The sequence below is a fragment of the Lemur catta genome, chromosome 21 (assembly GCF_020740605.2).
Source record: "Lemur catta isolate mLemCat1 chromosome 21, mLemCat1.pri, whole genome shotgun sequence".
In the NCBI taxonomy this organism is placed as follows: Eukaryota; Metazoa; Chordata; class Mammalia; order Primates; family Lemuridae; genus Lemur; species Lemur catta.
This window is the reverse complement of record NC_059148.1, coordinates 12,840,373-12,962,268: the sequence shown is the minus strand read 5'-3', so window position 1 is coordinate 12,962,268 and position 121,896 is coordinate 12,840,373. Positions and strand designations below refer to the sequence as shown.

Here is a 121,896-nt window from a genome sequence, read left to right as displayed (position 1 = left end):
AAGACGCTGCCAGTTTGAACGAGGAGGGATAGAGAAGGCAGGATGGAATGTTCAAGGCAGGGTGACTCTTGAACTTTTCGGATTCTGCAGGACGGAACCACAGAGCTATTCCTCTGTGACTGTGTGCTACTCTTCAACGAAGGGAAGAATGACCTGGAAGGTGATGAAGAGGCCATCAGAGCTGCCACCGTGCCCACAGGCCCGGGAACCAAGGCTGTTTCCTCTTCTGTTTCAGAGGGGAGGGGCTGTGTCTCTGGTTTCAGCCAGAATGACCCCACCCTGTGCCTCAGGGGTGGGCCCCCCTCTGAAGAGAGCTATGTGGACAGGGACGCTCCAAGGAGCCATGGGGGTGGCGCTGCCACCTCAGTGGGCCTCTAGGACAGAGTGAATACCAACCAGAGTGGCTTATCTGTGAGCCTTCCATCTAACGGAATTTGCCTTGCTAAGCTCTATGCTTTCTTGAGACTCCTTTCTTCCTTCCAACATCTCCGTTTGGAACGGGAATGTCTACCCTGTGCCTGTCCCACCACTGTATTTTGGAAGCACATAACTTGTCTGGTTTCACAGATGGAGAGAAATCTTGCCTTAGGATGAATCATACCTCGAGTCTCACTCATACCTGATTTAGATGATACTGAGCGGAGACTTTAGACTTTGCATTGATGCTGGGATGAGCGAAGAGACTTTGGGGACTATTAGGGTAGAATGAACACCTTGCATGTGAGAAGGGCATACGTTTTGGGAGGAGGCCAAGGGTAGAATGCTATAAACCGAATTTTGTCCCTCCAAAATTCATCTGTTGAAACTCTAAGCCCCAATGTGACTATATTTGGAGATAACGCCATTAGTAGGTAATTTAGGTTAAACAAAGTCAGAAGGGTGGAGCTGTAATCTGATAAGACTGTGGACTTCCCCTTGTCTGCACCCCGCATGTGAAGACGGAGCAAAAAGGCCACCTGCAAGCCAGGAAGAGAGCGCTCACCAGGCACTGAACTGGCTGGCACCATGATCTTGGATGTCTCAGCTTCCAGAATGTTGAGAAATGAATTCCTGTTGCTTAAGCCATCCCATATGTGGTATTTTGTCATGGCATCCTGAGCCAAGACAGGGAGGGTGGTGGTATGTCTGATGATGGCATTCCCTTGAGACCTGTCTTGTTCCAGACATTCCCCGAATGTTCCTGGAACCATTCCGGAGTGGGCAGTCCCGTCTTGGCATCCAGAGTATCAGTGGGTGTTTTCCCACCCCAATCCCCTCCAAATTGGACATGTTCCACTCGGTGCCATCCTGGAGCGTTGGTTAACAAAAATTCCATACATTCAACTCTTTTTCATCTGTTTTATTAGCATCAATATATACAAAGTGGAAAATGACTTAATTTCATGATTCTAGCTTAGAAAGTTCGTTTTGCTTTTTATTCTTGTTTGGCAATAAAATGAAAATGAAAATTTCCCAGGAGACAAGCCTACCTTTTGAGGGTTCTGAACAACTCAATGGTATCAGACCTCAAAGTGACCCACCTAGTGCCTAGTCAAGGATGTAGGAAGGTCATGCCCTTTGGACTTACCCCAAGGAAAGGGCATTGTCTAAGGCTCATGCCTCAGCCTAAACCTACCCACAGTGTTGCCAAATCACTTCCTCTTGTACAACCATGCTGATTGCGTAGCCACTTTGCTTCTTCCTGTGCTGTTTGGGGGTTTTCAAAGCCATCAACCTGAGGTTCTATAGGCTCTTCAAGGAGCTAGCCTCAGAGGGTCATCGTTAAAGCACGTCTATGACACTAAGTAAGGATGGCCATCAAGTAGGGATCAGAATACTTATGTTAGCTAAATAATTCTACCAAAAAAAAAAAAAGGCTAAAAGCTGAGCTCCAAGCTGAAGAGCATCCAGTGTGTGCATTTTTAAAGCACAGGGTGAAAGCTGACAGATACAGCTTCTATGAATTAGCATGTAATACACGCCATCACATGCACTCTCTGAAGCTCGCGATCGCTGTAAACGCATTTCCCACTGTTTTAAAAACAAAGAGTGGCTTGTAGGAAGGCTCAGTTCATTCTCGAGTTTCTCAAGAGTGTATTCTGTTCAAAAATATTTAATTCCAATGGGTTTTAATATTGATCTTTGTATAAAAACAGACACACATGAACTGCAATGAGATGCCTCGCATGTTTTTGGCACTATTATTATTATTTTTTACTTTTACATATTACAAATGCACATTCAGATATTTTAAAAAGAAAAATAGACATCAAACCCTCTTTTCAATCACACCGTACGTCATTGAACTCACATGATCCATCTCTAGGCTAAAACAAACTTTTAAAACATGGTTACAGTTGCTGTACTACCAAGACGGAACTAAGACATTGTTCTCCTTGGAAAAAAAAAAAAACTACCAAAAACACCCAACACCTTTTCTGTCTCTCCAATAGCCAATAAGAAGACCTGGACCATGACCTGGCCAGTTTTAGGGAGCAGGTTTAGAATAAAGGTTTATGTTTTGTCAATCTTTACAAAAGGCAAATGTTTAGTTTTCACATAGCCATAATATGTTTTAAAATCAAAATATCATTAATAGAGTTCTTCATTCCAGATGACCCAGGGTTAGGGTTAGAATAAGCATCAGATAGAAATGAAAGCAAAGACTGGATTCTTACTTCTTTTAAAAAAAATGGTTACATCATTTGTGTTGTTGTCTTTCTCCAACCATGACGTTCACTAGTGGTCTGGAATGCCGCTTCTCTGGTTTTTGCATTCAGTGGGGTGGGCTTTGGGTCCCGGAAGCAGCTGGTACCTATTTCTTGCCATGCACCGCAAATGCATGCCTTCAGGAGTGTAAATGCACGATTCTTTTTTTTTTGGCAGAAGGAAAATATTCCGGCCGTAGAACCCCAAGATTGAGGTCCGAGCTCCTGCAGGAAAGGAAGATGTGTGTGCATAAAACCAACTTCCCCGTCTTGCTCCAGATGTTTCCAAAGCAACTACCAAAATGTGGAACTCCCAGCCATTCTCCTACGGCAGTTTTCTTGTTTGAAAACTAGCAGATCTAAAACAGTTCTAGAAAGCATGGGAGGGCGCCTAAGAGGGCTCCAAAAGCCAGCGAGCCTGTGTGCCTGTCTAAGCCATCGGCCATCACCACCTTGTCACCAGTCCCAGAGAGGTGAATCTGCCTCAAGCACGCTATTCCTTCCATACACCCTTACATTCCGCCTTTTCTTTATGCCTGTATTTAGAAAAGAGTTTTCCAAAGAGTCACACACTCACTGTTCCCCGTGGGTTGGGGTAAGTGGACCCTGATACAATATAAGGATGCCCATGTGATTAGACGTGGCGCTATGAATTCCTTTCTGGCTGAAATTCCTCCTTCTGTCCTTATTGGTGTTCAGGTCAGATGATGTGAATTCCATTGGATAGTTTGCTTTGATTTTTCTTTTTCTAATTTTAATTTTTTGTAGAGACCGGATTGTGTGTGGGGAGAATCTCATTATGTGGCCCAGGCTGGTCTCGAACTCCTGGCCTCAAGCAATCCTCCCACCTCGGCCTCTCAAAGTGCTGGAATTAAAGGCATGAGCCATCACTCCCAGCCTCTCTGTCATTTTTAAATCCCCTGTCCGCATTCTCTGCCTCTCCACGGTCACCACTGATGCCACCATCCAACAACCAGACCGAGCTTCGAAGAACAGAAAAGAAGTTTCTTTCTCTTAGGAATTCTCCCTCCGAATTACTTGATTGCGAGTATATTCTGAAGGTGACAGCTTTTAGAGAAAGAGAGTGCTTGAGTCACGTCCGTTTTGAGGGCTAAGACATTTCAGAACCCCAAGAGAAAAACCAAGCTCACACCTGCATTCCGGAACGCGGCAATCCGGAATCCCTCCCACACAAACCCTTATAACGACATGAGTGAGGCTGTCCCTGCCTCCCAAGCCTATAGATTTATTATCCCATCTTGACGGTGGCCGGCTGAACAAGATGATGGATTCTGACACTTGCAACATAAATGACTTCCTTTGTCATCCCTGACAGAATGTCAAAGAACATTTTATTAATTCAGTTCCCTCACCTGACGACCCCCCGCACACTCAATTCTTCATTGCAACTCTCACATCTCTCATGTTCTCTGCAAACTTTCCTTTTTGTCATTTATCACCTTTTTAGAGAGAAAACTGGTTTTTTTTTGCAAAAAAAAAAAAAAATTTTTTTTTTGTCAACGTCCAGTGAGGCCCTGGCAGTAAAACACAATGTCTGTGCGACACTCCTGCTGCCTTTGGGACCACGAGAGGGAGGGGATGAGACAAGGCCTTTTAGAAGCTGGTAAAATTGGAAGGGAGGGCACGGGATTTGTTTGGGAGCTGACCTTCAAAAGTGGGTTTGAGTACCCACGCTAAATTCCAACGTGTGCTAAGCCAATGATAAATAATAATCCTTTCCACCCTGATCTGGGGACATAGCTTTGTACTGAAAACACCATGGGCGGGCGCGGATCCTGAAGATGCATGCACTTGGATGCAGCCTTGGCGTGGCGGGACTGGTGGGAGAAACTCTCGATCTGCTGTTTTTTGTTTCCGCAGCTGCCATTTGCCGTGTTACAAGTCTTCCACCCGCCTCCGGGACCGAGGCTGTAACGTGAATTTGGCTACGGCCGCAATACATCCAAACCACACCTGTTTCGCTTTTTTTTAAATATAATAAATACAGTGAAGAAAAACAGTAAATCCTCAAGAAAGAGTCTAAAGAAAAGACAGTTGACACTCTGGGGTTGCCGTCAAATGCCACGTGGTCTCTGGATGAATGTCTCGAGGAGGTTGTAGTTGCGTTCATGTCTGTAAGTTCCCTTCTCAAATGCAGCTCCCTTTAGATGGAAACCTCGTACTCCCTGGTTTCCTGCAAGAGAGAGAAGCGCAGATTTGTTGGGTCTCGTGTACTAGCGGGATACACTGGTGGTTCCAGTGCTCCACGCCTTCCTGTGTCCACGCCCCTGGCCACGACCCAGCTTTGCTTTTGCCAGTGGTTTATAGGAGGATGGCACACAACAGGTGCTTGGTCTTGTGTCCTGCCCCTCTGCCGTCACCATGAGCAGGACACATCCTGGTGATGTGTGAGATGAAGTGAGATGAAGGACAGAGAACAGGGCTGAGTCACCCAGCCACCAACCAGCCGATGCCAGGACTACCGCCCGGCTGAGACTAGCCTCAAATACTGCTCAACAGGCTGATGAGTGAATTAATGCTCGTTGGTTTAAGCCACTGAGTTTTGGGATTGATTTTTACTTAATTATTATTATACCGCTAGGTCACTGATATGCCCTACTAAGTATTAATCACATCTGGTCTCTAAAAATGCCCCCTTTCATCAGCCTGACCTTTTTTCATGATTTGTAAGCAAGCTACGTCGAATGCAAAATGACACAGGCCCTCACTCACCAGGATGGCAGCATGCGGGTAGCAACAGGTTTGGTTTCTCCAATATTTATGGAGTGCGCATAGTGTATCCCAGGCCCCGGGGACAAAGGACAGAGAGATATAAGAAGTCATAGGCTCAGCCCTGGAAGTGGTCATTGTCACATGCTTTAACAGAGGTCTCCAGTCCCTGCTGAGCCAACACAGACATGCAATCCCATCTGTGCTCCACGGTAGATGGGAACGTGGTGGGAAGACTGAGGTGGTCCCCATGGACCCCCCCACCACGGGCTTCACATCCTTGTGTTGTCCCCTCCATTTAAGGGAGGGTGGGGACCTGTGACTTGATTCTAACCAATGGAATACAAAGGTGTTAGGATGTCACTTCCGTGTTGATGTGACCCAGGATTGTGACTTTGTCTTGCGAGGAGTCTTTCTTTCTCTCTTTCACTTTGACAAAGGAAGCTGCAAGGCTGTGAGCTGCTCTATAGAGAGGCCCACATGGAAAGGCCTCCTGGTGACAGCCTGCCAGAAACTGAGGCCCTCATTCCAGCAACTTGCAAAGAACTGAATGCTGTCAACAACCACGTGAGCCTGGGGAAGGACCCTTCCCTGGTCGAGCCTCAGATGAGACTGCAGCCCCAGCTGACGCCTAGATGGGAGTCTGTGAGCCCTGAAGCAGAGGACGGAGCTAAGCTGTGCCTGCATTCCTGACCCATAGAAACTGTGAGATGATAAACGTGGTGTTGTAGGTCCCTAAATTTGCAATCATATAGTTGCACATCAGTAGATAACTAACACAGATCCGAGCAGGTGGGGGTGAGGGGAAGCTGGCAGGGACAAGGAAGAAGCCAAGTTTATGGCCCCCAAACCCTGGGAGATGACTGCACATCGTTACACAGTGAATTTGAAGGGTGGTGGTTTTGCAAAGTCACGTCCAGGCATTTGGTTTCTCACATGTGCCTCTGGGCCTTTGCACGTGCTCTCCCTTCTGCCTGGTACCCTCTTCAGCCCACCTCCTACGTCTCAGCTTTACTATCACTTTCTCAAAGATGTCTTCCCCAGCCCTCTCCAAGTGTCTCCTAACATACGCCCTCGTAACACCCTTTCCAATTTTTTTCACAGTCCTTAAAAATCATGATTTATTGTAACCAAGATATTCATGGGCACGTTTGATCATTTGAGGTCCAAAGGAGGCAGGACACTATAATGATTTAGGGGACCAGGTTGGGTTGCACCCTGGCTCCAGGCTGTGAATTCTGGCTGTGTGCCACCTTGGCCAAATCATTTTGTCCTCTTCCTGGGACTCAGTGTCCTCATTAACCAATCAGAGATAACTGTGGAACCTATTGCAAAGAGCTGCAAGGATTCAAGGAGATTATGCATTGAAAGTGCTCAGCACATGGTACATATTATTATTATTATTATTGATATCTTTCAATAAGATAGATATTGCAAGGCTGTAAGCTCATTGCTGGCAGGATCTTTGTCTATTTGACTCATGATTGTGTCTCCAGTACCCAACACAGGCCCTGCCACCTTTTTTTTTTTTTTGAGACAGAGTCTCTCTCTTTTGCCCTGGCTAGAGTGCCATGGCGTCAGCCTGGCTCACAGAGAGCTCAAACTCCTGGGCTCAAGTGATCCTCCTGCCTCAGCCTCCCGAGTAGCTGGGACTACAGGCATGCGCCGCCATGCCCGGCTAATTTTCTTCTATATATATTTTTAGCTGTCCAGATCATTTCTTTCTATTTTTAGTAGAAACGGGGTCTCGCTCTTGCTCAGGCTGGTCTCGAACTCCTGAGCTCAAACAATCCGCCCACCTCGGCCTCCAAGAGTGCTAGGATTACAGGCGTGAGCCACCGTGCCCAGCCAGGGCCTGTCACTTGAATGCGTAGGCACGTTGCACACTGCCATGCAATAAGGAGTGGCAATGTGGCAGTAGGATGTGCTGCACTGGGAGGCACTGACCCCTCTCGGCCCTGTCTCGGTGGGTGTTGGGTGCAGACCCTGCTTTCTGTGGGCGTTCTGCTGAGAGGGAAGAGCCTCACGCACGGGCTAGTCATCAGCCTCCGTCACTTGCAAAGACAGCTGGGTTCTCCCAGCAGTTAGCCCCACAGGGGTCTTAGCGGGCTTGAGACAGGGCCAGGCTATGCCTCTTGCGAGCAGAAGGAAACGAAGCCTTGCATTCCGTTGCCGGTGAATTCAGAGCAAAGAGGAAGGAACTCACCCCTGTCTCATAGATGGGGTTGTCAAACTCCGTTTCGACAGTGATCTGGCTGTAGGGGTGGGAGTACATCAGGGGCAGGCGGAGGCTGGAGTAGTAGCGACATCTGGGGGAGAGATGGAGGGAGAGAGAAGTTACTTTCTGACATATTACAATACCGAATGTGAAGAGTGGCGCCACTTCCCAAGCGGCGGCGCCTGCGTGAGTGACAACGAGGATGTGTGCCAACAGCCTCTGCAGGCGCGAATCCTAGGGAGGTGAAAACAGAACTCGTAATTGCTCTCAGCTCGTAACCCAGCCAGTGACGCGACTAAAGCCTTGGACCTCCCCTTACTGGGGAGGGGGTGGAACTTAATTTGTTTTCACCTGTAAGGTGATTCGAGTTCTTCTTTAATGCAAAGGGCAACAAGAACAATAATGAGCCTTTATTGAGCACCTTCTATATGCCATGTCGCCTTAGAGCAGCCTTCTGTGACCACCTATTTAAAGGTGGTTTCTCTGTTACTCACTACACCCTATCTCTTTCCTCCACTGTGTTTATCTCAGTGTGTCATAATTTATTTCTGTACTTACTCTCCTCTTGCCGCACTAAACTATGAGCTCCTCAGGGGCAGGAGCAACTTATGTTAGGCACATGCCTGCCTCAGGACCTTTGCACATGCTGTTGCTCTGCCTGAAACGTTCCTCTCCCACATATCTGCATGGGTGACTCATGATCCCTTTCAAGTCCTTGCTTAAATGTCATTTCCCAGTGGGGCCTTCTCTACTTACCTCATTTAAAATGCAGCCACCACTTCTATTCCAGAACACTTTTCCCTCCCTTCCCAGCTTTCTCTTCCTTGCTGCATTTATAACCTTCTAATATACTATACGCTTTTCTTATATACTTTGCATATTGTCTATCGTCCCCCATTAGAATCTGAGCCCTGGGAGGGCAAAGATTTCCTTCTATTTTGTTGTCAAACAATGTTTGTAGAGCCCAGAAAACTGCCTGGCACATAGGAGGTGCTTGATAATTGTGAATCTGAATGAATTAGTGACAATCCTAGCTATAGTTTCCTATCTTCCTTCTTTATCAAATGCAAGTTCTATGATCCTCAATTCCTGGGGCAATGTCTGGTACACGTTAGGTTGTCCACACGTTTTGTTGAATAAATGCATGAATGAATGAGTGTGTGAGTGAACGAGTCAGTGTGCCTGGGGATGTGTAATGTCTATGTCCCCCTAAACCATCAGCTCTTGGAGTCTTATTTGCTGCCGTGTACTCAGCCCTCCCACCGTGGAGGCTTGGCAGGTGCCCAGTGCAAATACTCATCCCACCCAGCTGAGCTGCATCACACCATCTCTACGATCACACCAGTGCCGCTGTCCCCAAGCCACAAGTGGAGACCCTCAGTCGCAGGTGAGCTGCCCAGTCCCCAGGGCTGCCACCAGCATCCCTACCTTGTGATGTAAATGTAGGCTCCTCCCAGCAGTAAGGAGATGATGAGGACCGGGATGAAGATAGCCAGGGCCATGTTCCCGCCTTCCAGAGACGACTCGGCTGCCGCTTCTGCTACTGAACACAGGGGCCAGTGAGGTCCTCATTCTTCACACGGGGACCTGGCCCCCAGGTGAGCACCCGCCTTCCCAGGTCTGCACCCACTCAAGGAGCTGCCATCACAGCGCCTCAGACCTTAGAGAACCACCTCCAGAGGAGGAAAGAGTGCTGGTTCTTTGTGACGGAGCCCAGACTCATGCTTGGGTGGGATGGCCATAGCGACAGCTGCACATTATACTTTGGAAGCCTGCTCATACCAGGCCCATTTTTGAGGGGCTACAGTTGAAATCTGGTTAAAATCCAATTCAAAGGAAGATTTGGAGAAAATCCCAAAGGCAGTATCTGGGAAGGCAGATTTACTGGACATTTCATGGAGTGGAAGGAGAATTAGGAAGGGTCCGGACCCGAGATTCAGGAGTGGTGGCCAGGGACAGGCTGCCTGTATGTCCATGAGTTGGATGGTGCTGGGGACCAGCCACCGGGTTTCCAAGCAGGGGTTCCCAAGCCTGGCTGCTCACCCGGGGAGGGGGAGCTCATTGCACCCAGACTGGTGGGCCCCTCCCAGAGCCACTGAGTCAGACTCCCCAGGAGCGGTCTCTGAGCAGCCAGGACGGCAGCTGGGACAACTGTCAATTCTGCACACCCCAGTGACACCCAACGGTGAAGACCCAGTTTTGACCCTAAGAGGCCACCCCTGCACATCCTTGGGCTACCCTCTCGGTCTCTCCTGGAGAATCCTGCTACCTCCTGATGTTTCTGGCAATTGCAAGAACTACGACAGCTGTTGCAGGGGCTGGGGGCATTTTTCCCAGCACAGCTTGAAGGGGGAACCCCACATCTCTTCTAGAAACTTGGCCTCCAGGTTTCCTCCGCCATTCTCCATGGCCACATCTAGTAGAGTTGAGCTGTACACCAATCTGTAATCCCTTAACTGCCACTTTATGGGGTCTGAAAAATCAATCCTAATGCCCAGGATAAATGCCCGGGCACAAAACGTTACGATGGCGCTCATAATCTCTGAGCAAGCCCAGCCCTTTGAGACACCCCCATGGTTCACTGGTTGGCAAAAGGCAGAGGAAGGATGCTCTGAGTGGAGAGTGACATGAAATGCCCTCTATTTTCCAAGTGGAGGGACTAATCCATGCTCCTCCCGCCACTTATATTAGAGCCCTGGCTCTACTTGCTTGGATTGAAACATTGTTACCAGGAACAGCTGCTAATGAAATGTAATTCACATAGCCCCTGCTATGTGAACTCATTATTGTCAGAAAGCTAAAGATGGCTCCAGCAATCATCATCAAAGCTGCTTAATTGGTTGAAACATTAAAAAAAAAATGAAATGATATATTACGGCATATATATTTTTGATGATAGCTCAGCCTGGGTGAATTTGGTTTTATACCAAATTTAATAGAGGTGACACAGAACACAGAGCGTTCTGGGAAAGAATTGCAGAATGAAAACGAAAACAAAAATAAAATCCTGGAGAGTTTTAAAGATCTGGTGCACAGGAATAAACCTCACTTGGGAATTCCTAAGAAAAGGAGAGGAGAAGCAAGGAGGAGAGGGGAGAAGGGACTTGGTATCTTGGGGAAGAAAAAAGCCTCAGTGGAAAATGGACCACAGAACACTCCCAGGGCAAACTTCTCCCTCCAGAAACCACGAGCATGCTCAGTACGGGAGGCAAGATGCCTCTAGATTCAGCACCATAAAACGCTTGACAATAGCGTTGCAGCTCTCTCAGTTTCTCTCTTTCCTACAGACTCTCAGCTTTCCCCACCTCGTTGTCATTGTCATGTACAGAACTGGTGTCAAATCCCCTTCAGGTTATATTTAGGACCTTAACTTGCAAATTCCATTACTTTTTCCCTCTTACGATATCATTTCTTTTGAAATGATCTCTGACAGTGTCAAGGCAATGTTTATCATTTGTTATTTTGAAGCACGTGGATAAAGATATTCCAGGGCCTGTCCTTGTGTTCTGCTATTAGACTGATTTACTGGATGTTCGTCATCCTGGAACTCACCTTCTAAAGCGTGTTCGAAACTGTCTTGATTAACTGAAAGAGAAATCGGGAAGCGCTGGTCAAGGTAATGTGAATTTGCTCTGTTTGCATGAAATGGAGCCCCCCCCCACCCCAATGTAGATGTGAAAGCCCGTGCCACACTTTGCTGAAGTTAGTGCTGTGTGTTTGCTTATCTTGGGCTACTGCAGTCGGTGGAAATGCCTGGACATGTTCACTTCCTAAGTTCCCAAGAGAAGATGAGCTGGGTAAGGCATGAGCAAAAACAGTGATAGCAGATAGTTACTGAACACTCCCCACGTGTCCGATATCGTGCCACAAGTGCCATATACATTCGCTCCTTTAACCTTCACAACGATCTCATTAGGGCGATGCTATTATCATCCCCATTTTACAGATGAGCAAACAGAGGTTCAGAGAAGTGAAGCGACTTCTCTGACATCACACAGCTTCTAAGTGATGCAGGCAGGATTTAAATGGGGACTTTTCCACATTCTCTTTGCTCTGAACTATGTGCCTGGGGTCTTTCCAAGGTTGTCAGGCAGACCAACCTCAGGATGAAGCATGAGGTTCAAGACCTTTACACAAAATTCACCCAGAGGTGAAACTATTTTCCTACTTCGAGGTATATATTTATGTAAACCGTTCAAATCTCATTTTTATTCCATATTTATATGACTAGGCTGTTTGTGTTGCATGTAAAACTATGTTCATTCATTTCTATTTTCTGGAAAACTTCTCTGGAGGTTCCGAGTGATGGGGGCTGGCAGCCCCTGCATCAGTCGTCACAGCGGCTGAGCACAAAAACATACTCACAAGGACGAGCGTTTCTTCCAGGAGCCCCAGGACTTCCTAATTAGTGGCTGGTTAATGTTGCTCTCTGCTCTACGTCACCATCATGCGATGACAATAAAACCAGTTGAAAAGCTGACTGGCTACCTCAGTGCAGGCATCTCTGAGCTCTGACATCAAGAAAATGGAAAGATTGAGGCAGATGCTGCCCACCCAAGACACGAGCTGGACCACGGCTGGGCGTCTGGGAGCTCGTGACCATCCGTGGCATCTTAGGACCAGAAGGAGACATTGACTCTTACGTCCCTTGGAGCCCTCTGTCCACGGTCCCCTGGGGAGCATGCTAAAATGCAGATTCCTGAGCCCTTGCTGGGACCTGCCAGGGTGGTGTTTTTTGGGGTGGACTCCTACAGGTCTCACCCACTCCCCGGCAATTCTGATGCAGCAGGCAGGTCTATTGATTCTTCCTTGGAAACACTGAGCTGGACTCTCCCAATTATTTCATACAAAGGGAAACCAAGGTCAGAGGGGGAGAGTGGCTCGCCCAAGGTGACACATGGTCCACAGCAGAGCCAGGCTGGAGTCCAGAGCCCCTGAGTCCTAGTCGGGTGGCCTCACATCAGCAGGGAACCGCTTCCCCAACTCCAGACCACAAAGTCATGGACCCCACTTTTTTTCAGAAGAGGAAGTGACTTATCATTTCCTTACAGAGTCGGTGGTGGGAGAGGGGGGTCCCAGGAGTGGAAACAGATAGGGGGGAGAGGTGCAGGGGTCTCCCGAGAGCCTTTCCTGCTGGGAATTCTGCCGTAGTTGTGGACGAAGGTGAGGGGCAGCGAGCTGATTCACCTGGTGGGGCTTCAAGGGATACCGGTAGATGGAAAATAGAGGTTTCAGGAATAACCTGCAAAACTGAGCATTTTAAATCTTTTCCTGTTTTTTGGTCATTTGTGTATTTTCTGATGGTAGTTGCATTTTCCTATCAGATGGGCAACATTAAAAATAAATCGATAACGTCCAGTGCTGGCGAGGATGTGGAGAAATGGGCATTATGACCATCACTGGCGGAGTGTGGATGACTCCAGTTCTGGGAAACAATGTGGCAACGTCCACAACAGCTCAACGTCCGCAGATCCTTGCCACACCGTCAATCCCGCTTTGAGGAATCAGTTCTGCAGGATGAAAAGTGCCAGCATCCAGGGATTCATGGGCAAGGATGTTTTTTAGCAAAACAAAACACGACAAATAAAAAAACCCAGGAGAAAATTGGTAGCTCCATCAACAGAGGAAAGACTGATGTATTAAGAGACATACCATAGTGCGAAACGATGGGCAGTCATTAAAAAAAAATAAGATGGAGCTACATTTTTAAAAACATTTTTTAAATGTCTCTGCCAAGCAGAGAAAAAGCAAAACACAGAATACAGTATGGCATGATTTTTTTTTTTTTTTTGTAAAAGATAAACAACTCCTGCCCCTCTTTCCAAGTACGTCTATTTGTATAAATCCAGGGAAAGATGACACTGGAAACTCAGGTGATTAGTATTGGCTTCCAGAGAGGAAGGGAAGGGGTGGAGGAAGGGAGGAAAAATTCTCTAACGCTTTATTTGCAACTCTTTGTTTTTTTCCTACTTGTTCCCTGCGATACTTTTGTAATTAATCCAAGAAGAATTTAAAAAGTCATTGGGCAGATAAAACATGTAGAGTCCAAAATGGCCCTTCTCATGGTATCCTTACTTATGTTTTTCTAAAAAACTAAACCCTGTTAATTTTTCTTCCCCACAGGAAACTTACTGACAACATCCAATTAACTTCTATTAATGTCCATGTAACAGTTGGAGGGTTTACAGGAAATCTTCACTCAGGAAACCTTCCCCATATTTTAGCTCTACAAAGTAGGTTTCCTGTGCCACCAAAAATAGATTCAATTATAGGGCTGGACTTAATCAAATTATGGGGGAATAAAAGAAGGCATCTGTCTTAAATGCTAACGCATGCTTTCTTAATGTTCTCTGCTCTTCAAAAGGACCTCTTGTTCTCTTATTAAGAACTGCTTATTCTAATGAGTGCGATGTGCACCATTTGGGGGATGGACACGCTTGAAGCTCTGACTTGGGGGGGGAGTGGGGGGAAAGGGCAATATACATAACCTAAACATTTGTACCTCCCATAATATGCTGAAATAATAATAATAATAAAAGAACTGCTTGTTCAAGACTGGGCTGAGCAAGAGTGAGACTGCCTCTACTAAAAATAGAAAAATTAGCCGGGCACGGTGGCGGATGCCTGTAGTCCCAGCTACTTGCGAGGCTGAGGCAGGAGGATCGCTTGAATCCAGGAGTTTGAGGTTGCATGGGCTTTGATGACATCACTGCACTCTAGCCTGGGCAACAGAGCAAGACACTGTCTCAAAAAAAAAAAAAAGACTGCATGTACAAGTCATTGTCATTCATATGGTAACTCCCCACTCAATACCAGGTAGGTGAGATTAAATTGCATTCCTTATATCAGTGGGCTGATGACATGGTACACCTGTGGTTAGATTAGTCTCTGGGTCCTGTCTTAGACACAGTGAATCAGAATCTCTGTGGAAGGTGCCCAGAACTCTGTTTATGTTTGCATCCTATGTTTGGAAAGCACATAAATGGTTCTCAAAGTCAAAAGGCATTTGAACAATGACAGCTTGTTAGAATGCTTATTCCAGGGTCCACCCACCAATGACTCTGGTTTTGTAGAATACCCTGGGGGTACTCTGGGGCAGACTCAGGGATATGTTTCTAATGAATATCCTGGGTGCTTCCGATGCTGGGGTGACGGGCTGGTTGGGGGCTTCCCTAATGCCTGAAGTCCACCTGCAGGTAAGCCTGCTGTAGAAGAGGCAGGGGATGTACAGCCAGGAGATGTGAGTTCAAATCCTAGCTTTGTTTCATACTAGCTGTGTGGCTTTGGAAAAGTCATTTAACTTCTCAGAGCTTCTCCTTCCACATCTGTAAAATGGGTAGAATGCCTCACCCACCTGTCTCAGGCTGTGGTCATGAGGCTTAAATGAGGTGATTCAGGGGAATTTTTTCTGAATAGGCAAAATTCACAAAACATAAAATTAACCATTTACAAATGTTACAGTTCAGTGGCATTGAGCACATTCGCAATGTTATGCAACCGTCACCTCTATACAGTTCCGAAACCTGTTCATCACCCCCAAACAAACTCTGTACTCACTAAGCAGCCCCGGACAACCACTAGTTCGCTTGCTGTCTCTATGGATTTACCTATTCTGGATATTTCATATAATGGACATATGACCTTTTGTGTCCGGCTTTTTTCACTTAGCATAAAGTTTTTGATGTGCGTCTATGTTGTAGCATGTATCAGTACTTCATTTCTTTCTATGACTGCATGATCTTCCATTGGACGCATACGCCACAGTTTTGCTTACTCATTCAGTCGATGAACATTTAGAATGTTTCCATCTGCTGGCTGTTATGAATGATGCTACTATAAACATTATTGTATGAGTGTTTGAGTACCTGTTTTCATTTCTTTTGGACAAACACCTAAGCGTGGAAAAGCCAGTGAAAAAAGTATTTTTGAGCCTTAAAGCTGGGGGTCATGAATAAGGCATTTGGGGATCCACTGAAGTTACGGATTCCCAAGAAGAAATGTGAAACTTCATGTTTCTGTCGCCCCCTGGGAAGTGAATTCAGAGCTTTTTGCCTGTTTCTCAAAGGTGTATTCGCACCGTAGAAGGTTAACATCCACTGGCCTAAAACATTGAAGCTGTTCGCGCTATTATTATTATTGATTTTACACCGCAAAGGCCCAGATCAACCGATCCAAATTGCACTTGGGATGTCACAACTTAATTTCGTTGATTCTGAGGTGCAATTTCCCTTTTTCTACCATCTCAGAGATGGGGGCGTGTCGTCCAGCAATGGTGTGTTCTAATCGCTGCCACGAGGTGGCGCGCACGAGTCCCTGTGCGCGCAACCGTGGGCGAGCGGGCGAGCACCCCGCGAGCGCACCTTGCAGCTATAGGGGGGCGCCCGTAATGCGCGGGAGCGAGTGGGCGTGGGAACGGGGTGCGGGAGGTGGGAAATGTTCACGCCACGTTCTCCAAGCTGGAGTCAGAGCAGGCTGGCTCTCAGGGCCGGTTACTCGGCGAGGCAAAACAGGCGTCCAGGGCACAAAGGGTTAAAGAGGCAATTGTTTTTTAAGGGTGACCCTACATCAGAGGACTCTGAGCGCCTCTTCACAGTTTTCACCTCGGCCACCTGTCTTGCCTTCCCCAAGTCCCAGCTCCGCCTCTACTTAATTGCAAACCCTTAGCACCAAAGACTTCAGGTTTTTGGTTTTTTTTTTTTTTTTTTAAGGGACTTTCCTAAGGAATCCTGCATCTGTGAAGCTTTTGATGGCACAGAGGTGCTAGGGAGGGACACTGGAGACTGAGTCACAAACGATTCCAAAGTGCCAGACCCTGAAGGTGGGGAAGTTCAAAGACACCGGATCCAACTGATGTCGCTCACATTTTCATTTTAACATTTTCGAAAGTGTCATAGAGGATAAAAATCTAAGCTCGAAAGAGCTCTTTCAGAAAGTAAAAATAAAAATGCTAAGCAAGGAGAAGACATCGTGTCATAGTTTAACTGGCAGTAATTTTGTCCTTTTTCAGTAGCGCATAAAGTGACGGTGGCCTCTTAGCTTTAAGGAAGTACAGTGGCCCAGGTTTTGAGAGCAAGTTTAGAATCCCTGCGAGCCAGTCCTGCCATCTCCGGCTCCTTGGACCCCGTGGGGACAGCAGATTTCTTTACCTTTACAGACGGGCAGTGGACCGTTCCAGTGGGACGGCTGTCCCAGGATGCAGCGAATCGTCACTTCACCCATGAGCTCGAAGCCTTCGTAGCACATGAAGGTGAGGGACTCCCCTGGCAGGTAGAGTCGCTTGTACAGGATTTGGTATCCGTTTTCAGGCAATCCTGGATTGTCACATGCCAGGGACTCCTCCGCTGAAATCCAAGCCAAAAGGAGCTCTGGTGAGATGATGCGAATCTCTGGGGGCTCCTACTCGTGGCCTGTCTGGTCTAGCTTTGGCCGCTTTCCTCTCTCTACAACCCCACCTGGCATCGAACTCATTGCCATTCCCCAAACACACCTTTCTCTCTCCCATCTCTGGGGCAGATTATACATGGTCATGGTACAAGGAACTGGGCTGTGGAATCTGGGTTAAAATCTGGGTTCCGCTACTTATTAGCTGTGTGACCGCCAGCAAATGGCATAACCTCTCTGGTCGTCAGTTTCTTCATCAGCAAAATAAGAATAATAGGACCTATCCCATAGGGATTTGGAAGCTAAATAAAATAAAGAAGAGGATGCTTAGGATGTTCATGGCATGTCATAGATGCTCAGTAAATGATGGATGGTGGTGGTGTTTAGTCATGAAATAGTCTTCCTGCGTCTCACCTTACATCTAACCTGGTAGGGCTTGTATTTTAATACTCAGTCCTTATTTCTCCTCCAGGAAGCCCACCATGATGCCTCCTACCACCAACTGAGTCACCAGCCTTTTAAGTTCTTCCTCCACACCAGCACTTCACATACTGTATTGTATTGAGTTATTAAATATTTGTTTCACTCCCTGGAGATGAGCCTGTTAAGGCAAGCCTGACGATCAGGGCTTGGGATACAGTAACAAACAGCACAATAAATAACCCCAAGTATTATAATTAGCCCACACTGCCATCTGGTGGCTGCTCTACTCAGCTGCAGGCACAAAGTTCCCGGGAAACCAAAGACCGATTGGAGAGTTGAACCTACCGGTTTAACTCATTCCAGGCCCTGCATGAGATCTAGTTCTTTCTCTGTACTCAGCTGGAATGGACAGCCGGCAAACACTGCTTTGCGCACGGTACTACAAATGCTAAAAACATCTAAAAAATTTATTATTTTTAGAAAACTTAAAAATTGTAAAATCCACATAACATAAAATTTCCCATCTGAACCGGTTTAGGTGTACAGTTCAATAGTATTATGCACATTTACACTGTTGTGCAATCAATGTCCAGAATTCCTTTCATCTTGCAAATCTGAAACCCTAGACTAGCGTTAGACAATTTCGCATCCGCCCCTCCCCTCAGCTCCTGGTATCATCCTACTTCCTGTCTCTATCAATTGGCTGCTCTAGAGACCTAGTATAGTTATCGTATCCAGTATTTGTCTTTTTGTGATTGGCTTATGTCGCTTAGCATAATGTTTCTAAGCCTCATCCATGTTGTAGCATGTGTCTGAATTTCCTTCTCTTCTAAGGCAGAATAACATTCCACTGTAGGTTTATGCCACATACTGCTTTTCCCATTCATCCATCCACGGACACTGGGGTTGCTTCACCTTTTGGCTACAGTGAACAAAGCTGCTATGAACATGGGTGTACAAGTATCTCTTTGAGACCCTTATTTCAGTTCTTTTGTGTATATACCCAGAAGAGAAATTGCTGGATCATATATTAACAGCAATTCTATTTTTAAATTTTTGAGGAACTGCCACGTTGTTTTCCACAATGGCTGCACCATTTTCCATTCCCACCAACAGTGCACAGGCTTCCAACTTCTCCATATTGAATCCTCAAACAGTTGACCTTGGTTTGGCTTAAGAAGACCCAGGTCTTCAAACATCACATCCGGCACCTGCCATCGGCGGTTCAGAGACACCAGATGCAAAGAGTGTCCGTCCACAGCTTCCAATACCCGCTGGATTAGCAAAACTCTCTGAAGATCTGGCCTGCTGTGTCTTTTACCTGAAGTATTCCTGTAACGTCTGAGGGAGTTTTGCAACTTGCTAGTGTCATTCCCCAGCTTGTCAGTGGCTCGACCCTGCAGATCCTCAGTTCGGGACATGGAGCAGGTGAGGGGCTGCTATCTTGCCTGATGATTCCGATGTACCTTCAGGGGACCCCGTTTCTCCAGATTTGGCTTTTAAGGCTTTGTTTCATCTCCTGCCTCCCTCTGTGATGGATCCTTAACTCACGTTGGACTAGTTGCATTTTGCCAGGTGGATGACACTGTTTCACCTTCGTGCTTTGGTCTGTGCTGTTCCCTCTGCCTGGAATGTCCTTTCTCCTCTCAGCTCATGGGGACTGTGGTAGACACACTCTAAGACACTCCCTAACAACCTCCTGGGACTCCCTGTCTGAGTGTGGGTGGGAACTGTGACTTGCTTCTGGCCAACAGAATATGGCAAAGGGGACGGGACGTCAGTTCCGCGACGATGTTACGTACTATTGTTAACTTTGTCTTGCCAGAAGATTCTCTGTTACTGTCTTTGGTGAAGCAGCTCTGTGGCTGCCCTGTGGAAAGGCCCACGTGGCAAGGAACTGAGGGTGGCTTCTGACCAACAGCTGGGCAGGAACTGAACCCTGAGTACCACCGAGTGAGCCTGGAAGTGGCTCCTTCCCCAGACAAACCTTCGGAGGCGACCCCAACCCCAGGGTCTGTGTTACGCAGGATCTCAAACCAGAGGACCCAATTAAGGTGTGCCCAGCATCCTGACCCACAAAACTATAAGATAATAAACACATATAGTCTGAAGCATCTTATTTTGCAGGAAGAATCTCAAGAATTCCCTCAAGACCCAGCTTGGACTCCAATGGCATGAATTCCTCTGTCCTTGGACTTGTGTTCTGCAACCTGCATGGACCTCCATCCTCCATTACAGTCTCAGAATCCTTTCTGGCATCGTTTGGTTCTCACCTCCGCACCTCTTTCCCAGGTTGGGCACTCACTGTATGTTCATGCCAGGAATCCCACTGCCCGGCACAATGCCCAATTCATAGGGAGCATTCATTGATTCAGTCCACAGATGTTTATTGAGCAATTATTATGTGCCAGCACATAGGTAGCACCGAGGACACAGAGGTGAATAATATAGATATAACCTCTGGCCCCATTGAACTCGTGGTTTGAGGAACATAGTATAATAGAGGTCCCAACTGGAACTCTTTTCTCTGTGAAATATGATATATTTAGCTAGGGCGATATAAATTAAAAAGAATAGTTACTGAGCTTTTGCAAATCAGGATATTTCATGTAATAATTAGATTTCTGGCTTCTTTTGAGACTCTGGAAGATTGGACCATCCTGTGCTCACATAGTCACATGGCAGGGATCAGCTGGAGTTGAGTAGTGGCTATCCCCCTTAGACTAGGAATGTACTCTATTTTAGCCACAATCCCTACCACTCCCTATTGCCTTTCACATAGCACTTGCCTGGCCCAGTAAGCATTTAAATGTATCACCTTTCCAATGAAAAAAATGAATGAATCAGTGAATGAATATGTTTTAGGCTAAGTGATCACCACTAATAAGAACGTGGGCTTTGGTCTCCTCCAATGGATGGGTCAGTAGGAACCTGTCTCCTGCTCTTGGGATTAAAGGATTTTCCTGTATGCTTCAATAGCAGTCTTCACGCAGACTCAAGAACTATTTTCTTCCCACCCTTGAAATCCAACCAGCCCAGAAGTTACGCCGTGGAAAGGAACTTTCCAGGTCACTGTTCCATTGGAGTTGGAACTTCTATGACAACAGAGATACGCTGTGGCTGGCACTCATGCATCGATTCAGAAAATAGCTCGTGAGTGCTTACTGCATGCACTGCAACGCATCCGGCAGAGGGTCAGGAGGTGAATCAGACACCACTCCTGCCCTCCAGAGCTCATGGCCTGGTGCCCTAAGGGGCCAAGGGAATGTGTAAATGGGCAATTTAATTAAAAATGGCAGGTGCTACAGAGAAAGAAACTCAGAGGACCCCGGGTGCCCGGAGGAGGCCCCTAATGTAGCCGAGGGGAGGGGCTGTTAGAATAGTTGAGCGAGACAGGCAGGGATGTCAAGAGCAGTTGCCTTTGCATCCGACTCCCAGAGATGAGGCTCCAAGTGGCTCAGCTGGTACTCGGCCAAGGCTAATCCTTCCGTTTAATGAAGGCCATCCGTACACTTGAAGTTCACCCCCTGGCACGACAGATCAGCCTGGACATTCGCCAAGGCTGCCGTGTCTGAGCGCGGAATCGCATCCCCAGGCCTCCCTTAAACCATCGTGCAGGTCCTCGCAGGGCAGTACCCTATTCTGTGTTCCCGGAGGAACCTGCCGGGCTGGCCGGGAGGGAGTAACCCGCACAGTGTGCCTGGGGGTGAGTGGGCTGTGGGAAGGGTAGAATTTCACTTTTATTTTTTTTCCAGCCTATGTTTTGATATATGGTTTTTTAAAGCAGGGTGGGATTATATTCCTTTTAGAATAAACACGGATGGCGTTGTGAACAGGACCCAGGGCTGATGGTGTTCAAATGCTTCCTTGGCAAATATTCTGAAAAAGTCTTTGGTCCTCAGCCCGGCTGAGCTCACTGCTGAGCTCTTGGCAGCCCGGTACCTAGTAGGTGCCTAATATATGTTTCTTGAAAGGCCTTACTTATATCATTTTGATGAAAGGAAGGTTATAGAGTAGACGTGCTTGGGCTCAAGTGTCCGAGGGCTCAAGATTCATATTCTAATTGTGTGCCTGTGAGCGTAACTGACCTCTCTGAGCCTCAACTTCCTCATCTGTAAAATGGGCTATCTCATAAGGCTGACATGGGGCTCAAACAAGCTCACGTATGTGAGACAAGCAACATAGAGTGAGTACCCAAAAAGCGCTGATTATTTTTATGGCCTTTATAATTCTTCTCATATTCTCATATCACCCGTACTATTGTTTCCTTAATTTTTACAAATTTCTATTGACTTGTTTTTTCATTTAAATTGCGCTATATCATTTAGCCTCACCCTACATAATAATACTTCTATAATCACAGGTTTCAATGGTCAGTCTTAATTTTTCTCATTTTCTTAGCCAGAAAAAGCAAACAAAATTTCATGTGGGCACTGTTTAAACCCAGGTGGGTACCACCAGTAGTGCGTATAGTGCTCTTCGGGAATTGCAGCCCTGTGCACTGCACTTTACAGTTTAGGAAGTCTCAGTATCCAGAATTTAGTGTCTGGGTTTTTTTTTTTTCAGTTCTGTAGACTCTGCACCTCTTTTGTGCCAGGCCTGTGCTAGGAGCTGGGTATAGAGCGGTGAACTTGAGATTCATGGTTTCTCTTCTCCCAGAACTCAGTCCAGTGGGGAACAGAGAACAGTTACCAGGCCATCGCAGCCCAATGAGACAACAGCTGTGCTGGAGGAGCACAGAGGAGAAGCCTCCCTCCCCCTGCCCCTGGGCGGAGGAGGCTTCCTCTTATGGACATTGGTGGCTTCAAAGTGACCCTTAAGGGAACGCAAATCCCATGTAGTACCTGCAGTGCAGCAAAGTGACCAGCAGGTGGCAGTGGCGACTGGGAAGGACTCCCTGAAATTTTCTTTCATACATTAACAGATTAATTAATACCATTAATATTTATTGAGCACCTTCCATGGGCCAAGCACTGTTCTTGGCCCTGGGCATACAATAAGCAGGAAGACTGACATGGTCCCTGCCTTCATGTAACTTAACAACAATTTATGCATGTATGTATGCCACAAATATCTCCTGGCACCAGTCCTGTGGCAGGCACCATCCTAGCCCTGGGGAGACAGAAAGGGGACAAAGGATGAATTATTAGACCTGTATGTAACGAAGGGTGTTGACAGCAGGTCTAGGAAGAGGCGAGGGGGTGGGACCCCGGGCCAGGTGCTAGAATCCCCCTAGGTTATGTAGTGCCCTGGCTCTGCCCTCCTAAGGTATTTTAACTTACTTAAGTTCCCCAGTGTATGCTTTTTAAAACTCTCCAGGAAATTCTAAAGTTCAGCTAGGCCTCAGAACCGCTGCTTTGGTGTCTTGGCATGGTTAATAAATTAATTCATTTCTTAATTCGTTAATTTCCAAAATATTTGAACATCCATTCAATTTGCGTACATTATTTCCAATCCTCCCCCAAATCCTCGAAGGTAACAGCAGTCATGACCGAAATAGCCAACATTTACTGAGAGCATCCTCTGAGCCAGATACTGTTTTGAATTGTATGAATTTGCATGAACTCGTTCAATTATCACAACAACCCCAAGACACAGATGTTGTCATCACCACCCCCATCTTACGTCTGAGACAAATGAAGGACAAAACTGTTGGGTGACCTGTCAAAGGTCACAAGCTAGTGAGTGGCAGAGGTGGGATTCAGATCCAGGTGGTCCAAGTCCTGTGTTAACTACCGCACATGCAGCCATTTTGCAGATGGGGCAACCGAGGCTCAGGGGAGCTTATTGTGACAATCCCACAAGAAGGCAATGGCTGAGCTGCGATTTGAGCTTAGGATTCTCTGGTTATCAAGTCAGTCTGATTCAATGTTGACCCCACCATCCGTAACCGTTTGAGAAGAATGTCTCATGGAAGTTTTCCCCGGCAGGAATCAGCCCTTGGAAGGCCTATGTATGTATCTTCAGTGCCCAGAAGATGGCAGGAGAGTGACATGGAAAGTGACCTGAATTTGGAACTGGAAGCTCGGGTCGCTGTGTGACCTTGGGTGAATCACCTTATGTCTCTGGACTTCAATTTCCTGCCTGTAAATGGGCAGGACCAAGAACCTGCTCTGAGCTGAGACGTGGCTGCGTAGTGACATGTTGTCATACTCTGAAATAAGTTCCTCTAAGGCAGGTTGTCTCAGCCTACACGCTGTTCACATTCGGGCTGGGCAATGCGCTGTGGTGAAGGCCGTCCTGTGCCTTGTAGCATCCCTGGCCTGTCCCCACTGGGTGCCAGTAACACCCTCCACAAGTTGTGACAACCAATCGTGTCTCCAGAAATTGTATTAACAGATGTCCCCAAGGGAACAAAATCTCCCCTGGGTGAAAACCACTGGTCTAAGGGGATTGCAACTGGTGTGACTCCATCCTTTTCTCTCTCAGGAATTCAGGTGAATTGGACTGATGATCTGATAGACATAATCACAAACCTACCCTCATTTCTAATCCCCCTCCCTGCTTTTCTGCTCTCTGTAACCACAGGAAAAAGTGTACATTAATGGAATGCATTTGAGCGAAATGCCAAAAATCAGGTTCCCTAAAACACCCCACGAATGGCAGAGCATTGACACTGAGCGGTAATCAGCAACCAACCTTAACTGAGCACTTACTATATGCCAGGCACATCGTTATAAGCTTTTATGTTTATGGTTGGCACGTTCATTTTTCAGTCTTTTTGGTGAGCAAACTGGCTTGTCCAGAGTCATTGTGTTGGTGAGCGGCAGAGCTGGGACGGAAACCTGGACATGTTGGAGCCTGAGACCCGTGCATTTAATGCTTCCGTTATAACGAAGGGCCCTTCTTGTACCCACATCCCCTGGGGCTACCATGGATTGCTCTGAGATATTGCTTTCTCGGAGACAGGAATTTCTAAATGAGGATGGGCACGCAGCTAGAATCGGATGTGCTGGCCCTGGTGTGGCCACTGGGGATGGCTCATCAATGAAGCTTTTGTCACAGCCACAACCTGGCCATAAGCATGTGTGGGCTCTGTCCGGGCTGGGAAATCCCTACATGTCATATCCGGGGTGCTCTGGGGACTGCGCTGTGAAGGGCCAGGGCCTCTCAGGGAATCTCTGTCTCTCGGCAAGCTAAGTGCCTCCCTGGAGAGCGAACCGTAAAACCCCCACTGGATTTTGTCACATTCTCATTATTTTGGTGGTGTGGTTTATGTTTTCCGGATGGGAACCTCAGGAGTCATCCACCATGCAAGAGGGGAAGTTGCAACAACGTGGGGAGGTGCAATGAAGACAACATTAGTTTTTTTAACAATAATGATGACAGTAACAGTAACAAATACTGTCATTTGTGGAGTCTGCTGGGGCCTGGGGGATTCAAAGCTCCGCTGGATACAATTCCAGCAAGTCAGTTATGTGTTTGATTCTATGAACATAGAAACAGATCATTTCAGTCAGTTGCAGGGAGTGCTGTGAAGGATAGAACTCTAGGTTCCATGGGAACTCTGGGAAGAGAAACACAACATAGTCTAGGGAATCAGGGAGGACTTCCTGGAGGAGGCGATGCTGAAAATTCATTATTTCCTTCTTAGACCTGTCTTTCCCACACACCCCTTCCCCAATAGTCTTCAGGCTCCACAAGAATGTGAGTCATATCTGTTTATACATTACTGTATTTCCAATGATTACCAACATGGTTCCCAAACTGTGCACCAAGATGCCCTAGGGTGCCACCAGGAACTCACAGGGGTATTGTGGGGCTTTGAAAAATTTTAAGGAAACACAGTGACATCTGTCGGACCCTTGTGAACTACTAGCTTGCGGTAGCTCACAGGTTCAACATTCGGTAGAGCTCTCTCTCTTTTTTTCCAATGATGCCCCATCTTTGCCAAGCTGGGTTTTCTGTGGTTGCTGTGCTAAAAAGCAAGAATTGGGACAAAATCAACATGGAACAGGAAATTAGGATGGGGGAGTCCAATCCGACCCCAAAGTTTGAGAGATTTTGCCTGGCTCAACAGGTACATACACCCCTGGAGCAGTCATAGTAGTTAAGAATGAAGAACGTTATTTTTCTCTCCATTTACATGCGTTACTTTTTCAAACGGCTGCTAAGCTGTCAGGATGTAACTACTCATCAGGCTGTTTGGACCTAACTGTTTAATGAATGGAAGCGTTAGGTACTTTGGCGTAGGAAATCTGGGTGCTGTGAGTTGAGAATCTTTGGGAACTTCTGTGCTAGCATGTGCCTGCCCATAGGAGGCCTTGCTGAATGACTGAGTTGCAGTCAACAACCCTTCCTGCTAGAGAGCATCATTCCTTTCACAGATGAGGGCTCTGAGGCCCAGAGAGGGCAAGTTACTTGCCCAAGATCACCCAGCAGAGCTGGGGGGGTGTCTGACTGCAAAACCCAGACTTTGCTGACACAGACAGGTCTGTCTATGCCTGGACTGTCTGTTCTTCCCATCCCAGTACTAACCAGGCCCGACCCTGCTGAGCTTCCAAGATCAGATGAGACCGGGCCCGTTCAGGGCGGTACGGCCATAGACTGAACTGTCTGTTCTTGAAGCGCCCTGGGGGAAGTGGACTAGGGGTGAAAAGACATGGCCTTGAGTCCCAGCTTGGCCAAAGCATGGCCCTGGGCAAGTGACTGGGCAACAGTCTACGGACAACCAGAACTTACACACTTTTCTGCCTGTTTCATGAGCTTGTGGGGGGAAGATCTTTGTCAACTGTAAAGCCCCGGAGCTTTGCACAAAAGCCGAACTGCAAAGTAATGGGGTGGGAAGATGCTTTTGGGTTTAATCAGGATTGAGTTAGAATCCTGGTCCTCTTTTCTGCTGTGTGACCTCAGGAAAGCTACTCACCCTCTCTGGGCCTTCTTTGCCTACTTTTAAGTGGACACATATGCCACCTGTGCCATTTAGTGAAGGTGAGCATGTTAATGTTGGAGAAGGGGTTGGCACACCAAAGGCGCTCATCAAATGGGGTCTGTTTCCTTGTTCAGCTGGTGAAACATCTCAAAGCTGGTTTATGCCTAACAACCTCATCCTTAAAAACACCTTCAGAACCCAGACCCGCAGCCTCCCTCTCACTCGAGTGCCCTGCTGCCAGAATTGGACCCTCCTCTCGTCCCCCGCGTGGTCTCCCATCAGCCTTGCCTGCTTGTAACAGCACTGCAGCCACACGCCAGGTTCTGCTCCGGCTTTCGGGAGGCCCGTGTGTGTCCTGACACGCCACTTGGCTCGTGAACTCATTAGCGTGGGTGTCAGGGAAGCCGCCTCGGCTCAGCACCGCAGAGCCAACGCTGAGGTTTCAGGCGGCTGCCGCACCCCAGAGGGTCTTCGGGGGCTGAGCTTCATTAGTGAAGTGTCTTTTCTTTTTAAAAAATGAGACCTCCACCTTTCAGTATTTTTAAATAAGCTTTTAGTTCTAGCTTTTCATCTCTGGGTCTCGTGCAGCTGCAGTTACCAAAGCAGCCTCTGATCACTCTCACAGTCACCAGAAGGAGGTGGGGACTCTGCTCATTGCCTAAGGCTGCCCTTAACACAGGACAACGATTGGGGGAGGGGGCGGGGCTCAGAACAACAGAAACTTATTGTCTCATAGTTCCTGGGCCTGCAAGTCCCAAAACAAGGTGCGTGCAGGGCCACACTCCCTCTGGCGCCTGTAGGGGAGGATCCTTCCTCGCCTTGTCCCAGCGTGCTAGGACCTGCCAGCAACCCTCATGCACCTTGCTGGCTGCAGTACCCCAGTCTCTGCCTCTGTCATCTCACGGCTTTCTCCCTACGTCCGTGTCTCCATCTGTGCCCAGATTTCCCTCTTCTTGCAAGGACACCAGTCATCTTAATCCAGTATGACCTCATCTTAACTTGGGTACCCCTGCAAAGACCCTATTTCCAATGAGGGTCACAGTTACAGGTAGTAGGGGGGAGGTTAGGATGTCAACATATCATTTTGGGAATATCATTCCACCCACAGCAGGAACCAACCAGTGTGGACTCGGCCCCAAAGTCTGGGGCTTGGGGACAGGTGTCGCCGTGGGTAAGGGATCAGGGCCACAGGCTAAAATTCCACTGGAGTGTCCCTGTATGGGTTTTCACCCTGTCGCCCGCGGTTAAATGATGGTGGGGGTGTGGCTGGCATAGGGACAGTGGACTTGGAGACCAGAGTCCTAAGGTTGAATCCTAGTTCTGTCCACGAAGGAATGTTGTGACCAACATCACATTTCTCTTTGAGTCTCAGTTTATACTAAATATAGATAGAGCTATAGATAGTGTCTACACACATATACACATTCACAGATACAGATACTGTGTTTATAAGTGTGTCTTACGCATTCAGTGAATGATAACTGTTGCCGTCCGTATTCCTCTCTGAACCTTAGTTTCCTTAATATACACATGTGCATATATACACATAAAAGTGTATATGCATACATGCACACACACATGTTTATGAATGCATAGAATGTGCTCAGCAATGTGTCTGGCATACAGCAAGCGCTCAGTAAGTATCAGCTTATCTAATGGAAAAGGACAAGGACTTCCTTGCTTTCCAACCATGGTGGCTTTTGCCCATGTCCACGGTGCCCCACGGTCAGTGGGACCAGCAACATTTGCGAAGCCCGTTGTGGGCAGTTGTGGGTAGGTGTGAAGCAGCCACCGTGGGAGAAGGCCAAGTCCACACACCGTACTCGGTGTTGCTCCCATCAGACGTCGGTGAACGTACCATGAACCTCCTGCAGTTCTATTTCTTGTTTTCCCTAAACTGAAATTCTCCATTCTCCAACACTGTCAAGACCTCAGTGTGGCTTCCGGAGTTCCAGCTGGCTGTGCCCTGATGGAGCTGCTCACGGGACACTAATTTAAACTCCGAGTGCAGCTGACAGTTTCCAAACCCTGAATACTGGTGCAAGCTCCGTTCTTTCCATAGAACCTCGTGCTTTCTCTAAGCAGCAGTTGTGAACCCTGGTTGTACATCCAAATCCCTTGTTGGGGGCTTTTAAAAGGGCCTGGCTTTGCATGAGGCCTCTGCCGCTAACTAGCTGTGTGACCTGGGGCCATGATTTCACCTCTCTGAACTTCAGTATCCTCTTTTTAAAATGAAGACAATGATATACATGCTCCCAGGGTTATTCGAGGAAGAAAAGAGGGCAATTTGGTGAAGGACTTAGCGCAATGCATGATAGACTTACCATAAATGTCATGGTATCACTGCTCCCCGTCAGTGTTAGCTATTGCTGCGTGGTAAAAGCACCCCCCCCCCAGAGCAGAATGCCCCCTCCTGGCAGCTCAGCCCTGCATCGTGAGCCTGCGTCTACACTGGGGGCCCAAGTCAGTGAATAGGACTCACAGACACAGTGGGGCAGGCGGGACGTCCAGATGGGAGTCCCCGTCTCGCGGCTGTAGCAGGTCAGCAGAGAGCTCCCTTCGAGCACAAAGCCGGGGTTGCAGGTGTACTGGATCGTGGTCCCCACCAGCAGCACAGGGTCCGAAATTAAGCGTGTCGAGTGGTCCACCTCTCCGGGGTCGGTGCAGTACATGACTACACGGGACGAGATCAGACCAAGCGGGAGTCAGAGGTATTCACGATCGTAGGTTTGCTCAGAATTAGAGAATGATCTAGCAAGGTTTGGAACTCAGTACTTTTCCCTTTTGGAAGAAAATGCATCTTTTGCTCATTAAAGGTGGCTGGGGAATCGGCTGGGGGAAAGAGACTCGAATTTAATTCCTCTTTTAGGAATTTGCGCAGAGAATTTGCATCAGGGTCCAAAGCCCTATGTATAAGGTTGTGTATCGCACCATTATGTGTAACAATAAAAAATATAAAGTGAACAGTGCAAGTCCTTTAACAGCAAATCCCTTAATGGGGGAAGAATTAAATATCGTGGAACAACCATTCCACAACATCCCGAGCAACTGCTGATGACGCCAGACTGAGCAGCCTCCACCGCTTTCTATGTGGTGCTTGAATATAGTAAAACAAGCCTCTATTATTTCTTTTAATCAAAAAATCAATACAGATAAAAAGAAAGCAATGAACCAATTAAAAGTGGACAACGTGTGTGCTATGCAAAGATGTCAATATTTATGGGTCGGAAAAAGAAGACAACTTCTTCTGTGGTCAACTATCTCTGCAGCTATTTCTTTTCTTTTTGAGACAGAGTCTCTCTCTTTTGCCTGGGTTAGAGTACAGTGGCGTCTGCCTAGCTCACAGCAACCTCAAACTCCTGGGCTCAAGCGATCCTCCTGCCTCAGCCTCCCGAGTATCTGGGACTACAGGCATGCGCCACCATGCCCGGCTAATTTTTTTTTTCTATTTTTAGTTGCCCAGCTATTTTTTTTTCTATTTTTTAGTAGAGACGGGGTATCACTCTTGCTCAGGCTGATCTCAAACTCCTGACCTCAAGCGATCCTCCTGCCTCGGCCTCCCAGAGTGCCAGGATTACAGGCGTGAGCCACCGCGCCTGGCCTGCAGCTATTTCTCTAGATATATCTATATATACACACACACATACATGCCTATGCCTGTGTGTAACATGTGATATATGTGCACACACACAATTAGAATAATATAGAACAAACATATAATAGTGGCATCATTTCCAGAGAGTAAGATCATCAAAGATTTTCACTTTCCATTTCATAATTTTACTACTGCTTGGATACTACTGGTAAACTTGTTACGAATATAATTTCAAGATATGGTTGTACACATCTTTTAACATCAACACAGTAGTTTAACTGATGAAAGGGGTTAACAACATTTGGTGACTTCTAGGGGGAGACCCCAATGTTCCAAGGAGTTTTGCTGACCTCATCTCTCCAGAAAAGAAGGCAACAGAGGCAGTTTCGTGGGTCTCCTCTGTGTTGGATGGAGAGAGAGTGGGGGACCCGGTGTGGGAACATGAACACCCACACACAGAAAGGACCCGACACAAATATATTTGCTCTCGTTTGGGCTTTTCCTTGGCAAACATTTCTATAGTGAGCTAGTTTCTGTCCTTTCTAAGCCCTTACAATGTTTAAATAATAATGATCACTTTAATGTGTTGGTGACAGACCTTGTTCTTTATTTTTATTTGCCACTATCACACACATGGGCACATGCACACACATGCACACACATGCACACACATGCACAGCCCACATGCTGTTGCAGGGCACCTAGAAACTCTCTATGTATCCAATTCTGTGGATCTTTGGCAGGTTCATTCACATTTCCCACAATTACAATTTTCCTTGACGTTGAAAGCTTTATGATAGGAATTTTAGATAACCCCCCACACCCCTTCCCTGACACCCTCTTTCTCTGCTAACACTTAATATTTGTTATTGTGCAACTGGTGATTCAAGTCACATGGAACCGGTCTACCAAAGTTATCACCAAGGATCCCCAGCCTGAGGGTTGGGGGCTAGAGCTTCATTTAGGAGGTGTGAAGCCAGGGGAAGAGGCCACGTCCAAATTCAGCTCCTGCCCCTGGCACTGAGGCGTCAGTGTCAAAACCAGAAGCACTTCCTTTTCAAGACATCAGACTCAGTTCTTGCCACACGTCTGGGCCACGCTCTTGGGGAGGGCAGGAATAGCAAGCAGGTAGAAGAGGGCAGGAAAGTGGCACGATGCTCACTAAACCACTGTGAAGGCTTAGAACTGGGGCTGCCAGGGCCGATTTAGACTTGTTTTACTTAGCTATTACAGGTATTTTAAAGAAATGAATTTTGAATGTTCTTTTTTTCTCTCCCAGGACAGAGCCACACAGCTGATATCCCCCAGTGACTCATATACTCCCATTCTCCGCAGTCCACACCACTCCCTGTTGTCTCACACTCACCCTCTTTCACTCCTTTACATTATCTGCCAGGCTTCTGAGGGCACTTGAGTCTGAGATCCCACTGAGGGCTACAAAATGACACTTGTGAACAAAACCAATGAATCGGTGGGGTAGGGGGAAGGCCAGAGTCTACGTGAAACAGCTCCACTGTTTCTGCCCAAAAGATCCCCCTGGGAGGGATTCACCACTCAGTGGCCTAGAGAGAGGAAAGGAGATTACTCTTACTTTTCTCACAGAACGGGGGGTCGCTGCTCCAGCTGAGGTCCCACTGGCAGGTGAGGGTGTCACTCCCCACGATGTCATAGCCGGGGTCACACTGGTAGGTGATTCTGGCTCCTCTCACGAGCTCCGTGTGAGAAGTGGTTTTCCACCCGTTCTGGATCTCAGGCAAGTCTGAGCAGGAGTCGTTCCTTGACACCTCTTTAAAACAAAAACATCATCCTTAGGTGGGGAGGTGGCCTTTTTGTGTGGGTATCCGTTTACGAACACTCGTGGAGAGAGCGAATAGAAGAAAAGCCTCCAGAAATAAGTAACACACTCCTGAAATCCCTTAAATGGCAAGACCTCTTCTATGGCGACAGTTTACAGTTACCTCTCTCAATGGGCCGCAATGCCATAAAAACACTGAGGCTCTGTCCTTGCTCTTGCTTGGATCACCTGCTCTGGAGGAGGCGGCAGCCATGTTGTAAGGAAGCTCAAGCAGCCCTCTCTGGCGCGCTCTGCATGGAGAGAAACTGAGACCTCCTGTCAACAATTGGCATCGATTTGCCGGTCACAGGTGTGAGCCATTTGGAAGTGGATCACCTGGTGCCAGTCAAGCCATCAGACAACTGCAGACCCAGCTGACATCTTGACTGCAACCTCGTGAGAGATCCCAGGACACAGCCGCCCAGCTAATGCTGCTTCTGAATTCCTGACGCACAGAAACTGTGAGATAATAAATGTTTATTGCTGATTTGGGGTGTAATCTATCACACAGCAATAGATAATACGCTCAGCCTCATTCTAAGAATATCTGTAAGTCCTCGGGTTCGGTGAGTTAGTAATATACACATTTGTAATACACACTAAGATAAACAATTAACTATTAAAATGAAAATAACCGTCAGTCTATTCTTCAAACCCAATTGCTTGCTGTCAGTGAACACGAGCCATTCTCCGGAAAGTGCTACTCACAGCTTCTGCCAGGGTCTTTCTGTGGCATATTTGTTTTCCTCCCACAGAGTCTTGTTACTAAGGTAGCACTGCAAAGCCCACGGTTCTTATACTTGCTTCAAAGTGCCCACTGCACAGATTTGGGGAAGAGAGCTAATTACGCTGTATAATTAATTTGCAGCTCTTATGTGCTTCTGGGGAAAGCAAAGCACCTCCGTTGTCTGTCGGAAAATCATTCCGAGGAGCGAGCGATGGCTTTTCCCGGGATTTCATCATGATTTTATTTGGGGAAAGGAGATCTCATGGGTGTCTGCGAGACGAAGGGGCAGGGAAATGGCTTCTGGAATTGCTTGGTGGGGAGCAGGAGCCTCTGTTTTTAGGCCTTTGAAAAAAAAAAATCAGCCAAGCCCTGGATTTGGGACGCAGCTGCAAATGCACGAGCTACGGATGAAAGCGGGGAAATGGCAGCAAACACTGGGGATGTGGTCCGCCTTGTGCCAAATGCTCTGAGACTGGGAAGGGTCTGCTCGTCCGGCTTTTCAATACCAGCCACCATGGCGGCACAGCCCCTGCGGGACCTCCTGTCTCCCTTGTGCTGCCCATTGCATTTGTAGTTACTCAGTCGCTGCCCACAGGTAGCGGAGCCTCGGCTTGAATCTTGTCCTCGCTGTTCACTAACTGCGTGGCCGTGGCTGAGTCACTTAACCTTCCTTTTCTTTGGTTCCCAGACTGTACCCCAGAGACCCTGGTTCATTTTTACAAAGCACCCTAAGTGGAGGTTCTGGAATTATCCGTCCCCAGGGGCCTTGGTTAACTTTGCCAAGAATGAGAAAACTGGCCTAGGAGTCAGACAACTTCTCTTCTGCTCCTCTTTCTTTCTTGAAGGAGCGATGCGACTCCAGTCATGTCAATTAACTGCTCTAAGCCTGAGTGTCCTCATCTGTGGAGTAGGATCACGAATCCTGTCCAGCCCCAACGGCAATGTGAAAGCTAATTAATATGCGGGATGTGATGGTGTTGTGTGAATGCTAAGATGAGTTAGGTGGATTCATTTACTTGTTTGACTAAGGTTTTGTGAGCATCTTAGCTGACACCAGGAATACAGGGATCTGAAGTCAAGATCTCAGTCTCTTAGTCAAGATTAGCACCGAAGTCCAAATTTTGGGAAAAATAAATGCCTGAAAGCACTGAATACACACCACCATCTACCAGCTCCATACTTGTGACAGACATCACTAATCAATCACAGCCCTCTCTTTCTTTGATTGTAGCCAAAACCTCCCAATCTTTCTCAATACAGCACTCCAGGGAGCTGCTGTTATTTTATTGGAGCTTATTTATTATCCTAGGATTAGAGGAATAAACATGTAACAAGTGACTAATACCTCTTCAAAAGGCACTGCTTATTCATCTGTTTTTTTTTTTTTTTATCCCTTCCCTCCCATGCTCATGGCCACAGGCACTGGGCAACGCACAGGAAGCAGCGAGGAGAATGGGGCTTTGCATCTCTCTGTGCAAAGCAGAATTCTGGGAGGTCAGAACCACATGGGCCCAGAGTCTTCCCATAGAAGGCGCTGACTGCAAGAATAGCAGGTAAGCCTTGGCCACCCTCCAGAGCTGGATTTAGGCCTTTAGGTCAGTCTAGGAGCCTCAGAATTCTCTAGATGACCACAGAAACCCCTGACCCTACCATCTGATCCCTCCACTGAATGGAAGTTACATCAGTGTATGGTAAAATCTAGACTCAGAAGAGCAAATACCTCTCCCATGCCCATGGCAGACAGCACTAATAAATCATGACATTCTTTTCTGTTGACTTCAGGCATGACCTCTCCTGAGTTCTTTCCTTTATTTGTTTCTTTGTTTCTTTGAGACAGGGTCTCACAGTGACCTCATCATAGCTCACTGCAACCTCAAACTCCTGGGCTTAAGTGATCCTCCTGCCACAGCCTCCCGAGTAGCTGGGACTACAGGCTTGCGCCACTATGCCCGGTTAATTTTTCTATTTTTTTGTAGAGTCGGAGGTTTTGCTCTTGCTCAGGCTGGTCTTGAACTCCTGGCTTCAAGTGATCTTCCCGCCTCAGCCTCCCAAAGTGCTAGGATTACAGGCGTGAGCCACCACACCCGGCCTGAGTTCTTTTCAACATGATCTTCAACATAAGTAGGCACAAACAATTGGTGGCATCAAAATTAAATACAGTGGTCCATTTGCCATCCTTGTAAAATTAACTGTGTGTTTCCTTAACAGAAATAAATGGGAACTGTTCTCTTTTTTTCTGGCATCCAAACTAGCCAGGCTGTGTGTCCCTGGGAAGCATTCTCTGCAAGCCTGTGCTTGCCTTTCCCATAGTATCAGCACGTGATCCTGACCTTGTCTGTCAATGGGACTGGCCTGTCCCATTTGTCACCAGCCAGGCTCAAGGGCGGGGAGAGTATTCTAGCCATTCCTGTATCCTGGTGCCTAGTGCACAGCCTGGCATATAGCAGGTGTCAAGAGATTTTTGTGAACCACACTCTCTGGAAAACAGAGTTAATGTATTTGAAGATGAAATAAAATAACGTATGTAAAAGTGTTTGCCCTCTGCACATGGTCACAGAAATCTAAGTTTCAAGTGCAACGAACAAGAACACTTCCTTTTTCACGATGTTGCCAAACTGAACACTGGCCAGACTTTCCAGTTAACCTTGATCAGCCTTGTGTAGAGTCAGATTTTTGCCATCGGGCTGAATGCAGTTTTGGACGACTGACTCCGGCACCACAGGAGACAAAGGAGCAAAACTATGACCTCATCTTTCAGCTGGGAGGGAGGGGAAGTCCAAGGAGAGAGACTGAAGCCATGCCACCAGAAACGGTCCTCCCAAAGGCGTCCGACTCCGGAGGGCCCCTCGCCCGGACAGACAACATGAGTTATCCACTACAGCGAGGACATTGCCCAGTAAAGAATGGGGAACCCAAAGAAAGTAGTAGCAGCAACACTCTGAAAATATTTAGCAGCACAATCAAAGGTAAAAAGGCCCCCGAGAAACGTAAAAAAAGAAGATCAATACTTGGTTTGGCTTCTCTGAGAGGCAGACATGCAGCAGGCAGGGATGAAAAATGTTCACCAGCTGGAAATAAAAAAATGCAAGGAACGTATTTCAGCACGCATGAGGCTTCTTGAGACAGCTGATCGTCTGAGGGGTGGCTTGCATTTTAGACACAAGGGGTGGTAGAGAGAGGGCAATTTATATTAGGTAGAGGCAGGTAATTCTTCAAGCCAAGGGGAAGAAAGAACAGAAGATGTGGAGTCTTGGTGGGGGACCCTTGGAGAGGGTCTTTGGTGGTGGTGACGGAGGGCTTGGTAGGATGAATCCTCCTTTTCCCTGCTCCATCCTAGAAGCCAAGATGCCAGCCAAGTTCCTGGGAAGTGCAAGCACATCCCCTAATTGCTGGCTGAATCCTGCCCATTGAAACCCAGAAATCAGCCCCCTGTGTCTCCCGGGTTCTCTGCTACTGCCAAGAATACTGGGGGTGGAAGCAAACTTGCAGCTGGAAATGAGGAAGGCTGGATGTGAGCACTGCTCTGCCCCCGACGAGCAATCCCTCCTCCCTTCCCGGCCGGAGCTGCTTCCGCTGTGATACGACAGGGCTGCCCCAGATGCTGTTAGTGCAAGTCTCTTCCGGGGGTCAGCGGGGCTTCACGGTGTCCCTGCCCTCTGACCGCTGGGGACGTTGGCAGCTCAGGCTACGGTGGTAGACCGGGTAATGAATGACGGAGAGTCACAGGGGTGGGGAATGAGCAGGGAAGGATGTGAATGGATGAAGGCACAAGGAGTGGGTATTGGAGCGTGTGAACTTAGCTCTGGATTTAAGTGCAGATTTCGTTTCATTTTAAGATGAGCAGGAGAGAAATGGTTTGGCAGCCATATCGAGGATCAGAAAAGACATCTCTTGCATCTGTAAATCCTAAAGTACACGCAGTGGGAGCTGTTCCTGTGTGATGAGGCTACAGGAAAAGAAAAGTCCCCAGAGGAGAGCCGAGCTTCAGTTCAGGCAAGAAGGGGAAGATCACGCTTTGAGAGTGTGTTGAGGATATAAAATCTCAGCTCACTTCAAAGGACACATGATGAATCTTAAAGATATCACCTACTGAATCCTCATATCAAACTTGTGGAATGGATCTCACTATTTCCATTTTGCAGATGGTAAAAAAAAGGCTCAGAGAAGTTCAGTGACTTGCCCAAGGTCACACAGCCATTGGTGACAGTACTAGGACTCAAACCCTGGTCCTTCTAACTAGAGAGCACAGATACTTAAAAACTACATCTGTTAACTGCACCAATATATAAAAAGACCAGTGTAGCACAAAACCTCCAGATAGACATATCTAGAGGAAATAGTCTTAACCTGTGTCTAAACACACACACACGAAATCAACCAGACGAGGCACCTACCTATGTAGTTCATGATGAATCCCTGGCCCTTTCCAAAGATGAGGCCAGCAGGGTCTGAGTGGAACTGGATGGTGAGGTCCGGCGTGGAGGAGTACAGCTTCTGGGGGCCACTGTTCCCGAGGTACTGCCCCAGGATGTGGGGCATGACCTCGTCACCATCATAGATTGTTAAGATGTCACTGTTGCTCAGGTTCAAGCTTGGAGGGCAGGGAGAAAAGGAGGAGTCACGTGAAACAAAATATGGGCATTCAATAAGGCTTTGATTATTTTTTTTTCAGGCAACATATAATTTCTTTTCTTTTCTTTTCTTTTCTTTTTTTTTCAGACAGGATCTCACTCTGTCACCCTGGCTAGAGTGCAGTGGCATCATCACAGCTCACAGCAACCTCAAACTCCTGGGCTCAAGCAATCCTCCTGCCTCAGCCTCCCAAATGGCTGGGACTATAGGCATGTGCCACCACGTGTGGCTAATTTTTCTATTTTTAGTAGAGACGGGGCCTCACTCTTGCTCAGGCTGGTCTCAAACTCCTGAGCTCAAGCTGTCTTCCCGCCTCGGCCTCCCAGAGTGCTAGGATTACAGGCGTGAGCCACCGCGCTGGGCCAACATACAATTTCTTAAGACATACTGTGTGTTAGCTCCCAGGCCTAACACATAATTGGGAGTGAGGTAGGCTTAGACTGCAAATGTGACCAGGACATGCTGTTCCTTCCTACAGACATGACACACAGATCTGCTGATGAATCGAATTTTTGAAGATACATTTATGAAACGGTGTTGCCTACGCGGGACCCATCGCAAAGTCAGCCACTGCATTGTAGCAAGAATCGGCGTCAACACCCCCGTTATCAACAACCATTTCTTGGGTGACAACTGTGTGTTGGGTTTGTGACATGGGCCTTTCATTCTTCTTCGATGCAGAACATGCTGACAGCTTGCTAATTATAACTCGCCTTTTCACGGAAGGCAAAATGATCTTTTCATTTATCATGTTGCAAATTCCTCAAAGTCGACTGAGTTACCATGTACGTTTAAGAGGGGCAGAGGGTGGGACAGAGGTACCTTATTCATGAAATAGGCTCAAACCTGCTGTCACTGTTCATAGCATTAAAGAATGACACATTTTCAAAGACTTGAGTGCAAGAAAGTACCTTGACACTAAATAATTGGACAACAATGGACAGTTAATAATCTGGACAGCACTTCAATATACCACAGGGACGTGTGCCATCTTAGGCGTGCTGGATGAAATTGATCTGAGTGAAAGAATGCCAGACAGTTCAGCTTGGGCGGTGTCAGTCATGGGCAGATATTAACTCATGCTCCTTTCTTTTCTTTCTTCGGTCCCCCTTTCTCTTTCTTCTCTTTCTCTCTACATCTTTCTCTTCCTTTATAACTCCCTGTCCCTAACCTTTTTTTCCTGAGCACCTACTATGTGCCAGTCATTGTGTTGCGTGCACTCAGAGGAGCTGCAGAGTAGGGATGTATCTAGACTTGTAAGCCAGAGTTTGTGGCAAGAATGATGATCAAAGTAAGTGCAGAGAAGGGATGTCAAAGTCAGACTGAGGGCATCCTGGAGGCCTCCCCGGAGGAGGTGATGCTTCTTGCTCTGAAGCCTTAAGAAAGAGCAGGGGACCTCGAGGCAGGTAAACAGTGAGTGGGGAGAAGGCAAAGCATGAGGCAGAGGGAAGAAGAGAGAGTGGTTATGGTTCCTGAAGGAACTCAGCTGGTGGTCACTGTGCACAGGGTTGGGAATAGACCCGGGAGGCTGCAGAGCTCTGCAGAGACCAGACCATGAACGGCTTAAAGAGCCAAGCTTAGGTGTCTGGACATCATTTTGCTGGAGACAGAGCGACAGGGACGCGTTTTAAAAAGGAGCTGCACGACTGAGCAATTCAGCGACAGAGGAGAGGCATTCCAGGAAACGGCCCTGAGCGAAGTTCCTGGAACTGAGGCCGCTGACAGCACCCTCCCCACGACAGCTTCATCCAAGGCCCAACCGCAGGTCTGCCGCTCGTCTGGGGGGGGAGGAGGGGCGCCAGCTACCCGCGTTGGTGTTTCAAGTGGTAAGAACAAAACAACAGAAGCACAAGGGACGCTGTTGAAGGTTTGGATCTGGAGGGCAGGGACTGCATTTTATTCACCCCTTTGGACCTCTCATAGTTCCTCATGTAAAGTTTTAATCTCCCCCTCCATAATCTCCATCAGTTTCCTCCATGTCACCCCCAAACAGCCTCTCCTAATAAAAGCTGTCTGCTTGCTTTTCACACACGGCTTCAAGATAAAGCCCCCAAACTCCACCTGCCCCTTACCAGTTTCCAACTAGACTGAGCCCCTAAATCCCTACTATGTTGAAATGCTCTGGTTGCCACTTTCTCTAGCACACAGTAGGTGCTCAGTACATGCTACGGTGTGAAAGAACCTGCCAGAGAGTCTATTCGACAGCAGAAATACTGGGGCTGATGTCAGCTCTTGACCTGTGGCGGGGAAGAGCCGCTTTAGCTCTCAGTACCATGAGAGCATCAATCGTCCCTGCACGTCCCGGGCTGGGCTGCTGTGAGACGTGGTCGGTGGCAGGTATTTACTCCTTAGGCTGATCCGCTGGCAACAGCGGGTTCCAGACCCTGCGCAACCCGGCTTTATTCTATCGTTCACTGCAGCGATCTAAACGCAACAGTAGCATCTTCAAGGGTGCAAATAGCTTTCATTTAAAAACCGTCCCACAGCCCTTCGTTCTCCATAAAGCAGGAAGGAGCGATGAACTCGAAAATGCACCTGGCCTGGACATCAGGAAGGTCTGACTGGTTTCATTCTCAGCTCTGTCACTCTCAGGGAGGGCCTGTGGTTTCTCTGAAGTTTTTTGTCTGTGAATCGGGCTTCATATTTCTAGTCTATGTCATGAGCTTTGGGAATGAGGTCAAGCCTGGAATCAAATCCCAGGTCCGCCAGCAGCACCTGAGCAAGTCTGGCCACATGGTTTGAATGTCAGGTCATTATGTCCCAGTTTCATTATGGGCATCACGATCGCTGCCATCATCATCATCATCGCCATCATCATTGTCATCACCATCATCATCATCATCTTCATCACCACCATCATCATTGCCATCGCCACCATCATCATCGTCATCACCATCATCATCATCGTAATCATCGTCATCATTGTCATCACCACCATCATCATTGTCATCACCACCATCATCATCATCACCATCTTCATCACCACCATCATCATCGCCATCACCATCATCATCATCGTCATCACCATCATCATTGTCATCATCATCATCATCATCATCATCTTCATCACCACCATCATCATCGCCATTGCCACCATCATCATCGTCATCACCATCATCATCATCGTAATCATCGTCATCATTGTCATCACCACCATCATCATCGTCATCACCACCATCATCATCGTCATCACCATCATCATTATCGTCATCGTCATCCTTCTCTCTTTGGATTTCTGTTTACGCTAAAGGATGTCAGATGATTTACATCAGTGGTTCCCAACGAGGGGCAGTTTTGCCCCCCAGGAGACAGCTGCAATGTCTGGAGACGTGATTGTCCCAACTAGGTGGGTACCCCTCGTGAGTAGAAGCCAGGGACGCTGTTAAACATTCTACATTGCACAAGACAGCCCCCACCCCAAAGAAATATGTAGTGCAACATGTCACTAGTGCTAAGGCTGAGAAACCCTGACTTACGTAAACGCACTTTGTAAATAGTGTGCAACAAACGATTGAATTCGACTTCTTTTGTGGTCCTGGGATTTCATCAGAGGTCCCCTAAGCTACGAACCAGACAACAGGTGCTGAACATTCCCACTTTCTCGAGGGAGATACTTGGCTGTTGATTCAGAGCAGATTCTGCAGAAGTGGAGGCCAAGCAAACCTACGAGTGTCTCTTGAAGTCTGGCTTGTCTGGGAGGCGGCCCCAGGCTGTGCTGGTGGGAAAGTGAACCGGGAGGAAGGGAAGGAAAGGATGCCGAGTGCATTGAGGGAAAGGCGTCACCATGCATGCCGGGTGCGTCCTGCAGGGACTTTTAGATAGAGAGCGCAGAGCACACCTGGGGAGAGAGGGCGCTGGGCCTTTTATCCTCCGACTCCCATCCCTTGCTGGCTGCGGGCTGCTCCCAGGTATGTTGCTCCAGCACTCTGGCCCGCCCACGTGGCACCAGAGAAAGGCTTCAGGTGAAGAGGTGGGCAGGGGCTTGCAGCAGGAAGTCATCACGGACACGAGGTGGCGAGTGCTGCAGGCCTTGGAGAGGGGAGCAATGGCACCATCTACCACCATCTGCATAGCTCTTCCAGTTTGAGCCCTTCCCCCACCTCTAGCTCATATAAGAGAAGGCAAAGAATCCACTGGGCTGTCGGAAAGGCTGGTAGGAAGGACTGCCCCGGCGGGGAAGGGGCAGCTGTCACTGTGGGTACCACAGGGAGGGGAGAAAGTGTGTCACCCTCACTTCAGGCAGAGAGAGGAGAGCTTCCAGGGAACTTTTGGTGACCTGGCAGGTGTCTTTCCTTTGCGGCTTGGGGAAAGAGTGGCTGGATTTGATGCCCACCAAGAGAAGAGTAACAGGAAGATCAGATTGGGCTCTGCTTGCTTGCCTGGGAGCAGAGCAAAGAGAGAAAAAGAGGGTATTGAGAGCAAGCTTTCTGTGACGGATGAGGGTGGGGAAAGATTCCTGTTTCCCAGGTGGTGCACCCTGTAGGCAGAAGACAACAGTAGGTCCCCTTAGAAGTGTCCCCACCCCAGAAAAGATAGAACTTCGCTGATAGGACCCCAACAAAAGGGGAAAGTCAAGAGCAGACAGGCTTAGGAGACTTTGGGGACAATTAGTACCTTGTAAAAGGGCAAAGAAATCAACATTCTATACATTCCATAACACAACAACGCAGGCAATCTAGGCTCCCCTGCCCTTTCCCCTGGTCCTTCCTCACTGCAAAATTCCCAGCCAGAGGAACCCCAAGGAAGAGGTGAAGTTTTGAAATGGATAAAGCTTAGAGTTCTATGATTATTAGGCTGAACTGCACGTCTTGTGACCAGAAGACCTATGAAAATGCGGCTTTCACCCGAGAAGAGAAATGACGGGGAACATGCCTGAAGGGGCGTTGGGAGAATGAACAAAGTTACTCTCTGCTGCATCCCTCCGAATCTGCCTTTTAGACAGACAGGTTCCAATGACATATACAGATGCTGGCAATTTAGGTTTTAATCCCCCCAATCCAGAGACGAACCTGCCTCTTCACTTGCTCACCCTTGTATTTACGGAGCGTTCTCAGGGTCCTGGCTTTGCACCATCCTGAGCTACCGAGATGAAAATGTGGAGCATGGACCACAGGGAGATTGGCCACAGGGCAGACTGGGCTTTCAGCTGAGGTCTGAATTGAGATGTCACCCAGATACAGTCCGGGGAGTCGCTGAGAAATGGGGATGTCAGTTTGACTCCAGGACGAGGGGAGACGGAGGCGTTGACAGGCAGGCAGCTTTGGTCTGACTGGACGTGGGCGTAGTGGGATCCCTGTAGGGAGGATTCTGCAGGGCAAGGGAGCTTCCCAAGGCCAGACGCTGCCTGCTCCAGCCTCTCTCTGCGGCCAGAGTGGGGGTGTTCAACAGGCACAGGGCGTGAGCTCTCGGGAGAAGACTCAGCTTCCACGTCTTCCTCTACAAACCCCCCTTTCTCCTTGGTCACTGTCGCCAGACTTGCTCAGATCGCTCCCATCTTTCACTTGGACAGCTGCACAGCACCTCACTGCCCTCCCGACTCCATCCTCACCTGGCCCCAAGCCTGCCTGCTCTCTGTGGCCAGGCGAATCCTCGCAGAACCTAAATCTGGTCCCTTCGCTCAACAGATGAATGGTCAGTACAATGGGGTCCATCCATACGATGGACTATTACTCAGCCATAGAAAGGAATGAAGGACAGATGCATGCCACAACATGAGCGAACCCCCAAAACATGCCCAGTGAAAGAAGCCAGACTCCAAGGGTCACATGCAGCATTGTACAATTCCACTTATAGCAAATGTTCAGAAGAGGTAAATCCACAGAGACAGAACGCAGATTGGTGCTGGCCAGGGGCTGGGGGCAGAGGAGACTGGGGGATGACTGCTTAATGGGTATGGAGTTATCTTTTGGGGTGATGAAAATGTTTTGGAACCAGATAGAGGTGTTGGTTGATCACAACATTGTGAGTGCACTAAGCGCACACACACACACACACACACACACACACACACACACACATATGGTCTATGTTAAAATGGCTAATTGTATGTCATGTGAATTTCACCTCAATTGAAAAAACAACCACCGCCACCTCATCTCAGGGTAGAGTGCAAACTTTTAACCCTGCCTGCAAGGCTCTGTATAGCTCTCTTTCATACCCCCTTATCTCCCTGCAGCCTCAATCTCTGACATCCCTCCCAAGCCAATATTTTACCTCCAGCCAGACTGCATTACTTGTCCATCTCTCCAAAGAATGATGCTTTTGTAAACCTCTGGAGCTTTCCGCATGCCTCCCCTCCACCCTGAATAGCTTCTGTAGCCTTCTTTCTCTCGACCTGGGCAGCTCCTGCCTGTCCCTTGGTCTCGGTCTTCCAGGATTCGGTCACATGCAGAGCCCCCGTTGTTCCCTCTGAGCCGGGCTACAGCCTGTCTGTGCTCACCGCTCACAAGGAGCTCAGCAGCCGGTGCTCCAGTTTTCTGGGGACACGTCTGCCTGAGACCAGGAGCTCCCCGTGCAACCCCCCAACCCCGTCTCCCTCACTGCTGCATCCCCAGCCCTGGGCACCGTGCCCAGTGTGTGCGGGGTGCCAGCCCACGGCAGGTGGCCAGGTCTCGGCCTCGGCTGCCACTCAGAGTAGACGGGGCCCTGACCTCGACGGGACTGTCCCCTGCTCCAGCCTTTGGAGGGGACTCCGCTCATCCAGTGTCCCAGCTGCTTTCAGCTCTCGCTCCCCAGGGGGTAAGTTGGAAACCTCAGTGCTGGGGGGTGGCTGTCCCAAAGGATTTCTGCCCTGCCTGCCTCAGGGCTCCCGTTGCACATGCCCTCTGCTCTTCTTGGACATGCAGGTCACCAGAGTCAAGTCTGATACCGCCTGACACCCCTGCATGACTGAGAGGCCACTCCAAGGTCAGCCCTGAGCCTTGTCCCCCTGGGCTCTAGCCTCGTCTCCTCCCTCACCTTGATCTTGCCCTGGGCACACCCCACAGCCCCTTCGAGGGCCTGAGCTGCCATGTGTGGACCTGCTCCCCAGGGCTCCCCCACCTGCTGCTCCTTTCAGCGCCTCCCTGTGGCAGGGCAGTGAAAACACTGGTCCCATCGGATATCTGAGACAGGATTTCCTGGGACCCACGTTTAGCTTTTGAATAACAACAATGCTGCCTACTAAGCATTAAACATTCAAACACCTTCATAAAATGAGGCTTACGATTGTCTCCACTTTACAGATAAGAAAACTGAGGCTCAACCAGGACAAACCACTTGTTCCAGGTCACATAAGAATCAAACCCAAGACTCAAACCTAGGTCTGTCGATGCCAAAACCTGCGATCTGAACCACTATTTTATACAAAGTCCTGTGAAAGCCACATATACATGTTTCCAAGAAATGTGCCTGGGTGCAGTCCTGTATTAGCAAATGTGAATAAAAAATTACAAATAAAATCTGCAGGATGAGAACGCCCCATTTCACCATCCCTCCAATCCCGGCGTGCCTTGTGTCCTTATGACGTCATTGCTAACAATTTGATTTCACCTGTGATTTCCAATTCTCTTTCCCCGCCCTGCCAAGGTGATATTCCTTGTCTCTACGACTCCTTGTTTCTTTTTCTAATTTTTAATTAAATTTTTTAAAAAAATTATTTATTTATAGTTTTAATAGAAACGTAATAATTGTACATACTTATGGGGTACAAAGTGATATTTTGATATATGGGTACAATATGTAATGATCAATTCAGGGTAATTAGCCTACTATCATCACCTCAAACATTTACCATTTCTTTGTGTTGGGGACATTCAAGATGCTCTCTTTTAGCTGTTTGGAAATACATATACACCAAGTTATTGTTTTTTATATATATATACACACAAAACCATAGTCGCCTCTTGATGTTACAGAGTACCAGAAATGATTCCTCCTATCTAGTTGTAATTTTGCGTTACAGTCTCCCTGTTTTAAAAAGATCTTGTCTCCTAAACATTGTACATGTCTCGGTAACAAATTTATTTCATTTTGTTTTCGTTATTATTGATCACATATAGCAGAGTCTGCAATAAAATCGGTGTTAAACTTGTTACTTAGTCTGGGTGGCTTTACTTTGGTAGATAAGGGATTCCTGTTATGGGTTTTGAAATATTGGGAGAAGCTGGGGAAAGATACATAAGAAAGTGGTTACAGTGTTGCCTCCGGGGAGGGGCTGTTTGCTGGAGAAAGGTGGGAAACGATTTTCACCGTAGACACTTTCGTACCTTTGCATTTGAATTATGTGAATGTATTACCTCTTCAAAAAGGATAAAAACAGCCTAAGGGACCCTCATTATTGCTTTCACTGGGGTCTAGAGAGTGGAAGAGGTGAGAAGAGAATGCAAATTAAAATCTGACGCAGACCAGCAAACTCTTCTTCTGTTTGGTAGTTCTTCTTCTCACCAGCAGAGGCCAGTGCATGCTTAAGCGTGGTCTCTGAGCCCCTCCACCACCCCAGCAGGCGTCCTTACCCCACGCAATCAGGATTTGGGGAGACGGTGGTAGGTGAGGTTTGTAACTATTGAGCTAGAGTCAACATTCCACAAAGGATGGAGAAAGAAACAGCGAGCGAACTACTTTGCTTTTCTTTATCCTCTTCTAAATAAACATTTGACCCTTGCTTAGAAATCTTGCCTTTAAGAGGCTTCCTCGAGTGGTATTCACGAGATAATTCTAGGCAGACAAACATATTTGAAAATGGCTCATGGTTATGCATTTATTTAAATGCTAATTGGAAAAACATATAAGCATAAGGTTTGCACATCAAACTTCTAATTTCATGGACATTATCTTGCTTAGCGTAAGCCAGGTGAAAAAAAGGCAAGCCAATTTATACGTAGTTTTAGGAAGAACAACAGCAAAAAAGAAGTAGCTGATAACAGAATGAGACTGTGGAAATAGCAACACTTAGCCCACAAAATAAAGTTCTGGTTCCTTCCAGGAGGTCCACAGCGGGGTCCTAACCCACCCTTTGCTGTCTCAGACGTCCAGCATCCGTGTTGGCCCCTAGACCTGCCTCCACGCTTCTAAGCCTTAGCCCACGCCGATCCTTCTACCTGGAATTCCCTCTCCTCTCTTCTCTGCTGGACAACATCTTAATAATTCCCCAAGGTCACTCCGTGCTCCCTAATCCGCCCTGCATTTATGGCTGTATAAATAATTAGCCAAGGTTTTTGTAAGGCTTCCCCTATGTCAGGAGCCGTTTAAGCACCTTGAACCTACCATTTCATCTTATTCTCAGACTAACCCTCTACATGCTGCTCTTCTCCCCCATTTCACAGATAAGCAAACTGAGGCACCCGGGGACAAAGAAACATGCTCAAGGTCGAACAGCTGGCCAAACAGGAGCGCCAGGATCCACAGACCCGTGGTTGGAAGACAGACTGAGGAATGGATCACTAATCCCCATCTGCCTATTGGGGCTCCGAGGACACACACTTTTCACCGCAATCCCTGGAGCCCACACGGGGCTGGCCACGGGGGAAATCAGTGTCATTTAAATGAATGGGTTATGGTGACTTTATCTTCGTTTTCCAGATGAGGAAGCTGAGGCTCAGAGGACTTGAGTGACTTTGCCAAGAAAACACCACCGTGCACTTAAGGCAGGCTCTCCACGAGACAGCAGAGGTCACGGTTAAATAAACCATAGGATGTAAAGACGGGAAAAAAGCGAATCAAAACTCATAAATGCAATTGTAGGTGCAATAAAACTTTTCTAAACCATTTATATTTTTTCTCGAAGGCCTTTAAGAAAAAGACCCGTTTAGCGTTCCTGTGTATCCATTTTCTCCTCTGATCCCCTCAACTGCATAGTGGGGTGATCAGAGAAATCCTGGTCAATCCCATTTTACGGAGGGGTGAACTGAGCCCCCAAAGGCCCAGCCCCCGAGGGCTCTGTGCCTTCATGATGTCACACGGCCGTGCCAGGCGCTCCTTGGCACCGGGGAATGGCCGAGGGGCCCTTTGGCCCAGGGCTAATTTGGTTTCAAGTTAATTTTACAAAATGGCAGAAAGAACAAGAAACCATGCCAGCTCCAGGGAGGACACAGAAAACCAATCTCTGTGGCTCCCTAAAAGGAAAACATAAAAAATGAACAGTTTTCTAGTTTCTTTCTTTGTTCTTTCCTCCCTTCCTCCCTCCCTCCCTCCCTTCCTTCCTCTCTTCCTCCCTCCCTCCCTTCCAAGTGTCCCTGTCACACTCAGAACCCCTGCCTGGTGGTTCTCAGCACCGGGTGCACAGCGGAACCCCTGGGGATGTTTAAAAACTGCACCCCGACCGGTCAGGCCCTCGGACAGTCTGGGGGTGGGAACAGGCATCGGTGTCACTTAAAACTTCCCAGGAGGCTCGGCCGGGCAGCCGGGACCGAGACCCGCTGCCTGAAGCTCCAGCCTGGGTGGGACCCGGTCCCCACTTCAGAGGGGCCTCAGTCCCCCCGGCTTCCCTTCTTCTCTCCTCCGCCTCCACCTGCCTCCCCTTCTCAGTCAGTGTCCCTCCTGTTCCCAGAGAGAGAGAGCAGGGAGGAGACTCCGGGCCGGCATGTGTCGCTCCGGGGCCACCCCACGGGCCGCTCACACTGTCCCTCCTTTCCACGCCCCGACCCCGCCCGCTCAGAGCCGACCCTGAGGGCAGCATGCCCAGCGGGGGAAGCTGGGTTTGCGTGTCGTGGTGTGCATGTGCGCGTTTGCGTGGTGTGTGCTGTGTCGCCATGTGTGTGGTGTATGTGTGTGTGTGAGTGTGCTGGGGGTGTGTGTGTGGGGTGGTGTGACGTGTGTGGGGTGGTGTGATGTGTGTGGTATCTGTGCATGTGTCCACACACACATGCACACATGCGTGTGAGCAGAGGTGGGGCCCAGGCTCAGAGGCTGACAGCTGTGTCTGGGACCCCCGTCCTCAGCACCCCCACAGTGACGTGTGTTCCTGAAGGCTTTGCCTTGTGCGCCTCCGTGTGGCTCCCCCCAGTGAGCCCACCCACTCCCAGCGAGCCCACCCAGGAGTCCCCCCTCGACCTGGCGTGGGAACTCCTCTAGGGAAACACAAACCCTTTGGAACCCGGAGGGCTCACGCAGAGCTCTCTTTGGGAGGCCCCTGGGGGGCTTCCCCAGGCCTCGGCTGTCACAGGACCAAGGCCAGGGCCTCAGTCACGGTCCCTCTGCCTCCTGCCTGGCTTCCTGACGCCCCCGTCCCACCCTCTGCCTTCTTGCCAGGGAGTCCAAGCCCCGGGTCTGCCCGAGCCGCTCAAAGCTCTCGGGGGAGGCCGGCTGCCCTCAGGACAAAGTCAGTTCCATTTTGTGAAGGAGGCTGGAGGGGTGACAAGGGGCATGGGCTCAGCGTCAGACAGCCAGGTCTGAACCTGTGTCCCACGGGGGGGCCTCAGATGATCTCTGTCCTCATCCATAACATGGAGAACAGATAGAATAGTGTGAATCTCCCAGGTTGTTCTGAGAATTAAATAGGTCGCAAGAGGTAACGTGCTTAGGACAGAGTCTGGCACGGAGCAAGGGCACATTCGTATTTTGGCACAGTAGTAACCCCTGTGAGTTGCTGTTATCTCTAGACCGCTGATAATGGAATGCAGTAATAGCCACATGGTGGGCCCGTAATAAACACTTGTTGAATAGTAAGTGCACGAGCACAGAGCATGTCAGGGATTCATAAAACAGGCAGTCGTGGCTCCGTAAGATGTCAGGTCTAATTGCATCCGAATGCCTTGAGCGGGTAGGTGTGCACCAGCCAGGCAACGTCCCAGCTCAGACAGGGAGCGGGGCCCCTCCCACAGCTGCTGTTGTAATCACCAAGGCTGAGAAGAGCCTGGCGTGGCAGAGGAGCGAAAAACAGGCGTGTGTTGGTGGAGGACCTATCCCTGGTGTTTGTGTTTCCAAGTTACCACCATGATCCCCTGCAAATTGCAGGGGAGGCGGCAGGTAATTTATCAGGCGGGTACCTGGCTAGTACCGTGTATGAATCATTCCTACAGTCACACTCAAACTACAAGCTCAGAGGAATCAACCTTTGTGCGTGTGTGTGTGTGTGTGTGTGTGTGTGTGTGTGTGAGATTGTGTAAAGGAGCTCGTGGGCGGAGGAAGGGATTAATCATCACGATCATGACAGCTGCCAATTAAATTGCCGAGTGCTTCTGCACGTGGCCTCATTTCCTCCTCTCAAGAACTCTTAAGAGATGGGTTCTATTATTATTTTCATTTGAAAGACAAAACACTGAGGCTCAGAGAAGTGAAGTGACTTATCCAAGGTCACACAGCCAATAAGTGAAAGATTCGGGACTTGAACCCAAGGCTTCCTACTGTTGGCAAAGGCCATTTCCTCTCCCTGAGAAAAATCAGTGTCTTTCCGGAGTGTCTCCCATATGTTGAAGGGATTGTGTAGGGGAAGAAACATTTTCTGAGCCTTCCATATGCCAGGCACCAAGCCCTGGGTACAGATCTTGCCTCTTCCTCTTCCTAGCTGTGGGATCATAGGCAAGTTCCTTCCTCTCTCTGAGGCTCAGTTTCCTCATCTGTATAATGGGGATAATTATGTGCATCTCACAGGATCATCGTACAGTGATGGCATTTGGAGCTTTGAACTAGAACCAGGATACCTGATTTCTAATCCTCACTCTTCTGTGATTATTGTAGCTCGAGGGCAAAAATGGTCCCAAAGCTTGGCCCTTATGTTTATCCACACCATACGTCTGAGCTGGCCCTTGCTTTGGGACTTGCCGTAGGGTGTGGCAGACATGATGTTGTGCTAGTTCCTAGTCTAGGCTCAGGAAACCTTCAATGAGTCACCATGGGAACAAGCCCAAGCTAGCACCACCTGACAGACAACCCTCCCCCGAATGCATGAGAAAAGCCAACCAAGATCAGCACAGCCAACTACCCAACCAGTAGCTGCCCACGGACCCCTGAGTGAGCCCAGCTGAGAGCAAAACCATGCTGACCTGTAGACTCGTGTGCAATGATACATACTTGCTGTTTATGCCATCGAATTTGGGATCATTTGTTATGCAGCAAAAGCTGACTGATAGAGTGGTGCTAGGGCAGTCTCTTCCCATCTCTGGGCCTCAGTTTCCTCATCTGCAACATGATGGAATTTGGGTTCCATGAACTTTGCTGTTCCTTCTCTAACTCTTTAGAACTTTTGACTCTGGGGAAATCCTGTCTCTTTCCACTAACGGGCTGGAAAAATCTGGGTTCAGCCAGTTTTACTTTTATCATGGCCATTTCTCCCATAATTTCTGCTGATACCTGGAAATCTGTTCTCTCGGGGCCAATGCTGCCCTCAGCTCTTGAATCTCCCTTCTGCTTGCCTGGCTCTCAGGTAGAATTCTTGCAGCCCCAGAGCAGCTATATCTCTGTTTGAAGGACTGAAGTGCCTCTGGACAAGGCACTTAATTTTTAGGGCTTGGAATTAACTTAGCACAGAACGGGTTGGCAGCAGCTGAGGAGAAATACTCTGCAGCTATCAATCATACGGTTACTGGGGTTTGTTATTAGGTCCTTTTATTTCCTGGCTAGAGATTTGTGCTGGGGCCCATAAGTGGGAAGCGATGTTGGGGCTAAGGCTCTGCATTGGAGCCGAGGAAGGCTGGAGCTCGGTCCAGACTCTTTAGAGATACAGGTGTGTTTGCAGTAAATTCCCAGGAAATGGGAGGGGGCACCTCTCTGAGCCTCAATTTCTTCTTCTGTAAGACGAGCCTAGGAATTTTTCCCTTGTGGAGCTCCTCATTACCATTTATTGTGTGGTGACACTGGCTGTGGCCTTGGAGACCTGGGTTCCTGGCCGCTTCCTAGCTGTGTGACCTTGGACAAGCAATTTTGTCTCTCTCAGCCTCCACTTCCTCATCTGTAAAAAGGGGTAGTCATACTGATATTACATAGGGTACTAATGTCGCACTGGAGAGTTAAATGAGTTAATATAGGTGAAGCACTTAGTGCCTGGCACATTGTAAGCGCTCAGTGAATCTTAGACATTGACTTTTATCAGTGAGATGATGTTTGCCAAATATGTAGCACAAAGCCTGGCATATAGTAAGGGTGAAGATAGTTTTAGCTGATTATTATCTGCCTGTTTTATGCCAGAAACCTTATGCTTTTTATACTATTTTAGTTTTTTATGTTATTTAATTTTATATTATTTAATTAATTTACATACTCTCTCTCTCTTTTGACACATATGGATTGAGCCTCTTCTATGTGCCAAACACTGGGGATAAAGTGAGCAAAATATCCCATTGTGAGGCAGGCATTGCCACTGTCAATAACGTGACCAAAGCCACAGAGCTGGCGAGTAGTAGGATAAGGATTTACATGCAGCTCTTTTTGACTCTAGAAGCTTTTATGTCTCTTCTGCCACATGGTGTCTTCAAGGTTGTGGCCCCTGTGCTGAGCTCTTGCAGCCACATACAGGTCGTCTTTTGGGTCCTAACTCTTGCTGTGTGATGCTTGGCAAGTTACTTCCCCTCTCTGGGCCCCTCCAAGCTTTTCCATTCATGATACCTTCACCAATAATTCCTCAGTTTCCTTATTTTCCTTCTCACGATTTATTTTTTTGGGGGGGGAGTGGAGACAGAGAGAGAGAGAGAGAGAGAGATAGAGAGAGAGATAGAGAGAGATCTTTAGGATTTAAAAGGCTTATGTTCAGTTATGTTTTTAGGGTAAGAGGCAGATTGCTGATGAAGCTAGGGGGTACATGATGGGTTAGGAAAGCATTTATGGTGTGAAGGAAGTTTAGCTTGGGGGTTCCTGACTCATGTCAAGATTATACATCCCCTCTTCTCACCTCCCAAACCAGCAATGCAAAGTGGCTGGTTCTTAATTAATGCTGCAGTTCAAGCATCCATCCATGCCTAATGACCACTGTCTTCACTGCCTGAATCCTTTGCCCACATGACCCCCTCCTCCTGGAATACCCTTCCCCCATCATAGCTTGGCCAGCTGACTTTCTTCAAGATTCTCCCTGGATGTCACCCTCTCTGTGACATTTTCACATACAGGTAAATCCAGTGCCTCTCTGTCTTCTCACCCCACCCTCCAAGCCACAGCAATTTCCTTACATTTTTCCCAGGCTGTCTATTCATGGCTCTGCTTCCCTTCCTGAACTTTGAGCCTCCTTGCATTGTTGCTGTGTTGTACAGATGTCCCCCTCCAAAGCCTGTGCAAGTCAATGAAAGTGGAAGCTGTGGTGTATGCTCAACATTTACTGGCTGTGTGACCCAAGGAAGCTGCTTAACCTCTCTGTGCTGTCTTCCCCCAATCCATAAAGTGGCAGTATTAATATCTGCCTTGTCAGAGGATTCCTGATAATTGTAGTCTCCATTTAGGAAGCACCAACTATGTGCCAGATACCAGGCAATGTGCTTTGCATACATTATCTCTAATTTGGGTAATTACTCTTCTGTAATTATCTCTACTCACATTAGCTCTCATTTATGTAATTATTATCTCTACATAATAATATTCACATCCATTATTACCAATGGACATAAACCTATACAGCTTAGGGCCCAGCACACAGTAGGTTCTTAAAAGGTGACTAATTGGAACTGTTGTTTTCATGCCCAGGGCAGCACCAGACTGCCCGGCAGACAAGGAGGGGAAAAAGGGCCCCTTTTGCCTGGGGCCACGTGGCTCACGTCCTCATTTATGACTCAGCAAACATTGCCCAGCGCCTACTACGGGCCACCTACCCAGCTCAGTCTGCCGTGCAAGCTCATTCCCCCTCGTCAACGTGATAAATAACAAAATTGCAAACACTTAGGAGGCTGAGGGGCCCCGAGGACGGAATTATTTTTACTATCAAACCCAAGTTGGTTTACTAAAACTGTCAGTGGAAACCAAGCAAGATAAATTAAACCCAGCAGCTCTCGGGCCTCACGTAACCCTGGCTGGTGAGATGCTATTTTCACTCCCTCTGTGGGAGGGAGGAGGTGCCAAGTCCAGATGCCACTCTGCCAAGTGTGTGCCAGAGCCTGTCGGAGACAGCCTCGGGCTGGTGACCAGAGGACTCAGCTCGCTTTTGCAAAGCTTTAATCCCTTTAAGTGCTTAAAACCCTTTTCCTGCTGCCCAATTTGGGGAAGCCCAGACTCCCTGATGTGGCTTCCCAGCCCTCGCTGAATCCCACTAACTGCCCAGGTGTCCTGTGTCATTGATGCATCATTGAGCGCCAGACACACAGGGCCCCAGGGACATGGCAAGCAGGGTTCAAATCCAAGCTCTGCTGGCTCTTAGCTTCCCGGAGCCTCAGTTTACTCATCTGTAAAATGGTGATAAAAAGCCTTGTGTTCTCTGCCAGGCTCACCTTTCCCCTGTCTGGGCCTTGAGGGCCCTGTATTTCCCCTTGCCCGTGAGCTTAAACGGGAGCTGGCCACCTGCCTCCCCTTTAGCTGAGGGCTGGTGAAAGTTGGGCTAAGGGCGCCATAGCTCTTTCAGGACCAAGGACAGAGCCCAGGAATTTTTCAGCTTACAACGCGGGTTCCCCAGGGCCGGGCTGCGTGTGCCGTGCTCACCACCGGAGCCCGTCCACGATGCCTGCTCTCCTGCACATAGTGGGTGTTCAAAACTATTTGTGGAATAGAATTGAACTTGCTTAATGACAAAAATCATGGCCCTCACAACATATCTATGATGATTGAAGCTGGGACTGAATCGATCTGATGTGACTGCAAGTCCCGAGGCTCTGGGACGATGCTGGCTGCTTCTCCCTGGGGAGGGCAGTGCCCTCCTCATTGGCCCCATCCTGAGCCTGTCTGTAGTTCCACCACCACTTTCACCTTGGCTTGGCATTCTGTGCCCAGAACATCCAGAAGAGCAGTGTGACCTCCCCAAACTCCACCCCACTGGGTTTCCAAACTCTACCAGCGGATTTGAGCATCACTGGATTCGGGGACCTCTGAAGTCCTCCCACACTAGATATTCTAAATCTGAGGTTCGTGATGTGAATCCTTTGATACTATGAGGATAAAATCTTCTCTTGATGGTCTTACTACTACTGTTACTGTACCTGATAATTTTAAGCCGAGATGTTATTTCTTATCAGCCAGGTTTCTTGTGGTATAATAAGTGTGAGTTTATTGACAAATGGAGACCATGTCCCCAGAAGGTCTCTCCATGTTTGTCTGACCTCCCCCACCCTTGCGCATTATAGCCAGCTGGACAAGAATTTGCGTTCAAATTCTGGCTTTGAAACTTTGTGGCTGTGTGACCATGAAAAACTACCCTCATTTCATTGGCTTTTATTTATTGAGCACCTACTGTGGGCCAGGAAATGGTCTCTCTATGCTGGGGTTACAGCAGTGAATAGAACAGAAAAAATTCCTTCTGTCCTCATGGTGGTGACATTCCAGGTGGAGGGGGTAGGAGTTAACACACTTCAATAGATACAGCGATATGTAGTGCGCCATGTGGTGAGAAGAGCCATGGGAGGTGTGAGGTGAGCTCAGAGGATGGACAGATAGGAAGTGAGCTATGCAGACATTTGGGCAGAGCATTCCAAGGGAGAGGAGACAGCAGTGCAAAGGCCCTGAGGTATGTTTGTGGAACAGCGAGGAGGCCAGCGTAGCCAAATGAAAAGAGCAAGGAGGAGAGACAGCCGGATCATGTAGGGCCTTTTGTAAGAATTTTGGCTCTAACTTTGAATAAAATTCAGAGCTACCGTAGAGTTTTGAGCAGACCATGATGCGATTTGACTTAGGTTTTAACAGGATCCCTCACGGTGTTGGGTTAAAAATAGCCCGAAGGGGGCAAAGGCAGAGACAGGGATCCCAGAGAGGAGGATGTCGCAATGGGGGTGTCTTGGACCCTGAAGGCAGGAGTGCAGGTGTCAGAAGCAATGGGGCTCTGGGCATGTTTTAACTTTTGAGTAGAATCCACAGGCTTTACTGAGGATTTGGATACAGGGTGTGAGAGAAAGAGAAAAATCCAGTTCAGAGTGAGTGTGTCAGAGCCGGCTCGTACTGGCTTGAGAGCTGATTTAACGTCTAGGCATTTGGTGAGCCCATTGGCATCACGTGGGTAGCCTGAAATTGGCCATAGTGGGAGCATTTACATGACGGAAATTGGCAAAGGCCACAGATCAGGGAGTGGCCCACCCCTCCCCCTCTTGCTGAGAAAGCCACTTGCTGAGCTTTTACTAGTACCCCCCCCCCGGGCCAGAGTAACTTCAAGGTGTTATTTAAAAAATTTTTTTAATTAAACTTTTATTTGTATTTTTATTTTTTGCCTGAGCAGCTGGGAGAGTGGATTACCCCTTGCTGAGATGGGACAGAAGGAGAATCAGAAGTTTTACTTTGGATGCATTTCGTTTGAGATGATGCTTAGACATCCAAGTGGATCGGCGAGGAAGCAAGTGGATATAATTTGAATGCAATAGTAATATAATCCTTATAGGATTATTCTGAAAAGCAAATAATAAAACTTATTTTTTACTTATAAAAATAAAAATTCATGTTAGTAAAGACCTTGCCAGTAGTAAATGCTCAATAACGTAAATTTCTTCATCACTGCAATGAGAAAGGACCTTCATCGCTAGCTACCTAGAGCAAGGGTTGCAAACTGGTGGCCCTCGGCTTGAATCTAGTCAGGAGACACTTTTTTTTGGGGGGGGGGATGTTAGCTTCAAAAATTGAATGTAGATGGTTTTAGGTGGAGCATGTACTTCCCAGTTCATCACAGGCCCTGCGCTCCACATTGTCTCACACCAGCCCCGATTCCCACATTTGTCACTTGCCTGGCTCTGTAGGGGTTAGAGTCTGCACTACCCTTGGCTGAAGGCAGCTGTCATTCTGCAGAGGAGAGGCTCAGTGTTGGGTTCAGGGTTGCTGAGGGCATGGAGAGGGGGCTCCTCTCTCCCAGTCAATGCTCACATCTAAAGTTGCCAAAAATGATCAGAAGAAAGTCGGCCCTCTGCAAGCATTCCCTTCCTGCCTTCTTGATGCTAAGGCTGCTGGCCAGGCTCTGGGGAAGCTTTAATTGCTTGAGGTTCCCAGATTGTCCACCTCTTCTAATGTGTGCTTAGCGGTGCAAACAGAAGCCACTTCCTCCTCGAATGGCCCCTCCGCGCGATGATGTCACTCTGGCACCCTAGGCTGCCTGTCCTCCCAATCACAGCTGCCTCGCCCACCAGACACAGAGGGTCGAGGCTGTATCTCCAGCCTAGGGCTGGCACACAGTAGGTACACAGCCATTTTCCCCTCTAGAGTTAAGAGAGACGATCCGTTACATTCTTGGCCAAAATAAATTTTACTGCTGAAGAGACAACTAACAGAACCTTTCCAGGACCTAAAATTGTGCTTGGCTCGTAGCAGACACTCAAGAAGTATGTCTTGAATGAAAGAAGGAGCATCTTCTTCCAGACTCTGGAAGTCAGAGAGGAGGGAACAGGGGAGAGAGGATGCGCTTTAACTGAGGAGTGAGTGATGGAGGCAGGGGGTAGGGGCACATAAAATCTGCCTCCGGCAGCCACAAAACACAGCCATTCCGGGACCTCCACTGTAGATGAGAAAAATGGAGGCCCAGAGAGCAGCCCAAAGCCAAAGCCAAAGCCAAAGCCAAAAAGCTGGGAGGCGAAGGGATTCTTCCCCAGGTTGGTCTGGCTCCAGATCCACAGGAGCAACTGTTCAGGAGCTGGAAGTTTTTGACTCAGCTGGAGTAGGAGGTTCTGGGACCACCTTGGAGAACACCTCTGCTGCCTCTAAAAACAGCCTCAAAAGCCAGTCACTAATAATTTGCAAATAACTTCCCTCTCTCTCTCAAGACTCCTCTGCTGCTCCCAGCCTGCTGGGTTTTGGCATTGCCGCCTCACCCCCAGCCACCTGGGTCTGCCAGGAAGTCTGTTTATTTTGCTTTCTCCAGACACCACCATCTGTCTTTGTCCCCTTCTCACCCTCTTCTCACACGGGGCAGTGGAAAGAGCATGGCTGAGAAGCCACAAAAGCTTGGGTTTCAGCTCTGTGGCTGGCTAGCCGGGTGGCCTCCCTGCCCTTGGGCTGTCCTATCCAGACAGTGGGGACAACTGCCTCCCAGGCAGGGTCCTATGTGAGAATTACATAAGATATAAATGCTTAGAGCAGTCACTGCTGCATTCGGCCCGGAGCAGGTGCTTCCCTACTTCCTGTGAGTGTCATTCTTCTGGGGGAAAGTTCTGGATGGAGCATCTAATGGTTACCCCTCTGAGTACAGGAAACACAGCCACACAGCCAGGTATGTCCATTCATTAAAACACTTTTTCATCCAGCAATCATTTCCTGAGTGCCTACTAGGCATCAGGCTCTGTGTTAAACCCTGAGAACAGAGGTAAGTCAGGCCAAACCCTGACAGCAAGAAACTTCTGGTCTAGTCATGGGAGACAAATAGGAAAACAAACTGCTCTAACACAGTGAGTATGTGTTATAGTGCCCCCCCCACCCCCGGCCTCATTGGCCATTTAGTCCTTTGAAAATGATGTGTTTGCTCCTGCCACAGGGCCTTTGCACATTCTGTTCCTTTTAAATGCATCACTCCAACTCATCCTTTAGTTCTGAGCTTTAGTAGCAGGTCTTGGGAAGCCTTTTCTGATCTTGCTCTTAATTTCAAATCCCCATATAGAATCTCATAGTACCATAAACCTTTCCTGACATTGCTTATCAAAGTTACAGTATGCAATCATTTGTGCATATCCTCATTTAATATCTGTTTCCTTAGTAGACTGAATTTCTCAAAGATAGGGACTCTGTGTATATGTGTTTGCAGCAGCAGCAGCAGCTGCTGTTGTTGGTCTCACTGTGGGGATGCCAGTTCTTTGCACAGCCCCTGGCACATTATAGATGCTTAATTATTAAATAATCTTGGTTGAAAAAATAAAGCAGGAGTGACTTCTTCCCCCATGTCCCAAATCTGGCTGGACTGGGGGGGTCACCCACTGTAAACACTCACAACTGGATATCTAAGAAGATCCGTTTTTCTTCCCCCACGTGGATCTTCCAGATACAATCTTCACCTTCCACGTAAGGCTCTGGCCAGTTTGGGGACAGCACCACCCCAGCTACAGCGGAGAGCTCCCCGCCACACATGGCTGTAAAAGACAGACAGACAGACAGACAGACAGACAGATTTTGTTTATAAGGACGCCAATATGGCACAGTGGCTCAGAGTTGGGGGCTACGCAGTCAAATCTCTGTATAGCACGGACAGGTGTTTTCACTTCAGGCAGTCAGCGTGTGTGCATGGGATGATTAAACAAGAGCTGGCCACCTGCCTCCTCTTTCGCTGAGGGTTGGTGGAAGTTGGGCTACGGGCGCCATAGCTGTTTCAGGACCAAGGACAGAGCCCAAGGGTTGGAATGAATCCTCAACAGCTCTGCCCTTGCGTAGGGCGAGTAGTGGCTAAGAGACAGTCCACTAGAGTCAGATGGGCCGGGGTTCAGTCTTGTCTCTGCCACCAGTAGGCTTTAGGCCAAGGTTTGTAACTTCCTGGAACCCCAGCTCACTTTCCGTATAAAATTGGGGTAACTGCTGACGTCACTGGGTTATTCTGAGGCTTGATTGAGTCCATGAATGTCAAACGTCCAGCACGGTGCCTGGCACGTGGTAGGTGCTCAGTAGTTTACTGTGACTGTTTCCGGCCCTACTGGAAGCAGAGATGTGGCCACGGCTGGTGCCCTTTAAATTCCATTTTGTGTTTACTGCTTTGGAAAGTTCTCAACGTGGCAGAGGCCAAAGCACCAATAAATTCCACTCTGTTAAACCAGCACATTTAATATAGGGATCAATCCCTCACCGCGGCAAGGCTGTGATTTCACGCCAGCTGCCATCCAGGCAGTGGTTGCCAGGAGCGGGAGCACCTTCCATTATTCCATATGCCACCGGGAGATCCAGGCTCGAGGTAGCCCAGTGGCCTTGAGTGTGGGCAAACAGGCAGGCAGGACACGGGGAGCCCACGCAGATAAGGGCTCTACACAGCCAACCTGTCCAGAGGGGCTCAGAGCACGGCTCTCTGAGAACAGAGACCCGAGTCCCATTTCTGTCTCTGCCAATCACCTCAGTGTGTTCGCAGGCAGGTTACGTCATAGCATCAGTTCCCTCATTTGCAAACGGGGCTGATAACATCTGCTTTGTAATGGTTTGGAGAGGATGAAATCAGATAATGCACATACAGCCCTTGGCAGAATGCCTATAGCATAGTTATTACACATCGATTAACAACTATTATTATCATTACTATAATATTAATGAGATTCAGGGCTGCCAAGGGTCGTTGGGTGGGTTGTGCACTGCACAAGTGTGCCTAGCAAGAGAGAGGATGTAGGAGCTGAAATCCATGCAGTGATTGCCTCACCAAGCTGTCCACTATGGGGCCTATCGTTGGAGGAAGGGGCACCTTTTAAATTTTATCCATTTTGTAATTTTCTTGAGACCAGCAGCAACCCTGATCTAATGGGTAGTGAGCCCTGGGAAGGGTCCTATTCCTAATATTGGTGTGTAAACTGGGGACATGCCTCTAAGCTGGGGTGCACTCACCTCTGCACAGGGGCTCCGTGTCATTCCAGTATGGGTCCCGCACGTTGATGCACTCGATGATGGCCGGGCCCTGCTCCAGAGACTGGCCAGGGTCGCAGGTGAACTCCACTATGGTCCCAATGTTGTAGGTTGGGTCAGATGTGGTGAAGTTCCCATTCTGAATATAGGGCTCGTAGCAGTGGCCTTTCTCAAACGCTGGGGTGGGAGTACAGAGAGAGACATCCTCTCAGGTGAGTCGGGGACACCCCGGGTGCTGCATCTCAGGAGACGGGTCCCCTCTTGCTGTTTAGAAAAGCCCCAAGGAACACAAGCACCAGACCATGTGTCCTGGTTCCAGCTGATCTGATGAGAACATTTGGACCATGCACTTGGCTCCTTGGGGCCTCATTTTTTTTCCTATCTAAAATGGGTGTAAGAATCTCTTTCTTCTCAACCCTACAGAGTTGACATGTTTTAATTCCTTTCCATATACCATAGGGTTCCCGCAACTTCAGAGTCCTGCTTTCTGCCACTGGAAACCACAAGTTTGCCTATGACAATGGTCAGCTTTTCTTGGGAATCCTAGAACAGAAAGCCCCCCAACACACATGAAGTATCCAGAGTGCCCTTTCTTACAGCGTCACGGTCTGAGCAGGAGAGGCCCCTGCTGATTCTTCTTGGAGGAAGAGGTGGCTGGACTCTAAGAGGCCCACTGGGTGGAACAGAGCAGAACTTAAGTCTGGACTGAAATCTTAGCTCCATTCTTGTTCACTGGTGGCCTTGGGCAATTGACCCAAGTTTCCTAATCCTCAGTTTCCTCATCTAAAATTGGCAACAGTAATACTTCTAACATTTCAGTGTGGTTGGGATCAAACAGACAAGCCACACCAGGCCCCAGGCAGAGAGTAAGCACTTGGTAAACGGCAGGCGATGTTATTGGTAAAACCAGGAGTCGAGTCTGTCTTTGGAAGTTAAAGGATCCATATGGCCGCTGGGTCCCCCTACCTTTAGCAGCCCAGGTTTCTACCTCCCAGGACCCAGCCCCCGCCCTCCCTGTGCTTCTCATGCCCCCAGACCCCCACCCCAAGAGAAGGGGAGGCCCCCAGGGACCCTCACCCTCAAATCGGATGTTGAAGGTGGAGGCCGCCCGGGCCTGGCTGGACGTGAACTCGATGCGGATGGTGTTGTTGTCACTCAGGAGGCCCTCGAAGGGGACACTCTCGGTCTGAAGCGAGTCGTAGAGAAGCGCCGACCTGTTGGTCTGCCCGCTGTGGACCGTCATCCTGGCAGGAGGAAGCGAGAGGGTGGACGCTGAGACTCCTTCCTGGGCCGCGGACGCAGCAGAGAAAGGGCTGTGCTACCACTGCCACCTCCGCAGTCTCATTCCCGCATCTGAAACCTGACTTTGCCCCTTCCTGGCCCAGACAAGCTGCGTCACCTTAGCGCACCTGTTTCCTCTTCTGCAGAATGGGAACAAACGCTTGCCCTGGATTCTTTATGGATTTACTCTGAGGTTGTAGGGAAACTGACGTGTGTGTGATGTCATAAACCAATTAACGAACTAATCAATTGATGTTTTTAATTATTATTAATTGAGAAGTTGGGATTGATGGACTAACATCATTGCAGAAACAGTGACATATACAAAGTCAGGCAGACCTGGGCTTGAGTCTCGATTCTGTGGCTTCCAAGTTGTGTGACTTTGGACAAGAGAAATTCCCCTCTCTGAGCCTCTGTTTACCTCTCTGTAAAATGAGCACAATCAGACTCACATCCGAGTGTGGGGATTAGCGACCATGAATATGAAGTGTCCAGGACAGAGGAGGTATGTAAGTCACAGTTACTGAGCATTTGATCCCTAGCAGGCCCTGACTTTGATTTTCCTAAGAGCACTGTGTGGGGAGTAGTCAGGAGTTCTGATTTCCAGCCCCCAACTCCCCATCCACTGAGTTTGCATAGGTCTCAAAACATCATCGGGCCTCAGTTTCCTCAACCACGAAAGGAGAGACTACAATGTCTTTCTGACCTATCCTGTGGGTAGGCTTTGAGAATATTTTAAAATAAAGTGCCCTGAAAAAATAAGATGTGTTAGGCAAAATGTTGGGTATTTATTTTTATGGTTATTAAAACCATTTGATACTTGACTCCTTGCTAGTCCTGGTATTTTTAGAGAAATTATACAAAAGCGAGGAAGAAAAACAGTACACAAATTAGAGAAGTTTCTTTTATGGAGTCGTAAACACACATGTTTAATCCTTTGAGCTTTTTACTATGACTCATAAAAATGGTTTATGTTGCCCAGATGAATTTCTAATGTCATCAAGATGCATAAATGTTGGAGCAACAGTTTGTTCATTCTGCTGTGTGTCCACTGGGGCTGAGACAAGGAGGGGGGCTGCAGTGGAGGCCAGGGGCCACCCCAAGCGTGGGGAGTCTTCTAATCCCAGCTGACTCTGTTACGTCTTGGGGACTGTGTGCCAGGACTCCTCTTTCAAAGAACAGAAGGCTTCGGCAAACAGGGTCATTCTGGAGGAAAACCCAAAGATCTCAAAATTTCTGTAGTCTACTAATCTTTTCAAAATAGCAACTTTCTAGCTATGTTCTCTAGAATGTATACAATGGTAATAAGTTTTATCTCAAATCCTTATATAGTCTGTGGTCCACTGGGTTTGGGAAATTCTGGGTTAAACAAAAACTAAAATTTTTTCCCTGCAGGACTTGTCAGTGCCTTTGTTGGCTAACCTATATTATAAGACAAGGATAGGGCATGTCCCTAAACATGTCTGATCAGAGAACTCACTTTTTATGCTGCATCTTATGGGACTGGAGTTTAGAAGAGCTTTCTTCCTGTTCCTCCTTTACAAAAAAAAACCTTACATGGTTCTCTATTGCCTGTATAAATAGCCTGGCATTCAAAGCCCTTCAGGATATGACCCCAATTTACCTTCCTGGCTTTATTTCCTCCTGTTCCCCATGAGAACCTCTGCGGTAGCCCCCCAACACGCTGGATAGTTCTTTCCTCTACATCTTGGTGCCTACCCATCACCCCCAATTCCCCAGGCTTGGAATATTCCTCCCATTGTATTTTGGGCTCCACTATCCAATCTCTTTCCAAGGTTTAGATCAAAGTCTCATGGCTTATATGGGGTCTTATCTAGCTCTGAGTTCTTGCAACTGACATACTGTGTTTTTTTTTTTTTTTTTTTAGCTGTTTTTCCCTCAAAAAGTGCAAGGGACAGATAAAGTTAATTTTTCTTGTCTTCTCAGCAAGAAGATAAGGGAGTATCTTATCTCTCTTTTGTGTTGACCTTTAACCTTGATGAACTGCTACCAACTTCTTTCCCCACTGATACACTGGAGAATGAGTTTGCCCTGGGGAGCGTCAACGCATACCTTTCAGAGACCTTTGCAGGACCCCGTAGAAACCGCGAGTGAGTACAGCCCGTGTGGGACCTATCGCAACTTCAATACCCTTCAGAAAAATCCTCATCTTGGTTAACTTTCCCCCCTGCTCTCTTCTCACTCTTGTTGTCTGGTGTAAACTTAAGCCAAGTTCATCTCCAGCACCACTCGGAAGAGGGAGACCCCATCTCTAAGATTTGCAAAGCGTCCCTCACCTGGCTGGTTCCAGAGCCTGGCTTCTCGGGGTTGCCAGAAGGAAGGATTGCGAATCTGGTTTTGAAAGGGTCACCCGGGTTTTTCTAGTGCCACTGCAAAGCCACCTTTGGGAGCCCGTGTTTGATACCTCACACTTTAAAACAGTGATTCATTGATAACAGAGTTGTCATGGGTATCGCTGGGCTAGAGAAAAGTGAACCCAAGAGATAGAAAAATCATTTAGTTGTCTGGTGTTTTTTTCAAAATAAGGCTCCTTTCCAACCGAAAGACTTAATAGTCTAGGTTTGGAGCATCGGAGAAGCCAAAACACTAGAATTCTAGGATCATAGTTTGTTGGACTCCAGAACTCTAGGGTGCTGGATTCCTGGCGGTATAATAAACGCTGCCAGTGCCCCTCCACTCTGATCCCCTCAGCACTTGCTGTCCCAAACTTTCTGCCGGCTTCCTAGCCCAGGTGTCCGAGGATCAGCTGCTCGGCCAGCTCAAAGGGTGGCAGGCAACGTAGGAGAGTCACTGGGCCCGGGAGCATCCTCACCCAGTGATGGGTGAGGTTGGTGGATAAATACCCCAGCTCCCTCACTCTCCCAATAGGACCACTCGGGGGTGTGCTCAACACAGTCCCCCAGAGGTCCCCGGTGGACAGAGCCCCAGCTTTCCCACCGGCCCCCTGCTTATGAACGCATGCGTTACTCTGAATAGGGTCCTAGAATATTAACGTTTCAAGATTCTGGATTCTATGCCTATGACTTAGAGTCTACAGACATGCTCTTGCCTGGATGCTGCCTTGTAACTTCTTTCTAGTCCTTTCGTGTGCATTGTCGAATTTTCCCATCGCAACTTTCTATCATACCGGGAAGCAGTCTTCTTTAATTCTCTCCTGTTCTCCATGGCGCCCAACACAGGGCTGGGCACAGAGCAGGTGATCAGTAAACACTTGCTCCTTGGTCACCCGCAGAGAGGGACGTGCAAGAGAAGGAAGGCGGGCAGTGCAATCCGGGGCCTGGATGCCCTGCCTGGTTTTTCCCCACCCTGCTGTGTGACCTTGGGCAAGTCCCTCTCCCTCTCTGTGTGCCCTAGTTCCCTTATCTGTGAAAAGAAGAGATTGAAGCTGGCGGTCTCTGCGCCCCTTGCCATCCACCCCAGCTCCTCCTTTCTTGAATTCCATGAGTCAAAGCGTCAGTCGTTTCAGGACTCCAAATCCCCGGCCGCATTCGAACACTCCGGGAGGGAGTGGGGCCGGGCGCAGAGCTTCAGAGGGTTACCTGTCCTTCTCGTGCAGGGACAGCCTCTCAAAGTGCAAGTGCAGCTTCTGGCCCTCCGGAGCCTCGATCGTCCACACGCAGAACTGGCTCCCGCTGGAATTTCCGGGGTAACTTGGGGAGAGGACGCGGCCGATGGTGGCATTGTGCACTGCCCCTCCACAAGGGGCTGGGTCCAGCAAGCAGGGGTGGGAGCGTGAGAGGGGAGAGCAGAGACGGAGGCAGTTAGTGTTTCACTCCCCCCTGCCCCGCACCCCTGCCCCTAAGCTGGACTGAAACAGCAGAGACCGGCCGTGGGAGAAGACAGGCCAGGGAGAGGAAGGCTGGGAGGGACCTCGTCCTCCTGGGAGGAAGTCACCCTGTTTGACAGGAGCTGTCATTCCGCAGTTGGAAGCATCAATGTGTGTATTTCATGGTGGGGAATGACGGCCACTTAAGGACTCCGGCATGGCGCTGGCTGAGCCCTGGTTTTAATTACAAGATGGTAATTGAGAAGGACATAAATAGGCAGTTCACAAAAGAAGAAATATATTTTGAGTACTTAGTAAGCACTAAAAAATTCAGCCTCGCTAGTAATAAAAGAAATGCCAGTCTCAACTACATTCTACTTCCATCCACCTAATTGGCCAAGGTAAAAAGCAGTAATAAAATCTGGAGATGGTAAAAGTGACGGGAAATCCTCGCTCTCGTTCACGGCTGGTCAGAACGCAAACTGCTGTGAGCTTTCAAGAGAGCTATTTCGTGAAAGAGTCTAGAAAATACGTTCAAACACTTTGACCTAGTAATTATGGTTTTGGAAATTTAACCTAAGAAAAGATTTAGAGAGTTGCACAAAGATTTAGCAATAAGGATATTCACTGCTATCTTGTTTCCAAGAGTAGAAAATGAGAAACAACATGAATGTCCACTCCCAGAAGTCTGGTGAAATATTCACGCACACATAACGATGTTTCAGTCAGTGACGGACCACATGTACAGCACTGGTCCCATAAGATCATAATAGCATATTTTTACTATACCTTTTCTATGTTTAGATGTGCAAATACTTACCATTATGTTACAACCGCCTACAGTATTCAGTACAGTCACACGCTGTACAGGTGTGTAGCCTTCGAGCCATAGGCTATATAGCTTAAGTGTGTAGTAGGGTATTAAGTGTGTAGTAGGCTATACCGTAACAGGTTTGTGCAAGCGCACTCTACAATGTTTGCACAACGACAAAATCGCCTAAGGACACATTTCTCAGAATGCATCCCTGTTGTTAAGTGATGCATAACTGCAAATAATGTCACCCATATAGTTATTAAAGACTGTGTTCTCAAAGAATACTTAAGAATATAGGATTCCTTGGAAGGCCAAGGCAGGAGGATTGCTTGAGACCAGGAGTTCAAGAGCAGGCTGGGAAACATAGGGAGATCCTGTCTCTATAAACAAAAACAAAAACAAAAACAAACAAACAAACAAACAAACAAAAAACCAAACCAAAACAACAGCAACAAAAAAACAACAAAAAACTAGCCAGGCGTGGTGATACATGCCTGTAGTCCCAGCTACTCTGGAGGCTGAGACAGGAGGATGGCTTGAGCTCAGGAGATTGAGGCTATAGCGAGCCATGGTTGTGCTGCTGAACTCCAGCCTGGGCAACACAGTAAGACTCAATCTCATAGAAAAATCTCAAAGAAAAAAAAAAAGGATATAGGAAAATGTTCACTATTTTTTAAGTGAAAAAAAAAAAGTTAGAAAACGGTGTGTCATACCTATTTTAATGCGCTGTTTGCAAAGATCAGTTGAGACCATGAATATAAAACTGATTTGTTTCTATCTTTTACACTTTTGTATTTCTTAAAATATTTTTTTTACCAGAATCATGTTACTTTTATCATAAAAATCTAATAAAGAAATATTAAAAATTGATTTGTGCACAGGAAAGCACTCGTTCTAGTTCACAAATGAGGTGTTCTGACTCGTATTCTTAGGAGATATTTGATCCTTGGGAAAGTGTTTTCTCACGCACTGTTTGGGGGAGCTATTCTGAATTTTCTGAACCCGAGGGTGGGCAGCAATCACCCTCCCAGAGGTTGGCGGTCAGTCCAGGGGGGGACGTGAAGTATAGCCAGGGGTCATCGTTGGGGAAAACCCCAGACCAAGACCAGGATTCCAAGTCTTGAGAGCCATTCCTATCTTTTAGATCAAAGAAGCTTAAAAAATCTTTCCTGCCCCCAAACAAGTCCCTTGGGCACCCCTCCATTTTCAGAGGAATAGAAGGACAGAAAGCAAAAGTTGGGGAGGTAGTTTGGAGTCACTCCACAGAGGGCTGAAGAGTTTGTGGGTTCTGCAAGAGCTGGGACTATTTTTTTTGTGTTTTCATCATACCACCAGCAACCAGAAGAGCTCCTGGTATGTAGTATGTGATATGGAAATATTTATTAAATAAACAGAAACCATTCATTTAGAAAAAAAGAGGAAAAGGAAGACCAGAGGTTGTTAAGCCACTTGCTCAAGGACACACAGCGAATGAGTGGAGCAGTTGGGACTTGAGCTCAGGCTGCCTCACTCCAGAATCTGCTATTGAGGCCCCTGCTCCACCCTATGTCTTATGATGATGTTCTGTTGAGCCAGAAAGGTGCAGGGAACATAGCTGGTGTTTGATAAATGTTTGCTGATTGAAAAAATGAATTATTTTTTTCCCTTTTTTTAATTTCTGGCATCAGCTCAAAGCTTGATACATGGTATGTACTCATTAAATGTTTGTTGAATGACTATATGACCGAATAGGACTTGTGGTAGGAGGGAAGGGTGGATAGCTGTCCTCTCTGCTCAGAACCCTGCTGTGACGTACAGCAAAGACGTTGCCAAGAAGCGCCACACTCCTTCCAGGACCACAGACAGAGGCACTAGGTTAGTTCCTCTGCCCAGGCTGCCTTTCTGTCTCATGGTGGAGAGATTGTCCTCTTGAGTAAGCTGGTTCTAGGTCCAGGCCTTGCTTGGCCAGTTATCTGCTGTGGCCGCAGGACAAGCCACTTGAGTTCTCTGAGTCTTGAGTCGACCCACTGGAGGTGGGTAAGATGGTGGTAGTAATTCCACCCCCCTTACAGGGCTGTAGTGAGAGATCAATGCAGCGATGTGTAAAGAGAGAGCTTGGTGCCGTTGCTGGCGCAGAAGAGCTGCTCAGACCGCGGCCAGCGCCATCGCCCTGTGGCTCAGGAGCTGCAGATGGAGGACACTGTCCCTGGCGGGGGGCGCCAGCCATCTGTCCTCCCCGGCTGCTGATCGTATCCTGCCTTTCTGCTCCCCTTCTCTGCCTTATTAAGCCGACTGATGGCTCTGTCTGGCTCTGGCAGGCGAGCCATGGCTCCCCATCCGTCTTTCTTAGCACAAACTGAGGCTTAATTCCTCTCTGATTTCACACATAGATAAAAATTAACGTGAGAGAGGCGTGGAGACCAACTACCCTATGGTTTGCATTTGCTTTTCTGTTAAAAAAAAAAAAAAGAAGAAAAATTCTGAAAGACCTTGGGGGAAATGATACTGCAACAGTGAAGTCTCAGAGTTTATCATCTGCTCTCATTGCTTTTGGAATTCCACCTGGCTGTGAGTGCCTGGCGGGCAGGAATCGTGTTTCATTGTTTCCAGTATTCTCTTTGTACGTGCATCACAGCCTGGCACCTAGTAGGTGCTCAGTTAACATGGGCAGCCTATACTCTCCCAACCTATCAGGACTTTTGAAAATCTAAAAGGGTTTTTACTCTCTTGATAGCTGAACATGGTCAAGGCTGCGCCCACTGGGGCAGGGATAGTTTGCTACAGCCCAGCGCTTCTCAAACTGCAATGTGCACACGAATCATCCAAGGGGCATGTTCAAATAAAAATCCCCGCTGGGCACAGTGGCTTATGTCTGGAATCGCAGCACTTTGGGAGACCGAGGCGGGAAGATTGCTTGAGGCCAGGGGTTCCAGGCCAGCCTGGGCAACATAGTGAGACTCTGTCTCTTCAAAAAGAAAAAAAAAAAAAAATATGAAAACTTATTCAGGAGTGATGGCCTGTGCCTCTAATCGCAGCTATTCGGGAGGGTGAGGCAGGAGGTTTGCTTGAGCCCAGGAGTTCAAGGCTGCAGATCCTGCCACCGTACTCCAGCCTTGGTGACAGAGCAAGCAAGACCCTGCCTCTAAAAATAAATAAAATAAAATGGCCTAATTCAGTTGGTCTTTCACGGGGGCTAGGGTCGTGCATCTCTAATAACGTCACCAGCTGGAGGACCACGCAGAGTAGCGAAGGTGTGAGGGAAAGAACTCAGGACAAAAGGATTCTGGACTGAGTTCTGCCACTTCAGGCACGTGACTTCCTCTCTCTAAGCCTCATTCTCTTTGCCTGTCAAATGGTAATCCTACCTCCCTGGGCTCGAGGGAAATAGCAGACGTTGCCCTAACTGATTTCCATGGGTCCTTGCTGACCACCCCCAACACTTTGTTTGCCACGTAGCAGCCAGAGCGATCGCTCCTGTGCTTACATTGTCACAGACGTCTCCTGCCTGCTGCACACACCTTCTCATGCCCTAAAGACCTTCAGCAATATAGCTGCCGACCACTACCTGCCATTCTCCTGCCTGGAATAATCTTTTCCATTCTGCACCTGGTGTCCAGTCTAATTATCTCTGACTCAACTTCCAGATCTTGGTTTAAGAGTCTTGTCATCAGATCATCCTTCCCTGACCCCTCACCCGTCAGTGCCCTTGTCCCAGGTTAGGTCCTCGGTCACACCTCCCTGTATCCCTTTTCTCCATTGCAATATTTCTCACAATCACAACTGATATCTCCTCCGTGCTCACGTATGCTCCCGCGTTCCGCCCTGTGAATTTCTTTCCTGGTACTTAACACAGTCTGTTGGCGTTACATTTGCCTCCTTGTTTATCCAATTGCACGCTGCATCCTCACCTAGGCTAGAAACTCCGTGAGGGCAGGAACTGGGTCAGGGTCCCTGCAGGAGCTGTAGCACCAGGTGCAGGGCCTAGCACACGTCAGTCACTCAGTGGATTTTCCTACCTGGGTAGGAAAGGTTCTGATATCAAAGAACCACCAATAGACCCTTAAAATTCCTTCTGTCCTTGAAGTCTCAGATTCTACCTGCCTGTCCAGAAGGCCTGCTTGTTTTCACTGAGAGTGTTGGACTGCGTTAGCAGGCTACTGTCAACGATCTCTGTCTGGAGACTTCGGGCAAGTGACTCTACCTCTATGAGCCTCATCTGTAAAATGGGGATAACGGCTCGCATCATATAGGATTGCTGTGAGGATTAAGTGCGGCCCCTAGTATGGTGCTCAGCACATATTGGCCGGGCTCAGACAATGGCAGCAGTCACACCCAAAGCACAAGAAACAAAAGAAAAAAAATCATTAATTTCATCAACATTAAAAACCTTTTTGCATCAAACGATACTATCAAGAAGTGAAAAGGCAACCTACAGAATGGGTGAAAATATTTGCAAATCATCCAGAATATGTAAAGAAGGCTTACAACCCAACAACAAAGAGACAGACAACCCAGTGAAAAAAATGGACAAAGGACTTGAGTAGACATTTCTGCAAAGAAGACACACAAATGGCCAACAAGCATGTGAAAAGACACCTGACGTCATGAGTCATCGGAGAAATGCAAATCAAAACCACAATGAGACACCTGATTCATACCCACTAGGACGGCTATAATGAAAACAGCAACATGGAAAATGGCAAGTGTTGGCAAGGAGGTGGAGAAATTGGTGTTCTCGTACATGGCTGGTGGGAAAATAAAATGGTGCACCCGCTGTGGAAAACATTTTGATGGTTCTTCAAAAAGTTAAACACAGAATTACCAGATGACCCAGCAATTCCATATACCTAAGAGAAATGAAAACTTATGCCCACACAAATACTTGCATGTGAATGTTCACAGCAGTACTGTTCACAGAGCTAAACAGTAGAAACAACTCAAATGCCCACCAATGAATGAACAGATAAACACAACGTGGCACAATAGAATATTATTCGGCCACGAAAAGGAATTAAGTACTGACACATGCTGCACATGGATGAACCTTGGAAACGTTACGGTAAGTGAGAGAAGCTGACATAAAAGTTACATGTTGTATGATTCTGTTTACACGCAATGCACCATAAGCACATTCCAAGAGGCAGAAAGCAGACCGGCGGTGGGTACAAGGTTTCTGTTTGGGATGATAAAGATATTCTAGAGCAAGTAGTGGCGGTGGTTGCCCACTATTGGGAATGTATGAAATGTCTCTAATGGTCAGTTTAATGTTATGTGTATTTTGCTCCAATAAAAATATTTCAATGGCAGCAGTCATGTGTATTTGGAGCAGTCTCTTGCCCTGGGCTGAGGGCCATTCCCTGAGGTCACTCCTCATGGCCTGGGGGTTGGCCTCTCCCCTTGTAGTTGGACCATCAAGCCTGGTCCAGCCGAGGCTGGGGTGTACCTGAGCAGATGGGCTCCTGGCTGCTCCAGTGGGGCTTGGAGGCGTTGATGCACGTCAGCGTCTTGGCACCCTGGAGCTCGTAGCCCAGGTGGCAGTGGAAGTGGGCCACCCCGCCCGAGTGCAGGTCCATCACCGTGACATCCCCGGAGTTGGGCCGGCGGGGAAAGTTGCAGCTCAGCATGAAGGCTGGGGAGAAATGCAAGGGCAGACCCAGTCATCCCTCTGAGCGGGAGATCAAGAACGTGGCCCACCTCCTGGGAGCCAATTTGTGCTGGGGAGAAAAGATGAGGCCCCCGGGGACTCCAGAGCGCAGGAGGATGGTGATATTTTTGTGACTCTCGGTGATCACATGGTGCTGAAGCTGCCCGGTTAGCACTTCCCCCAGGTTCAAAACTCCCCACCTTGCCTAACCAGGGATAGCAGGTTTGGGGTGAAAAATGAGTTTCCAAACCTCTTTTGAGCCTCTCTCCACGGGGACATAGAATGGCCCCTTTGGAAACAGGCGGAGCAGGATCACCCAGGTAGGTTAATCCCACCTGCTCGCATGTCTTGGGTGTTTGTTAAACATTCAGGCATTTGGACCAGCTCTTCGGGAAATGCCCAGGGATGTGAAAGCTTAAAACGACTGGCCTAGGGGGTGAGGCTTGGGCTTTGGAGGGGACCAATGTGAGCTGACATTCTTTCTCTATCACTTGGAAACATTGTGACCTTGAGACAGGGGCTCAGCACCCTGAATGTCACTGTCCTCATCTCTCCGGCGGAGCTGAGGATTGCCCCACCTCACAGGTGGTTTTGGGAATCGAATGACATCATGCCGAGAAAGTGCCTCCTCGCACAATGCCTGGCTCGTCGTTGGTGCTCACTAGACGTAGGTGGTGAAATTCATCCTAGCCCCACCCAGACCGTGGTCTGACCCCTCCTGCAGCCTAGAATGTCTGTATACCTGGCATTAATCAGGAGGAATAAATTCAAGTTCCTGGTTCAACAAGTTATTATTATTTTTTCATTTTTAAATTTACAACAACAGTACATTTAGGGCAGTCCCGATATTGAAACGTTGTGACAAAGTGGACACAGCCACATACAGCCATCCACCGGTTTCAGAAACAGGTGAAGGGGAAGTTAAAAAATGAATTGTTTTTTCGGATGTCTGGTTAATTTGACATCAGTGCGATGTCCCCAGCATCCAGATGTGTGGCTCACACCTCCACGTTCCATTCAGATATTTTGGCGGCTGGCGAGTATCTGAGGGGGGACTCCTGGATGGGGGAAGGGAGACCTGAGCTCTGCCCACGAGGAAATGGGAGGGAGGGAGGGAGAAGGAGAGGAGGAAGGAAAAGGAAGAGGAAGGAAGAGAGAATGGAGGGTGGGAAGGAAGAGAGGAAGAGGAGCAGAGGAAGAAATAGAGGAAGCATGGAAGAGGGAGGCAGAGAGAAGGAAGGAGAAAGGAGGAGGGAAGAGAAAGATGAACAGAAAGCAGAAGAGAGGAGACTTACAAACAGACTAAAAGAAAAGAAAGAAATGTTCCAGAGGAAAAACCCAGAGAGGCGCCCAGTGGGTCAGGCTCTCCGTCTACGAACTCGCACTGGATCCATGCACTGGATTCGGGGGCCGTGAACTTGACTGCAGACAAGTGGCTGGTTCACTTTCATTAACCTCCAACTGAACCGCGGTATTTCCTTCCATGAGGAACGTAGGCAACAAACTGCAGCATATTACCAGAACTTGCGACTTTGTCACCAAGAGAAAAATCCCAGATATTTCCCATATCATAATGAATATCTTGACATATTTCTTGTGCCCTTCAGTACTTTGAAATTACAGTAATTATCAGAACTGCTAAGAGATATTACTATTTAATGAATTAATATGGAAGCACATAGATTATGAGATCCTAGATTAGAACAATATTTTGACAACTGTAGTTCCCTATGACTGGCTTCTTTTTAAAATTGTATATATTTTATTTTATGCTTTTGAAAACATTATTCTGAGAAGAGGGTTCACAGGTTGTAGCAACCTGCCAGAGGGGTCCCTGGTACCAAAAATTTGAGAATCGTTGGCTCCAGAGGGAAACTGAGGCAAACGCCTCTATCTCATAAGCCTTGGGCCGACCCTACCCTGGTAGTGCAGCTGGAAGGTCCCAAGGCCGTCATCCTGGAAGGTCCGGAAGTAGACAGAGATGGTGTTGGTGGGGCTTCGGATTACCTGTCCCTCCACCAGGAGCGTCTGGTTGGCCAGGACGGTCAGGGTGGGCCCGTCCACCCCGCGGATGGAGAGCAGTTCCCCCTCGGACAGGTTCACGCTCTTCACCTGGGGACAGGGGGAGGAGCTCTGAGACGTGCTTGAGACAGGGACCTCCCAGGCTGCAGCCCCACCAACCGGCCCCTCGTCAGTGGGACCCGGGGGCCCCACGCCCAGCCCACAGAAGCCCTCAGAGCACGGAGCTCATCCTCCCAAAGACTGAGGGGACGGGGACACCAAGCGGCAGGGTAGGCACCGCGAGGGACCCGCAGTCTGTGAGGACCTCACAGTTGTGACCCACGAGAGAGGCCCCTGACGGGGACTCCGGCTGGTGGTGGTCAAGATAGGTTCTCCTGGGGCTGCTGAGTGGAGGCAGGGGTCTGCTCCACTTGGGCTTGAGGTCCAAGCAGGAGACAGAAGAAGGAGACCACCAGAGTGTAAGCTCCATGGTATCCCGTGTCCCCTGTGCCTGGCATAGGTCTGGCACACAGTAGGTGCTCAATCAATGTTTATAAAATGGTTGAATGCATTCCTTCCCCTTCTGCATGAGCTGGCAGATAAGGGGGGGAGGGCTTCCCTTCTATCCTCTTATCCTCCCAAACGGTGGCTACAACTCCAGAACAACCCATCCTTTCCTCAAAGAACTGGGCACTTGCGTTGCCATTTTCACCCTCTAGGCTTGGGGAAGAAAGAAGGGAGATACTTTAATTGTACACAGTGAGGTTGAAAAAATGGAGTATGTGTACATGCATGGTGGTCTTTGGTCAGTTCTCGGTGCCCACTTTGAAGATTTATACTTTTATGATTAGGGATTGGGATTCTAGCCCTTCTGCCCCTCATCTAAGTGGGGCAAGCCTCACCTACAGCCCTTCCCTTTTCAGGCCACACATCTTACTTCCATTTCTCTTTGATAAACTCCTATTCATTCGCCAAAGCCCCACCCAAATTGCTCTCATCTGTGAGACCTTCCCTGACTTCCTAGGAGCTTGCCCATTCCTCCACTGTGATTCCACAACATCCTCTATGAACACCTACTAGAGTCCTTATCGAATAACATCCTATGTATTTCTGTCTCAATCTGTGAATTCTTAGGGAAGGCATTGCATCATTTTGCACAACCCGTATCCCCCTCTGTTGACAGCTTTGCCTGGTGTGTAGTAAGTGTTCAATGAATGAATTCTTCTGTGCCGGATAAAGGGCTCCTTACACTATTAGACACATAGTGGGTCTCTTCGTGGTATGGAGGAAAGGGTTCATTAAGCACCAGAAGCCGTTGGACTACAAATTTTCTCCAGTTTATTTTAATTCTGTGAACATTTATTAAGCACCTACGATGTGCCACACACTGTGCATAGCTTGGGGGACTGCAAAGACCACAGGTTCTGCTGCTGAGGGGCTTAATCCTTCTTGGGCAAGTAAGAAAAAAAAAACCTTAAATAAATAAAGTTCCAGTAAGGTCATACTGTCCCAGCTCAAAATCTTTTGGTGGCTCTTTATTGCCCATTAGAAAAAGGAACCCACCTAGGTCTTTGCCCAGAAGGAGCTGACACTACGTGGTCCCAGCCTCCTTTTCCAGCTTTACTTCCCTCCCCTCCTCTGTGGGACAGTGAGCTCCCCACACCCAGGCGCGTCTTCTTTGTCCATTTCAGAATGACTTGTAAAGACGGGGTGGTCAGTTGGGGAAGACGGAACTAGGGCGATTAGCTTGCCGGGGGTAAGTGGTAACATGCACGGAGTGCTTGCTCTCTCGCTCTGCTGGGCACTGGCCAGGTGTTCTCTGCTCTCTGTGCACTGTCGCATTTTTGCTGCCTGAAACTCCGTAAAGTAGTAACACGATTTCTATTTTACTTATGGGGAAACTGAGGCTCAGAGAGTTGAAGTTCCTTATTCAAAGTCATGCAACTTGAACTGCAAGAGGTAGGACTTAAAACCCAGATGTGTGAGTGCTGTGCCACCCTGCTTTTTTTTTTTTCTTAGCTTACAGGCAAAATTTTAAGAATTACATGAACCAAGTGGGGCTTCCTAGAGAGTGTGTGTGTGTGTGTGTGTGTGTGTGTGTGTGTGTGTGTCAGAGAGAGAGAGAGAAAGACACACACACACACACACACACACACACACACAAGCAGGGCATCGAGGGACCTTCCTCTTGTGTGTAATGCCTGCCAATTTATCAACATGTCTCCTCCGTGCATTCCAAGCTATTTCAGAGGAGCACTGAGTTGGGAACACCTACTCATACATCAAAACCCAGTTGAAATTGCCCTGATTGGAGAAAAGGGAAAACCAAACTGGTTAGGAGGATCCCAGGAAGCCTGGCTCGGACAATCCTCCACAGAACTCCTGCTGGGAGAGGCAACCGCTGCGGGGAACCTTCCCGGGGTTACCTGGAGCTCCACCCCGTAGCCAGTGTAGACCGTCACGTTGTACGTGCACTCCAGGAAGCTGCTGAAGGGCAGCGGCGGGTAGTCGCTGGAGTCGATGTAGCCCTCCGGGTCGGAGAAGCTCACACTGCAGGGAGCTGGAGGGAAGCACTCAGATTAGCACACCAGGAACAGCTCAGAGGTAAGCTCGCACGCAGGTGGGCTTGTAGGGCGGGACGGGGTCTCGAGGGGGACCTGTCCCTGCTTCTCCCACTGCTGCTAATTCTTCAGCTCCAGAATCAACATGATGATAAAAATAACAATTGACACGGAATGACCCCTGACTATATCCTGCTAGGCATCCTCTAGCCAGGCTATGGGGGTGACCCACCCGTCCCCGTGGGCCTGACGTTTCATCCCCGTTTCAGAGGGGGGTAAACGGAAGCCCAGAGAGGGGTGGCATCTGGGGCCAAGGTCTCACAGTGAGCGGGACGCAGACCCAGGCCTCACATTCGTTCCTGGGCGGCCACATCGCAATTGTCCAAAATCCATGTCTGCTTGACTGTTGGGGGTCCCTCTGTCACGTTTGAAGATGGGACAGGAGACAGGAGAAGAAAGACTGGATCACGGGAGCGCGTTTTATTAAATCTAGAGAAACACGTGTGATGGTAAAAGCCAAAGCACTTTGACAAGGCGTGTTCCTTCTAAGCAGGTGAAAATTCTGTTCCCAGGTTGAAAGGTTTAGGGTCTCTCTTATTAGCCGTGTGGCCTTGGGCAGGTTGCTTGGGGTCTCAGGGTCTCGGTTGTCTCATCTGTAAAATGGGGATGTGAATTCTGAGCCACAAGCCGAGCCGATGGTCAGTGCTCAGTAGGTGGCAACTAACGGGGGGCCCGGGGAAGCCCAGGCCCGGGGGTGCCGGAGGGGGGCCGCGTACCTGGGGCCTGCTCGGTGGTGATGACCGTGGTGGTGACGATGGTGGACGTGGTGGTCTCCTGGCTCTCCTCCGAGGCGGACCCGGTCAGCTCGTTCTCGCCTTTGTCGGGCAGGGCCATGGCGCTGGCGTCCTCCGGGGGGGCCTCCTGGGGGAGGGTCCGGGCCACGTAGGGCTGCGAGGTGAACGGGGGGATCTGCAGGGGCGCGGGCGTCGTGGGGACCGCGCCCTCCTTCTGCTCCGGCCAGACGGGCACCTCCGATGCCTCCCGGGAGGCGACCACGGGGTCCGGGTCCCCCGGGGGGCGGGGCTTCCCTGTGGCCGCGGGGAGGAGACCCAGGCCCGAGGGCGCTGGCGGGGACCCCGCCGACTGGACCGCGGTGGCGGCGGAGGTGGCTTTGGGCTTCAGCTGCTTCCTGGCCGAGTTCACCTGCTTGGGAGGAGGCGGCTTCTTCCTGGGGGACGAGGTGTGCTGGGTGGGGGCCTCTGGGAGCAGCGGCGACAGGGCCGGGGCGTCGCGGTGCGCGGAGGGGGCTGTCCCTTCCAGCTCGGGCTCGCCCAGCTCTTCCCCCCACTGCGTGGGACGCGGGGGGGCGGTCGCCACTGTCCCCCTGGGGCTGTCTCTGCCCAGGCCGCTGCTCTCCGGCGCCCCCGAGGGCAGCAGGTAAGGGCCGGCATCTTGGAAGAGGAGAGAAGACACCAGTTAGCTTGGGGGTTTAGGACCTCCACCTTCTGCCAGACTCCAGGGTGGCCCTGGCTTGCCAGGCGGGACTCTAAGTCCCTTTACCTTCCCTCCCTCTCTCCCTCCCTTCCTTCCTTCCTTTTCCTGAAGACCTGGGGTTGATCATGCCAGGGCTGAGCTAAGCATTAGGACCACAGAAGCCGAGGGCACAAGGTCCAGTTTTATATTTACAGTGGGGGGTGGGGAGGCAGGGACAGCAAAGTAGAAACAATCCTATTGGATACGATAAATGCTTGGAAAGCACAAAGCTTGTTTGCTAACAGGACAGAGAGAATGGGACCCTAACCTAGTTCAGGACAGGACTGCCACGTACAGTTGCACAGGTTGTTCATTGTACAAAGACATCCAGCTAAGAGAATCAGTGGGGATGTAAAAACCAGGCCACATTCTCTTCTTTAAGCCATGTGCTCTGGCTCATGGTTATATTGTCCTGGGCTTTTGATGGGGGACAGATACGTTTTTTTTTTTTTATAAATAAAATAATGTAAAAGTGACCTTGTGAGAGACGCAGAAAGATTTGAGGATTTAGAATCATGAGGCAGATTAGGAGCATAGGAATCTGTGAAGACCTACAGAGGCCGGGCCGAAGTGGGTGCAAAAGAGAAATTGCGAGGGGGCAGGGAGTGCAAAGCGTGGTGATTAGGGACAAAGCTGGTGAGGTAGGGAGGTAGGGCCAGGCCTCCTATACCTTGCTGATTCCTTGTGACTTATTTTTGTCTTGAAAGTAGAACCATCCAGCAATTTTAAAGAAGAGCCGGCCCAGGCAGCTGTCTGGCAGAACAGTCCCTGCAATCAGCTTTATCTACTTTTTAAAGACCCAGTTCTGCTGATGGCTGGTTAATGGCTTCACTGTCTGGGCCTCAGTTCCCTGTTTCCTAGGGTTGTCATCGCTCGCTAAGCTGATGTATGCAAAGCACTTAGGACGGCGCCTCGCCCATAGTGAGTGCTTAGTACATGCCAGCTGCTGTCACGGTTTTTACTGTCGTCATTGCAACGGGAAGCTGGAGCAGTCCGAACATCCCCAGTGACGATCTCTAGATAGAGAGGAGTGACATCCTGGGGACAAAGGCGCTCGGACTGATAGCTGTCCTTGTCGATTTTCTGCAGAGAGACACTTGCTCAGCCACAGTCTCCGGGCCCTTCAGTGCTGTCATTGAAATTTATTTCAGCAGCCGTTGGAAAGGCTCATTTACTTTCATGGAGTTGGTGGCAGTGGCTTAATCTATATAGACTGCAACAGTTTGCAACTGGCATCAACAAATGTTCCTGTTGTGTAACATCGATTAGCAGCCAGCGTTCCTTCCAGGCCGCTGGTGGCACTGGGCTAGGAGCGGGTATAGGGAGGAAAGGGTATGTGGATGACCAAGGGCAGGTCAAGGTCATTCAGGGGCCAAGTAGGTTTCCTGGTGCAAGGTGGGCAGCTTTGAGGCTTCAGAGGTAGACCTGGGTTCAAATCCTGCTGTTACATTACGAGCTGAGTGAGCCTGAACAAGCCCGTCAACCTCACTGAGGCTCAGCAGCCTGTTTTGTATAATAGAGATATTCTGTCTCCCTCATAGGATCAGATAGATGTGGATCTGCCCCAAAGCGTGGATTTTATGCTCACTGTCACTTTTATAAAATGATTGATGTCAACCGTCTTTGTAGGCTGCAGAGTGAGAAGAAGATAATGGGACAAAAAGAGCAGAGGGTGACGGGTAGGGACATCCAGTTCCCGAGACCCAGCTGTGGTTTGAGGCAACGAGCTTGGACGCAGCCAGGGGGTGGGGGACCTGGGTGGTTTGTCCTATCTTGGCCACTGCTCGCTGTCATACCTTTGCATGGGTCTCCTCTGCTGTCTTCTCTCTCCCTGTGTCAAAATGGGCAGGTGGACTAGACATGATGTGAGGGCCCTCCTAGCTCTGACACTGTTGGTTTTTTGAAATGAGCAGGTAATTGACAATTATTCTTGGAGCCATTTGTTAACCTTGCTAAATAAGGCTAAGTGACAGCTAAGTCCTGACACTGGCTGGTGAGCTTTGTTGGGTCCCGTGGTCAGCCAGGGTCTCTTCACAAACATGGCCCCATGATCACAGGGAGGCTGAGGGGGAGAGAGAGAGAGAGAGAGAGAGAGAGAGAGAGAGAGAGAGAGAGAGAGGGAACGCGCATGCAAGCACTACTAGGGCAACAAGTGTTGTCTACACAGAGCAAGGTGACAAAAAGTACACCGATGCCCCTTGGCCATAATACTGGTGATATTTGTCACGTTTCATTTTCGATGGCTTTGCGGAGTGCTGAATAGGTGCTTTGCATTCATTTAATTCTTTCTCAACCTGATTAGGTAGAAATGATTATTCTTATTTTATGGATGAGCAAACTGAGGCTTTGGGATAGTAAGTAACTTTTCAAGGTCACACAGCAAAGCTGAGTTTCAGAACTAGGTTTTCCTGCCTCCAAAGGGCATGCCACTAGTTCTCTTAAGAAATAGGGGACATCGCTGTCCCTTGGCATCCACCTCTTCAGCCTGAAGCAGTCTCTTCCCCCTTCCCTCTCATTTGGTTTGTGTTTCTGCTGAGTGGGCTATAGTACTTTTCTAACTTCCCAGATGATAACCCCCTACACCTTGAACCCAGACCCACCACATCTGAGTCTCCAGGGGTGGGTCTTGGGAAGCTGAAAAGCCCCTTTGGAGACCTTTATTATCAGGGTTATCAGAGAAGTTTGGGAACGTGTGACGCTGCCTGACTTTCTATGTGTTCCTTATTCATTTTGCCTTCTAGGTGCCTGGGGTTGCAGGAGGCAGGAAACAGGTGTGGGTTTGTGCAGCAGGTGGTGATCTTTTGACTCTTTCCAAGGCCTGTGATCTCCTTAGTGATTCCCGCCCTCCAAGACCCGAATACAGCCAACAGGAGCAGAAGGAAGTGCAAGAAAGCAGGATTCCCTAAGCAGCTTCCTCTCCACAGCGGCTGCTCCCACTCCCCGGGCCCGCAGGGTGAAATGATTCTCACTGCAGCAGCTACAAAGCACCGGAGGAAGTAAATCCCATTGGGTTCAGAGTCAGCCATTTCCTACTGAAAACCTGACCGTCCAGCAGAGTTTTGTATCCACCAGATAAAGTCCCCTCCTTGTCCCCACTGTCCCCTCCTCCTCAGATCATATACGAGCTGGGATCTTGCTGGCTGCCTCCAAACTTAAGGCCAAGTTCAACACAGATGAACGTGCATCTGTGGTCTGCAACGTGTGCAGCCTGCAGGCCTTACTCTCAGCCAGGATGATGGTCAAGTAAGCACTGTGCAAAACCCAGTCCCGCTGAGCATGAGTCAAAGTGGGATTCTAGGGCCTCAGGGATCCAGCAACATCATCACTTGCTGTAACAGGATGATTTTTTTCTAGGTACTTCAATGACCACTGAGTTAAAGAAATTCCTTCTGCTCAGAGCACTTAAAAATTTCAGTCACGGTAGTCCCATTTGGCCGAGTCTTCCTTTATCACATACCTTCAGTGCCCGACTCAAATTCGGTCGACCAGTCAATCAGTGACCATGTTGGGTGCTGACTTTCTTCTCTGGTTGACACTGAGTAAGCATGAGAGCGTCAACACTCTAAGACCTGGCTCTTGCCCTCAAGGAGTTAGGACAACAGACCAACACCGGTAACCAAACGCAGAGTCAAACAGGAGAGACAAAGCTTTAATTAAATGCATCCTGATGTCGCTCTTCTCTGTAGGGACAGAGCCCAGCCATGTAGAAGTCACCTAAGCGTTACTTCTGCCATCCAAGTTGGGGAGGCAGCATCTCTCTCTCTTTCTCGCTCTCTTCCTTTTTTCTAGCGTTGATGGCATGATGGGACATCAGACTGGGAGGCATCCCATGAAAGTGCAGAAAGCACAAGTTCTGAGGCTGGAGGTTTATATCTGAAATGCCCAGCCGCAGCAGAAGGGCTGGGGAAGACACGGAGCTGCAAGCAGCAGCCTATGATCACGCGGGTGCAGTGTGTCAGGAGAGAAGGAGCGAGAGCTGGGGAACGCTTCTGCCATAATGTTCAACGAAAAGAGCAAGATATAAAATTATATGGTGTGTATGAAAACAACCAGAAACAACCAAGTAAAACAAATTGCAACGCAGAGACCCGTGTTTCGAATTGAAGAGTGGCACGGGGATGGGGGCCCCGGTGGGCTCTGGGCGTGGGGACTGTTGTGGGCGATGTTTTTTATTCCCTCGACTTTTGGGCATTTTCCAGAAATATGTGTAATAAGCATTCAATACTTTCTTAAATGAATAAAGAGCTGAGTTTAGACGCTGGCTTTGGCACCTAGTAGTTGAGAGGTCTAGGGAAGGCAGAGACATGTTTGTAGTCACAGAAGCCTTTCGTGGACTAGCAGAGTCATGGGACTGCTTTGGAATGCGGTTTCCTGGTAGGGACGATGTTAATTTTCCCTTCATAGGACTGTTTACAACGTCTACCTTAGTAGTCAGGCAGGACTGGCAGGTGAATCAATGGGTGTATTTTTTGTAAAAGCTATTACAAAAATACCAGTCCTTCATCTTATCATCATTATGAACGCCCAATCCGGTGGTTATTCCTTGTACCTTCAGACTCCACAATAAGGACTTCCCCAGCCTGCCTTGGTTGGTTTGTTTGACCCCAGTGGGGACAAAACCCAAGAAGGAAATATCATGTCTTAAAGATCAAAAGACTCCTGGAGATTATGGTTACAGGCTGCCCAGAGAGGGAGCTTGAGGTCCGGAGAGAAGAATTGGCTGCCCGGAGTGACACAGCACATCAGAAAGTAGTGACAAAATAGGGCTATTTGAGGCTTGAAAGGCCACACTAAAGCACATCAAACAAAATAACAAACAAAACCAGCATCATCTGGACCACTTTGGAGACTGTCAGTTAATTCCAAGCCTTCTGCGCCTGGGCTGGGTCCCTTTTGCTGGGGGGCAGTGGCCTGTCCTGTTGTAGAAGTCGAGCATGGCCGGTTTCTTCCCACCAGATGCCAGTAGCAAACCTCTCCCCTCACCAACCCCCAGTGTGACAACCCAGAACGATTCCAGACATTGCCAGACATCCCCTGGGTGGCAAAATCACCTCGGTTGAGGACCACGGGGTTAACCACAGTGAACAAAACAAAGGTGAGCTGGCACCGCCCTCAGAACTGAGCCAATGTCCCTTCCTACTCCCAGAGCTGATCAGCTTTCTTTTGCTCGTGTCATTGAATTGTAGGGCTGGAGAAAGTCTTTGCATGATTCCCAATTTATGGATAAGGAAGCTGAATTGAGTGAGGGCTGAGTTTCCTTGTCCCATTCACATTTGCTCGTTGCCTTATTCATTCATTTATCCATCCATCCATTTACCTAGTCATTCATCCATTCATTCCACACTTACTACGTGCCAGTCACTGGGCCGGGCAACAGGTGCTGGCGCCCAGATGGCGGCCTTGGATAGCGAATGGCCACAGCTGACGCACAGCTATTTACAGCCAGAGAGGACCCGGCTCACCCGGCTCACCTAGTCCCGTGGGAATGAGGACCCTTGGAAAGATTCACGCCATTGGTCCCATCTGGACTCTGAGAAGACTTTCTGGGACAAAGGACAGAGGTGGGGGTGGGCTTGGGGGCAGCAGGGGTCTCATCTACTGACTCGGTTGTAGCCCTCTGCCTGCGTGCCCATGTTGACAAAACTGGTATCAGAGGGCGATGTACGCTCTACAAAGTGGATTCCTACCTGTGACCTCCTTCTAACCTACAGACAGCACTGTGAGGTTGATATTTTGTTTTCCCCATTTTATAGGTCAAAAATAAAAAAATGAAGGCTTAGAGAGGGGAATCGACTTGCCCAAGATCATAGAGCAAATTGGGGTAGAGTTAGACACTCTCTGACATTGTTTCTTGTGCTCTTTCCTCTTTCCCTCATTTTCAAATGTTTTTTTCCTATATGACAGTTTATTCAAAAAGATGCAAGAACACCCAAAAGGTAGAATATCAAAAGTACAAAACACACCCAGTCCCTCCATTCACCAAGCCGGTCTTCTAAAAGGAATCAGTGTTAATAGGGTCTTTAATCTCTACTGATAGAAAAACAATCAAGTATTTTTATTTTAAAAAGCATAGTAGCACCCAGGAGTGTGGGACTGGGAGTGAGAACTGTTTGTGTTCCAGACTCAGCCCGCTGCTCACTGCGGGTAAAACCCTGGACGGCCCCTCCCCTCCCTGGATCAGGACTGGGCTACACCAGCTTCGTCCCTTGGGGTCCCTAGAGAGTAAAACGAAATCATGCCCGGAGAACACAGAGCTCCCCCAGCAGCCTGTCAGCCGTCACCAGCACTGCTGTCACTTTCTGTCTATCTGAACATTCACGGAGTTAGCACACGGCATAGATTGCCCTGTCACTTACTAAGGAACATATTTTGAAATATTTCCGTCATTCATAAAGAGTTAAAGGCAGCAACCCATCCCCAGGTACGCACGCCTTCCTCCTGAGAAACGGAACCCTCCCTTCTTCTTCCCTTAGCTTCATCTCGTTCTCCCCCCTCCGGAAGGAACCACTGTCCTGAATTTGGCACATAGCTTTCTCGTTTATTCCGTGCACTTTTAGTATTGTTTATTGTGTGCATTTATTTATTATAGATATCACTCTCTGTCAACAATACATGGCATTGTGTGGCACGTTTTAAAACTTTATATAAATGCTGTCATGCCATATGAATTATTCTCAGAACTGTTTTATTTATTTATTTTTTTTGAGACAAGAGTCTCACTCTGTTGCCCAGGCTAGAGTGAGTGCTGTGGCGTCAGCCTAGCTCACAGCAACCTCAAACTCCTGGGCTGAAGTGATCCTCCTGCCTCAGCCTCCCGAGTAGCTGGGATTACAGGCATGCGCCACCATGCCCGGCTGATTTTTTCTATATATTTTTAGTTGTCCAGATAATTTCTTTCTATTTTTAGTAGAGACAGGGTCTTGCTCTTGCTCAGGCTGGTCTCGAACTCCTGAGCTCAAACCATCCACCCGCCTCGGCCTCCCAGAGTGCTAAGATTACAGGCATGAGCCACCGCGCCCGGCCCGGTTTTTTATTTTTTGCTCAACATTTTATGGGAGTAGTCCATGTTGATACCTTTGGTTCTAATGGGTTCATTTTCACTGCTGTATAGTATTCCACTACATCTGTATTCCACTACCAACTTTTTACTTAGAAGCCATCACGGATATCTTTTATGTTAGCACATGCATATCACGTCAGTCTTTTCTAAATGGCTACATTAAAATGTAAACATATATGTTATTGAACCAGTCCCCTATCACTTCATATCTGGATTGTTGCCATTCTCCTCCTTCCAAATAACACTGGAATTAATACATAACTTTGTGAACACGTTCAGGTAATTTCTTCAGGAAAGTACCCTAGAAGTTGCATTGCTCAGCCAAAAGATTTACCTATTTAAAACTTCGATTGGCGTGAAAGAATTGCCTTCCAGAATAATCTGAACCTATCGACCCTGCTGCCACCTCTACTCAAGAGTGCTGTTGCTTCTCAACAGTGAGGTCAGCACTTCACTTCTGGTGATTTTAACTAGATCGTCTAAATTGGAATCTAGGACAGTTGGATATAGGCACAGTGTGCTTTTAATAAGCACCCCCCCTCTTTTGCTCAAAAGCAGCCAGGAAACCCATTCTAGGGTGCTTTGTAGGTTCACCCCATGTCAGCCAGAGTTTGTATAACAGTCCGGACTAGGGATTCGTGGCAAATGAGGGCTACGAAGAAAGTGTGGGTTCACTGGCCTGAGAGCAAAAGAAGCTTCATTTAAACAGCAGTAGATTTCTAGGTAAATGGGCTGCCTGGTCATGTCCCAAAGCACAGAGACTTTCGTGGTCCCTGACTCCCACTAGGGTGGTGCAAAGTGTTCACAGCGCAAGTATTGTTTGTATTAGCAAAAATCTAGAAACAACTTACATGCCCATCTACAGGGAACTGGTTAAATGATTGCAGAAACACACGCCGGAATACATGCAGGGTTTACAGGAAGAAGGTGAAGTCACTGGTGAATAACATAGAGTATGACACGGCAAGAGCTTTCAAGATTACAAGTCCATCCCCCTTTGACTCAGAAGTCCATTTCTGGGAATTTATCCTGCAGAGACATATTTGCCCGTGTGCAAAATTATGTGTACACAAGGTTAAGCAAGGCATTGCTGTTTGTAGTAGCAAAAGATGAGAAGACAAATTAAGTATCCATCAGTAAGGTCAAATCAATTATGGAACCTGCAGGCGGAGTGCCATGAAGCTCAGAGAAGAGCAAGAAGAGGCTCTCTACGGCCTGAAGAGGAGAGAGGGCCAAGGTTTCTGTTGTGTTAAAAAACAAGATGCAGTCTCAGAAAGCTGAATCTTAAAAAGTTGCATCTAAATAACTTGCGTTCCTGGAAGGAGAGAGTAGAATGGTGGTTCCCAGGGACTGGGGGGAGGGGAAGGGTTAGGGAGATGTTGGTCAAAGGATACAATTCCAGTTAGAAAGAATTTTTTAGTTTGTGTTCTGTTGCTTATAACAGAACACCTGAAACTGGGTAATGTATAAAGGGAAGAAATTTATTTCTTACAATTCTGGAGGCTGGGAATTCCAAGGGCATGCATGACTCGACACGGGGTGAGGGCCTTCTTCCTGGTGGGGACTCCGCGGGGACCCGAGGTGGCACAGGGCGTCACATGGCAAGAGGGCTGAGCTTGCTAACAGGTGCAGGTCTCTTTTCCTCTTCTATAAAGCCTCGAGTCTCACTCCCATGATAGATAACCCATTAATCCATTAATCCATCAATTCATGAATGGATTAGCCCATGAGGGCAGAGACCTTGTGATCCAGTTGCCTCTTTGAGGTCCCACCTCTCAATACGGCCACATTGGGGGTTAAAGTTCAGCATGAGTTTCAGAGGGGACAGATACTCAAACCACAGCACAGGAGGAATAAGTTCAAGTGATCTATTGTACTACGTGGTGACTGTAGTTAATAACAATGCCTTACATTCTTAAATATTGCCAAGAGAATAGATTATAAGTGTTCTGACCACAGAAAATAAGTAGACGAGATAATGCATATGCAAATTAGTTTGATTTAGCCATTCCACAAGGTCTACATATTTTAAAACATCATGTTGTATATGATAAATTTATACATTTTGTTTGCCAATTAAAAATTAAATAAATTAAAAAAATGAGTTTTCTGAGCGCCAAGCTTCACTTGGGTCCAACTCTATGTCAATACGGGTGCAGGGAAGGTGCGTAACTCAGAAATGAACTGTCATGACAGTTCTGTGTTCGCAGGGGTGGGGCGTGGAGGGGCGGAGGTGTTAGGAATGATGTCTCCAGACTACATGAACGATCTGGCTGCTTAGTCCTGCTGGCAATCAGGGAGTCATCTTTTTCCTAAATAAAAAAAGCAAGTTGGAGAATGGTGTGCAGAGTGTGTAATGTGGTACTTTTCATGTAAAAACAGGAAAGAGAAATGAGACTATGCATATTTGCATTTGCTTATATGGGTGCAGAGAAACTTTGAAAGGATATACAAGAAACTAATTATGCTTGTTGAAGAGGCGATGGGCATTGGAAATAGGATGATGGGAAGTAAAGGTGGAAAGAAAAAATTTCGCTATAGCTCTTCCCATGTATGCACACATATGTATATATGTATGTATGTATATACATGTATATACACATATGTTTATATGTATGTGTATGTATATACACATATGTATATGTATATATATATATATGTGTCTAGAGAGAGGACATTACTTGTTCAAAAACTATGTAACAAGTTGAAAAATTAAAAGACTGGCAGAGCTATGTGCCAACACAGTTTGGTGTGGTGTTGAAACAAGGCGGTAGAGTAGTGTGTGTACTAGCTCCCATGTGTGTAAAAGGGGTGCATTTGAACCAGGTCTTGCCTCAGCAGGGTAGCACTGAGGTTTTGGGTGGGAGAGAGAGAAAATCACTTTTTATTGTGTATCATTTCATACACTTTGATGATTTTGCCACGTGCATGCTATTTTTATAGCAATAATTAAAAAATAATAATTAACTCCCTTTGTGACCTCGATTTCAGAGGAGGGCAGAGAACAAACCCCAGCCTTTCTCAGGCGGTCTAACTGCTCTCACGTTTCCATGGGGAGTGGGAAAATCTGCTTCCCGCCAGCACGGGGTCCTCAAGAAACAACACTGCTCTGTGTCTCTCTCCTCCCTCTCTCCCTCCTTCCCTTCCCCAGGGGAAGGAGGGACTGTCTGACTGCAGGGATCTGGGATCAGGGAGTTGCTGGTATCCACTGTGAATCCTACTTCCAGGGCAGGGCCACTGGATGGAAAAGTTGGCAAGAGTGATTATGCACTCATTATCTTTTGTGAGCTGGCTTCTCTCCCACAAACGGGCCTCCTTTGTAACTCGTGTTGGGTTCAGAAAGCCTTGAACATCCTTTCATGTCCAGTTACGTCTCAACAGAGCGTGCGCTGGGCGCTGCATCCATCTCCCCTGAATGAGCCCGAGAGGCGTTGGTGCAGGGGCGTATCTTGCCCTTGTATCTTTAACAGTCTGATTGACTGAGGCTGACATCAGTGCCAGCTGATCAGCATTTAAACACTCCTCTCCCTTCCCTCCTCCATCTCTGCCTCCCCCTCCACCCCCGAGCACCCCTGCTCCATTCATACCTTGGTGGTGTGACTTTGTGATTTCTTGCAGGTAGTGAGCGAGTGGGAGAGGAATGCAGTGGGATGTATACATGTACAGAAAATCAGTGAGCCATTGAGGGAGGGAGACAGACGCACCAGACAGCCCAGAGAGGAAGCTCAGGGTGGGAAATCCATCTAGATTCAATTACCTATATGCTCATGTAGACAAATACAAGACTTGGGGACAAATCCAGTTTGCCAGTGAGTGTAAAAGACATCACAAGTAAGTTCACGATTTATCTTCACCTCTTTGCTCAGATTCACAGACAAGAATAAAGATGGGATCAGCCTTTAAGGATCCTTCCGAGGGCATGCTCAGAGGTGGAAAAGATTTGAGAAATCCAGAGGCCTGAGTTCAAGCACTGGTTTTGCCCTTAAATCGCTATGTGACCTTGAGTAAGTCCCGTCTCTCAAGGCCTCATTTTCCTACTTTGCAAAGCTCCAACAGTCATCTTTGCCTGGTCGACCTTTAAGAAAGAAAAACTGGGGCAAGGCAAGGGGAGTTATGTGTACGGTTGACTTTCAGGATGCTGGAAGCGGACTTACAAATTTGCACCATTTGAGAGATGGGAGCTGTCCTCTCTTTAGACACAACACGGACAACAGCGGCTTTACTTGCTGGAGACGTGCAGAACATTCCCGAGGAGTAACTATTGTTATTTTCATTTTCATGGTGAGAAAACTGAGGCTCAGAGGTAAGTGCCACTGTTGGAAAGTGGCAAAGGCAGGATTTGAGCAAAGCTGTCAGACCCCCCAAACCTATGCCCCCATGGGGCAAGGGAAAGGGCTATATTTTTTCCCTGTCACTCCTCCACGTAGCCTCTGAATCCCGGCCTGGCTGCTTCCAGGGTGAGCACCACCTACTATAAACAAATCAGCACGGATCTCTCCAGCTCATAGGTCCCCAGTGACTCCTACGGCAGGAGCCTGGGTGACGAACGAGGACCCTTGGTGGCCCCAAACGTAGCAGAGAACCAGGTGCTTCAGCCAAGGACTAGACCGCAGAAAAATGTGTGAGAATAATTTCTGCAAAGGCAACACCAAAAGGCACCTAGCAGGTGGGGGTGTTGACCTGGCATCCTCATTTTGCAGATGTGCAAGCTGAGACCTATGGCATAAAAGACAAAGCTCTGGGTTAGGGCAGTCGGGAAGCCTCGTTAACTCACTCTGTGGCCTTTGGTATAAGCCCATTGTCATTTCTGGGCCTCAACTTGCCCTCTGCATACTGGAATCACTTCTCCAAGTAAAACCTTAAGAGAAATGACAATACAGGTGCTCCTCAACTTACAATGGGGCTACATCCTGATAAACCCATCTTAAGCTGAAAATAACTTAAGTTGAAAATGCATTTAATACACCTAACCTCTCATAGCTTAGCCTCACCTACCTTAAACGCTCTCGGAACACTTATTAATACATTAGTTGAGCAAAATCATCTAACACAAAGCCTACTATATAATAAAGTTACTATGAAGAATTTTGAATCAAAGTTCAAAATTGGAAGTATTGAATGAGTATCATTTTCGTACCACTGTAAAGCTGAAAAATCGTAAGTCAAACCATTGCAGGTTGGGGGCCGTCTGTGTATGATTGTGCAGTAAAGGGTTAACTCAGCAGCTCTGGGTTGTCCACACCCTGCACACTCTGAAGAAAGGTTTGGCCCTTGACCTTGGCTCCAGAGAGGTACCCTCAAAACCCTTGGAATATCCTGCCAGATAAAAGTGCCTTTTTATTTTTATTTATTTATTTTTTACCTGGGGGCCATGCCAGATATTTGATGCTAACATTGTGATTTACGTGGGTGGGGGTTTGGACTTAGTATCAGATTGACCTCTGGAGGGGCTGGAGACCAAGGTCAGCCACACGGATGGCCAGTTATGGCTATGTCACCAACCTTCAATAAAAACGCTGGACACCAAGGGGCAGGTGAGTTTCCCTGGCTAGCAGTGATCTACAGGTGTTGCCACAACACCGGTGCTGGGAGAAGGAAGCAGGGAGAGAAGAACAACTGGGAGCTTGTGCCCGGTCTCTCCTGGACTCTGCCCGTGTGCCTCTTCCCCTTGCTGATGTTACTCTGAGTCTTTTCCTTGTAATAAACCATAACCCTGGTGGCTTTTCTGAGTTCTGTGGATCCTGGCAAATGATTGAAACTGAGGTGGTCTTGGGGACCACTGAACCCCAATAATTGGTTAAAAAAGGGAGCACATGGATTGAATCAGGAGAAGGCTGAGAGCTGCCCCCTAAATATTCCTCTTACCTGAGTCACCTTTGATGATGGTGATGGGGGATGATGGAGGCTAATGATAATAAGTGCCTACCCGCATGCCGGGTCCTGTGTCCTATATCCGTGGTTCTAGATCCGTGGTTCTATATCCATGGGTCATCTCATTTACTCCTCTCACCACCCCTGAGAGGTAGATAATATTATTACCCCCATTTTACAGATGAGGAAATGGAGGCTAAGAGAAGTTTAGTCACTTGCTCAAAGCAACACAGCTAGCAGATGTTGGGGCGGGGATTTGAACATAATTTGAAAAGCACTGGGCAGAATGGTCTGCAATACGCCTTCCAGACCTGATGTCTCATGGATAGGCAATTTTAAGGTGCAATTTCTCTTTCGAGGCCCTGGCTGAGGATTCTGGGGCTTGGAGGGGGAAATCATTTCTGTTCATCTCCACTTCTCCCTGCTCTCCCAGGTCTACACCTGCCAGCGTTAGGACAAGGACTTGGGTCTCAAACAGGAGAAGTAAATGTCTGGAGTCTATTTCATTCTGTTCCATTGCATCCCACTCTACCCCATCTCACCCCAGCCCAGTCATCCCTTGATCAGGTGCTGAGCACTGTCTTGTGCTAGGGGGACTCAGGGACACACGACACACCACCTCTACCCTCTGCCTCCCCATCAGCATCCTCACCAGACAGCAGAGCCCCGGTGCATGCTGGGGAGGGGCTGGCAACCCCGGATGCCAAGCCCCCCAGCTCCTCCATTCTCTGACTCGTGGGCCTTGATGCCTGCCCCTTGAAGTCCAGCCAGCCTCTGCCCAGAGCCTAACGAGCTCGGGCAGCCAACAGGAACAACGGCTCGGATGTGCGTGGGCCTGCGGCCAAGGCGGTGCACAGAGCCTGCCTTCACCCGAGGGCCTGCCCGGTGGGCAGGTGCCGGGCGCAGGGCCTGGGGGGAGCCCTGGAGGGGTGGATCTGATGTTCATCAGGGAGGCCGTGGTCAGACCCCCACCTGGCAGGGACTATACAGAGCGCCTCAGTGCCCCGACACCCACCCGGCCCCCTTCGCAGGCATGGTGCCAGCACACGGTGGCACCGGGCCATCTCCCTGGGGCAGGGGAAGGATGTCCTTTCATTGACTGAGCAGCCAACTCTGCCAAGGTTGGCTCAGCACCCGCGGAGCTTGTGACACAGAGAAGGAGGGGCGCAGAAAGACAGAGAAGGAAAGACGCCAGTCTCCCTTTCCCATGAGCAGTGACTGCGGCTCCACTCACAGCATCACTAATAACTTTTTCATGATGACGGTCGTGGCTACCACTTTTTGAACCTCATGATGGTGCTGAGTGTTTTACAGGCATTGTCTCATTTAATCCTCAAAGCTGTGCCGGGGGCAGTGGCTTATGTCTGTGATCCCAGCACTCTGGGAGGCTGCAGCGGGAGGAGTTTGAGACCAGCCTGAGCAAGAGCGAGGTCCTGTCTCTACAAAAAAATAGAAAAATTAGCTGGGTGTGGTGGTGCACACCTGTAGTCCCAGCTACTCAGGAGGCTGAGGCAGGAGGACTGCTTGAGCCCAGGAGTTTGAGGTTGCTGCGAGCTACAATGATGCCATTGCACTCTAGCCCTGGTAACAGAGTGAGACCCTGTCTCAAAAAAAAAAAAAATCCTCAAAGCTGCTCTCTGATGTGGAGGTTATTACTTTCTCCATTTTGCAGGTGTGTAAACCGAGGCTCAGAGAGGAAAATTCACTTACCTATGAACACAGTGGGAGAGGTTAGTGGGCCTGGGACTCAAACCCAACAGGACTGTCTGATACATGAGCCCCTTAGCTACTAGCTCTACTTGATTTTAGGTGCTGTTAAAAGCCTTCTAAGTACATTATTTAATTTTCACAATGAAAATTCACTCATTCATTCACTCACTAATTCATTCATTTACCCATACCTTCATATAGTCATACAACAAACACTTAATGAGAACCCAGTGTCTACCAGGCACTTTGTTAGGGAATGGGGAAGGAGGTATAAGATATGTTGGGAAGATTTGTTCTTGGCGGATGGTGAGGAATGAAAGGAAGATGAGCTAACTCCAGAGCCCCTTCGTTTCCCTCCCTAAGGCACCAAATCTCTCTGAGGCTGGGGAACCAGGAGCAAGGTGTGCCCCAAAGTTTGTCCTTCACCCCTGCCTGCAAGAACTGGGTTTTCTGCTGAGCACAAGGCAACCAGATGCAGCCTGGCCCAATGACTGGGGAAGAATTCAGAAGAATTCAGAAGAATTCAGGTCTCCTGTGTCCCAAACACAAACCTGATGTTTGGGTGTTCAACACCCAAAGCAAGGAATGTCATGTAGACTGTCTTTAGAGTCTCTTGGTCCCAAACACATCTTTTCATGTTTTTCATAAATTTTTATTGAATGAAACACACACGTAGCAAAGTCACCCAATTGTAAGAATACAGCTTGATGAACTTTCTCAAACTGGACACACCTGAATAACTAGTAGCCGGGTCAAGAAGCAAAATATTGCAGCACACACTCTACCTCTGGTCCCCTCCCTTCGAGGGTAACCCTTGTTTTGCATTTCGTAGCTGAGGATTAGTTTTGACTACTTATGAATGCATTGGATAATTATGCAATATGTTACCTTTTGTATCCTGCTTCTTTCACTCAACACTGTATTTGTGAGATTTATCTATGGCATTGCGTGCAGTGGCAGTTCATTCCTTTTATACGGCTGCGTGGTATTCCACTATGTGACTACACCACAGTTTATTCATCCTGCTGCTGATGGGCATTTAGGCTGCATTTGTCTACCACGGATAGTACAACTGTAGATATTTTATTGCATGGTTTTGGCGTACATGTATACCCATTTCTGTTACATGTATTTCCAACAGGATGCCCATCACAGGATATGGCAGTTTTATATTTAGTAGATCTTGCCAAAGATTGAGTGCACATCTTCCAATTTTGATTAAAAAAATCTATTCAGCTGCTTTCGTATGATTCAGTAACTAGCAGACCGCCAGAAACCTAATGTTGCTTATATAAATACTAATTACTATTTTCATTGCTGTTCTATGGTTCCTATCCTTCAAGGACTTGGGGATGAAGGTATGCGCTGAGCACCAAATGAATAGTCTGGATAAAACCAGAAACCAATGAACAATCGCAAACCCATGAACATCCAAAGAGGCCAATCAGACATTATTCCAATACAAAATTTCATTTTCCAAGGGTCGACTGCCCACGCTTCATCCTTATTTTGGCGTCAGGATCATTACTGGACACCTCATTACCTCCTTGAGTGGGGATTGCTTCTCACAGCGCCTACTTTAACTAAGCATGAAATGAACCCGGGGGGCTGGGTGCCCCTGTAAGGAGGTTTCAATGTGGCTGCCCACGGATGGGAGCCCAGGCAGCGGGGAGGAATGAGAAGGGTCCCTGTAGACATCAGGGAGGGCTTTTCCAGGGGAGCTAGACTTAGGCAACCAGCCTTTAAACTGGGGGTCCTGCAAACTCCCCTCGCCAAACTGACCTTGACGAGGAAGAGATAAAAGAGAAGCATAAAGAATGAAGTGGGCAATTTTGCAACAGTCAGAATTTAAATCTCTAAAAGGTCTGTATCCACATCCTCTCTGTAGGACACATCCATAACTCCTGTTCTACAAATGTGCCTCTTACTGTTTTGCCAATATATCTTTGCATATGCTGGTTCTTCCACCAGCTTAATTCTCTGATACTCAGAAACACACACACACACACACACACACACACACACACACACACACACGTCGCAACTGTCAACACTAACATCTTTTTCAAAATCTCTGATAATTGTGCTATTACAATTTAAGCCTCTTGTTTTTGTTTCTTGGGGGTTTTTTTGTTTTTTTTTTTTTTAGAGATGCAAAGGAATTCTTATTTTAGAATCGGGGAAATTGAGGCCCTAAGGAGGAAAAGTGATTTGTCCAGCGTTACCCAGGAAGCAACGAAGCTGACGACAACACTAACCAGAGTAACATCTCAGTAATAATAATTGAGCCCTTATTAATGTGCCGTGAATTGGGCTAGACATTCTGCCATGTGTCAGGTGCTATTTTTTTGGGTCCATTTTATAGATATGAAAACTGAGGTTCAGAAAAATGAAATCATCAGCATGAAACTTCTGAGAGCAGGCTCAGCACTGCCCCGGGGCTGTCCAACGCCAGGGTAAGTGGCCTTTATCACTTTTTGCATCCTTGGTCCTCTGGCTCTTTCTCCACGATACTATCTTTCTCGTCCCCTGCTGGGATAGTCTCTCTTCCCTTTTTTCCCGGTCATCTCCCCTTTTGCCCTAGGCTTGTAACACAAGAATGACAACTCATCTGCCACAGCTGGTACAACACTGGTGGCCGAGATAATGCAATATTGATCTTCCCACGGTAGACTCTGTTCCTTGTAGCCGAAGAGAAGGGAGATTAATGTAGGGCCCTGGCGGGCAGCAAACAGCATCTGTAAGGCAGCTTCTGTGACGGGCAGGATAACATGCTTTATTAGCCTCATGACAAGACAATGTTTTGCCATAATTTTTGATCAGAGACTGGGCGATGTTAGCATCACAATACGTTTGGGAGGCAGCCACGCTGCGTAAGTAGCAAATGAAAAATAAAGTCAATGGTGGGGGCTGCGGGTGGGGAGGAGAGATTGGGGTTAACCTCAAATTTCCAAGGGGAAACAGAAAATGCAGTGAATGCTCAGGCCCCGAAATGGTGAGGTTGGGGCTCCAGTGCTGACCCTGGGACAGTGTGGGTGACACCTTCTTCTCCCCATACCGCAGGTGTGTGTATGCATTTAAGGGGCCTCTAGAGAGCTTGTGCAGGCTCTGGGGGAGACTTCCCCGAGACCAGTGTTTTTCAAAAGATCACTTGCAGCAGAATCTCCTGGGCTGATTTTAAAAATGCAGATTCCTAGGCTCCATTTCGACTCCTTGAAGTAGAATTTTGGGAGATGAGAACAAGGAGTCTACATTTTTATCAAGTATTCCAGGTGAGTCACGTGCCTATGGACTTAATTTTTTTTGTTTTTTTTTTAGAGATAGGGTCTCACTATATTGCCCAGGCTGGTCTCAAGCTTCCTGGCCTCAAATGATCCTCCTGCCTCAGCCTCCCAAATTGTGGGGATTACAGGTATGAGCCACTGTGCCCAGCTCCCTGTGACATTTAAGAACCACTGCCTTTGGGAGTTCTGGGCATGGAACAAATTATATCCCATAATCCACGCCCGACCCCAACTATGGCGTTACATCAGTACAATTGCATCGAACCGAGTGATAGTTAATCACGTGATATTTTTATATCACTTTCCCACATATGGTGCCCCCTGGAATAAAAACCTTCTGGAAGAGAAATTATCCTTCCCATCTTACAGATGAGAAAACTGAGGCTTGGAGAAGATAAAGGGCTGTGCGAAAGGCCTCATAGTCGGTCAACAAACCAGCCAACATTTATTCCCTAACCCTCCTCTAAACACATCTTGCTTTTTAGAATTTTCCCTTGGTCAATGGTTCTCAGCTGGGGGTAATTTTGCTCACACCCTCCCTCCCAGGGGACACTTGGGAATGTCTGAGGACAATTTTAGTTGTCACAGCTGAGGCAGGGGTGCTATAGACATGTAGTGGGTAGAGGCCTGAGATGCTGCTGAACTCCTTGAGGTGATAGCACAGGCATCCTCCCCCTCTTCGCCCCGAGACAGAGAACTCAGCAGTGCAAATGTCAGCAGGAGACCTTTGGTCTATGTGCACCCTGCTCCCACCTGTCAGATTTCACTCTGAGTTGACTGGGATGCTTAGAGAGATTTTAGCACAAGGGGCCACATGACTGCGTCAAGCGGCTGGTACCTCTGGCTGCTGAACGGGGAGTGGACTAACCTGGAGAAAGAGTAAAGCTGGGAAACCAGTTTAGGAAGCTGATTTAACAGTTGGGTCACCTTGGCCATGTTGCCCCTCCTTGCTGAGCCTCAGTTTCCCCTTAGAGAAAACACGAGTGGAGGGGTTAGGCTAAACGAGACACCTGTCATCACTTTAAAAATGTTCTGCGATCTGAGTTTCTGTTCATACTGGGTGTCATCCTCCTTTGGAAGACGAGACCCGAGATCTGAGAGGCCGGCTGCCCTCGTGGAAGACAAAGTCATCGTGCATCTTGGCCGATCCATCTTCCTGCTTCATCAGCCAGATTTGTTCTACGTTAAAAAGGAACTCCCAAGGCAGAGAGTGCTTTGGAAGGAAATTGGATTGGAATTTAATTGATGGCCCGGGCGATTTGCCACAGTCATTAAATTGCCCTGAAAAGCCAGCCCATTGTTCTGTACAGAAGCAACATGGCTTTGTTTGGATAATGCCATGTATATGATTCAGCGTCTTCCCCACTGGACCCACGGTGAGTAGAAGCCTGTCTTTGATGTCACTGGGCCAGATGCAGGCCCAGAGTCCCCCCCACCTCAATGGCCTTCAGCATATTCTGCCTGGGGTCTGGGGGACTTGGATTCAGCAAACCTTCCAACTCTAACTCCTAAAGTCTCATCTGACCCTGCCACCTCATCCCTTAAATTCTCTCCACGGACCTCTGTCATCCATGCCAGCAGTCCCCAAGTTCATCATTCTGTGGGCTATTGAGAAATACTCCACAAAGTAAGTTGGAAGATGATTGCTCCTCTTGCACAATTAAAATGCCCACCTTCATGGTAAAGGCTCTGACAAGCCCTGCAGCGAAAAGCAAATGTGTTCAGCTCAATGGAAACCATGTTTTCCAAACCATTTGCACATAAATTCCCCTCCCGCGCCTCCCTTTAGCCACGTCTCACTTATTTACATCTTGTAAAACAGCATTTCACAGAATTCTAGCTTGGGGAACACCAACCTATAAAAGGAAGTGGAAAGTCTTCAGCCTGGCATTCAAGGCTCTCCTGAAGTGTATTGCCAACCTTATGTCCTACCTTCTAGCGCTCACCCTACAGCCATATCAAATCCCTTGACATTTTCCAAGCCCCATGTTTTGGAAGAGCAGGAAGGAAAAGCTAGTGGTTACAACCAAGCCTGGATTCGCAGAATCTCTACAGCCACTGGATCACATTTTGGCCATTTTTTAGCAGCGTGAGCTTAGTGAATTAACCTCCATGCCTCAGTCTCCTCACCTGCGAAATGGGTATTGGAGTACCACCTCATACGGCAGTTGTGAGAATTCAATGAGCAGGTGCATATAAACAGCCTAGAACATAGTAAATGCTCAATAAATGTTAGCTCTTGATTTAATTATATTATTATGACTTTACATGCTTGGTTTCCTCTGCTGGTAAGACCGTCCTTCTCACTGGGCATCTGGTGAATCTCTACTCATCTCTATTCTGACATCGTCACTCTGTAGAGCCATCTTCACATGCTCTGGTAGCACCTTGCATTCATTCATTCATTCATTGCTTTGTTCATTTCATTTTGACTGAGCCTCTACTCTACGCTGGCCACTCTTCTAGGCCCTGGGGACACAGTGGAAATAGGACTGACCTGGTCTCTGGCCTAAGTCTAGAAGGAAAGCCAGAATGACACAGATAATGAACTGCTGCAACCAGGATGAGATCTATGGGGACACTTCCCAGGGCCCTGGTCTCTATTCTTGCTCCTAGTATGTTGCTATTTTTTTTTTTAACATAAAATACAAATGCTTTATTAATAGTCACAGGTCAGGCCCGTGGGCGAAGTGATCAACCCTGACATCTAGGACTCAGAAGCCAAGTTTAGCACAGTCTCTGTGCTCTCGCTCTGACCCTGACAGGGCAAGCACATCGCCCACGCACTTGGGGGCTGTCACGTTGCAGATGATGGAGCAGCTCGTGTCGTCCATAAATTCCATGCACACCTGCGTGCACTGTCTCTGCAGGCCGTCCTGCCCAGCACTTTGGTAACCCTGGCCAGCTTGAGAGGCTGAGCACGGCTCATGCCCGTGATGGCAGTGGGTGGCAGCCGGGTGGAGAGCTTAGTATGCTGCATTTTAATGACTTGTTTTCAGGCACATCTCCCCACCAGCCGGGGAGCTCCTCCAGGGAGCCAGAGTGACTGCCTGCATCACACAAGATGCTCCTGAAATGTTTGCTGAATAGGGAGAGGGCCTGGGAGCAGCCAAGGTTGAGGGTGACCCTCATCGCCCCGGCCCCCTTAACCAAACATACCTGCCTGCTACTGGGACATCAAAAGTGGCGGCTACCACTTGCCACCAGCTGCAAGCCTGAGCCCTTAAGGAAGAGAAGAGAGAATGACCTGGTTTATTCTATTTGAAGAACTCAGAGCTCCCAGTGCCCTGGGTGCCTCTCAGAGCTCCATTTTTATTTCTTAAAGAAAAATGATAAAGCAGGTTAGCGCTAAAGAAGACGGATAGGAACCGAGGCGGGCTGACGGGTGGTCTGCGGCTCTCCGAGGTGCTTTCCTTGTCAGTTCCAGGGAGAGGGAGAGAGAAAAGACACGATTCTTCAAATAGCTCTTCTCTTTTTGGGGAATATGTAATCGTCTCAATTAAAACACAGACCAGAATATTTAATGGCACGGAAATTGATTTTGATGCTATTTAAATAATTTCCCCCTAGAGGAGACGGGTATTACTTGGCCTAATTTGGTGCAAGCATTCATTTCCTTCCCGGCTCAGAACTCGCACGCGGGAGGTTCTGTTCATGCAAGGCAGATCTGAATTCGTATTAGGCTCAGAGGACTTTTCCGGGTTACTGGAATAGGACAGAGTGTGAGCTAAGGCAACTCAGGTCAACAAGAGAGGTGCAAAGAGTGATCTGAGGGGGAAGCTTGCCCCAGCTATACCACCCTTACCTCCACCCAGGATAAAGTTCCAGGGGACCCAGCCATAGGGGGGACCTTCTGGGAGGGGGACTTGTGGGGCCCTGCTGCACTGTCCATGACGTCGTTAAGAGAGGAGGCTGGCAGGTGGAGTGTCTCTCTCTTGTAACCCTGGCACTTTGGGGAGGCTGAGGAGGGAGGAGGGGATGGGTATATTCACACCTAATGGGTGCGGTGTGCACTGTCTGGGGGATGGGCATGCTTGAAGCTCTGACTCAGGTGGGGCAAAGGTAATATATGTAACCTAAACATTTGTACCCCCATAATATTCTGAAATAAAAAATTAAACAAAGAAAAGAAAAAAAAAAGATTTAGGGTAGATTCCATTTAGATTCAAGAGGTCTTGGGGTTGGAGTGGATATGGTGAGGGAAGTGGACTGAGAATGGCTGAAGGGTCAAGGATGACACCACGTTTCTGCTTGAGCAACCAGCTAGAGAGTGGAGACTTTCTTGAGACAGAAAATGCTGTGTAAGGGCCAGTTTGGGAGGGAAGATCAGATTTGTCCTATAGGCCACTGAAGAAAGGGGACACTGTCTATCTCAGACGGTTGTTGGGAAAGGTTAAGTGAAATAATGTTTGTGCAGAGCTGAACATATAGTCTGTGTCCCATAAATGTATGGTTTAAGAAGATGAAATGATACCAACAAAGGCATTACGGCAGGATGGACGGAATGTGGGTTCTGGAGTCAGAGAGACTTCAGTTCAAATCCAGGGCTTGTCACTTATGCACTAAGTGACCTTGGATGCCTTATTTTGTTTGTCTAAGTGTTGGATCCTCATCCAGTGACATGGAGGCATGGATGCACAGGCACTCTGCTAGGTGACTGACTCACATGTCTCCATTAACCCTCCCTTGCACTCCGACAGGTAGGGGCTACTCCTGCCAGCCTTATTTTACAGCTGAGGACAAGGAAGCTGAGGGGGGCAACATACTTGCCCCAGGTTGCTCAGCAAGCAGTGGGCTGACTTTAGAATCCAGGACTGGGGACTCTGCAATGATTATAGTATCCAGGTAATAGCATCTGCCTCCTGGTTGTGGGAATGAGACTGAGGGAAGAGCTAATGTGGTGTTTGGCATCCAGTAGACCATGTGCAGCATGGAAGTCCTGAGTGGTACAAGAGTCCTTTCTATAGGAATTTAGGGGAACAGGTGTCGGATGCTCAGGGAGGTTTCCTGGAGGAGATGGCATCAATTCCAAGACTGAATAGGAGTCAGTCTAGGAAGGCAGGTCTATGGGAAGAAGGGAAAGTGCATGTGGCAGCCCAAAATATGAGCTTGGTCATTATTTGTGGATTGAAAAGAAACCAAAGTTCTCCATCTTACGCTCAAACCATTTGCTCTTCTTTTTGATTTGCTTTGAGACTCTAGTGACCTCATGTTGGTCTCTTTAAGGACCAAGCTTTCTCTTGATAAACACTTTGGGTTTCATGTCCTAGGCTTTCAGCAGCTCCCCCGCTCCCAACCTGTGCACCTGTTGGTCCTCCTTGTCTCCATTGCTTAGTCTTTCTTACCTGGATTTCAGGTTCTTGGCTTAAGCATCACCTCCACAGCTTTCTAGACTAGTTCAGTTCCATTACCTGCTCTGTAATCTCCCTGTGCTTGCACCATCTAAATCTGTCCTTCCTACTAGAAAGGAAGCCTAAGTGTGGCAATGATGTCTGTGTTTACAAAACTAGTACCAGCAGCTATGATATAGGCATATAGAGGAGGCCGAATAAACGCTTGAATAAATGAATGAATGATTGAGTTTGTGTGCTGCATCCTAGCTCCTTACCACATCTGGATTCATATCTTTTTCCCCCTTTCCCTGGGGAACTCTGCAGATTGACACGAGGAGATGTGTGGTTGAATCCCATCCCTAGCACACATGTGCCTCTTCTCCCAAGAAGGATTGTGGATTTATTTATTTTTTTAAAATATATCTTCTATGACATGCCTGCCCACCAGACTATTAGTCCCAGAATTCTTCTTTTATCTAGTACAACTCACTTCCTGTCCTGGAAACAAAAGAAAATCCAAATGGTTTGACTAGATTTTTAAGACCCTCCAGGACTGGGTCAAACTAACATCTGCAACCTTATTTCTCTCTGATTCCTGACCATGTGGGCTCTCTCTTCTTCATCTGTGAGAGACTCACTTCTGAAGGCCATGGGTCCCCCTGTATTGCTCCCTCTTGACTAATCCTACCTCCTCCTTGAAACCACTCCTAATCACCCCACTCCAATCTGAGTTCTCTGAAATACTTGTATACATTTTGTCTGAACCACTCTGTCTGTTATTTATTCTTGTTTTATCTGTGCCTGCCCTACCTTCCAAACCGTATTCTTTGGAAGAGCAGAAGACCTTGCCTTGACCGACTTTGTATTCTTATAGCACCCATACCTTATGCTCAGTAGGCACACATTGCTTGTCTCCTATATGTGACAATCATTTCTTCTGCAACTCCTTGTTCAATGTGTCATCCCTGTTAGATTGTAAGTTTCATAATGGTGGGGACCATGATTCATCAATACACCCCTTGATCCTGATTTCTTGTGGTATAGTAAATGCTCAATAAATGTTTGTTGGGTATACACACCAAAAGCATGCCTCAAACTGATGTTTATCTTTGGATTGTATATAATTTACACAATAATTCTCTCTCTTAGATTCATAACAAACTTAAGTACGTCAAATCAGGATATGGAAAGGGGTAATTATTTCCCCACTCAAGTTCCCCAAGGGAAAATAATTTCGTAATTGTTGAAAACATAATCAGACGTTCATAAAATTAGAGACCTACACGGTCACGCATAAGCCATGGCTCATTTTCTTCTTTGATAGCACATAAATCGCAAACTTTTCATCAAGAAATTAAGAGATGCTATGAGTACTGGGCAAGATATGACAGATATGACTAGCATTCCAGGATAGAAGAAGGCACTATAAACAGCCTGGAGCACAATGGAACTTCAGCACTATGGACAGCAGCCTACAAGGCCATGTCGATTAAATACTGGAGTGATTTCTGTGGTGGATAGCTACCTGAAGAGATTGTGCCCTTAAGAGCTCCTACATCTCTGTTAAGACATCTCGGGGTATCTCTCCAAGTTCAGTCTCCTCTCTGCCCTCCTGATCCCTTTATTCTCCCACAATCTCTCCTGCTGTTTCATTATTTATACTCAGTTTTTCCTCTTCCTGACTGCTTTGGATCTGTGTTTTGCTCTTTCCTGGTAGGCTGAGTTAAGAAGGAGAGCTAGTTAAAGCAGAGTAGTGTTCCAGCTGCAATTACTTGTATTCCTCACCTTTATCTACTCCCCAGATTGTCCTTCAAGGCAAAACTCTATTTTGAAATCATCAATGTAGGTATACGCTGCTATTTGCCTCAATTCTTTCTGAGATTTCCAAGGATAGAGAGATATCGATAATCGATATCCTACCTCACTTGGTGCCAGCCATTTCATCCTCACCTTCTCAAACCAACCATACTCCAAAGTGCTTTTCTTTTTCTCATTTGGGATAAAAAAATTTTTTCTTCTCATTTCAGCTCTTGTGGTAGTCCTAGCTCAAGCTAGAAATCTCAAATTCTCCCATTTCTTCTTCTTCCATAGCCAGTCAATCACAAGGTTTTGTTCATTCTTTTAACTGTATCACTTCCTTTACCCCCACCAAGATGTGCCTACTGGTCCAAACTACAATCATCTCTTGCCTTAGATGATCACAACAGCTTCCTCACTGAGGTTGCGCTAACCCCAATATCTCCCTCCAACAGATCCCGCTCTCATGGCAATTTTTCCAAAATTCAAATATGACCATATTATTCCCCTAGCTTAAAATATTTCAGACTTTTCCCTTAGAATAAGGTCTGACTTTTTCAAACATTGTGTATAAGGCTCTTCAAATCTAGTCCAGGCCTACATTTACAGTCTCAATTCCCCACTCCCCTCCTTACCCTAGACTTTATAATTTAACCATTCAATTATATAGAATTATATAGCATTTTCTAGATAGATGTGGTATACAGCATAGCAGTTAGAAATATAGGTCAAAAAGTTAGACTGCCTGAGTTTGGATCCAGTTCCACAATTTGCTAACTGTATGTGACATCCTTGTACCCAAGTTTTCTCATTTAAACACAGGAAAAAAAACTATAGCAGTGCCTCCTTGAAAAGGTTGTTGCAGTGTAAACGAGATAATTCACACAATGATCTTAACATAGTGCCATTTTCCTTCTCATCAAATGTGCTGTCTGATCTGTGCTTGGTTCATACTGGTGCTTTTGCCTCTCTTCTGCATCTGGTTAACTGCTAACTCCTCTTCAAATCTCGGTTCAGGCATGACCTCCTCCAGGAAGCCCTTTTGGATTCTTGGGCTGGGTTGATGACTCCCTGCTCATTTCTCACACTGTCCTGTAGCCATTTGTGCATCTGATACACACCCTGTGAGTGTGGGCTGAGTCTTTCCTTCCTCCATCCTCAGTACTGGGCACAGTGCCTGGCATAGGGGGTTACACTCAAGTAGCACCTGCTGAATGAATGGATCTCTAAGAAACTTACTCTCCTGTGAGCCTGTGTGTTTCAAAGGTAGCGGCTGTACCTCCTCTGCTGGTTCCCCCTCCACAGCTCTCCACCCAGATCTGGGCAGAGTGGATGCTCACAAAAGCCTGTTTAGTTTGAGTGAATTAGAAATGACAGACTCATTCCAGAAGTCCTCGCGTGGCCATCTTGATGGAAGAAGAGGGCGGCTGGCTGGCAGGTGCAGGCAGATAACGCCGGCCAGAGTTGGTATAAGCCATTTATTCTCCTGAAAGAACTAAAGCTAATCTTTCATAAGCAGTCCGGTTGGATTCTCGTTTCTAATACAGATGCTATCGGGGTCTTAGATGTGATAAACTCCCTGGGGTTTCTATAGGACTCTGAATGCTGGCTGGAGTTAAATGCTTGTTCTCCTCCGAGCTCTGGCAACTCCCCCCAGATCAGTCAGCAGCAAGCAGACATCCGGCTGCAGGAAAAAGCCAGGTTTTCCTTGCAGACTGGAATAACTAAGAGGAGCCAGCCTGTGCCCTCTGCCCATGGCTGTCCCCACTCATCCCTCGGATCTCAGCATAAATGCCATCTCCTCAGAAGGGCCATCTCCAGCCACCTTAAATCTAAAAGTCCTACAAATGTCACTGATGTCCTTGTTTACTGCGAGCTCCATGAGGGCAGGAATCAGCTGTCTAGTGTGTCATTGTATCCTTCATGTCAACATGGTATCTTGTACACAGTCAATCTTCAATAAATATTTATGGAACAAATGAACCGGTAGGAATTAAGAGTGTTGCAAGACCTTAGCAGATAACTTTGTTTCTCTGGCTTATTTCCTGTCCTGTAAGATGAAGCAGTTCAGTGGGATTTTGCAAGGTTCCTTCCAGGCCCATCATCTATGAACTTATCGAAATGAAATCAGGAAGAAAGCATTTAGTACTGGGTGCTTCTCTTGTAAGACTAGAGCCTTGCTAGGGGCATCTACCTAGACTGGGATTCCTTAACCTCAGCACTCTTGAAATTTGGGCTGGATGATTCTTTGTGGTGGGGGACTGTCCTGTGCACTGTAGGATGTTTAACAGCATCTTTGATCTCCACCCACTAGATGCCTGCAGTAACTCCACTCCCACTGGGTGGTGACAACGAAAAACGTCTCCACACATTGCCAGATGTCCCTTGGAGAGCAAAATTGTTCCCCAGCCCTATTGAGAACCACTGTCCCAGACCATGGTGGGTGTGATAATCATGCCAAGGACTCCAGACTTTGTCCTTCTTTGCATCCAACACGAACTTCTCTGCTGCAACAGGAGCAGGTTTCCCCTGGAAGGAATCTCAGCAGATGACAAACGCCTTCCACGGCTTTGGCTATCAGGCCTGAGTGAGTATCAGAACCCCCCCGGGGAGGGCTCGTTATGGCACAGATTGCCCGGCCCTGCCCCTTAGTTTCTGATTCAGGAGGTCTGGGGAAGGGTCCAAGATTTTGTATTTCTAACAAGGGCTCAGTTGACGCTGATTCTACTGGTCCTGGGACCAGACTACGGAACCAGGGCTCTATGGCAGTGGTTCCCAGCCCTGGAAGTCCACGAGGGTCACCTCATGGGGAACTTTTAACAACCCCTATATGTCCAGGCTATGTCCCAGCCCACTACATGAGCCTCTCTGGGGTGGCACCAAGAGACCTGTGTCTTTTAAAGCTCTCTAGGTGATTCCAACATCGCAGACAGGGCTGAGAACCTCTATCCTATGGCAAAGAGAGAGAGCCATGAATGTCATTTCTGTGTTTTCTACATTCTGTTCATTCAAAAAGCCCTGAGACCATCTCAGCCATGGGGAAGTGTTGCAGTGGAGGAAACCTGCCTTTCCTTCAGCTGTTGGTTTCCTCCTCACTCAGTTGGCCTCTTATCCACCTCCTTTGTTCACTTGTCAGCTCATTCCTCGTCCCCACATTCCTTTGTTAGTTTATTCTTTCATGTGCTCCTCCTCTCGCCCCTGAATACCCCACTCGCTTACTGGCATCTCATTCCTCACCTGATCTCTTCTTCATTTCCTCGCGTCTCCACCTGTTTGCTCGTCCTCCTCCCCGTTTTTATCTTTGTTCATTTATTTTCCCATCTCCTTTTGTGCACAGAGAGGGCAGGAGAGGCTTGACGAAGACAACAGGACTTTGCCAGTGGAACTCTCTTCCCCTCCTCTCCTCCCTGCTCCCTTCCCTCCTAATCCTTTTTGGAACTTCAGCTTAACCATCAGTCCCTCGATCTCCTAGATGGGTTCAAACCCCCTCCTGTGCTCTTACATCAGCCCAGAGCTCACAGATGTAAGTGTACAATGATTTTTACGTGAGATGATTTCTGCTTGTCCATCTCATGTGACTGTGCTCCATGAGGGCAGGGGCCCTGTCTGTCACTCTCATGGGATTCCCAGTGACCGGCACGATGCCTGCTCAGAGTCAGTGCTCATAGACAAGCAAGGCTGCATAGACACCTGCTGCAGCTCACCTTCCCCTGTCTGCCTCTGGGGCTGCTGTTGCTGTGCTGGGGGAGGTGACCATGGAGGTGACAGTCCCAGGACTCCGGCAATTATGGGCAGGGATGGATTCTGAGATTTTCCAGTATAGACAGAGAAATATCTAATTCCCACTGGCTTGGCAAAAGTTATCTTCAGTAGTCAGGACTGATTTCTCAGGCTTTCCTCAAGAGCTGACATTTTGACCCAGGCTCACAAAACCCCCAGAAAGTCCTTCTCTTCCATGTACTAGGGGGAGGGAGGTTAGTGTTAGCCATCTTTATTGTCTGGGGCACCATTCAGACTTTGAAATCCCAAGTTGTCTAATATTTACACACCCGAGGGTGTGTAATCTTGTAAGTAAGAAGGGAGGGTCTCCGGGGACTATGAGAATTCAACCAGTTTGAGCAATCAGCCTGTGTTGCACCTTCTTGTTCTGCAGGACGCTGTGAGGCCTGCAGCCACCCAGCCAGCTAAACCCAGCCCCTGGCAGATGCTGATGGCTTCTAGATGAACCTGAGTGAACTTTTCTCATTACCGAGCTAAAGTCTCCACCCCAAGCAGGGGCTATAGCGTCATTACCATAACATGTGATGTATGCGTTAGCACGAGGACCCACTATGCCTGCGCAAGTGGAAACCCTCCCCTACGTGTGATGATACATCTTCTTCTTTCTCTATTGCTCCATAAAACCGTTATACCGCTTTCCATCTGGGAGACACCGCTTTGGAGGATACGACTGGGGCACTCCTCACTTGTTACAAGTAATAAGCTCCTACTAAGACTCACGGTATGCTGGAGAGTTGTTTGTTACTCAACGGGTGAAGGAACCTCCATTTTTTGGGTAACAATCTCCTTATCCATCAAGGCTTCCCCAAGTGGGAACACCAGGGAGTTAGCCCAGACCCACCCAAAGCACTAGCCAGGCTCTCAAGGAGAAGCAGAGGGCAAGTGTGTACACGCAGGAGACTGGGCTTACATGGGCAAGTCTTAGGATGCCTTCGCATCCCTAGGCCGGAGGGAACTGAGCAGTGGTGGCTTCGAGGTGACGGTTTCACGGGTGTATACTCATCTCCAAATTCAACCAGTTGCGTATATCAAGTATCTACACCTTTTTGTGTGCCAGTGATACCTCAATAAAGTGGTTAAACAAGGACAGAGAATTCTAAAGTATTCCTTAGAACTGGCCTGCACATCCGCAGCCCAGGTTGGTTCCGTTGGAGGCCCCTTTAGCCAACGCAGGGTAACCATGGAAGCTGGAAACACTGGCTTTCCTAACAGCCACGAGCTAGGACCAAGTAATAGAATTCCGACAACAGGAAACAACTCTCAAATTCATGCCTGGAAACACCCACCCACTGACAAAGAGGGGTGTGTAGGATGCCCCCCACCACCCTGCCTCGGTTGTTAGCTGTCCACTGTCTTAGCTTTCTGGAGTTGTGTTCTAGACTCTTCTCATTATGACCCCAACACTCACCCTCTTTCCTGAAGCTCCCAGTGCAGGACAGATGCTCAACTCTTTTAACCTTACTGCTAGTTGAGAGGGAAAATTAATAGGGATGCTGCTATCTTTGGAGCACTCACCCAGAGCTCAGCACTCCGTTGGGGGTTTTACATGTGTTAATTTTATTGGACGTAGCCCCCTCCCTCCCTCTGTTCTCTCCTCTTTTTTTCCCCAATGCTAGCTATAGCTAATGAGCAACCTTATGCATACAACTTTTTCTACCATCAAATCTATCTTCCAGCAGAAATTACCTGGAATGAAATCCTTTGGTCAAAGGGCACAGAGATTTTTATAGCTCTAGCTGGATGGAATTGCCATATTGCTTTCCTAAGGGGTCTTTCAAATTACAAAACACCTAAGCTTATTGATGTTACAATAACCTTGCCAGCACTGAGTGTTATTGGTTTAAACATTCTAAGCTAATTTAGTTGGTTTAATGTGGTCCCTCAAGGGCACTTGCAGGTGCATTCACTTGACCTCTGTGAAGGACGAACATGTCCCATGAGTTTTCTACTTGTGTTTCATCCTTGGTGAATTATTTAACTGTGCACTCTGTCTCTTTGTGTTTCTGTGGTCGGGATTTTTAAAATTAAAACTCTGATTGAATTATATGATAAACCTATGTTTATAAAATCTGTGTTTTTTTTTTCATTATCACCCATCCCAGGAGACCTTTAAGATTTTTTTTTTCATGAAAATTTAATACTGCGGATATACTATGTATCTGTTTACACACTGTATGTAGATCTGTGCTTTATACACACACAGGAACCCAAGAACCAATTTTGGTCCCCTTGGGGGGCAGTATTGCCCTCATTGAGAATGTATGCAGTAAACTAATTTCAACTGAATAGTCCAGCTAGGTAATGATGAGCTAATGCCAATGAACTAAATGATGATTGAATCAGATAAATAACTTGACAAGTGTTTTCTGGGCATCTATTATGTACAAGCAATGAGCTAGTCCCTGCAGATTAAAGAATGAAGCAGTCCAGGGCCCTGATATCTTTTCTTCCGGCACTTTTAATGCAGACAGATGAGAAAGCTGAGGAAGGACATTGCAAGTGGAGGGCCACCCAGAAGAGAGGTCTGGGGACAGTTAAAACAACCCACTGAGCAGCAACAGCAGCAGGTCAGCAGCAACAAAGGATGCAAGAAGTGGGTGAGCAGACGTGTTTTACACAGAAGCAGAGTGCTGAAGCCAAAGACCATTCTGGGGACGTCCTTCTAGCGCATAAGGAGGAGCAGCCTGGAGGCCAAAGGGGGGTCTAGGAGCAGAAAGACCTGGTTCAAAGCCAAACCTGTAATTTACTTGCACAGGGACTCTGGGCCAGCCCCATTATTTCAGATTCTAAATCTGAAAAAATGAGGGAGAATAATGACACCCACCTCTCCAAACAGGGGTGAGGATTAAATGAAATAATTCTCCCTGAACTCTTAGCACAGTACCTGGCCCAGAGGTAGGGCTCAGAGACTGTTTGCTATCATTATTGATATTACTTTGCCTATTTTGAGGAAGTTGTCTGCAGGCTGTCAGATATTTGGGGGTGAGGGATGATTCTGCCAAAGGGTTTTTTCAAGGGTCTCAGTTACAGTGTGACCTTTAGATGGATAACCAAAAATAAGTGCATAAATCACTGAAAAAATAAATTATTTCCTTCCCAGGGTTCTTTCCTTGCCAGCCCTTTCCTTTTTTATTCTCTATCCCAGCTTCTTGAACTTGAATGTGCACCATGAGTCACCTGGGGATCTTGCTGAAGTGCAGATTCTGACTCAGTAGGTCTAAGACGGGGTCCAAGATTCTGCATTTCTTTTTTTTTATTCTTATTTCAGCATATTGTGGGGGTGCAAAAGTTTAGGTTATGTATGTTGCCCTTGTCCCCCCAACCCCCGAGTCAGAGCTTCAAGCATGTCCATCCCCTAGATGGTCCACTCCGGGTGCTGCTGCTGCTTAGCACAGACCACCCTGGAGTTTGCTGTCCCAGCGGGTTTAGGTCGGGGGGCGGGGGGGCAGGCAGGGGTACAGGTGATCTCCCAGGGAGATGCATGGGAGCGGACAGTAGATCCCTACCTATTGCCAGGGGAATGAATGGCTCCGCCTCGGTCTACCTTTTTGCTCTAGCAGGCAAGACCTGAATGTGTGTTGGGAGACAGACGCCCACTCTAGCCCAGGGGCTGTGAGTCTGCCTGGCTGTGGGGGGAGGCTTTTCCACTCCACAAACACCACCGAGCAGTGCCTGTGGTGACAGTTCCTCTTCAGGGGACACTGCCTCTGTGCAGGCACTTCGCTGCCTTTGCAAGGATCCACGCAGCAGCCCTGAGCCATCTGAGATGGGACTTGAATGCAGAGCTGATACCACCCCCCCAAGCACACACACCCAGGATGCCTGACCCTCGACACCTCCCCTCCAGTCTTCGCAGGCCCTGAAGTAGCTTCTGGGGGGATGCAGCATTGATGATTCAACATGCACAAATCAATACATGTGACAGACCACGTCAACAGAACGAAGGACAAAAATCTCATTATAATCTCAACAGTTGCAGCAAAAGCGTTTGATAAAATTCAACATCGCTTCTTGACAAAAAAAAAAAAACTTTCAACAAATTAGTTGTAGAAGTAACACACCTCAACACAATAGAGGCCATACACAACTAACATCACGCTGAGTGGGTAAAAGCTAAAAGCTTTTCCTCTAAGAACTAGAATGAGACAAGGGTGCCCACTCTCACCGCTCTTATTCAACATAGCACTAGAAGTTCCAGCCAGAGCAATTAGGCAAAAGGAAGAAAGGAAGGGCATCCCAATTGGAAAGGAGGACGTCCAATGGTCCCTATCTGTGATGACATGATCTTATATATAGAAAACCCCCCAACCCCCACCAAACAAACTCTTAGAACTGAGAAACAAATTCGGTAGAGTTGCAGGATACAAAAATCAGTAGTGTTTCTGTACACAAATAATAAACTAGCTGAAAAAGAAATCAAGAAAGCAATCCCATTTATAGTTATTTGTGTTTTGTGCAATAGCAACAAATAATATATAAAATGCCTAGGAATAAATTTAACCAAGGAGATGAAAGATCTCTACAAGGAAAATTATAAAACACTGAGGAAAGAAATTGAAGAGGACGTACAAAAAAATGGAAAGACATCCTATAGTCATGAATTACTTGTAAGAGTTAATATTATAAAAATCACCATACTACCAAAAGTGATCTGTAGATTTCATGTAATTCCTATAAAATACCAATGACATTCTTCATAAAATGAGAAAGAAAAATCCCCAGAGTTATATGAAAACACAAAAGACCATGAATAGCCAAAGCCATCCTGAGCAAAAAGAACAAAGCTGGAGGCACTACACTACCTGACTTCAAAATATACTACAAAGCTATAGTAAACAAAACAGCATGGTACATTATACATAGGCCAATGGAATAGAATAGAGAACCCAGAATAAATCCATGTATTTATAGCCAACTAATTTTTCACAAAGGTGCCGTGAACGTTCATTGGGGAGGGGGGAGAAAGGTAGTCTTATCAATAAATGGTGCCGGGAAAACTGGATATCCATATGGAGAGGAATGAAACTAGACCCCTGTCTCTCACCATATATTAAAATCAACTCAAAATGAATTAAAGACTTGAAAATAAGACCCCAAACTATAAAACTACTAGAGGAAAACATAGGGAAAATGCCTTAGGATATCTGTCTGGGCAAAGATTGTTTGAGTAAGACCTCAAAAGCACAGGCAACAAAAGCAAAAACAGGCAAATGGAATTATATCCAACTAAAAATCTTCACAGCAAAGGAAACAATCAACAGAGTGAAGAGACAACCGACAAAATGGGAGAAAATATTTGCAAACTATTTCATCCAACAAGGGATTAATACCTCAAATGTACAAGGAACCCGAACAACTCTACAGCAACAAAACAACTAATCCTGTTAGACAATGGTTAGATGAGTTAAATGGACATCTCTCAGAAGGAGACATACAACTGGCCAACAGGTATATGAAAAAAATATTCAACATCACTAACCATTAGGGAAATACATATGGAAACCACCATGAGATATCATCTCATGCCAGTAAGAATGGCTATTGCCAAAAAGACAAAAAATAACAAATGCTGGTGAGAATGCAGAGAAAGAACTGCTATACACTGGTAGTAGGAATGTAAATTAGTACATCCCTTATGGGAAACAGTATGGATGTCTCTCAAAAAGCTAAAACTAGCACTACCATATGATCCAGCAATCCCACTACTAGGTATATGTCCAAAGGAAGGGAAATCGGTGTGTTGAAGCTGCATTCTTGTGTTTATTGCAGCATGATTCGCAATAGCCAACACACGGAGTCAACCTAAATGTCCATCAATGGAAGAATAAACAAAACATGTTACATACACAAAATGGAATACTATTCAGCCATAAGAAAGAATGAAATCCTGTCATTTGAGGCAACGTGGATAATTCTGGAGGACATTATAATAGCTGAAATAAGCCAGGCACGGAAAGATAAATATCACATGTTCTCACTCATCTGCAAAAGCTAAAAACGTTGATCTCACGGAAGTACGGAGAGTAGAATAGTAGCTACTAAAGGGTGGGGAGGGAAGGGGGAAGGGGGAAGGTTGGTAACAGACACAAAATCACAGCTAGACAGGAAGAATAAGTTCTAGTGTTCCATAGCACTACAGGGTGATCATAATTAACAAGAATATTTTCAGATAGCTAGAAGAACAGATTTTGAATGTTCTCATCACAAATAAACGATAAATGTTTGAGATGATGGATATGCTAATTACTCTGATTTGATCATTACATATCGTATACATGAATTGAAATATCACATGTACCCCATAAATATATACAATTATGTGTCAATTAAAATAATAATAAAAAAACTTTAGAAAAGAGAAAGTTTTGGTGTATCCAGGAGATGACTCTTTTTGAATCTTACTACTTTAGGTTTACAATTCCAAAATACTAAAAGAGAATTTTCATCAAAAGAGAAAAAAAAAAGAAAAGAAATGCATGAGGCGTGGACAGGGTCCCCAAAGTAGGCAGCTTCACATAACAGCTCTGCCACTGGGTTGTTTGTACCAAGTTTGCAGTAGGATCCACTCCATGAGATTCTTGGCCACAAAACCAGATTCCTTCTACACCAAGTAAAATGAGGTTGGCTTTTTATGCAACATCAACCTAACCTTTCAGAGCTGAAAGCCACACCTCCAGTTCAACCATCGCACCTCTTTGCTCAAAGCCGGCAGCAGGTTGCCTCTGCAGAGGACCTGAGATGCATGAAGTCAACATCAGAATCCCAGGTCCAAGGCCTGGATCAAGCGCTCCATGGCTGTGCAACCGTGGGCCAGTTACTTTACCCCTTTGCACTTCAGTTTCTCAACCGTGAAAAAGAGGAAATTGCAACGATCAAAATACCAATAACAGGTCCCACTTATTAACTACTTATGGGCAAGGCATGATGCTTCCTTCGTTAATCCTCATCGTGACTCTGTGATGTAGGAAGGTCACCACTCGCATTTTACAGATGAGGACGTTGTGGTTAGTTCAGTGACATTGACACTGGAGGGCATTCTGAATATTTGATGTGACTTCTACCAAGTGCCTGGTGGACAGTAGGTCCCGATGCTGGGAAGTCCTCAGGGGCTGGGACTGCAGCTTCTCCTTGTCCCTGCCCTGTGAGTCCACAAATGCACAGCGAACTTTCTGTCCAGGCTGGTGCTCTGTGATGGAGGCACAGACAGAGCTCCGGCCTTTGTGATCAGAGTCAGGTGACTGTCTGGACACTCCACGGAGGCTGAGAGTAGACAGAGACATCAATGGGAGAGACGCCCAAGGCAGCCTGGGTCCTACCGAGGATGGAGTTAATAGTATGTGATCATTTGGAGACCATTCACATCCCCAGCGCTGTCCCACGAGCTTTGCATGGATCATCTCACAGAATCCTCCCAGCCAGGTGTGAGATTTCTACTATATTCTCCCTATTTTATAGAAAACGGAGGCCTAGAGAGGGTGTGTTAGTTTCTTAGGGCTGCCATAACAAAAAACCACCAACTGGGGGGTTTCAATAACAGAAATTTATTCTCGCACAGTTCTGGAGGCTGGAAGTCCAGGTGTCAAGGTGTCAGCAGGGCCGTGCCCTCTGTCGAGGCTCTAGGGGGACTCCCTCCTTGCCTCTTCCAGCTCTGGTGCCTCCTGGCCTTCCCTGAAGTTCCTCGCAGCTGCATCACTCCAGTCTCTGTCCCTACTGTCACACGGCAGCGTGGCAGTCTTCCTGGAATGTGTCTCTCAGCATCCTCACATGACCTTCTTAGGAAGAAACCAGTTATGGAATTTAGGGCCCACTCTAATCCAGTATGATCCCATCTCAACCAATCATATCTGCAAAGATCCTATTTCCAAATAAGGTTGCATTCTGAGGGTTTGTGTAGATGTGAATTTTGGGAGGGACACTATGCAACCCCTCACAGAGGAGGAGTGACTTGTCTGAGGAAGTAGCAGAGCTCAGAGTTGAATCCAGTTTCTGTGAAGCCCGAGTCTATGCCCTTAGTGATTTCCCTAATAACATAATTGGGGCCTCTCTGCCCTAAAAATGCCCCATAGTTACCTGGGCCTTGTGTGTGCCTGGTATAGGCAAAAAGAGCACAGACAGGCAGTCATTGCACGCTGTAGTGTGGAGATCTGGGGTCTTCCTATAGACAGAGCCTATGTCTACCTCCCAACTCAGACAGCAATAACACAGCACATTCTCACTGTTTGCAAAGCTCTTCGGAGTCTGCAAAGCACATTCGCACACGGCACTGTGTGAACGACCTCCCAACAATTTCACCTGGTTCCCACTGTCACCCCCATTTGTCCGATGGGAAAATTGAGACCCACACGGTGTCAGGAGGGAATGCATTGGCAAATGGTCTAGAAGTTCCAAAGTACTTTTTGCTAATGAAGGCGGTTATTAATAACCCTAATTAAGAGCAGCAACAACAACACTAATAGTCGCTACCCATTACAGATTCAATGCTATGCAATAAACATTTCCGGGCGCGGTGCTAAGTGCTCAGCAAATATTATCTCATTTAATTCAATTAACGACAACAACCCGGGAGAAATGTTGTGGGATTAATTGACTCTGTTGTCAGGAAGAGCGCTAGCAGGTTTGAAACTTTGGCTGCTATTCTTGCAACTTAGAAATATTATTTTTTCTTCTTTGGACATTGGTGAGTAAAAGGGAAGAGAGACTGGGGCCAGAGGAGAAAAAGTGGGCTATTCCACTAGACAAGTATGAGAGGGTCTGGTTCTACCTTTCTCCTCCAGATTAATGGCTGGGGGGTGTTGGGCTCAGAAAACAACGTTCCCCCCTCTCTTCCTTCCCTCCCTCCCTTTCCTCCTCTCCCCTTTTTCCTTCCAACAAATGTGAGTGTCTATTACATGCCAAGTACTCAGACTGGGTTAGGGTTAGGGTTAGGAACACAGTGGTGAACTAAACCTGGTCCAGGTGAATGTGTCTTCCCACAGGAGGAAGGGCTGTGTCTTATTAGGTCTGAACTCAGGATTCTCAATCGAATTTAGGGTCATCTAGGACGGAAATGGACGTACAACCCCAATCCGATGTGGGAGTTGGAGGGATTGACAGGAGATTTAGTCAATTATGAAGACTAAGTAAGACAAGTGAACATGTAAGCACTAACTCACCTATTAAGTCTCAACACCCACAAAAAATCCTGTCTTCCTATATGCATAATACAGTATTTAATTTCCATGAACTCTTTTCATACAACTATGTCTCAAAAAGGGAAGAAGAAGGGTATGGCGTTGTCTTTTGGCATAATAGGTGCACGTTCTCAACTAAGCGGAGTACTTAACGGGACACATCATCTTTGCCCTTTGTAGCAGGGATCAGCCCTACCGGGGCTTAGAATAGTAATGCTAACAGCAATAATAGTTATGATAATAATGGTGACAGCTGCAGCAGCAACAACAAAATAATGATAAGTGTAAACAGCCCACAGGGCTTCGGAGAGGGGCCAGCAGCCCCATCTCGCAGGGAAGAACAGGGAGATTAAGGAGAAGGGAAGGGACTCGCTCAAGGTCACATGCCAGTCGGCAGCCAGCCTGAAAGGAGGACGTGGTGTTCTGAAGACCAGCCGGCATTCTTTCATAACAATGCCACAGAGAACAGTGACAGGGAAGGCATTGTGACCTGCCTACCCCGACTCAGGCATTGTGTAGGGAGCTTGGCAGACAACATTGCAAATCATCACGGTAGCCCTGAGAGGAGGCACCATGGGATCAGCCCACTTTCCAGATGGCCCAGGCCCCCCGTGGTGTGGGATGCATGCCAAGGCGGGAAGGGTGGGCCTGGGGGAGTCCCTGCCTGGGGGAGGGAGGAGGAGCCTGCAGAACGGGTACGAGGGAGTTTTAAGGGCTCCCTGGGAGCCTGCACCCCTGTTCCAGCAGAACGGCTTTGTATTTCCTCTCTCTCTTTCTCCCCATTCAACTCTGTGACATTCCTGTCTTTCCAAAGTCAGGCTCTCCGCGCTGCCAGGGATGTGGGCTTCAAGGTCCACAGGAACAGTGCCTGGGGGATTTGCATAGCTACCTTGGCGACCAGCAAGCAAAAGGTTGCCATGGAAACCCTTCATCCCTTCCCAGACCTGCCGCCTACTTTCCCTGCCCTGATGCCTGCTCCATCCCGCCTCACTCTGCACGGGAGCAGGGGAGACCAGAGAGCCCCAACAAAGCCAGGTGCACCTCAGGTCTTCCTTTGCACGCGAGCCTGCCTCCCTGCCTCCAGCCTCCTTCAAATCCATCCTCTACATGCTGTGCAAACGACGATCTCTTGTCCAGTTCAAATCATGTCATTCCCCTGCTCAAAACCTTCCGTGGCTCCCCATTGCCTGAAGGAGTGAGCCCAGCCCCCTTGTTCTGGTGTTTAAGTTTCTCTCCCCTCCCTAATACAGCTGCACACAGGCATGAAAACGCCACCAGTCCCTGGGCTCCCAGAGGGAATGTGATGGTCTTTTTCATCGTTGGTTCCCTGATGCCTGGCACGGCTCCTAGCCCATAACAGGCGCTGGGGAAGGCAAAAAAGAAAAGAAAAGAAAAGAAGGGAGCAATGAAAAGTGCCAACTTTTCCTACCCTCGACATACCCTTTGCTTCGGATTCCCAGGACACAGATTGGAGTCTGACATCCTTCCTCAAGGTGCCTCGTCCAAGCCCAGCTAGGTGCACAACCTCAACTCCTCCTGCCAAATCCTACCCATCTTGAGAAGGTCCAACTCAGGTGCCGCCTCCTCCAGAAAGACTTCGCAGATGCTCCATCTGGAACAAATGCTCTCTGATCTAGAGCTCACTGCGGCTGAGGCCTGCCTGCACAGAGCTCCTCCCATCTGTAAGTCCCTGGAATGCAGGGAGCCTGTGTTCTTCACTCCTGGCCCCGCCAGTGGCTAGGACTGAGCACCATGGCATTCTCAGTAAACAAGCTTTGGATTCTTTTGCATCAAAGGCCACTGTGATTTTCCATCATTCCAGGGCTTCTAAGGTGGGCTCATGGTATTGCAAGGTTCACAGCTTCAACGCACATGCAACTTGAGTGAGCCCATCCTTGACCTCTTTACAATCCATTCTCCATGCATCAGCGAGAGTGATCTTTATAAAATGTAAGGCATAAGGTCACTCTGTGGCTCAGAAGCCTCCACTGGCGTCCGCTCTCTGGTAGAGACCCTCAGCCTCTAAGATGATCATCCTGAAGCATCTCCTCCCTCCCCTCACTTATCCCACTCCAGCACTATGGCCTCCTTGCTGTCCCTGGAACATCCTGGGCGTTCAGGAACTGCCTCAGGGCCTTTGCACGTGCTCTTCTGGCAACCTGAATGCTGTCCGCCAACTTATCTCATTCATTTAGCTCTCTCTGCTCAATGTCACCTCCTCCCAGAGGCTTTCCCTGCTTATTCATCATTTGGAATCCTTCTTAACCCTGCTGAATTTTCTTCATGGTACCCACCCAATATTCAGTGGATATTTGTTTACCATCTGTCTCCTTGTAGTGGGTCAAATTGCCTCCCTCAAAGAGATGTGTCCAAGTCCTAACTCCTTGTACCTGTGAATGCGACGTTTTTTGGAAATCGGGTCTTTGCAGATGTAATCGAGTTAAGATGTGGCACCTCTTCCTCCAAGGAGTGATCCACTCAGAATAGCAGTTGTGGTTCCTTAACTACTTTTCCAGTTCCTCAGGCACTTTCAGCCCCATTGTCACATGTGGCTCTTGCCAACAAGACAACACAAGCCAAACAAGGAAGCGAAGGCTCAGAGAGGTAGAGAGGTTTGTCTAAGATCACCCAGCTAGAGAGGGTCTTGAACCCAGGGCAGTCTGCTTCATACAGAATGAGTCAGACCCTGAGGCCCAGAGGATGTCAGTGAAGGAGGGTCTCAGGAAGCAGCACAGAGGCAGTGTTAGGATGTGTTTACTGAGTGACTACTGTGTGCAGCCAGCCGCTGAGGTGGGCATGACAGGTGGCCCCGTGTACTGAGACAGAAATAAGGGAACAAGGATTGTGGTCCCAGCAACCAGCTTGAGCAGCAAGTCTGAATGCCAGATTCAGGGAGAGCTATGAGATTTGGCCAAGTGACTCTCTCTCTCTGAGCTTTGGGGACACCTGTGAAGGCATCCACACCCCCCACCATGCCCCAAAGAAGTCAGTTTTCCATCAGCCTCTTAGGTGTCATGGTTCTCATCAACGTGCCTCAGGTCTCACAACGCATAGTTAATCACGGCTTCTCACTTTTAATAACCCTTGAGGAAGCCTGGCCTGTCCCTGAGCCTCCCTCGTGCCCAGACACACGTGCCATTCCAGCCAGTGACAATGACAGTCACACCAGCTTGTGGCATGAGGCCAAGGGGCACCTCTTAAAATAAGATGGGAGCCCGAAAGCCCAAAAGCTATTTTTTTTTTTTTTGAGACAGAGTCTTGCTCTGTTGCCCAGGCTAGAGTGAGTGCCTTGGCGTCAGCCTAGCTCACAGCAACCTCAAACTCCTGGGCTCAAGCGATCCTCCTGCCTCAGCCTCCCCGAGTAGCTGGGACTACAGGCATGCGCCACCATGCCCGGCTAATTTTTTCTATATATATTTTTAGTTGGCCAGATAATTTCTTTCTATTTTTAGTAGAGATGGGGTCTCGCTCTTGCTCAGGCTGGTCTCGAACTCCTGACCTCCAGCAATCCACCTGCCTCGGCCTCCCGGAGTGCTAGGATTACAGGCGTGAGCCACCGCGCCCGGCCCAAAAGCTATTTTTAAGGGAGTTCTAGAAGTGTTTGTTTTTAAAATATCATGAAATGGTTATTACCAACTTTTTTTTTCTTTCTCCTCCTGCCTTCTTCCCAAACAGGTGCAGTGAGATTAGTGGTAATTTAAAAAGCAGGATTGCCTCTGTGTCAATTTCCCGCTAATGAGCAAAACACGCCATGTAATTGCTATGTATTGAAGGCGGCAACAATACATTTCGGCGGCTGTTTAGTATGCCGGGCTTGGTTTAGCAGATGTTCCGAGATGCGCTTTCTGAGACGGAGGAGCCAAGCCCAGAGGGACAAGGTGACGCTTCCCTTTCTTTCGCCTCTGCCCGGTGCCGGGTCCCCTGGAGGCCACGAGGCACAGCCAGGTGAGACACAATCAGCACTAGGTTCCTGGAGGCAGAGCTGATGGGAGGTCGGGAAACCGGCTGGGGCAGCAATGAGGCATGACAATCCCTCTTAAGCTCCTTATCACGTGGGGCACCAAACCCTGAGTCATGACAAGGTCTTATACTTTGCTTGGATTTGCAATCAGATGGGACCGTCCCTTGCTAGCTCTGTGATCCTCACATGGGAGTTTGACCTCTCTCGGTCTCAGCTTCCTCAGCTCTCCAGTGGGGAGGACCATATCCAACCCAGCCCGAGAGGATGAAAAGATGAATGAACACGCCTGTTCCCCTGCCTGGATGCTCTTCTCTGAAGTGTCCACGGGGCTCATTCCCTCGCGTGGGTGCGTGGACCCCTGCCCCAGGGCGAGCTCCTCTGTCTGCCTCCGGCAAGTCCTTTGTGCTGAAAGTTGGTGGACATCAAGGTCAAATGTCACGAGCCTTCCCTGACCACCCTGTTGCCTGCCCTCTGCCTTGACATAGTCCACGTTTCTCCCGCAGCACCTCACACCTTCCAGAACACTCTATGTAACTTACTTTTTTAAACGTTTGCTACCATCTGTCTCTTCTTATTACATTTTAAGCAGCATGAGGGCAAGAAATTACGGCCTGTCCTTTTTCTTTCAGTCCGTGATGGATCCCAAGTGCCCAGAAGAGTGCCTGGCACACAGTAGGTGCTCAATTCATAGTGAACAAGTGATGCATATAGAAGACTTAGCCTAGTGCCCACGACACAGCAGTAACTCAATCAATGGTAGCTTCTAAGTTATTATTTAATTTATTATCAAATCACCTCAAGCAATTAAGTGTCTACTGTCTGCCAGGTGTGGTCAGGACCAGCTACTGTTGAATAATTACCTCCTTTGTCCTCCTGACAACCGAGTAAGGCAGGTACTATTACCACTCCCATTTGATGGAGGCTCAGGGAGGTGAAGTGAGTTGCCCACGTTCCTACGGTTGACAAGAGGCAAGGGGCTGATTCTGCACCACCCAAGTTCTCCATTTAGGACCAGCCCTGTTCACCTGGTGCCTGAACGTAGTAGGCACCTGATGAAACGGACTTCCCTTACCTTAAAGAGGAGGAGTTGTGTGGTTTGAGCCTTTGCCAAAAAAAGTCAAACACAAGAGAAGGGGAAACGGTGTATGAGACAGAAGGAACGGCATGAGCAGAGGTGTGGGGTTGTCCAGATGTCTTTCTTGTGCATCTACTATGTGCCCAGCCCCAGGCAGGATGCAATGGGAAGAAGACACAAAGAGATGCTTCCCTGCCTCGGAGAGGGAGCAGGGTGTGTGTGTGTGTGTGTGTGTGTGTGTGTGTGTGTGTGTGTGTGTGGTGGGGAGGGGAGCAATGCCCATGAAACACCAGCGAACGATAAAAGAAAAACAAATTCCACAATTTAATGAATATTTGCGGCGCAAGAAGCCCCAGCCCTCGCCTGGCTGGGGAAACCAGAGCTCGCTGAGTCATGATGAGAGTGGGCTGTAGGTGGGGGCCGGGGGTCTGTCGGGAGTTCGGGAGGGTAGAGAATGAGGTGAAATCAATGGCTTTGTGTTCGGGTCGGCCTGCGGCAGCCCAAAATCATACCAGCAGGTTCAGGATGCATTTTGCCAGCGTGGAAAGTGAAAAGAGAATGTTTTACAACCCCAGTGGCTCTTCAAGTCCGAAAACTGCAGCCGTTCCCTGCTGATAAGGCACCAGAGCGAGATAAATTGCACCTTGGATTTGAGAAAGAGGCAGGACGTGGAGCTGGAAGGATTTGGGGTGGGTGGGGGCTTGGGGTCGCATCTTAAGTCGGTCCCCCTGGTGACTTAAGACTGAGGGGAAGAACTTGAGTTTCGGCGTCTGGGAGGGGGCTTGGGTTCAGGTCTGGATTTCACTTCTCATGAGCTTTAGCGTTCCCCTCTACGAAATAAGGATTAGCACGATCCCTCTTCACGGGCCGAATGGACAAAATGATGCTCTGTGAGTGACATGAAGGAAGAGGGAGCAGGAACCTGCCTGGTGATGCTTGGAAAGGCTTTAGAAGAATGTGTGGGTCACCCAGCAAGTGCTCGCTGACCGCCTACTGTGTGCAAACACTAAGGCATGAGCTGGGGGTGGCGGACCTAAAGTCACCGCCGGGGGCTCAGCCCACCCCCCAGGCTGGGTGGACAGTCCCACTTCTAGAAGTCCCACTGGACATTCTGTGGCTCTGACCCAGCTGTCAGAATGCTGTGCTCCAGGTGAGGGGCAGAGCAGCCTAGTGGTTACCAGCAGGGGTTTGGGTCGGAAGGAACTGGTTGGAATCTTGGTTCCTTCCTAGCTGCACGAGCCTAAGTCAAGCGACTCACCCTCTCTGCGCCCGGGGCTCGCCATCTGCAAACCCAGGGTAAAAATAGGACCCATTTTCTCATTGAGCTATGGTGAGAATTAAACGGAATAACGGATGCGCAGCCAGGCTCATTGCTGGCGCCCCATAAACAGCAGGTATGGCTATTTTCTGCTGTTCTTGCTGCTGCTGTTGCTGTTGTTATTTAGGTGCCTTCTTCACCTGTCCCCTTACGCGGCTGCCTCCTGGGAAGCAGGGCCTGCGTTTCACTCCCGGTTGGCATCTGCGAGAGATCGGAACCATGCCTGGCTCGTCGTGGGTGCTAATAAACAGTTTCGAAGCGGATGAGGGGGTGACTGAATGAATGAATGCCATCTTGTCACGGGGCCA

The 121,896-nt window shown here is 48.0% G+C and overlaps 1 protein-coding gene across 1 annotated transcript; it reads right to left on the bottom strand.

Annotated features, from left to right (window-relative positions):
• Positions 1-4,554: 4,554 nt before the first annotated feature.
• Positions 4,555-79,091, bottom strand: SEZ6L (seizure related 6 homolog like). The gene is made up of 18 exons (XM_045534712.1): positions 79,026-79,091; positions 78,192-78,312; positions 76,473-77,147; positions 75,562-75,695; positions 73,054-73,246; positions 70,934-71,119; positions 64,471-64,636; positions 60,707-60,873; positions 59,612-59,806; positions 58,029-58,167; positions 36,862-37,058; positions 31,498-31,692; positions 28,794-28,985; positions 16,782-16,976; positions 11,188-11,220; positions 9,064-9,178; positions 7,624-7,726; positions 4,555-4,881 (listed from the first exon to the last, which is right to left on the bottom strand). The coding sequence occupies exons 1-18, from the start codon at positions 79,089-79,091 to the stop codon at positions 4,852-4,854; spliced, it is 3,102 nt and encodes a 1,033-aa protein (XP_045390668.1). The 3' UTR covers positions 4,555-4,851.
• Positions 79,092-121,896: the final 42,805 nt, after the last annotated feature.

Bases quoted from the DNA above. Each gene is read 5' to 3' on its own strand.
- SEZ6L (XM_045534712.1), bottom strand. From the start codon at position 79,091: ATGTCTAGTCCACCTGCCCATTTTGACACAGGGAGAGAGAAGACAGCA. The intron at 37,059-58,028 runs GTGAGTGTTTAC...CTGCCCTCCAAG, and splicing joins ATCTTCTTAGATATCCAGTT to CTTGAACCTGAGCAACAGTG. The intron at 16,977-28,793 runs GTGAGTCCTATT...CTTGGATTTCAG, and splicing joins CCGCCTGCCCCACTGTGTCT to CGGAGGAGTCCCTGGCATGT.